This window comes from Perna viridis, chromosome 8, assembly GCF_037379345.1.
Source record: "Perna viridis isolate PV_CMFRI_1.1 ecotype Kerala chromosome 8, ASM3737934v1, whole genome shotgun sequence".
Lineage (NCBI taxonomy): Eukaryota > Metazoa > Mollusca > Bivalvia > Mytilida > Mytilidae > Perna > Perna viridis.
In genome coordinates, this window is record NC_142452.1 from 47,526,689 (window position 1) to 47,656,272 (window position 129,584).

Genomic DNA, 129,584 nt, shown 5'->3' on the forward strand with positions numbered 1-129,584 from the left:
GTGCACAGGGGCGGATCAAGGATTTGAGTTCAGGGGGAGGTGCGATAATTGAATTAAATGCAGTGCAAAGCAAGGCAAAAAATATCATTAGGTGAAACTAGTGGTAAAAATTTTGTTTCTTACTGATTTGCGGTACGCCAGTCCTTGAATCCACGCCAGGTGCAAGTATTTGCAGGAATCTTGTCAGTTAGGGGAAAAGTTGAAAATAGCTTTTTAGGACCCTGGTGGATAATCCACAGGAAATAACTAAAATGTACTGGTACATGCATTTATTTTATATTTGACAAAAAGGTATTTTGAAACCACATCTCGAAGGAAAATAAAGGATTTGCAAATGAATGCTAAAATAATAAAGTGTAATGTATGATATTCAAGGCTGTCCGCTACACTCATTTTCGGAATTTTTCTATCATTTTATTTTACACCGAAATTGCACTTGGTTGAAATCCTCGAGATCGTGGTTTGGTAATCTGAAATGTTTACTTTTTGCAAGTAAAGAGCAGCCTAACAAATAAGCCTGGACTTCCAATAAGTCAACATTTTAGATTACCAAACCACGATCTTGCTTGTATAATTTATTTTCTTCCGAGTGTTTGTTTATATAATTACGTTTTTATTTGAATTTCTCACAAAGTTCGTGGTTATCTCAAATTCGTGTTTCAATGTTTTCCTTTCTACAATAATTTCAATACGTCGTTGGGATTCACTTGATGCAGTGTTCACGTTACTTACCACTGTGGCAACACGTACAGCCTGCACAAAGTCCAGCGCCCTAAACTACCCGGCCACTGAAAGCTACATTGTATATATTCGAGCTGACCTAGTGACCAAGGGCGCTGGACTTCGTGCAGGCGGTGTTGCCATAGATGTCGCAGCGGTACGAGTTCGAGGTCAGTTCGGCGTCTCAAGCACAGTTCAACTATGGTGGGTTTTATAAAGTTGTGAAGTGTTGCATCAAAAAATGTCAGGTATTGTGCTACGATTAACATGTATACATGTACGTGATTTGAACTGAAAAAGATGTATAGAATTATTTGTGAACAAAAATATGTCGAAAATGGCTAGTTAGTAACTAAAGTATAATACATGATTATAATGATAAACATGAAAGACCTTAAATTAATCGAAAGAGTCTAACGAGGAAACAATACATTACCTGATTGGTAGCATCCGGTCCATGTAGATAAAACACCCCCAGACAAACAAAAACGAAGTGAAGCAAATAATCAATTCACTCCCATAACTGGTTATCTGGGGGCCGCCGAGGCGCCCGTTCCCACCCTACAAGCACACATTCCCATGTGTGTTAGCGCAGCCGCTATATGGAAACAAAGCAACCTCAACAGCCGGAAGGGTACTCCGCTTGTGTCTGCTTGGGTCTGGTGACTGCTTCACCGGACAGGCCCGAGAACGCTATTTGAAAATAGCCCCGGGCCACCTGTGTTAATGTTTGACATTTCTGTTCATTGGTGTTTCGAAGTAAGCGGCTGATGAGCACCGGCCATGGGTACCATACGACACCCAAGATTTTAACGATACTGAAGAGACGCTTGAAAACTTTGTTTATATACGAGTTTCTGCATGTACCTCTCTGGATTTTTCATACTAACGATGATAAAGTCTAAAGGCATAACGAACAATACGCTGATTCAGAATTTCGTAATAAGGCCACGGCTATTGATTAAAAAGTTTTTCTTTTAAATTGGTGGATTTATGGTGTACTATATACAAGAACTTTTTTTATGTATTAGGGTATTCAAAATAACATTTAGTCTGTTAGGTTTGAAAATCTGTCCCTTTTGTTGGGGTATTTACTTAACTGTGTACAGAATTTTGGCAAAATAAACAAATTTTACAAATCCGCTACAGGGTTCTAATTGTGAGACTGGCAAATTTACTATCAACACTAATATTTTGTGTGCATCATTAGTGCAGGGACTTTATATTACAAGGATTGGTCATTCCTAACATACATTTTATACACACACTCTAATATACACCCCCTAATTACTGGGGGCTAGTCACCTTGAATCAGCAAATGGAATATGTGCTAAATACAAAAATAAGATTTGAATGAAAGGGCGTTCTACTTGCGATGGTGGAAGTCAGAAAATTTAGGTAAAAAAACCCAAAAAGTCTTAAAGGTACTTCAAGCACTTTTTGCATATAAGAAAACTTTTTTTCATATGATATTTGATTTTCCTACGATGAAAGAAAAAATGTGTGACAAAGCTGAAATTCTAGCCTACCCTCCTTGCATGCAATAAAAACAAAATGGTCAGCCCCAAATCAGACGGTAAATTTGTACACTCTTGTAGTTACAGTGAAGACCAAAATTTATACTTTCAGTTTCTTTGTGAATAATTCTTCCCCACTTTAATATATATCTTTGGGGAAAACGTTTATACCTAATACAGCACTCAGTTAAATATCAGCTCTTTATACATTGTTGGCGTTATGATGTTTTACCTTAACTTGTGCCTACCTTTGACCGTAATTCAAGGAGTTATTTTGTAGTTGCAGATACGGACGTGAAAGGAATTAAGTTTGAACCCGACTTGTATCACTGGAATTTGAAAGAATATGGAATTTTAATATTTTTCATGAAATTATTTTTTCTCAAATTATACGTCAAAATTTGCGGCTATGAATTCCATTCTCATTACGTATCCATCCATGCGTTGTTTTATTATACGCGTACAACCTAAGTACCTAATAGCATTGGCCTATGTATTGATCAGGTTGTGAAATACTTGTCGACGCAGGTATTTTTCCCCCTATTGTGAAATGATTGTTATGTTTATATGTATATAGTCATAGCAAATGATTACGTAATAAAAAGCACATTAATTGAAGGGTATTTAAATAAAATCAATAACTGGACTTAAGGCTAGAAACCACTAATTCCACTTCCCATAGGCTTTTATGCTAATTTCACAATATTCAATGGCTTCTCTGGACTTTACCTTAACTTTAACCTGCAGAGGACTATATATCAGCATGATTCTACGTATGTCAGCTCACAATCCTCAGAATGGCATGTGGGGTTAACAGACTATTAATGCCTATTAATGAACTGTCCTGACTATACTTAGTACGTCCAACAAGAAAGGAAAAATTGAAAAGACATTTTTTTTTAATAAATTCAGTATTTCAATAAACAAATCATATTCCATGTTACAGTGGAAAATGATTTTAGACTTTGTAGGTAGAGACCTAATCCCATCCCTACTTGACACGGGGAATGTACACGCATGCTGCAATGGATAAACTTTTCAAACAGTCAAGTACATATATACTATTGTAAATTTTCTTTACTTTAATTAATAAATGGGTGGCAAATTTTAGTAAGTAAGTAAGTATAAAGGGTTCTAGGGGTAGCCTACTCATTGAATTATCTAATTTATAGGCATGTCCCTGTCGGAATAGCTGGATGGCAACCCAGTTATTTTATATTTCTGAATATATTAATGGTTGTGTTTGCACATTTGCACCCTCTTTCCCCAGATGTGACTCATGTGATTGGATGCAAGTATACATGATATATTTTAGAGTGTTGAGGATAGACCAAGCAACAAACTCGTTCACAGACCACAGCTCTAGGTGGATCGAGAAACTTTTGAAAGGGAGGTTTTGAAAAGAAAATTTATAAAAAAAAATTAAAGTTTCAAGCTATAATCTGCTTATTTTTTTTTCTCGACAAACCTGAACTCACTAAACTTCCAAAAAGAAGCGGAGTTTCCGAACACCGAAACCCTTCAACTGACTCTGTCAGTGACTAACGATGCTTCTGATTGACTCACTAACTATAACTTCCATCGAAGGCATTTAACATTTATATCCCGAGAAAGGCATTGATTTTGTTGTCGGACGAGATTTATCATGCGTGCTAGTGCAAAATTTTCATTTATATTTAAGCAGGAATCGAAATCAATATTTATATTTGAAAATCCTCCTGAAGATTATGTAATCATGGGGTTCACAAAATAATATTTTTTAAAATCTGAATTTGAACGTTTTACATTTTTTTTCTTTTCAAAATGATCTCTGAAAAATGGGATAGAGCACAAGGATAATAGGGTCGACAAATTTTAATTATTTCCACTAGAAAATTGGAGGGATGGGTAGGGTCGGGCAATTTAGCCTCCTGTGGCGGAGCGCAAAGTTTCTACTCCTATCGAATACCACAACAGGGTTCTTAAATTGAGTACTACTTAGTCGCCTTTTACAACAAGCTTAGCGCTGCTGCCGGCGTATTATTGTGACACCCTGACCCGCCCAGGGCACGGTGATGGAGTGAGGTACGCACCGGAATCAGCCATGGATTTCCGACAATGCCTCCCACTGGTTATCGACCTTCTCACAAAATGTACACTGTGTGACATAAATGTATCTGCATTAAACAAGAATGAAATGGTACATGTTATTGTAAGAATGATTTCAGGTCAAAGAGGGTTAAGTTCATCCCTATTAGTTCGCTTGGATTCCCTGACCAATTGTAACATTCGATTGATTCCGCTACTCTCCATCCGGGGACTGTCTGAATGCTCGGCTGAGCCATCCGGGGACTGTCTGAATGCTCGGCTGACAGACATTGATCAGTAGCTTGGAACATGGAATGCACGTGCCAAGCACCAGACAGTGCCGGATCCTGGGGAGGTGCAAGGGTTGGCAACCTCCTTATTACTGGACAATTTGTCATTTCCATGTGTAAAATTGACAAAAAATGGCAAATAATTTCCGAGTGATATATTTTTGCTGCAATAGGGCATCTGCGAAAAAAGAAACAGAATGGTATTATCATGTTTGATGACTATAGAAAAAAAAATAATAATCCACAGTATTTTAAGAAAACATTTTAAAAGATGCATTTCAACCAAAAAGGTTTTAAATATTATAAATAGAATGCCATCATTGTCACAATTTCCAAGCAGTGCATGCATTTAAATTCTTTATGGGATCAACATCAATAGCAGTGTTGTCTCTATTTGGTGACTTTAAGAGGCTGTCCATATAAGAATCAGACAGATCCTCTGACACTGATGACACAGGGTAAATGTCATCTCACCGAACATTTTTGTTTAAATGTAACGTTTATATCATATTTATACCAAATAATATAAAGTTTGTTTCGTATTGACTATGGATGGCTCAGAAAATGTACCTAAAAGTTACCTACTACAAAGAAACAAAATTGAAGAGTAATCTTCCATTTTTCAATGAATTTCAAAGCTATCTTATAACTACCATTCAACTTTGAGAAAGGATGCATTTGTGATATGAAATGACGAGGTGACAATCAAGAATGGTAAATTTTGGTTGTTTTTTATTAGGACATATTTACATCCACAAAAAATACCACCACACCAAAGAAACAACTATATATTTTCACATATGATAAACTATATAATAATAAATGTATTAAGCATGATAAACGCACGATAGAAGCGTTCGATTAAACGCACCTAGGAGCTTTCGTTTAAGGATGTAGACCTATGGTGAGGGACACAACTCTTACAAACCATTGGAAGTTTGTATTCAGCATTTTACATCCTCATTTTAGCAAAAAGTAACGTGGACTGATTTCATTCTGTTTCAAATAAAAGCTTGAAAAGACTTTAATGAAATTAAATGTGATACAAACATATCACTGATATCATGAGTTATGTCCCTTACCGTCGGTTTATCTCCTTAAACGTTTAAACGCACGATAAAAGCGTTCGTTTATTTTTGTGCTTTGATAATATTTCCTTGATTCAACTGTCATTTTTATATATTTTGCTATTATTAATTTATATATTTCCATTCATTCTATTTTCTTTTTTCGCCATTATTTGTGAATATCATTATTTTTTATCGTTCGTCTGTCATGCATTTAAACGCACGCTGTGAACGTTCGTTTATCGTACGTTTAAACGCTTGCTGCATGGAAGCGTTCGTTTAAATGCACGATAGAAGCGTTCATTTATCGTGCGTTTGGTGATCGTGTAGCGTTCGTTTAGATATCGTGCGTGCGGGAAACCTGAACGTCTAAAGGAATGTAATAGACTAAATACCATATCTAGTCTATGCATTCTTCTTGTTGGGTATATATTTGATCTCATACTTTTTAGTGGTTAAGTCGAACACCATTCACCTGATCTTGACATCAATTTGGCACATGACTGACATGCATCACATTTTACCTAAGTCAAAATCTCTGCAACTTTTACCTAGACCCACCATACTTGTGGTTACATGACACTCTGACATCAGGGGACTTATCGTCTCCCAATTTCATACTTGAAGTGTGTTTCTAGATACTTCTTGGTATTCAAAGTTGGATCATTGACATTTTTAAGTAATATTGCCATATACAGGATTTACTTGCTTATGTGAGCTATAAACATTTGTTACAGATATGAAACTGAAATATCCTTGCTTTATATTACTCTTTGTATAACAGATTAACTTTCTGTCAAATCAGTGCTTTTTAGGTCAAAGGTTGAATTCACATTTATTACCATTTGTTACCATTAAGACGATTTCGTCTTCTATTACTAAATGTGAGATCCGAATAAGTCAATAATGATGACCAACAAACCAAAAGTCAACTTTTCTAAAGTTATTTAGTTAAAACATTCCCAATTCCTTTTTCTGTGCCAAAAAAAAATCTTTTACCCAGCCCAAAAATTTGGTGCTTGCAACTTCCTTGTTTTGTACTTTAATAGATAGGAAAACGAACAAATCAAAGTTATTCTGGGCATTTACATCTTCAATTCAAATGTTAAGATTGACAGCTTTAGCTTATGACGTTGTCCTGTTTCTCACTAGAATGCGATTCAAATTCTAATTTAAGATCTATAGTTTTAAATTCCATTATTAATGAAAATAGTAATTTTATTTCATTGCAGATACAGAAAAAAAAAATTTATACAAATGTATATCAAACCCATTATTGTCTTGTTTACTAAAGTATTGAATATGGTATTACATGTATTACCAGTGGCGGATGGGGGGGGGGGCGCCCCCCTTAGAAAAAAAATGTTGAAAATTGTGTGTGTTAAATCATGACAAACACCCAGTTAGAGATCCTCACCGGTGATCCTGTCACGAAATTTTTTTTGGGACCCCCTTACCTAAAACTGGATTCACCACTGATTATATTTGTCGGGAAATTGTCGCTTTTTTATATGATTTGTATGTCACAAACAGACGTAACTTTATTGACGATAAAGATTTGAATATTGAATACAAAGTTTACAGATTAAACCTACCTCATAATAGGGTATTGTATTTTCGTGCATACAAATAATATAATCGTATAATCAAGAAACGAATTTGGAATTGTGGATAGAGTTAAAAACCCATCAACATCCGAGATTTTATTTACAATAATTCTGCCCGCTGTGGACAAACAAATATAACAAAGCATGCATGATTATATATAACAAACATAAAATCAATTTAGTGCCGACCGGCGGCTAGTTACTTTAAGGAGAAGCCCTAGGGTAAGGGACAAAACTCTTACAAATCATTGGAACGTTTGTATTTACTATATTACATCAATCTCATGTAAGCATCAAAGTAACTTGGACTGATTTCATTGTTTCAAAGGAAAGCTTGAAAGGCTTTGGTGAAATTTAATGTGATACAAATACTTATTTAAACACTGATTTAAATAGTTGTGTCTCTTACCCTAGGTCTACCTCCTTAAATTTTAAAATTACAGACATCTCCGACCAACAAGTGTATATAAATCCATATGCAAACACTGTTACAGTGGCGGATGCAAGAGGGTGCAGGGGATTGGTACCCCTCTTTTTGTATTATAAAATTTGTCATTTTCATGTATAAAAATTTGAAAAAAGGTAAATAATGTCCTAGCACCCCTTTTTTCTGAGGAACTCCGACTGGCATCAAAATGTCTGGATCCACCCCTGCAGTTCATGCAATATTTTCGTTCGAAAATCTTGTACTGACAGATCCGAAAATTTTAGTGTCTGCTAGTAAGTAAGGCATCTATGATTAATATCGAATATAACAATAAAATATATCAAAGTATTCACTGTCCTGCAGTTCAAACACAATTGTTCTAATATCAATAGAAAAAAAAGCAACCGGTTGACTTGTAGTCCTTACTGAAGTTCGGATGTAGCTAAGAATCAAAAGGTACTTACCTAAGTACGGATGTATCTAAGCATCAACGGGTTGTAAGAGTACATACAGTGTATTTTGGTCAAATTTTGTAAATGCATCTAATTTGTCACTGTATTTGAAAACCAATAAAAATTAAGATAGATGTAAGAAAAGTGGAGCAAAAAAATTCTGGTTGTATAATAATCTGCGAATAAAAGCTGAAGGCGAGGTCATTATCAATGTTGAAGGAAGGATTACTTCCCTCGGGTAGTCAATTTATCGATGATGCCCTCTGGATATAAGCATTTATTGTGTTTATTTCATTTAAAATTCTAAAGAGGGCTTTGCCTTGTGATAATGCCTGACATTTTAACGCATATTATTTTTATCATAAATACCACATGACCATGTGATAACCAATAAGAACAGCTTATTTTTCTCCGATATGAAATAATGTTATTCTCCCTACCTTAGAATACAACTCATACTGGTATTTTTTTTATCATTAATATAAGTTTCTTAAAGCTTTTACATGTAGTTGTTTGGGAAATCGGCAATGATTTTCGGCTTAGCGTTTCATTTTAATTTGCGTGATTCTCAGTTGAACTTGTACTTAAACTCAGCACTGCAACATTTTAACTTCGTTTTTTTTTTTTTTTTTAAAGTTTATCTCCCATTTTGTATCTTAGTCCTAGCACTTCTATAGAGAACTAAATAGTTGTTCCCGAGAAAGATTCTTTTCTAATCGTACATGTAACAAATGTGGTCATATAGGGATTTTGTTTCCCGTGGCAGGACAAATTGTTTCACTTTATAATCAACACAAAAATTGTTACTTCCGAATGATACGTCAATGATTTTCCTGCTTTTATTAGGATCACCACTCATGAGCTCATAAATGTATTTTGCGTTCAAATGGGATATGCTTGGCACTGCTTGTCTTGAATTCAAACACTCTCCGTAACACTTTGAGGAACAAACGATAATGAAGTCAGCGTTCATATACTTTTTTTTAAGCCACATGTATTGGTCTTTTTCGCTGACAAGTCCTTGATTTTTTGCCTTCATAAAAGTGTGAAGTTGAAGGTCAGTGTTGACTGTATGGCCTTGGCCTTTGAGGTCACTGGCGAGTGCTATCATATCGTCTTTTGCATCGTCGGTGTAGGTGATAAGTATCTTTTTTGATTCGTCTGAAATAGAGATACATATATAAGCGATTGTTCGCTTAATTCGTTCTCTGTAACTCTGCTTGTTGATCGTTAGAAAGAAAATGCTGACCAAACTTTAACCAGGAATATTGGCGGAAATTAAAGACAATGAGAAAGATATACAGAGACAATAAAATCGTTTTAGTTATTATCATTTGGACACTAACATTCAAAATTCTTAAATGATTCAGACGAAAATGGTCATTGACTTATACTATAGTAATAGAAAAGCACCAAGTTTTCACGCGTACCCTACCGGTGCACCTGGTCCATACTCCTAGTTTTAAGTGGAGTCCGAGTTGCTCATTTGCTTTTGTTACTTTGTATGTATGATTTTAGTTACTTTATGTTCTTTGTTGTGTATGTCTGTTTTCCATGTCTGGTCTTTGTCCCTGGATTACATTCTTTTGATTACCACTATAACTTTGGTTCCCTTGATTACTTTTCCACAACTACATGTACATGTAACTTATCTGGAAATACTTCAATATACCTGCCAGTATTACACGTTTTTTTAAAGAGCGCAAGGTGTTCCGTCCCAGAAATTCAGATACGAGGTGTCCAGGCTACCATTTACTCATTTACTCTTTTTTGCCCTAATTTTGCAACCAAAAAAAACATCAAATGAGGGCTCCAACCCGTCCCCTGAAATATTAGTTGTAATGTGCTTTATAAATTGTATGAAGCATTTTACAGAATTGATATACAGCAAAATGATTAATTTACCTAAACACGACTGTGTACAGTATTGTCCCAAAGTGCTCAAATTTGGATCAGAGTTCGATGACCTTGACTCTTGCTCTAAGAAGGACGAACCTTCAGGGGGCGCTGAATTTCTCTTGTAAATCATATCTGAACAACGAGGTTCCTGATTTCTTGCTTGTCGTTTTACCTTTCTGCAGGTGCATACTGGTTGTTTTTGGTTCTTTGCATAAGCCTCTGGACATGTTTGTTTATTCCGCACAAAATAATCCCCACGCATCGAACTACCGTCAGGTACGCATCGCAAACTATGTGACTCTGAAGGATTTTCTGAATAGCTGATGTTATCAGTCCGGACATCATCCTCGTGATCTAATTGGTCAGTTGGTGCGACATCCACTCTAACGTTAAGCGTATGTCTAGAGGGTCTAGACGATAACATATTCAGTCTCTGAGAGGCCATTGAATGTGGGGAAAGAAGAACCGTTTCATCTGGATCGCGAAGTCTTGTCTGTTCACATATATCACAATAGTTCTCTTGGCAATCACAAGTAGGCGGTTCCCAATTAAAGGAGCTCCTCTGGGCCGAAGCTCCTACATCCGGTCGTTGGACTCGGTTCGCCCTTGATGACCTTTGACCTTGATCTAGTGATGTTGACCTTCTGTATGATGGTGGATCGGAGATTAAATCAGGTCTTTGGCAGTGTGGACACATACAATGATCCTCTTGCGCATCGCAACTGTTGTGAAAATGAAGTATGTCTGTAGAATAGAAAAGATTGAATCTGCAGTTGGAACACGTGACTGCATAGAAAATACAGAATAAAATTTTTAAAAAATGGTAAAAAAAACTATCAAAACAAAAACAAAAATCGGAAAACAAAAGAAAGCAAGAACAAATTAAGCGAAAAAGTAACCATCAAAACAACAGCCAAACAAAACCTGGGAGCATGGATTATGTGCAGTGGGAAAGGGCTGCCTCTTCAGTTTTCTAGATGAAAACCGAACACTTGCTGAATAGTGTCAAGTAAAACTATCAGGAGCAAACTGATCCGAAGGGAGCTCAATGGTAGTATAGTACAAAAGGGGAAAAATAAAAATTAATGGATATATTTTATATGGTCCCTAAAAACTGTGACGTCACAACGTAACGTATGAACTTTGATCGGGTCAAGCAGCTCTGAGACTATTTATTTTGTTTTATATTAGGAGGCGACTCAAGTTTCATCTGTTTCATATTACTGAAGAAGAAAGTATGAGAATTGGCAAATGTTTTGCCTTTAAAGTTGATTTATTTCGCCATATAGGTAGAAAAGTATATAGAAAATAAAAGTAAAATTTTAATCGAAATTGACTGCCAATAATCTCTTTGAAAAAAAAACGAAAAATTTAATTTGTGATTATCATACATTTATATAGAGCTGAATAAAAGTTATTTCATTGATTGTGCAACTGCTTTTTGTACATGTGAAAAAAAATAAATAATAAAAAATAATAATAATAATAATAAAACTAAAAACCTAATTCAATTACCTCCTTTGTAATTCCGAAATATATCCTCTGTAGCGGTCCCCATTTCACGAACCAGGACGTGCCACACATCACCGATCGTCACTCTGAGTGTTCGTAAATGGTCAAAGACGTACTCTGTCGGGCTAATGCGTGTCCGCCATCTAATAGCCTTTTACAAAGATATAAATGATTTGTCATAACTATTATAACTAAACATTTTAGTTCTCTAAGGTATTGGACTGGCATAAACGCGCTGGTGAGGGTCCAAAAATTCATATAAATGGGAGGTCCGATACATTGGATTTAAAAGGGGACCCAAGGCTATTTTCGCCAAAATTGTGCTTAAGATTAACAAATTTTTCCCGGCGATTACAACCCACACCCCCCTTTTGAGTCTGCCACGGGCGTGTTGGTCGTGCATTACTTGTTTGTCTGATTCGTACATTTCTGATAAGCCTTCGGGAAAGTGAAGGCGAAATTAAACTTAAGCATATGATTGCAGATTGCCATGTTTGCAGTGGACATATTATTTAATTATTTATCTTATTCACAAACCAATATGATCATACTAATTTAGAAGTATCCATCAAAAGTTAGCAAAGAAGTACTTCATCATCGAGGTATAAAATTTACACATTCTTTCAGTTGCTATGGGTTTTTTTTTCATAGAGTGAACAGGAATATCGGGCAGCATCCACATTTTTATTCAGAGTACAAATTGCCCACTTAATTCATTTTAAGTGCTGGATGAATGCACTCTGGTGATTTGATCCTTTATGAACAAAAAGCTGCATCCACACATTCAAGTAAAATCATAAACCAGTATTCTTATACGTCGAGGGGTGCCAAAAGTTTGCACAAATTTATCAAAATTTGTCAGCTAAAAAGTAAGAGTTTTTAACCCCTGCACCCTATCCTTTGGATCTACATGTACCATTGTAGGGGCGGATGCTGACACTTTGAAAAAGAAGGGTGCCAGTCGGGGTGCCTCAGAAAAGTGGGGTTGCTATGCAATTGATTGCCATTTTTTGTCAATTTTAAACATAAAACTACAAAGTCACTGCATTCAGTTTTCATTTTATAATATAGAGTTTTATAACTTATTACTTAGTAGGAGTTGAAATCCATGCATTACAATACAATACATATACCAAAAAGCAAACAAACAAAACAAAACAAAACAAACAAACCAAAAATACTAAGAACATGAAACACTTTATATGGCGCATTTAACAGATCTTACCGCTATCCAAGCAGGGGTCATCTTGAGATCTAAGCCACGCCTCCTGGAGTACGTTTGTAGTATGTCACAAAAGGTTTCAATTGATATCACTCCGGGTGGATCCAAGAGATTCGCTATTTCCTTTATAGCTGGTATTGGAAGACATTTTAACAGAACATTTTTGATGAATGGATCCATGTCTAAAACTACTCTGTAGATGTTTTAACTGAAAAATGAAAAAAACACATAATTTCCTATTTCAAACACAGATTCGATATTCTAGATATATTCAACAACAGACATTTTTGTAAAACAACACAAGTGAAAAACCAATAAGATGTTTGGACTAAAAAAACATCGAGGATCGTGTAGAAAACCAACAGCGTTCAACTTAAACAGGCGCGGATCCCAGGTGGAGCTTGCCAGGCGTACATGTATGCCCACCCCTTAAATTTTGGAAATTTTAATTTCTTGGCATGAAATCTTGATTTTTCATATTTAATTTTATCCCCAACAAATATCCTTGCCCCGTTTCGCTCGGCATTTAATTATATTCACGCCCCTCACCTGAAATCATGGATCCGCCCCTGATGCTTATATCCCCAATGTTCTTAGTTTCATTTTGTTTACATTCCTTAGCTAACAGACGATCAGATGGACGGACGTAAGGTATACTTAACCCTAAACAAGTTTTCCCCATAGGGTACGGGGTAAAAAATATACGAAGCCTTGGATCAAACGAATTCATTATTTAGACCAACGTATGTCATGATAATTCATCTGTATGCATGGTTTGTTCCTTAACGCACCTATGCTAGTTCTTGACACCCCCTGATTGGTGTAGAGTTCATATGTTAGTTAATTTACACGTACATGTACATTCGTAACGGCTAAAGATCTAAATATTTAGGTCAGGATATTTTTAGATCTCTGTAATGCTTCTAGGTATTTAACTCAGTGAATGAAATGAAAATTCCAAGACAGTCACGTTGACACAGGATCGTTATGGTTCTTCAATTTTTGCGATCGATTGTGGTACAGGGGCGGATCAAGAAATATACAGAAGGGGTGGTCTATAAAATTATAAAAGGGGTTTCAAGGCTACCATTTGCTAATTTTCGCCATAATGTTGTAATAATTGAAGGGGTTTCAAACCCCCTGAACCAACCCCAGGAATCCGCCACTGGAGTTGCAGCCATTTGGTTTTTTAATTACCAGGGGCCTTAGAAAAAAATTACAGAACTAAACCCGTTGAATAAAACAAGGACCAGCCCATCAGTTGTACATGTATCATTAACAAAAAAAAAAGGATCCGTGGGACACAACTTGTATTGGACGATAGCTGGGATCGTACACTACACAGTTGGCATGACATTGCACTGCTATCAAATATATAAGTACACCTACGAATTTAGATTGTGCTGACTAACATTTTCGACGGCTTTGAATGCATGCAGTGTAGGAGCGTAAACATAATTTTGGACTTTTTCTATTATGGTCGAAAATCGAATATCAAAATACACGATTATAAAACATTTCAAAGAACCCTCAAAATTCAATATCAGATAAAAGTTCATTTTACACTCTTTTAAACCAGATTTAAATATCCCAGAGATCCATTCAATTTTAACTCTGTTCTTGCCCGGTCATTAGATATTTATGGATGCATTACAAGAGAATCAAAGTCAAATATTTACAAAAAGCTTCGAAGTCAGGCTGTTCGAAATAACGATAAAAAAGCTCCAAGCTAAAATCCATAATCAACTTATCCCCCTTTAAAGAAACTTGATTTCTCCCTTAAACAGATTTTACTCCATTTGTAATCCGCAACTAAGTTTTTTGAGCTTCTTGTAGAAGTATTTCAAAATGAGCTTAATTTCTGATAACCAAATACTACATGTATCACCTCCGAATCACATGGCCGTCTTGTTATCAAATCAACCCATGAAAAGTAAATATTTCCGATAGCACGTACATTTATAGCGTATTGTTTCCTATCAATTTAAACCCAGTTTGTGAATTCTGTGTCAACGATATATAAGTACATGTATTTATGTATAACACTAAAATATAAAGAATGTTTAGTTTCTTAGTGATTAAGGATAGAACTTTATCTATGTAATGCATTTTTGAAAATGGAATACTGAGATCAAACTTTGAGAATGAAACCAAGAGAGTGTATCACCCCCTTTTTTGTTATGTTGAAAATAAAGGTATCAGATAAAAAGGGTGTATCACTCTCAATGTCAACATTTTTAAATACTGAAAATGCACGTATATCATCTTCAATAGTAGGGATTCATTACTTTTAAATGGCATTTATTCTAATACAACGCATCATGGTATAAATGTGATGAACACATGACCAACATTTCATGCAACACATAGGCTGCGTCCATATCGCTCGGGGTAAAACGTTTTCAATGCGACATAAATGGCCAGCCCATGGTAAAACAATGACAAAATGGAGGTTCCGTGATTTATTTCTTAAACAACCATCAAGAAAGCTTATTCTGTTTTTTTTACACGTAGATCCAAACACCACAAAAACTGAGCATTTCAAATTTACTTATCTTAATTATTGAAATACGCGTACAGCATACCGAAATTAACGACTATAAATGCATTTAAAATGTTATATGTAATTGCGAGCATTTCATAAAGGCGTACTTGTAAATGCAATATTTGGAGTGGCCCTGTGTAATAACAATGTTTTGCTCCTCCCCCATTTACCTCTACTCAAATCCGCTTTTTCAGAAAATGTTCTAAATACATGATAATTGCCCCGTCGTTGATGCATGCTTCATGAGTCGATCATGAATGATTCATAAGGCATAAACAATTGACAAGAAAGGGCAAAATTACAGCTCTCATGACACACTAAAGTAATGCAAGTTCAAAAAAAGGGGAATGGGGACACATCATAAAAATGCTAATACATGGAGGTTAATCATGATGCTGTGCCTATCCTTATTTTTGTAACAGGGGTGGAGGAGGTAGGGGCGGATCAAGAAGTGTTAAAAAGTGGGTTCCAGGCTAGCATTTGCTTATCTTTATCATAATTTTGCATAAATTCCACAAAATTTACCAAAACAAAATAACCTAATACAAAGTAATATATTTCCAAAAAGATGGAGGGGCCCCACCCATGGATACCCCCCCCCCCGCCAAAATAAGAGGTCCTCTCAAAAGTGTTTACAAGTTACATTCTAAAAATGCACTCTAAAACGTTGAAGGTTAAATGTGTATTTATTTATACCCTTTAAAATCTATAGACTTTGTCCTTGAAAATATAGAACTATTGTTGAAATGTAGAGTATTTTATATCAAAACAGGTATAGATTTACAAATACATACACCATTAGCATGTTCACTGTTTTTTCTAATTATTCATGCAGGTTGTATATTTTTCTCCTCAAAATTTTAAAGGTTTTTATGCACTTGAAATATAGCATTCTATTCGGCATTCCAGTAAATCTCTAGCACCCATACATTAAATGTGACTGGCCTCTTTTATTTTCGTTTTGTGTAACCTGGGAAAATCCAGATACGGTTAAAAGTGTGTCAAGGGATCTTATCTAGTATTATATAACCCGTTTAGTAGTTACACACTAATATTAAAAGGGGGCTGACACCAAATTGTCTATACATGTAAATATATTATAAGGGCTGGTATAAATGAGATGGGAGCTCGGATTGAATCCGCTATCGTCCACACATCTGTACACAGTGTAATGGCACGATTGTAATAGGGTCAAGAAAAAGTGCTTCCTTGGCCTTACGTCCCAAAAATGAACAAAATCCAACTGCTTTATGGTAGTCTGGTATAACTGACAGTTTTACACCATCTAAACAGAGTTACATTATTAAGTCAGATGAAACGCCATATTGTGTACGTGACAAAGAAACGGTCTACATCAACTTCTCGAAATTTTAATTTAAAAATAGAATTATGACGAGTGGAACTGTGATGGAAAAATTATTCCTACCTCATACAGTCTATTAGTAATTGAATATTTTCAAAATGAATACCTGTTCATTAAAAAATGGAGACAGACACTTGATTAACGTGGAGACAATTAAACTAAATACCATAAAAGAATGGCACATCCACAATTTCCCAAAAAAGTGGTTTGGGGTTAGGAGGGAGTGATTGACCAAAGTTCGCCTTTCAAACAGACTTTTTCGAGTTTAAAATTGGGTTGTGTTCTTATGGATCTACCTTTCGATTTGATGTTTTGGCAAAATAAGTCGTGCTTTTCAGTTAATTTTCAATACTATACGTATTCTTATGCTTCATTTGCCACGAGATTTCAAGGCACAATACAATGTACATATTTTAATGAACATATATCTGTTTAAAATCTGCATATTTCATTATACACAGACTATATTTACTTAGGAGCTAACAACCAAAAACCAGTCAAGCCTGTATTACATCAGATTAAACATGTAGGTGTATTGTTGCGTTCAAGATCTTTGGTTACCTTGCTTAACAAACGAAACCGATTTGGTTTTGTTCTCTTTAGTACCAGTCCACATTAAAGTCCGACACTGCAAATGGTACATATAAAGTGATTCATGGTGAAGAAAAACCCACCCAACAACGATACTTTTTCAGTCTACATATGCAGTACTTTCACACAATGATAATTATTTTATCATTCTGATCTGCACTTTTTAGATAAATCCTACGTCGATCGCCCACTAAAATCAAGCAAATGAAAACAAATCAAGAACCATAACTCTTTCAAAATGCTAATTTCATGTACAATCTATACAACTTTTATCTCAAAACCGCAACAACTAAATGGAAAATTAAGACTGGTTAGGTGATAGTAACTGTTTCTGAACAAAAAATAAAAGTGAGATCGGTGGGTTTTTGACATGCATGAATCACCTTCTGTCTGATTTTTATCAAACTGATACTTAAGTTCACGAACGATATACAGTTAAATCCACCAAACGAACATCTTGTGGAATATAGATTTTGTTCGGTTAAAACAGTAAAAACTTCTAGAAACTGACTTCATTAATGGACTTAAAAAGATATCTGGTTTACACAGGTTTCCGGTTTTTCTAGGGTTTGGTTGAGACAGGTTTCACTGTTAATTGTGATGTATTTTACACGGTCATTCTTATTTAAAAACAAGTTTACATAAGAAGCATGCAATTTAAGGAACGCACATCAGAATAAACCAGTTATCTGTGAAAACAAGACATGCATCGTCTGAAGTCCCTTCATATTAATTTCAATACCCTTTGAAACTGTGTAAATCGAGCAACTGTCTTAAGCGAACAAATCTCTAAATCCAAAAAGGGTTCATTTGTTTAGACAGGTTTCACTTTACTTATTTCCATGGTTTCATTTGAGTTCCATTAAACAATATTTTCGCCCTTACTTTTTTATGTATCGACCACATGTTACCAATCAATATTTTTCTTCGTTCTCAACCTCCTTCATTATATTTGAGTGGTTCTTAAATCACCAGTTTATACAGCATCATACTACATGTACATGTATTAAAAAGGTTGACAAAATATGAACTAATCACCCATGCACTGCATGATACTTAAGTGATATGAACAGATGCTTAGAAAACATTATAGAAACCGGTGACTAATAATGAGTACATGTACATGCATAACAATTGTAGATACATGCACTTGAAGGTGAATAATTTCGACCCCTTTTGGGGGTCAAATGTCAATAATAGTTCTAACTATTTAAATCTATTTGTTTATTAAGAGGTTCAAGCTCATTCTATTAAATATATTTTGGCACCCGTCCGTCTGTCTGCACGTCATTGTGAGCGTAACGAAATTCATTTATCCTAATTTTTAGTCCGTTGTTTTGAACACTTGCTACAAATATAAACTACTGCATTTTTATGTTTTTTTTTATTGTAGATTTATATCATTTGGTGAAAAATTGAACAAAAACGTTTTGAATTATGTTCAGAGACGGATCCATACGTTCATAGTTGAGCTACATTTAGTGTTTGTAATAGTCGTTTTTCATATTTCCGTAATGAAAGCCATTTTAGCAAGTTTTTCAAAGGGACGTAACCCACCAACACCCGACAAAGGAATGGGAAAGGAAGAAAAGTAAACATTTTTCTGTGAAACCTAAACTATGTATATTTCGGTAAGTAGCTGAATGGTTTGAAATTAATCATTCAAAAGTAACCAAGTACTTTCCACAGCTAAAACATGTCAAATATTGGAATTTGAAGTCTACTGCTGTCTGCATTGCTCCAATTGGACAGTAAACCAGTCAGTCGGGTTGGAAGGTTACTTCCTTTTGCTCAAAATTAAAAAAAAAACAAAACAAAGTCAAAATCAGGAATATGAAAAAAAGGTTGACTAATCAGTTATTAAACTTTTTTTCACTTTCTTTGATATAACTGCCGATCCATATGACGTCATGTATGGACGGGAAGGAACTCGCTTTCAAATCAGATTTAATCAGTTGTGTATGTTTTCACTTTTTTTTCCACATGAATGACCAGGAAAATTAGAGTTGCCAGCCGGAGTTCCTCAGACAAGGGTGGGGTGCTAGGACATTATTTACCATTTTATATCAGTTTTACACATGAAATGATAATTTTTTCAATAAAAAAGGGGAGTGCCAACCCACTGCACCCTTCCCCTACATCCGCCACTGAATGATCCAAAGTAAAATATATACAAAAAATATGATGTAACAAATAGATTATGCCACCTATCACAGTGAAACCTACCCTAACCGAACCTCTTCTATATTAAAATTCGATTGTTTTACATGTAGATAGGTTTTTGGTTTACCACAAAAGGTTCAAAACTGCATTTGAATTTTTACAAAATAAATCAAAGGACTTCAAAATGAGCCTTGAAGGGCGGATCGGGCACTTTGAAAAGATGGGATCTCAGCCGCGGTTCCTCAGAAAAAGGAAGTACTAAGACATTATCTATCTTTTTTTTTCAATTTGACATGAAAATGACAAAATTTTCTAATAAAAAGGAGGTGTGTCAATCCCTTGCACACCCCCGCCCCGAACCTCTTGTTAAGGCATGCACGGTTTTTGAAATTCAGGGTTTGGTTTCACTATACAGTTTGCACTTCCAATTTAATCAAATATTTGTTTAAAAAAAAATAACACAGATTTAAATTTAACGTTATCTGCGAAAACCAACAGCCCATCCCAACGGCCCATAAAATTTAGGAGGGCAGGAAACATATTATTAACCCTCTCGTGAAATTCAATGACGTCACTTCCGTTCAACTTCACTCTTGGTGAGGCGTTATTCTGTTCATAGGCGTTGTCACAGTCGATTTGACGTAGTTGTCACTTGAAATGTTGGAAAATATCAGGCAGTGAGAACAATGAAAAAAACAATAACAGTAGGTAATGATAAACATAACGGAGTGCTGCGCTGCTGTGAACACTGAGAAAAGTCAAATGCAACTAAAACAAAAAAAAAATCTACAGAAAAGACCACATGCTTTATTCAATAGCTTTCTATGAGTTTTGTTTAAACAAAAAAATAGGGTGAACAATGCATTACTACATGTATTAAAAAATATTCGATAAACTGCTTGTTCACGGCTTTCTTAATATTGCCCTCGTTATCAGCCCTCAATTGATATCAACCCGGGGTAAAGACCTAGATGCCGATATCAAGATCTCAGGCTGATAACAATGGCAATACTAGCTCAATTTCAGCCACTGCCGTGGCTTTATTGACAATAAAAAGGTCGTGTATAAATCTGTTTGTCAAATACTTTTTATACATGTACAACATGTGCCAGTAATGAATTATTTACACCTTTATAATTAAAATCTGTGAATTAAATCCTTGCCCTCCCGTTATCGATTAAGCCATGACTACACAGTTTATAAATCACGATCGATATTTATAAATAGATGTGCTAGAAGATTTAAAATTAACATGAATAACAATTTTAATAGCCTTGTGTCGTTACAAAGACATCAAAATACTTGTATGTCAAAGGGAAAGCTTTTTGGCTGATGAAAACGATGCCATGCATGTGGTACCCATTGTGACATAGTACCCCCCCCCCCGTTTAAAATGACCATATTCATTGTTTACCTGCCTCAACCAACCATGATGTAACCTGCCCAAACTGGTAATGGTATTATTTGTCAAAACCGCTTATGTTGTTTATACATTTTTATGATGTTGGAGATTTGCTGCGTACAGTAAAATAATAGTTCACTCAACAATACCAGCACGGAATTGAACCCCAGGCCCCTGGCACAGTAAGACGACGCTGTACCGAGCTTAAGGAATATTTTACACACTTAAGATAGCAAATTGCCTCAGTTTGCATTTTACTTGAGGGTTACAATGTCTTGGATAATAACCATAATATAGGGCGGGCTTCATTCATACAACTTTCTTAGATGTATGGTCACGTGTCATGGTCGATCAAGTTTGACACACCCAAAATTCAATTTTTGTCTTCAGGAATGAGATGCATGTATAAATAAAGAAGAATTGCCCATTGAAATAATGGTTTCGTAAATAAATTGCCCATTCTTACAATCTTAATCAACATGTACCGGTACCAACTTCAGAATTGCTAATAGAATATAGGGGGGGAGGGGGGGGGGAGGGGGATTGAAAACAATTTAGAGCCAGCGATATAGAATTATATTTTTTCCGTACATGGCTGAATAAAAGATTTTCTTGCTTATATTTAGAATATGTTTAACTATTTCAAAATAATCCCAGCCACCATCCTTTCAGCATATAAATGGTCGGTGCCTAACTGTTCCTCAAATTCGAATTAACTTGGTGGATCTAGGGGTGGTACATGTATGGCGTGGGTTGGACCTCGTTTTTTTTGGAAAATGTTTATTTAGTGTCAACTTTGAATCAAAATTTGCAGTTAGCAGCCTTTTTTTTTTTTTGCCCTCTTGAACATCCCCTCCCCCCACCTACACATACGCTTTTCAAAATTGCTGGATCCGCACCTAAATCTGACGATCTATAATAGATTTTTCATCGTGATTTTGAAATTATGAGGGTAGACAATTAATGATACCCAAGCATATTCTCACAACAGGCGGTCTAATTTGGGAATTTCCACTTGCAAAACAACGGTCGAAAAAATCTGTCTATTCTGTACACTTACCTTTTAAACTTTTCAAAGTACTGAATTAATATATCCAAAATATCATAACTATTAAAAACGTTCTTCATAAAATGTTCATTTCTTTTGCATTTTCCCACACCATGATCAATACACGGTCAGCTATCTGACGGTGCACCCTGGGTACTTTTTATCTGTTGAATGGACTGGAAATAGACCGGAACTAGGGTAAAGTGTATAATATCTAACGGGTCATAGCCGAATTCGTAAAACGCTTACATCATAGACTTTTGATAAGACGAACTTGAAGGGGTGTTAATAAATTGAACATTTTTCAAATGGTTTGTATTTATTATGGAATGGAATTAATGATTTGCAGGTTTCAAACGAACCATACCACAACCTAAACTCTTTAACCACTGACTTTCAATGAATGATTGATTGATTATTGGGGTTTAACGCCCGAGCAGTAATATTTTAACTATATTCAGGTGATGAACATGAAATAGATGATAAAATGAACGTGAAATGATGATGAAATGAAAAATGAGATGGGACACAAGAATAATAGGGTCGACAAATTTTGATTGCTAGAAAAAGGGAGGGATGGGTTGGGTTGGGCAATTTAGCCTCCTCTGGGGGAGCGCAAAGGTTCGTACTCCTATCGAATACCACAGCAGGGTTTTTTAATGTGCAAGGAACGTGGCATCTTTCCCAACACGGTGCACCACTATGGTTTGCGGTCAGGTTTTCCGTATTATAGTCTGACAACCCCAGCATGTAACACGCCAGGGTACCCATTCCACCACCTAGGGCACATAACCCAGTTGCTCTGTGGGCCCCTGGCTAGGATTCTGAGCACTATTAGGTCGCCTTTTACGACAAGCTTAGCGCTGCTGCGGGCCTATTATTTTGACACCCTGACCTGCACGGGGCCTGACTTTCAAGTCCGTTAGACGAACAGGAATCTGTATAAATGTATACAAAACATACGACCCAGGACTTTAGAGTTGACGAATATTGATTATATATGTACAGATGTACTGGTGTTTGATATCATGAGAGAGTGTATGGGAAAGATAAGTTTGCGACAGTTTTACGTCCTTTGGCACCTTAACTGATTTGCGCCGCCAACTTTAACAAAACTACTATTTATTGAAGGTATTCGCATATGCCACTTTGAACGTGTTATTTTGGTTATTTCATGTTATTTCTGTTGTGTGTGTCTGTTTTCTTTGTCTAGTCTTTATCCTAAGGATATATTTTTTTATTTCCGCTCGAATCTTGGTTCCCCTAATTTCTCTTATAAAGTGAAGCATGGTAAAATTTCGAACATTTTAAAGAAAAATTAGTATGACTTACTTCCTCTTTTACCCGAACTGGGAACAGGCAGCTAAATGAACTAGAAATATTGTGAGCAAGCTCACAAAGGGAATACATTTACCTCCACTTCAAATATGACTTAAATATATAATCCGTAAGTTCAAATATATCTCTTTTGAGTCCTCACCCAGAAGCTGCATTCTTTCAGGCATCTACATATAATGCCCAACCTTCCTGAAAAATTTCATGAAATTCCCTGGAGTTGCTTTTAAATGGAGGCTTCTACATGTAAAACTCTTAAATTGGATTATCTCCTTTCAAAGTCCTCCTACAGTAACTATTTTCCTTCATGTGCATCTACATTATTATGAAAATTCACCAAAATCCCTTCAGCGGTTTAGGGGAAGTTGCGCTGATGAGATTTTATCATGTAAAACCCTTGTGTTGGATTATCGCTCTTTAGAGTTCCCTGACAGTCACTGCATTTTTGGTATATCCTTGTATATACACGTTTACATATGATGCCCATCCTTCCTATAAAATGTCAACATCCCTTCAGCGGTTTAGGAGGAGTTGCGCTGACAAAAACATAAAATAAATAAACAAACAGACATGCAGACAGGATGATTCCTATTTAGCCCAAAACCGTGTTTGCGGGGGTATAACTATTGCATGGGATGAGTCATTTAAAGAAATTACACTTCACAAAGTTGATGTCAATAGTTTATCTATTCTAACGATATGTTGCAAATTTCGTAACAATTTTATTGCTTTAAAAAAACTGTAAATGAGTTAAATAAATAAATGTTAATTTGAAACAATATGTGTTATTATCAATATGAGTTGTAGAAGTTGAATATATTGGTATTTTTAAAATATGAATGCCCTATACATGTTTACAACTATAGATTTATTTTCTCCGTGATTTAAACCTTAAAATGTAAGCTATAATGTTGTCTAAGATACGAAACTAAAAAAGATCCTGGCTTTGTATTTCTCTTAGTATTACAGATTAACTTCCTGTTAGGCTGAAAACTGGCTATCAGTGCTTCCAAGGTTAAATTTGCATTGTTTACCATTATGAGCACTTCGTCCTTTATAAAGTCTTTATTTTCAATTGTAATTAAATCAAATGTAATATTTTAAATAATAACCCCAAAAAGGCATTGACTGTTCTGTTTTCGCGGGCAACAATTTTGATTATTATATAGATAGCAGTGTTTTATCGAATGTTCCAAGTGTACTAATTTAAAATTTCGATAATTCACAATGAAATAAATTCGGTAATTTCACTCTCGGACTTTCTCCCGCCAAAACGTCACAATTTTAATATCAATTCGCCAATCGCAGAATTTTAGATTTATGTTAAAAATATCGATAAATTATGAAGAATATCTATATAATAAATAGAGTAATTAAAGTAAACGTGTATATACAAGGATATACCAAAACTGCAGTGACTGTCAGGGGAATCTAAAGAGCGATTATCCAACTCAAGGGTTTTACATGATAATATCTCATCTGCGCTCGATTATTGAATGACAGGGAAAAAAATATTTCAAACTTTTATTTATCTCCTGAAAGGGCACTTAAAATATTGATCAAGTCAAAAAATAAGTTTCTTTGGATAATATTCATGCTTTTCTGTTGTACCAACAGTTCGGAAACAGAACAGGTTGTCCGGATAATGATTTCACTACAAAGCATTTGCTTCTGCTTATCATAGGAATGAACCAAATTTTATTACATGTATGTCTAAAAGGCTTTAAAATCAGGGTTCTCCCAAAGTCATATAAGTGCATTGTAGGTTTTTGTAGCTTAACAACTATTGAGTCCAGTCAAAGCATGTCAATTTGCCTTTTTGCTGTCTAATTACCATGAATGAAATGACCCTACAATCAGGCAAGAGCATCAAGAGAGCAGCCAAACCAGTAGTATAGACATATTCTGAGTTCTATCCGATTACCCAAAGGCTGGATTCTGCCACCTTTACAGTACTAAGTACAGTTACTAACAGAATCCCAATAATGAACAGTCCTGAGAGACTCAAAAGGGTATTCAAACAGCTTATATCTTTCAGTACTTTTGGATTCCATATACTCGATGACTAAATCAGAGAATTAGCCAGTCCCATTCTAGTTAACTGTGTGAAATATTCCAAATGAATTGAAGACTTTTGGTGAATAAAACCTTTACTAACAAACTAAGACAAGAACTAATATGTTACACAGTTTTCAACGGGGTGTGTAAATTGTTATGTGTTTATGTGTTAAGAGAACAAATAATAATAGGAATATAATCATTGAAACTGAGCTTGTTACATGTACAATGATTTTGATACTGTTAACAAGTAACAATATGTAAAAAAGAATTTGTTGGTACATATGTACGACATACAATATCTATACTTTTGATGTTATTCAAACCTTCTTAAGTTAGTAACATGACTTTAATTATGTTGTAAATAGCATAAAAAGGACAAAGCATTAGAAAATAACTAATTATAGTTTCTTATCTATTTATCATTAAGTTACTCGGTGCAAAGAATTATACTACAACTATTGTACATTGATGATTCAAAAAGTTTCCCACCATTACATTATAATATTTTATAAATTAAATCTGATTTAAAATATAGAATGACTGAAATAATACATGTACTTCATAGTATTGCATATGATTTTAAGTTAATGTTCTCTTGAAAAAAAAAGAAACGGTACATTTTGTTCAAAAGTATCAAATACATGTAACAGTACTATCTAGTGAAGTAGACATTTTTTTACAGAAGTAGACAATTATTTAAATGGTATATTATAAAACAAAACCTGTTATATTCATATATGCTGCATCGTATTTCCACAATTTAGCATTACATTTTCGCAGAAATAATAACGTCCACAGGTATAGAAAAAAACTTAATCAAAGATAATCAAAACTTTTTCGCAACTCATGCAGGATTTATGAAGAAAGAATGATGTGTGCATTACGAAGTTACCCACCTTTAATCAAAGTGCTGAGGCACTGAGTCAAGGAAGACCTCAAAGTAATAAAAAATATTCATGTAACCAAATTGTAAGTCAAATAAACCGATCAAAACTTAGTCCTTTTAAAGAATAACCATTGTTTTAACGCAGTGTATATTTATACAGTCCGTTTATCACTACATATTTTTGGACCTTCTTTTGCATTTTTGCTTTTGGTATTCCTGGCTGTACACGTACGTTGATGTCTTCAAATTTCCTAACACTTAAATCAGCATTTTCTTCACAAAATATGAATTCCACTGAGAATCACTGACTATAGATATTCGATGAATTTTCAAAGTAAGAATGGATCCACACCTTGAAATTTCGGTTTAGAGGTGCAGGAAGTAGAAATGAATCCTGCAGACTGGAGGAAGTTGAACAAAGGCCTAATCTGAAGGGAGAAATGAGCAAAATACTTGTGCTTGTTTGTGCTTACTTTGAATAGATTTTCTTTGTAATAAATTATAACTAAAATTTGTCCTTCTCATTGTTGTCTAGATTAGGCTGTGGGTTTAACTCGTCGGAACTGTGCACATATATACAATAAAGAATTTTTCAGTTCAAACATAGATAAAAAAACTCTTATTGTAAAAATTACTTTGCAGTTTAAAGATCATTAAAGTATAAACAACTTTGCAGCTCATAGATTTGAGCAATTTATGATTCCAATTTAGTTGGAAAGTCAGTGGTATAGAGATGTGGTGAATACATACAGGGAATATGATGTTTTTATCACAAATGCACTTTGAGTATAAATCCATCTTTTTTACTCTCCAAAACAAAAAAAAGTTACTAGTGAACCCATACTTCATGAGTACCACTTTTCTATGATGAATCACTATTGCTGAGTGTTTTATACCCGTCTGCCTTCAATAATGTATGTGCATTTCTTTCACTTTTTTCTGCATGGTTGTTTCACAAATATGTATAAGAAGACAATACAAGTAACTCTCATGTTTTGCAAATATATAAGTGCAAAGAAATCAGGCTTCATGTTTTCATAGTTTTTTTTTATTAAGAGATGTTTACATACATTTACAGCTGCTTCATGCTTAAATAGTGTCCCAGCACAGAAATGGTCTGTTTTACTTTTGCCTTCTTCTCACTTCATCCAGTGAAACTTCTAAGTGATAACCACTAAAAAGAAATCAAGGAAAATAAAAAAACAGCGGTCCAATGCCCTCAGCGAAAAACGAAAAGTGAGGAAAACTTTAAATTCACAGAAATTTCCCTGTCCAAGGGCCATAACTTCCGTAAAAATCATTCAACCATAACCAAAGTCGAATTTAATCTGTAACTCTTCATAATAAGGCCACATACCAAAAACAAACTTAATTGGTATAAGCATAAAAAAGCGGAAAACGCCGAGGGACGGACGGACATCCGGCATTTCCATGTCCCCTCGCGATGTGGGGGACAAAAATCATAACAGTGTCTGATATATGCAAAACGTTACAATGTAAATTCATGAAAATATACATGTATGTTAAACATATGATATGGAGAAACCTCCTCTTGTTGGGAAATATTGTTACATGCACATATAATTTTGTGCAAATGAGGCAAAAATAAAGGTTGGGTGGTTATAACGGTACCAGGTTTTTACTGGTTTTGAAACCACCTAGTCAATATTCCCACAGTGATCCAGGTCGATTGAAAATTGGCATTATAACAATATTTCTGTCATTATTCATAGTTTTTGTCCTACATTAAAAAATGTTAATATAGTATATATCTACTATATTTCAGTGTTCTTAGGTTTTATTCTTTTAATATCTCTAACAGCTGTTTCAATTAAGTAAAAAAATAAACATAATAAGTTCTTTCTCTAAAGTAATTCTAATTTATATGAAATTACATAACAAACTTTACAAAAATGTACAGTGTATTTCATGGGCACATCTTTGTTTCAATAACTATTAACAACAGGTAACATAAGTAGAACAGGTTACTTTCCACCTGTCATTGTTAAAACAATATCACCTCATTATGGCCTCATAACCAGATAGTTTGAATTGATGAGTTTAAAACAATAAGCTAAAGTCATTTCATTTACCAGACAAAAACCTTCTAAATACAGAAAATGGAAAGCTTGCTAAGGATATTGCTTTAGGCCTTCTTCCATGTTTGATTTTAACTACCTGCTGATTTATAATGACGTTTGTTCAAAATCTCTGGATCAATCTCTGAATATTGATTTATCTATGAGCCATTAATGTCACACTGTAAAGTAGAAAACAAATTAGATACATGTATTACTATATTACAAAAATCATAATTTCATGTATGAAATCTTTAATTGATACTGTACTACATATGCCAATAACCATTGTTAGAGTACATGTACATGTATTTTTGTAGTTTTCAGTATAACTTTCTTGTTCAGGGACATACAAATGTAAACTGCAAATTTTGACTATACTGTTCTACACTAGTAACAGTATACCTATCACCAGTTTTGAACATAACAATAACTGTTTACATAAAGTATATGAAAAAAATAATATACACCTTCAACACTTACCTAGTACATTGTACATGTAAGAATGTCCATGGAAATCTGCTCTTAGAAAAGGTCTACTTTTGGTAGCCTTGATATCCAATACATTTTCAATGCACTTTCATGGACATAGAATTTCTAACATAACTGTGTCTTTCTTGTGTTTCTTACTTTATGATCTGCATTCTAAATAAATGTTTCTGGTATACCTTGACAATGTATTAAAAAAGAACCATATTGATAATCATTTATGACTTACATAGATATAATACACATGTAAATTGTATTACTATTTCTTTAAATTCCAGACTGAATAGTACATGCCAAAATCTGTATCACATGCAGTATCAACAGGAGACTCCTATATCAACTCAAGGGCCACTGGGTTGATACTGCCTATCAAACAGATTTTTGCATGTCATGTTCATTCTTTCTTATATTTTATCTATAAAAAATGTACTTCAATTGTGTCCTGTGCAAGGTGTGATATATGGTAAGCACTATATGTCTATGGATGTGATATAGGGTATGCCATATAGGTGTAGGGGTTTGATATACTGATGAGATATGTCTTTGGGTGTGATATGTGGTATGTGATATAGGGTATGCGATATACATCTATGAGCATGACATAGGGTATACGATAAAGGTCTAGCGTGGGTGTGGATGTTTTGATTTTAGGAACATGTACGTGCCCATCATGTATGTGTAATGTCATAGCTCCTGTGTCCACTTGTGTCCCAAAGACATTACTTTAGTTCACTGGATATCCCCTTTTTTGATAGTTCAAGATTACTTACTGAATGTGATGAATATGCCACATGACCTCCTTTCATCCTTACCGTTGAAACAGACATTGTTTAGGTCTCTGCTTTGATATCATGATAATTTAACAATTCTGCTTATTTTCTATTTTCAATACTTCGTTGTTTGCTACATGTATGTCCATGTGTGTTTGCCATTTTATTTTATTCATGTACATGTAGTAATTAACATATAAGTACACAGTGGTTGCATTTTATGTTCAGATGTTATATTCCTGGGATCAAATTGATCACACATGCAATTTTCCAGTAAAAAGGAGGGATACCAACCCCATGCACCCTCCCCTGGATCCGCCACTGAAATCTATACTTATTACAAAAGAAGTGTACATTAATATTGCAGCTCCGAAATCCGGTCATTAGAAGCTCCCGACATCTTCATTAACAGGGTCAGATCGAGAGAAATAAATTGGCAAATCTCGATTGGGCTTTCCTCCCTGTTCGGGTCAATTTGAGAAAATAGTCCAACTCTGTGTATCAAAATTTAAATAGTAAATATCATATAATCATTGAAATATTGCAGTTCTACACATATTAAAGAGCCTTGATATCGTTAAACGCCCATGTCGTACGTAAAGTAAACATCACATATTTGACATGGAGTATGATCGGCGGCGGAGAGATATAAGGAGAATAACCCTCGGAGAGTTATTTTGGTTGTTATATGTGGAAATGTCTACCCTGGTTACGTAATTCAGTCTACAAATAGACTTCCTTGACAAAAAACTTGTAAAACTGATTCCCGAATGGCGCGCCCTTCAGCTTCAGCAACTTTTCTCCTTAACCTGTCAACCCATTAATATTTTTGTTCCACAAGTGTCTCACAAACATATATATTTAGCGATCCTAAGGTCACTTATGATATTGACCTGCAAGGAACCAGTGAGATTAGTTTCCTCCTAAGGTCACGTAAGAAATTAATACGCATAGGATGGTTGGCGACTGTACTGTCACCACGTGATCAAACATGCCAATGGAACAAATCGTAAAATAGTGCGAACTTATCATACGGACTTTTAAATGAAATGAAAGATGCGAAATTAATTTCTCTTACATGCTGGTTTTGATAAACTTTGTATTTTATTGTTATTTTAATCCTTTCCATTTCACGTGTCACTCCATTCCATTGACTATAGTTTGTCGTGGCTTCATTGACAAAAACAAACGTTTTCTCTGTCGCAGTGACTTATTTTACCTTCGAATACTTATTGAGTATCACTCCAGATAAGAATCATGAAAAATGATAGGGCACAAGTCAGAAAACCTGACTGTACTATATGATCTAAATCAATATCATTAAAACCATCCCTATTAGAAACAGAACCCGACTGTCTACTCTGGCCTCTTAACATTCCCTTGACCTTACAATCCCAATCATGGACATCAAAATGACGCGAAGTTTCTAAACCGGTAACCGAATGTGCTTCATTATTGACCGATTTACTTTTATTTTGATCGCGTATTTTCGCTACCCAACTTGGTAAATCCCTGTCAAGGCATAATTTCAGTCTGTCATGATGAATAACCTCTGTTGTTTTTATGTTTTTAATTTTATAAGGGTGATTTGACTTCGGTTATGATGTATGGGCCTTTCCATGGAGCTTTCAACTTAGAGCAAATCACTATCTTTCGTGTTGAATCTAACTTGACAACTACGTCACCTATCCCATATGATCTCTGATTAACATTCAAGTCATAGTCCCGTTTTTGCCTATGCTGTGCACGTTCAATACTCTCTCTAGCCAGTCTCTGTACTTCGTGCAAACAGTCTCGTAATTCCTTGATGTAATCCTGGAGCTGTTGAGGATTGTCCTTAAATTCATTCTGCTTAATACGTAACATCAGATCTACAGGTTGTAATGTTTCTCGTCCAAAAATAATAAAATTGGGAGTGAATTCAGTTTGTCGATTCTCAGTAGCTCGTTTGGCACCAGTCAGTTGTTGTAGGTAAACATCCCAATTGCGCTGTTGTTTCTTAATATAGCATCTGATCATTTGTACTACCAAGCGGTCTAACCATTCAACCTGTCCATTAGATGTTGGCCTATAGGCAGTTGTTCTGGTTTTGTCTATTTCCAATAAGTCACACAATTGCCGTATTAGAGTCCCATCAACATTCTTGCCCTGATCGGAGTGAATTTCTATGGGGCAGCCAAAACGTGATATTGTTGAATCCATCAAAGCATTTGCAATGGTATCAGCATGCTGATTAGGTATTGCACAACATTCTATCAATTTTGAAAATTGATCTATTATGACCAATATATGTATATTTATTGCCTGCTTTACTTTCAGGACGTGGACCCATAAGATCTATGTGTAATCTTTCAAATGGACTCCCAGCATGATATTGACCTAAAACTGCTTTAGCTTTCTTGCATGGTTTCTTTTGACGATTACAAATTGCACAAGAGTTCACATAGACTTTGCAGTCTGTCACCATGCCATGCCAAAAAGCTAGTCTGCGCAATTTCGCTAATGTTTTATCTTGTCTTAAATGACCGTTACATCGAACATCATGACAAAACCGTAAAATTTGTGATTTCAGTTTATCTGGTACTACCAGGAGAAGTCTGTTGTTAATGTTTTCTTCCCATTTATAAAAAAAGAATGTCATTTCTAATTTCTAGTTGTGAATTACATTGCCATAAATGACGAACAGATGGACTAGACATTTGTAATTCCTGTTTTGAAGGGCAATATTTTAGTGTTAACCAGGCTATAATGGTACTTAGATCTTTATCTTGTCTCTGCAAGTTTTTAAGGTCTCCGTTGGAATGTGTCATCGGAAGGCCAGTAATGCTCACGGTCACTGATGGATTGACTGTTCTAATTTCTCGTACCGTCAATGGAACAACACATTCAACTTCATCTAAAATGTTTGTCACCGGGACTGTACTTTTTTGCAATACTTACAGCCGCCACAAGGTAGATCTTCAAGTGGGACATCTGAATTGTAGTTTTGGCAAACTATAAGGTTCTAAGGAATGCGTGAAAGACTGTCTGCATTGGTGTGTTTAGTTCCCCTTCTGTGCTGGATAACCATGTTGTACTGAGACAATTCCTCTATCCATCTGGCTTGTTGACCCTCTATATTCTTGAAATTCAATAACCATCTGAGTCCATTATGGTCTATCCTGACAATGAATTGGCTCCCAAGTAAATAATGTCTATAATATCTTGTAAAAGCAACAATTGCACGCAGTTCTTTACGTGTAATATTTTCTTTCTGCTGGATTTAAAACCTTACTTGCATAACTGATGACAACGTTCTTCCCTTGCTGTATTTGACTCAGTTCTGTTCCTGTACAATAATCTGAACTATCTGTATCCAAGATAAAAGTAGCATCTGTATCAGGGTAAGCCAGTATTGGTGGCTCAGTCAGTGCTGTTTTTAATTTTTCAAAAGCAATTTGATGTTCTTTTTTCCACCTAAAATTTTATTGCTGGTTAATGCGTGTAAAGGTTCTGCTATATGTGCAAAATATTCTACATGTTCCCGATGATAGTTCAAGAATCCCAGAAAGGATTCTAATTCTTTCTTTGTCTTAGGAACTGGCCAATCCTTTACAGTTGTTATGTTTTTTGGATTTTCGATACACCTTGATTACTGACAATTTTTCCTAGAAAGTTGACTTCTTTTTGGAAGAAATTACATTTTGAGGGTTTCAGTTTTAAATTAAACTGTTGGAACCTTTCTAAAACATGCATAAGTTTGGTTATACGGTCATTAAAACTTTTGCCTAGAATAATTACATCATCAAGATAGGCTAAACATTCTTCCCATGTTAGTCCCTGGAGCACAAGTTGGATTACTCTACTAAATGTTGCTGGCGAATTACACAAACCAAATGGGAGGCGGACATGTTGGAATAAACCATATTTAGTGACAATAGCACTCTTATGTCTATCACGCGGATCAATTTCCAATTGCCAATACCCAGAGGCCATATTTACGGTACTCATATAAGTGCTACCTTTTAGTGTGTCCAGTCAAGATTCTATTTTAGGTACTGTAGGGAAGCAATCTTTTGTAGTCACTGAATTAAGACCACGATCATCGAGGCAGTATCTACTACTCCCATCTTTCTTCCTTACCAGCACTGGACAAGCAGCCCATTCTGAAGTAGATGGTTCAATAACCCCTTTCTCTAACATCTTCTCTCAATGTTTTTTTTTTCTTCTGCTTCAAATTTGAAAGGAGTTCTTCGGAGGTTATGTTGAACTGGTTTAGCATCAACTGTGTGAATTCGATGTTTAATATCACCATTAAATATACCTAAGTCCATGTCATTTTTTGCAAACACTTCTTGAAAATCTTGAAATAAATTGGCATTTTCTTTCGTCCATATTTTGTTAGTCCTTTTATATAGATCCTCTAGATGCTCAGGTATAGTAACATTTTATATCTGAAAATGAGTCAGCTGAATTGTCAGAGAATCTGTTTTTACAAACTTCCGCTTTGTCATCAGAAAACCTGTCAGACAAATTTTTGTTAACAGAAACCCTGTCAATGTTTTTTCTTTGACAATGCACTTTCTGATATGCTTGTATCATTTAGGTAATTCTTGTCATTTTGAGTAGATATATTGATGTCAAGGTTATCATCTGAATAATGCTCCTTGTTTGGACATGACCTGACTGGAATTTCAGTACCTTCATGGTACAGGTTAGCAGAAAGCCTGTCGACCTGGATCATTGATTCATCACTGTTCAAAGGAAGCTTACCTGTTTCATAAATTGATGTCAGGTATTCTTCCCCTGAACTTCTACCTTTAAAACATGAGTTGACAGAAATCCTGTCAACACTTTCAGTTTTATCTTTAATGTCAGGAAAGCTGTCTTCCTGTTGCGAATGTGTGACAGAAATCCTGTCACTTCTATCCCAAATGTCATTTTCATTTGTAATTTCAATTGGTACCATGCCCTCAATTTCTGTTTCCACACCAAATCTATGACCTTCCTTTAAAGTGATAAATGTTTTTGTTTTGTTGTATTTCTCACCATAGTTTTTAAATCTTGACCCTTATGAATCAACAAATTTGGTGTCAATAATCCCTTTAAGTTATATCTTGGCTGTACAATAATATCACTGTTCGGAATCCTTCAGTTTTCATCCTCAATAATTTGATACTATAAGGGGGTACAACTACCCTTTTCTTGACTTCTATTCTATAAACCTGAGACGTTTGCTTAAACAAAGTGCTGGAATAACATCATTATTGATTTTAACTGTGTAATTTGACATATCAATGACAGCACCAAATTTCAAAAGAAAATCAATACCAAGTATTATTTGGTCACTTATATCAGCAGCTACAAATGTCCATCTGACTTCTGTATTTCCCAGACTAATTCCTAACAAATCTGTGTATCTTGCATTCTGACCAATACCTTTCAACATGATTGACTTTCCAAGTTTTACTTTTGGGTTCATTTGTTTCAAAAATGAATAGCTAATGACTGAAATCTGTGCAGCACTATCCACGACAGCTAAAGTTGTTTTTTGTGTGTTTGTGCTTCAATATATAAAGTTTTAGTAGGTGTCTTGTTATCGTAAACTGTCATTTCCTGAATTTTGACTAAGTTTTCTTTTTCTTCCCCCTGGTACTATTTGAGACTGGCCTGTATCTCCCGTATAAGTAAAGAATCGGCCATCATTCTTGACTTGGAGAAGTTTATATGATTTGGTGATGGAGAACGACTTCTATTCTGTTTTGCAGTACAGTCACGCATAAAATAACCCTCCTGACTACATCGGAAACAGGCTCTTGTTTGCCTATTAGATGGAATGCTGGACCGATTTCGAATGGGTGACCTTTGTGGTGATCTTGACTTTTGACCCTGCGTTAGCATGCTTAGAATTTTCTTAACTATAAGTTTTGTTTCTGCGAAGTCTTGTTCTGTGTGTCTCAACCTTAAATCAAAATATTTCTCTGAATCATTTTTATCTCCCTCTCTTCCCACTAATCTTACAGCATACTGACCTTAATCTGTATCTTTATTTTCGTTGTGTTCTTTTTACCTCTGTTCTCTTACCACCCAGGATTACTTTCTGATTTGCTATGGCTCCTCTCACAAAGTGTAATGCTTGGTCTAATGACGATGGGTTCTTGTCCATGGCCACTAAAGCTGCTCTTTTATCCGTGCAACCTCTCAAGGAAGCATCAATGGCCAATGTTTCAACCACTCTTTCGGGTGTGTCTGGATAACCATCAAATGCCAAACTGTGAGCTCTTTCAGCATATCCTTCTTACCAAAACGTTCATTGATCTTTGAACATAACATACTATAATTATAATGTACTGAAGCAGATTTTTCACTGTAGCAAATTAAAGCTTTATCACGCAAGCATCCAATGCGTTTAAATAATCTCTGTTCTTTAGTCCATTTGTACCTATCAGCAATGATTGAAAACTGCAAATGATATGGACGCCAGTCCATTTTCCCAGCATAAGTGGCCATTCTTGGAGTTAATAGCCCGGTATGCTCTGTTTTTTTTTCACTCACATCACTCTTTTCAGATTTCATGATAGTGTTTTTTGATCCTGATTTTGTTGCACCGAAATCAAATTTACTGTCTGTAACAGTCTCTGGTCTAGATTTAGTCTCTTTCTGCAATAACACTTTCAAGTTTGGCCAATGTATTTTTTTTTTGTTCCACCAAAGTTTTTAGTTTTTTTGCCTTATCATAAATGGATGCAATTTCAACTTTTTGTTTATCAATTACTGTCATATAATCATTGCACTCAGCATTTTTCCTTTTCATGTAATCTTGTTTTTGTTGTTCGTACCACACTTTTTGCTGATCTAGCATCTTTTGGTTTTGAGTTAACAATTCTTTAAATTTGTTCTGGTTCTCTTGCCTTAAATTATCATATCTGACCTGAAAATCATTGGCAATATCTATTCTTTCGACTTCCATACTTTTAATCTTGTCTCTTAAAGACTGTAGGTGAGATCCCGATCGTCAACTATCCCTCCTTTTTTATCAGTTGTTTCCTGGTCACCCAAAGAAAATTTTCCTTCCGCGAATAGACTAGACCATAGTTCTTTAGAGATTTGTTTTATCTCCTTTATGTTGTCTATGGTCAATTTTCCCCGTTGTTCTCTTTTATCTACTATAGCCTTAGCTTTGACATCACCAATGCCTCTCACACTTCTTGATTGTATGATGCCTTGTTTATGTTAAGTGTGTCTGCCATTTATATATTTTTATATGGCTATTAAATAAAACGAATTGTCAGAAAGCCTGACAAATTTTATTATCTGTTATTATTTGTCTGAAAACCTGACAATGTAGATATCTTTATTTATTATGTTTATTTAATTTTTGTTTAGGTAAACAAAGGAATTTTCCGGCGGGAAAATCGATTGTTCTTTGTTGAGTCCGTAGGCACGCACCCGCACTACAAATGTGGAAAACCTTATAGCTATACAAACGTACCTGTATGTAATGAGCACTATATGGCAATCTAATAGGTTGGCAGACTGGCAGCTCCCAGATGACGTCTGATCTCAACGAAGCCTTGAAATATTCTGCGATCCACCACTGGCCGGAAGGAAATACTTGGTTGTTAACTACAATACAAAGTCGGACAGATCATGACATCATTTCCGGAATTACCTTTTACAACAGTACGTGTATCTCCGCTGTTCCACTGTTGCTGTTGTCAAGAACCTAACCTGCCTTGGAAAAATATAACTCCGATTATATTATCCAAATCAAAGTATAGCTTTTCTAAGATAGGAAAAGCAATCATTGTTTGGAATTTTCAGCTGTAAGTTGCGTCTGAATTCTGTTTAGTAATACGTTACATGATATGTGTAATATATTCCCACCTTCCATGGAGAACTGTAATATTTCCAGTATCTGTACAGGTTGATCTGACCCGCTAAAACTGAAAGGCCTGTTTCTAGAGGTTCCCTTAAGTGTTAAAATGTGAAGTATTGCGAATTGCTATAACGTAATCGACCATTTTAAAAGCGAGGGGAATAGGGGTTATGGGGTTGGGTTTTTTGAAAAACCTTTTTTTTTCAAGTTACTCATTCATTGAAAAAAACCTCCCCAATTATTTAACAGATTTTCCAACAAAAATATTGTTTTCGCTTGCTGTTTCGATATAAATAAAAATATTGCACTTTCGAAGCAAACATTTTCGTCCGACCGCCCCCTTTTAATGTCCTTTATTATTTTTACGAGTCTCGCACAGACGGTACACGTATGGTAAACTCGCAGTGGTCGCTGATTTATGCAATGCCTACTCCATAATAGTACTAAATAATAGTATGTAATTGGTACAAAAAGGATGTTTCTCGTGCAAATATTATGTCCTTCGTTATAAACGTATGTTGCAAGTGTATGATGTCAATAACGAAGTGTTGCGAACTTCGTAACAATTTTATTGCTTTAATAAAACTATTTAATGAGTTTAATGACAATATTTCTTTTACCGATATGTATATAACGACGGTATGTTTTTCATAACAATTTTTAATTGTTTTAATAACAAGTGTGGGCACCGACTGATATTGCCCGAGGATCAAGTAAATCAAATGTAACATTTTGTACTTATTGGCTAGATATGGGGGAAATAGTTAAGTTTTCTTGAGGTACAAATACTGTCCGAGGCGTAGGCAAGGGTAATAATTGTAACCGTAGAGAAAATAACCGACCGACTATGCACTGTCCTTGATGTTTCTATCGTCTGACTGAAATTTAAGATCTCTTGGTTTAAGATTGTGTCTCTTTCGATATAATAAAACACTTACTGACTGTCTATTCGGTAATGTTTACATAATTACTATATTTCCCTCATACCCAGTCAATAAGTTTTAAGTATTGTCTGCGAGAAATAGTACTGTCCATATTTTTGGCGGATTTTTTCCCCTCCGATCAAAGTCCAGATGTTCTCGGGGTTAATACTTTCAAACAACTTTAAATCCGAAACAGCGTAAACAGACGACAATCTACAGTCATGGTCGCGCAGTATGTTCACTTATTATGAAGACATCATGATGGTTCAGTCTGATAAAACATTTTTCGACTGTTCTTTCGGAAAAAAAAAGTTAACTTTTACTCATGAATACCAAGTTGCCCCAAGTAATTATGGTACATGCCTCGAGATAATGAATTTCCCTCATGAGCATTAGACGAATGTATACTGAAATGTAGATAATAACGACACGTTACAAACTTCGCGACAATTTATTGCTTAAAACATTAATGCGTCAAAAAGCATTGCAAAATCATAAAGTTTCTCGCATCAAAATTGTAAATTTTGGTATGTTGTACATGTGTTTTATGGAGTAACCCATCATCGGCAGCACTAGAACTAAATATAGGTAGATCCAAATGTAATTAAATTTATATATAGATAAGTCTGAAGAATTCCCAACGATGTTAGTACTGTCAAATTTGCGATGTAAATGTTTGGTCGCTCCCTCCGAGGGGCTCGAACTCGTACTGCTGTGACATCTATGGCAACACCGCCTGCACAAAGTCCAGCGCCCTAGACCACTCAGCCAGCTACACTATATAAAAATATAGCTTTCTCTGGCTGGGTCATTTCTCCTTGTAGGATTAATCGATGGCTGTAACGTAGTACGCGATGTATGGTAGTACGGGACAGTTCATCTCGGTATTATTATGTAGGATAGAGGATCAAATTAATGATGCATGTCATAACAAATCAATATTATACAAACGTCTCAGAATGTGACGACTCTATTCGCTACACTGCTCCATCGGATCAAATTGATACAGGGAAGATGATGTAAACGTATAGAAAGGTCTGAAAAATTCTCAACGATGTTAGAACTGTCAGATTTGCGATGCAAATTTTTGGTCGTTTCCTCCGCGGGACTCGAACTCGTACCGATGTGACATCTATGGCAACACCATCTGATAATACAGGGGATGAAATTTTTTTTTGTAACACTTAACATTTCGGTAAATAATTAAGAAATAAAGCGCGGAAACTTTTATCTATGTTTTACTAGGGGCTGGGTATTTAACCAGGAGCTCGTAATAATGTAAGATAAATGGCCAGCCCGTGGTAAAACAACGATAAAATGGAGTTTCCGTGATTTATTTGGATTCTAATAGGACTTCTTTATATTTTAGAATAAACGCAGCGTATGTGTTGCACGAAAGTTTTGTCATATGTCTATCATTTTTCTACCATGGCTGTGGTCTAGAGCTTTGAAGCACTTCATATTAGAATCCACGAATCGGGTCAAATTAATGGGTTGGTAGTAGTAGCATCGAATCAGTGGTTGTAAAATCAAAATCCCAAGTTTAAAATAATATGTTGATATCGTGGTAAAGAGCTGCCTTTTTGTAAGCTTTATAAACATCAATGGCAGAAATGTCTATTTCACCTTTTGCATACTGTCACCCGACTAGACTGTCCCCGAATGGCAACCCTCAATATATCATGCGAATATGACAGATAGTTATGTAAAATAAACAAAGCAATCAAACGACCGATGGAGCCTTCCACAACAACACAGATATCACAATATAATAATTTGTAGAATACATCGGATTCGCCACCATGAAAAAAGGGGGATTTTAAAGAGCTATAAGTTAAATGTTAGTTAAGTTGTTCATGACGAGATTGTTCTATCTGATCGCGACTTTGAGTGGCTGTTCATGTCAAAATAGCGTTAGATGAAAATAAAGCTATTTTAACAAGAACAGCCACTCATACATGACTGCTCATATCAAACCTTTTTTTTTATGTTTTACAAATGCGATAGCTATTATAATTTAGCTATTACAATTGCAGATGTTACTATGTAACTGTTCATTAAATAGTTGTGTTGTCACTGCACGCAGATCACATTGCTGAAACATGTTGAAATTAGTAGTTTTGATATTGTTGACCATTGGCTCATTTGAAAGTGAAGGTATGTTATCTTAATTTTCAAGCCTTTTTTTATTTTATTTTTAAATAATTTAAAGAAAAATGTATACGCTGAGTAAAGACTAAACAAATTGCAAGAACGTCATCATATCGTACAGAGCTTACATCAAGATTAACTAATTATTTCAAAGTTGTTCGACTATTTAAATACATATGAAAAAAATATACTGCATGATAAAAAACAACGCTTCTCAGATCGTGAGAAGGTAACAAAATTTGTGAAAGTGGACATTTATCAAAATTTTATAATGCAATTGGTATTTGTTTTTTATTCGGTACAAAAAATAAACCCAGAGAACAGATAATGTGGGGAATTCATTTTATGATTTCAATCTTGGTGTAACTTTTTACAAATACCATGAATATACAAATAGTCATTTCCGATAATCAGGTACAATGTATTTGTTTATGTTCATAATGAATGCAATTTTATTCAATCACTTAAATTTCGGATCATGTCCGTTAACTGCTAGTAGTCCTTTGTTTTGACAAGGATCTCAGACCTTTTTGAAATTATTCCGACGCAGTCGGTTTAGCTTCGCTTTTTACCCTTTGACCTTAATGACGCTCTTCTATGGAAACGCAAGTCACATGATCGCAGTTCTTTTTCCCGATTGGACAAATACTGATAACCTAGTGGCGTTCGAAAAATCTGTATCGAAAATTTTGGAATTGGGTTCGAAAAAAACTTCATCGGAACCTTAAAGATTGCGTGCCATGTGTTATTTTCTTGAAAGAAATGTAGAAACTTAGAAGTAAAAAAGAACAAAATTTTACTGCGTCGGCTATCTTTTTTTTAGATAGTACTTGTTTTTAAGTGTGTTAATTCGAATAATATTTTGTTCACGGTGGTCAGATTTAAAAGGGGGTGGGGGTTGTGATCACACTGCATTTTTTGTGCCTGTCCCAAGTCTGGAATTTCTGGCGAGTAGCTGACTACATGTATAATATATTGTTATTTTTCCCTTTCTGTTCAATTTTATGTTGCTGGAATATATAGGAGCAACTATTTCACTGTCCCCGTCTAAAATGTTGTTTTGGGGTCAGCTGACAAAGAGACAACAACCCCTCCAGGGTGAAAAATGCCAGTTTAAGGCCAACCATGAGTCTTAACGACGAGGAAGCCCTTACACCACAGGAAAGGCTTCAGCTGACCACAAAACATGATACACAGGGACAGCGAAGTAGTATGGAAAGGGATATCCGCCACAAATATGTTAACGCGTTTCTTTTAACTTTATTATATATTATTTGCTCAATTGTTCTCTGTATTTTCTTTCTTGTAAATCGAAGATTGTTTAAATGTTAATTCGTGAAATGCATTTTTTAGCACTGTAACTTGCAGTTTGTACGTATCTTCCTTTGTTTAATGTCGTTTCTTTTTCTGTAACATATTTCTTTTACGTTTCTACAATTATTAATTTGTAAAATACTTCTTCTAACCCTGAAAGTCGTAGTTTTCCAATATCTTTCTTTGTTGAAAGTCTTAAATCAGTATTCAGATTATATATAAATTAAAACACGTTTATTTGAAAATCGACACGATCGACACGGTTACAAAGAACGCACTAGCATTTGACAAATGAAGAATAAACATGTTACACATGAGTGACTTTTCACCGGAAGATCGAGGGGTTGGTCTAAAAACAGGACGGTCATTTTCCGGTACATTTTTGGTTATAACTTTTGTTTTATTTAATGGCTTTAAAAAAATAATGATTTCTAAAGAAGAAAAAAAAAATGTTTTTTTGGTATTTTAAATTGTTTAGAGATAAATCCACTATCTTGATAGGACGAACTATTTTTGTGGTGAAAAATCGTCATTTATCGACATAATTAGGCATAATAAACGAACGCTTCTATCGTGCGTTTAAACGAACGCTTCTATCGTGCGTTTAAACGAACGCTCCTATTGTGCGTTTAAACGCACGATAAACGAACGCCCCCAGCGTGCGTTTAAACGCACGATAAACGAACGGTGAAAAATAATAATATTAACAAATAATGAAGGAAGAACAAATAGAAAATAAAATTATCAAAATTATATGAATTGATAATAGTAAAAAAATATAAAAATAACAGTTGAATCATGGAAATTATCAAAGTACAAAAATAAACGAACGCTTGTATCGTGCTTTTAAACGAACGCTCCTATCGTGCGTTTAGACGAAGGCTCATATCGTACGTTTAAACGAACGCTCATATCGTGCGGTCAACGAACGCTTCTCTCGTGCGTTTACGTGCGTAATCTACATGTCCCCCTTTTCATCGCAATTTTCTTGTCAGCAAAAGTTCGTCCTGTCAAGATTTTCGTTTTATTATTCGACATTTAAAAAAAAAAAAAAAAAAAAAAACTGTAAATGATTTAAAAGCACTTTTGTTCATCTTTAGAAGTCATCGTAATTTTTGAATGCCATTAAGTGAAACAAACGTTATAGCCAAAAATGTACCGGAAAATGACCGTCCTGTTTCTAGACCAACCCCTCGAACTTCCGGTGAAAAATCACTCATGAGTAACATGTTTATTCTTCATTTGTCAAATGTTAGTGCGTACTTTGTGAGCGTGTTGATCTTGTCGATTTTAGAAGAAACGTGTTTTAATTTATATATAATCTTTAACTGATTTAAGACTTTCAACAAAGAAAGATATTGGAAAACTACGACTTTCAGGGTTAGAAGATGTATTTTACAAATTAATAATTGTAGAAACGTAATAGAAAGATGTTACAGAATAAGAAACGACATTAAGCAAAGAAAGATACATAAAAACTGCAAGTTACAGTGCTAAACAATACATTTCACGAATTAACATTTAAACAATCATCGATTAACAAAGAAAGAAAATACAGAGAACAAATGAGCAAGTGACAAAGTTAAAAGAAACGCGTGAACCCATAAAGTAGTTGCCCTCATCGACTTCAGTGACATAAAAGTTAAGTAAAAGGTAATTAAAAACGAAACAAGACACACAGAAGCCAAAAATTCTGGGACAAAAACTTGGGACAGGCACACAAATGCAGCATGGTATAACTGTGCTTTGGCGTGATCACAATCCTCATTTTGAATCAGACCATTGCCGCAAAAATATTTCACAATGAATTACACCTAAAAATCATGATCTGAAACGTGCAGCACGGTGCAGCACAGTGGTTCTTTAGAATAAGGGGGTGATAGGACATAATTTACAATTTTGTGTCAATTTTATATATATAAATGATTCATTTTCCAATAAAAAGGAGGGTTGCCTACCCACCCCAACCCTCAGTCCTGGATCCGTCACTGGTACATGCATTTACCTCGTTTTTCGTCGGTTTAGTGTCATTCGTTTGTACTTTACTTGGTGTATTTTAAAGTTATTTTGTGTTGTACAATTAGTTGTCGTCTGGTGCCCTGTTTGAATCCCGGTGTTGTTTTGCCGACAGATTTTACCTCATTCTACTTCCGGTACAGCTTCTATTTCTCGTTTAGTTTACTGTGGGATTTCATTCGGTTTCTACATGTTTGTTTTTCTGTCTCTCTTTTTTATTGACTTTTTGACCTTTGAAATTAAGCTTTGGATTTCGCATTTACCCTAGTTACCCTTTAAATAACATGGGCAAGATATATAATAGACATAATGTGATTGATCTAGTATCACATGACAACAATACAGACAGATTTTATTTTTAAAAAAGTAATCGAACAAAAGAAAACTCTTCTACACTATTATTTTATAGTCAGACCGCCTTGGAAGTATGGTTGCAAGCACAGGATCCATAAAACAAGAAAGAGTAAAACAGGTTTGTTTCTTTAAGATATGTTCAGTTAAAAAAGGAAAATGAGGGTGAAAACTACAGCTATGAAATCAGGAATTAATTTCTTTCAAACAAATGAATGAGCAGTTTATTGCCATAAATATACAGGTCTCAGTCTTCTATTCTTTGCCGCATAGGCTTTTGTAGTAAACCTTAAATTTTCATGATTTAAAAAAAAATAGACAAGGAGTTTCAATGTAATTTTGACCATGTTTTTCCATTTAGGAAATGTCAAAAATAATTTTAGGTCCGTTTTAGAACAAAATTTGGTACACCAGAACACGTAGAACTAAAAATATACTTCTTCTACTTTTACTTTTATTTTGAGTTCATAAAATACGTCCTTTTCTGATGCATTATTTATCATGAAAATACTATTTTCCCTCAAAAACAAGTTTTTTTTTAATGTCATAGCTTGATATTTACCCTTTACTTTTGATGTAAGAGTAATCAAGGGAACCAAGGTTATAGCGGCAATCAAAAGAATGTAATCCAGGGACAAAGACCAGACATGGAAAACAGACATACACTACAAAGAACATAAAATAACTAAAATCATACATACAAAGTAACAAAAGAAAATGAGCAACTCGGACTCCACTAAAAACTGGGAGCATAGACCAAAGTGCACCGGTAGGGTAAGCATCCTCTGCTTTTCTAGAAACACCCGCCGAGTTGCTCATAAAAAATGACAATCATTTGCGAAATAAATAAAATAAAGGAGATGCAAAAAAAAAAAAAAAAAAAAATGCGCAGATATTTTTCAGCCTCCATGTTCAATTGTTTTGTTGATAAAGCTACTTTGTGGTCATTTAAGTTGTTCCCATGCGACATGTGCTTAAAATTTCTTGAATTTTATATATTTTGCATTTTTATCAAAGTTAAATACTGAATTAAATTTCAAGAAATTTAAACGAGCCTGGAAAATTTTAGAGAAGATGTTAGGTATCCCTTAATTCAAAATATGTACATTAATATGGATTCTCGAGGAGATTACAATATAAAGTTAAATCTAAAATTTAACTATCGGGAGTGGAAAATATTGTAATCCACAAGAGCATTGAAGCGTCTGTTTCTTCCTTGAAATCTGAAGAAAACTCGGAAATGGCAGGAAAACTCTCGCAGAATTCTCATCACCGCCCAGTAATTGAAAAATCACGTGCATGTAATTGAACAGTCGCATGTATGTTTAATCACCGTCTTAGAATGGGAGAAATACAGATTATCACAAGTAAGTTTACCACCAAAGATACTCTTACAGCGAATAATATAGTTTACTGCAGGAAATAAAGTTGGCCTTCTTATGATTGAATGACTCGATGAAATGTCATAGGTAGTGAACAGCACAAATATTCAGGAGATATAATCTTCCGATCGATTCATAGGTTCTTTAATCTATATTTTATTTTAAATCTCTATGTCAATTGTCCAGTTAATTACCTAAAAGGAAGTTCAACAGGTGAATGTCATTAACATAAAACTCCGTGAAATTTACTATAGTACTCGCTGTAACTAGATCAAACACGTTATGATTTGTCAACCAATGGCTTGCAAATTAACTGGAGTTAAAAATGATTTTACATAAAAATACAGTTTCATTTTTAGGTAATTGTCCAGATATTACAAGCTTTCGGAATGGCGAGGTTTCAATTGAAGGGTTGTCAGTTGGACACAGTGCAACTTTCTCCTGTAATGAGAACTACACATATTGTGGTGAGAATAGCATTGTTTGCAAATATGACCTGAAATGGCACAGACCAAGCCCACTCTGTAAGTCTAATGTTTTTGTAAAACTATTTCCTTCTTATTGTATTTGTTTTTGTAGAAATTCATATTAGAATTATGGAAAATGTGATTCATGGTTGGAAAGTCTACTTATTTTTATGTTTTATATATTTTAAAAAAATGTTATTGTAAACAGAAAGTAGCACGTGGTTTTTCATATAACCTTTGTTCCTAGGCAGATAAAAATGTATAGAATGCACTGTAGAATTGAAAATTAAGAGAAAAATACTCTGTAAATGACACTAAAATACAACAGGAACTGTTGGATTTTCCATGTGAATCATCTCCTAAAAGCAGACAGATTGGAATGAATAATTATACATTTCATCATACAGACCTATAAAGCAACTTAATAACAAAAATAAAAATATGTAGCCTACTTTGGGGTGTATCACTTATTACAGAAATTGCATGATTCTTTCAAAGACCGATATTTAAACATTAAAGTTAAATGTATAGTATTGACAACTGAAACGATATTTCTATCAAAACACAGTGGAAAGTGCTACATTCGATAATCATATGTTGCCCGAGTCATATATGGTAATCAGATGATAATTTACACGTTAGTCACATGATTACCATGCATTTAATTTTTCTATGTTGATTTGGCATGGTAACATATGATAATCCGTTATAATCAGGCGATAATCATATGTAAATGGAAACATTAAGTATCATATAAATAATAAATGCTCCATTTGTATAATAGTTATATCGTTGGCCGCACATCACGTGATTCTTATGTTTACATGTATATATGGCTGTGTATATAATATATATTGTGTGTTAGAGTATGGTGGGTATATTAAACAGAATTAGAATTTGGCGGTTTTGAACCAAAAAAGGTATACAAAATTAGAATTTGCCGATTCTACTTATATCAAATGCTAAGTAATGCACTAAATACTTCAAGCTGCATTATCTGTCACTTGTGTTATGTTTTGTTTCTGTTGAAATATGCCTGAACTTTGAATTATTTCTACTAAATTGTACTTTCCCTGTACAATTCCATTTGATATCCACAAATGAAATGCATGAAAAACACGAAATAGGTTCCGATATATTTAATGTCTGGTCTAGTCGACCTAGATAAATTCGTATACATGTAACTTCTGATGACCTTCATTCGCGCATGTGCTGTAAGGGTCGATTCTTTGAAAAAAATCTGATTGCAAAGCAAAAGTGGTTAATCAACGACAAGAAAGACCAATGGACTCAAGTCGTAGAGGAAAAAACTTCGAATATAACGCAAGGATCCTTTTGAAATTTAGGTATTGTGATATAATGTGACACAGATCTGCGTCCTTTATTAGTTATAAAGGCAAAACATTACAGAATGTAACTGAATATAAATTTCTAGGGTCCCTATTAAAGAATAATGGGAATTTACTTCACAGTCTAGAAGATCTAGCGAGAAAAGGAAGAAAAGTTTTATTCTCTATAAAAGCTAAAACTGCTAGTCTTGGCAATCTTCCTATAGAAGTATAAAAAAATATCTGTGATAACCTTGTTCGCCCTATCTTAACTTACAATTTAGAAGTTTCATTTATGGATGGGTACTTAGCCATACATAGAGCCATCAATAGAAGAAACAAGAATGGAAATCCTGTCGACTTATTTTCATTTATTGATAAAATCCCATTTGAAAAAGTTCATTTGAAAATTTTGTAAATTTATTTATTAAGCATAAAAACTCTGCATCAAATATTGCGGCAAGAGCCGAACTAGGTTGTCTACCTATGGGAACATTTTACTCTGTCTCAGTCTCTTGTATATTTGGCAAGACTCCACACTGAAAACATTAATCCTCGTCTGAAAGAAGCCTTTCTATTGACAAAATCCCTAGACAGTTCGGGATTTCTGGTATACATATATATATATATAAACATATTTAAGGAAGATAATTTCTTAAAAGAAACTGAAAACTGTAAAAACCTTGAAGATGCCAAATTTTTAAAGATCCATATAAAAAGATCTGTAGAAGAAACATATAGATTACTTATGGAAAATAAATTAAAAAGCTATGATGAAAATAGCAAACTGTCACTATATAAAAATATAAAATAGCAAACTGTCACTATATAAAAATATAAAATAGCAAACTGTCACTATATAAAAATATAAAATAGCAAACTGTCACTATATAAAAATATAAAATAGCAAACTGTCACTATATAAAAATATAAAATTAAGTCTTGATAAAGAATTTAAACTTTCATGACTTCCACATAAGAAAATGTTTTACAAAATAACGGTTAAGCGAAGACAATTTTGGTATAGAGAGGGGGAGGTATTTCAAAATTCCTAGGGAGCATTGCAATATTATTGAAACTGAAGAACACTTCCTTATACACTGTAATTTATAAGTAAACTTAGACAGAAACTTCTAAAAGATTTCAATTGCAAATTTGAAGACATGACTATATCTAAACTACTTAATCCCTCCTCTAAGGAACATGTAAAATTTATCGGATCCTTTTTGAAAGAGTAATCAAGGGAACCAAGGTCACAGCGGCAATCAAAAGAATGTAATCCAGGGACAAAGACCAGACATGGAAAACAGACACACACAACAAAGAACATAAAGTAACTAAAATCATACATACAAAGTAACAAAAGCAAATGAGCAACTCGGACCCCACTAAAAACTGGGAGCATGGACCAGGCGCACCGGTAGGGTAAGCATCCTCTGCTTTTCTAGAAACACCCGCCGAGTTGCTCATAAAAAGTCATTAGAACTGAGGGTAGAAGAAGCATAACTTTTTTCATGTTCTACTTTTAAAAGTCTCATATTTGCATTTGTCATTATTGTATGATTTGTGATTAATTTTGTTGTTGGCTTTTGTCTGTCACAAACATTAATATGTTTACACGACAATAAAATATTTGAATTTGAATTTTAATCTTTTATTTGAAAACTAATCAGTTGCAAGAAATATATGTGCTTACCCGTGTATCCGTTGTTGTTATTTTTTTTACCAAGGTGAAGGTATTTTTAACCCATGTGAATGTCCTGTCGGCAATCTTCGGATGCAGTGGCGAATATTAATTAGATCAGAGCTGTCGCTCCTCTTTAATTAAAAAAAAACAACGTTGTTTTCACAATATTATGTAGGTATTATCGACATTTATTGCTTCATTTATATTACTACAAACTTATTTTATTGAATCAGTAGAGTTCAGTTGAATCAGATCTGATCAAATTTGGCAGCTAATGCAGCTTTAAACTCAGAGTTAGTATGCATAAAAAAATCCGAAAAATATTAGGACAGACCGCTAAAATACGCCACATACGTGTACATTTCCCGCCAACACACCCGATATACGGTAATTATTGTCCTATCATATATCTTTTAGTATATTTTTTTCATCTACAGGTGTTCCCCTTTGTTTTTCTGGCAATTATACTTTTACTTATCGGAATTCCTCATACTTCATTAGCGGGTTTAAGCTGAATTTTTATGACTCACAAGTAAGTATAACTATCGAACTTGAAAGCAACACATGGACCTATCTAATAAGTTGTTAATGGACAATAATTCCTATCATATTAGCATATTTCCTTTTTAGTGCTTTTACAACCTAGGCGATAAGAGTTTTACAACAGCGTAAATTCTATGAACATATCGTAAACAACATGGCTACCGCCGCTCCGACACAAGATAGAGCCGTTTCATAAGGCTTGAAAATATCATCTGCTTTATTACTTTAATTTTCGGCATCGTATTTTCAAAACAACAATTTGGAATGGACAAGGTTATCAGTAGCCTGTATTTACTTACTAGAATATCGAATTTGACAACCATGTCACGTTGTCGGTTGAATGCCGCAATTTGCAACGTCAATTTTTCGGGTGTCAATTTCACTGTCTAAATAAGTTTTAAAGAGGCAGAAGAAAACAACGATCAATTTATTTTAAATAGTTTAAGAATAGATAAACATAATACAGAAGAAAGCTAAAATTAAAATTTATATCAGGATATACTATACTTAACACGGTACACTGAAAGTTTTACCCTTTTATATCGAATACCGTTTGAAATAATAAGCAATTAGACGAATAACTAAGTTCCGGAACTTTCCGATGCGATTATCTTTTAGTTATGTCCTGTTATTTCCGGTCGACTGAGAAAAAGAATGGGTAACATAAGGGGTTAGATTGATTGATTGTTGGGGTTTAACGCCCGAGCTGCAATGAGAACAATTCTTCAACACATCATTCATATTGTACCGATTAAGCGAAAGCAGCAAATGTAAAGAAACAAACTACTTCCAATCCCAACCTGCACTGTATTCCCGGTCATGTAAACACGTGGTCAACAGGTAAAAGGCGGTTTGGAGGAAAAATTATGTTGTGGAATGACGAAACAAATAAAATGTAATGCAACGAGCAGTTTTCTCAGGTCCAAAATACATTTAAACTCATATAAAATTATTTAGAAAAGTGTCTGGTTAGGACAGTTTCGCTTTATTCAGGGTTTGGTATATACAGCTTTCACTGAATATATCTAATCGTTATCTATGAAATAATGATCATGAATAAAAATTTACCTATACCCTCTATAATTACGCTTACCCTATAAAAAAGTTTTTGTCATCGAATTTAAATCGAAATATATGATTATTTTCTTGGGAAAAATCCCAAGGTTAAATCAAGCACAAAATCAGGCATTGATAAGTAAGATATAAATAAGTAAACCATAGACAGAAGGCTTCCAGGAGCTGAATCGATCACCTGGTTAAATTTTGTTTTTCAAGGGCAATAAATTTTGACTCCAGACGACTTTGGTAGGACTTGTCATAAGGATCATTCCAGCAATTGGAAGTTTCTTTCCATGTATTATAGTTTTCAAGATACTGGCTGAAAACAGTAAAAACCGTCATTTTTCATCTTTCAAGGATAATAACTCTTACAAGGAGTCGCCTGAGAACTTTGATCCCTGAAGACTTTTGTAGTCCTTATAATAAGGATCATTTCAGCAATTAAAAGAATTAGGCTAAACCTAACGGTTTTGAAGATAAATGTCTGACCCCTGTATTCTATTTTTAGTAACGGCGGCCATGTTTTTCGACGGATCAATAATCCCAACATCGTTTCTGTGCAAAACACCCCAAAAACATGTATATTAAGTTAGGTTCCAATTGGTCAAGTACAGAGTACTTCCATCAGCACGAATGATATAAATATGATTAATAAGTTTTATAGAATTCCAGCCTATAAACGGATACAATTCAACCTTCAAATGCGGACCTGTAACTGGTTCTGATTAAATTTGATAAAATTCCATGTCATTTCATACATGTATTTACTTTTGTTTTCCATTCTTCGTGTACTATTTCAAAACGAGGTATGGGTCACTATGGTTACGGTATAAGCAATTAATCAGGAAAGAAAACTGAAAGCTATTAAATCTGATTGCAATACGGAAATCGATTAAAAGACAATCTTAATACATGAATAGTACGATTGCAGAATAAAAATGTTGATACACTGTAAGAATAAAATAATTAGAACTTATTGAATTAATTGAATTTGTTTTCTTTTCAGAATTATTGTAAAAGTCTTGAAGGTAATCTTCTGATGATAGACTCAAGGGAAGAACAGGATCTTATTAGTTGTGTACTTACTACCCTTAACAACAATGGTAACACAAATCGTTTTAGATATAGCTCACTCACCCACTGACTCATCTACTTCATGTCTGTCAGTCTGTCAACCAGTCCCTTCAACATTTTCCTGTCTTGTTTCTTCTTTTTCCATTTCCCCTTCCAGGACTTCCCAAGGTCTTCTATTACAGTTCTTACTACCCTATTCCAGGTTTATGTTGATCTTTTCATCTACTATCATTAACAATTGCAAAGCAATCTTCTTGATTTTCTCTCATCTTTCAATTGTACGTTATAAATCAAACACTTTCACTTTCTTTTTATCTTTGTAAATCAATGGTTGGTTTTCATAGGTCGTTTGTTATTTTATTGAACGAGAGAAGACCTCACATATTTTTTTCAAGCAGGTGTTAGGAGATAAGGAAAGTCTTTCATGGCTGATTTGGTTGATGCTTAAGCATCCGCTCAATAAAAAAACCGTGCCTTTAATGCTATTTTAAATTTTGTTTTAAGCTTGCCTTCTCTTCCACATATTTATTACTGATAGAATACATATCCGATATTTTTATGCAGATATGCAGACTCTTATATCTTGTCCATTGCTGTCAGGGAAGGCTTTGCGTGTAATTTATCACCCGTCTTATGATTTTGTTTAGGTAACTTTGCTTTTAGCTATATTTAGCTTGTTTTCAAGAGATGAACGGTGCTCAACTTCCTCTTTATTGTTTCTCTGTTACTCTGGTTTTATTGTGTTACTGTTGTATTCATATGCTTCTTTTCTTGTTTTTACGTTCTGGTCATGTATTTGGATGTTGACTTATTCGAAATCTCCCATTATTTACGCTCGGGTATTTATTGGGGCGATTTTTCTTTATACTCAAGCCTTAACTTGCTTTTTATTATCTTATAGCTATTAAGTAACAATTCCTGATAAGAACCATGCAAATTGTGATTCATGGTTGGAGAGGATACATAATATTTTTGATATTTTGTTTAAAATTTTATAGTAAACAGAAAGTAAGGTGTGATTTTTCATGCAACCCTTGTTCTTAGGGAAATAATGTGGAATGTACCGTATAATTCAAAATTAAGAGAGACACCTTTTTAAATGACACTGAAATACAGTAGAAACTATTGTATTTTCAGTGTGGATTATCTCATCAGATCCGACCGATTGGAATGAATAATTATACATTTCATTATATAGACATATATGGTGTACCACATATAGAATTTGAATGATTATTACAAAGTCTGGTACTTAATTATTACTGACTAAAACGAGAAAGTTATCAACAGCGAACCCACAAAAGTTTAGAATGAATTGTCCGTCTGATGCATGTGACTTCTATAGAAACCATGGAGCGTTTTTATAGGAGGTGTAACTTGTTCAGTGTGCTGTGGAGCTTCACCCTAAGAATAATCTGAAGAAGACACCCGAACTAAAAAAAAAAATACCCAATCATATATATAACAAATTTCGATACACGTATTTCATGGAGTTACATCTCATTAGCATCATTGGCATCAAATAGCTATGAAGATTTAAATTAAATCTTAAAATTAATTATTTGCAAGGAGTAAATGATGCATATTTGCACTAATAGCTCTGAAGAAATTTTAGAATGTTTACGACCTATCACTGTGACACCGGCTCCTAGAAGTCAATGAACTAAACATAGAACGGAAATTTTTCTTCATTTCACAAAAAGGAGTCTTCACACAGAGCTTATCAAAAAAAATAATTAAGTGAGTCACTGTGACCATTTTATGTAGAAATAAAAAAAAATGTTTAATTCCTTGCGAGTAACAGGTTGATGGGCACTCTTTCCATAGTGGCAAACATGTAACAAAATGTGTGTAAGACTATTTCTTAAAAGTTCGTTCTAAAAGCTCATTACTTAAATTAGTGGTGTTCGACCTTAAAGCGAACGATTATTTTCGCGTTTCTAATTGTGGCGGATGGTAAGTGTTTCATTAATTTCTATAGCCCAAAGTATACTTCTTGCAGACTTTATTTTTGGGTTTTCAGACTGACCGTTTAAATACGAGACAATTACCCATAAAAGAACGATTCAAAGTGTAGACTGATTGAGTTTTGTATGATTTGATAAAAGATGACATTTGCCCACGCTAATATCAATTTCATCTGCCCCTGAGAATAATTACGATATTTAGTTTGCAAAGGGTTAAACATTTAAGATAAAGCCCTTGAACAGTGTATTTTTTTTATTAATACCATACATTTTTTTCCTGTTTTTCATTAACCATATACACCGTCCAAAATTAGCAGTATTCCTAATTGTTCGTTTTTTGTCTAATAGTACGCTGCTACAGTATCAAATAAAAGAGTGATCTGTAAATTTCTTTGTTTAAACCAACTGCCTTTAATCAAAATAAATATGAAATTAAGAAAAAAAAACATTTTTGAGAGAATTCTAATTGCCCCCAACCAAGAGCTTGTTCCTTGTTCAACCTTACCATCGCCATAATATATAGATTGTTTTCAACCCACCATCAAAAATAGAATAGAAAATCGCCCCATTTATAAACTGCGCTTTTTTTTGGTTTATAGACAAGGAAACAAATCAATGCGGTATTGCTAGAAAACCACTTTGGCATGGAGTAACAAAGAAGGATGAAAAATGGCAGTTTGTCAACGGTGAAAACATAACAGAGTTTTTCTGGGGTGACCGCGAACCTGACCTTGGTGATTCCTGTAGTGATTTGCACAGGTCTCTCGGGTATAGATGGAATAGTCACATACCCGATAGGTGCTTCTCCGACAACAACTTCTTTGTATGCGAAGTAAACGCTTGAATAACAATTAAAGTAGTAATCAGTATATATTTTGTTTATCAAATCCTTATCTTTAGAAGTATCCTTTTCTTCAAACCGTTGAAGATACATGTAGAAAAATGAACGGATATGGTGAAACGTAACAAATGCATCAGCGTTTGACCTCAATACAAAATAGTAAATACTTACAGAGGTCACTAAAAAGTCTTCAGTAAGTGTAAGCAAATATTTAAGTAAGCTCTGGAAGACCCCGATAGCGGTAACTAAACGATGACAATTCTTCAAAATCAAACTATTAAGTAATTGGACGACCCCATGATGTATTAATGACCAACATCTGACTGTGGTCAGGCGCTTGAAATCTGCAGTGAGGTTAAACTAGTTTTATAAGGCCTTAAGCATCCTCCATAAATGTAAGGTAAAAAATTACGCAAGATTCAATGTAGAGCAATACTAAAAAATAACTTAGTTTGTACGCAAGAATTTAATAAGGGGTCAAATATTTCTATTTCTATCAAATTATAGACAATAATTTGAAAATCGGATCCAATATATCTATTAAGGACTGTCGATAAATCCATCGGACTGTGTATGAAAGAATGTCTTTTATACACTATATTTCCGTAAAAAAACTTGGTGGGCAATATATACCCTTTTTCAATCAAGAACCTGGATGTGCTATTATATTTGTGTATCAAATTTTTGTAACGGTGAAACAACTTAGTAGTTTGTGATATAGAAACCTCTGGTCTTAAAGCTTTTTCTTGAATTTTCATGAGCAACTCGGCGGGTGTTTCTAGAAAAGCAGATGACGCTTACCCTACCGGTGCACCTGCTTCATGTTTCATGTTTTTAGTGGAGTCCGATTTGCTCATTTGCTTTTGTTGCTTTTTTATGATTTTAGTTACTTTATGTTCTTTGTTGTCTTTGTCCATGGATTGCATTATTTTGATTACCGCTATAACCTTGGTTTCCTTGATTACTCTTTAACTATTTACGAATGACATGGTATTATCTGGACACAAATTTCTTAATATCTTTCAGTTTTTAGTGGAGTCCGAGTCGCTTATTTGCTTTTGTTATGTATGATTTTAGTTACTTCGTATTCGTAGATGTGTATGCCTGTTTTCCATGTCTGGTCGATGTCCTTGGATTAGATTCTTTTGATTACCGCTATAATCTTGGTTCCTTTGATTACTCTTTCACTGCGTAAATAAAATCTCGCGTAACAAAGACATTGCTTTTCCTGTTATGTCTATGTGTTTTTGTGTTTTCATATCGCTCTGTCACAACCACAACGACACAACAATAAATTCTTATTTGTTCACAGCTTGTTCATTGTGATCACATTGATTGCTTTATTCTTAATTTCTTTGCAATCGTGTGTAAAGGTATAAAACACACCACCTTACTAGGTACTAATGCAGTATGTAGTAATTGCGTATCTTAATGACTACTAAACTGATGCAATTTAAGCAATAATAAAAAAAGAAGTCAAAAGAAATTATGTGTAGCAAATGACAACCGGAGTGTTTAAAAAACATCGCAATAGTTCTGACTTGTACAGGCATGTCAAAATGACAGGTGGGTTAAACCTGATTTAATAGCACGCTAAACCTACCGCTTCCATTACGGTTCATTATTTCCGGAATTTAGGCAGCTTGAAATTGCCATCAGCCAAAGTTTGTAAAACAGTAGTTAAAACAAGAGATAAGATATAAACAATAAATAAGTGAAAATAAAAAGAAATCAAAGCACTAGAAATGTGTAATTCCTCAAGAAAACTGTAAGAAAATGTTTAACTATAAGTGATCAATTAATCAATCTTATACTGCGTCAATGTGAAGATCTTAGATATTAAACCTTACTTTAAAAACTCAGTATATATACCAGCTTAAAATAAAGAGGACAAAATCTGGGTAAGAGATTCAACTTTTATTTTATTTCGGCAATTTAATTTTCAAGTGATACAAATGTATTTTTTTTCTTTTTTTTTTTTGGCTATTTGATACGGAACTGGTGGTGTATTGTCTATACTTTCTGTACCAAACATACGTTTTGGCTCTTGTCTTGCATCAATCAGTAGTCATTAAGATAATTCTTGCAAATGTAAAACAAATCACTTTTGGGCAAAACCTATATACAGTTTATGTGAACATGTTTTTTATGTTTTAATAGAATTTGATATATAATGAATATAATAATATAGTTTAAAAAATATTTAAAATGGACGGAAAATATCAAAACAATTATATATTTATCGTCGCTTGTACAGAAAAGCATTCGGTCATTTGTAAAATTTCTCTTTGTTTCTATGCAAGATCTCATCTATGTTTTAAATAACTATTTGAACGGAATTTTTGTACCAATTTTCATTATTTTTTACAAATAATACAAGTAATATCTGAAATTTTGCTATTCATTTTGAGAAAAATGGAAAATAAGTATTTGCGAGATAGAAGACATTCTTAGTACTGGAAAAAAAAAGTTCTTTATCGAGATTTTACTTTCCGAAGTCTTATTAACATATACATATTGAGTCGTCTGAAACCACTTCAAGTGCATTGATATCCACTATCAAATACTATTTGCACTTGGTACTTTCGGGGTATTTTAAATAATTCAATAAGAATGAACATTGAAGAATGAAATCAGTGAAAACAAAAAATGGCCGAGATTTAAAATTAAAGAGAATGTTAAGATATGTTGAAAATTGAAGAAAGATGTGTGATTTTCTATTATAGTTGAAAATTGGAGTTAAATGAGTGCATTTAGGATAGTTAAAAATTGAGACAAAAAAAACCCCAAAATATGTAAAAACCCTCTAAACCATTTAAGAATGGGAGATCACAAAAGGAAATTCATGTTAGTTGATAATTGAAATTGAAATAAGAAAAACAATAACAAAAAACAAAAACAAAAAACAAAAGTAACAAACAAACAAACAAACAAAAACAAACATACAAACAAACAAGAAAAAAAAGAAGAAAAAAAGCAAAACGCTTGTCATAGGTTGATTACACAGATTCGTGGTTTATAATCATCACAAAGTGCATCGTCAAATCTGTCAACTGCAGTGTCACACCAGCTTTCTGTTTTATGGACTATGTAAATACATACGTCAGGAGTATTCCGCATACTTGGGTTGATAGTACAGAACTTTCTACTGTCGACAACAACACCATTTCCCCAGATTGGCCAGTTATTTACAAGACGTGCGTTAACTGCCACTCTATCATCTGAAATTCAAAGTAACTATTCAAAGAAAAAAACATGATAAAATTTGATTATTTTTGGATCTATTCTATAAGTGTCATTCTTCCATTTGGCCACAGTCCTTTAATTCTTGATTCCAAAGGGTTCCATACATTTTATTACTGACATATTTGGCTGTAGCCTGGACCATATCATACATTTGGATGTAAGGGACCACTCAAATACATGTGGTACACTCCACTTGAAATATCGGGGAACGAAGTGTGATTAAGTTTTGCACTAATCTCCAAACCCCGAAATAATGCCTTAATGTCCTCCGGAACACAAAAAATCATCCTTGAATCTGGCACTTGGTTTGCATCTAAAATAATTCTTTTGAGTATATATTTTATTTCATCCATGTCTTTGTCAAGCATTCCATTGAATTTAAAATCTCTGATACACGTCACTCTAAGTAATTAGAAACAGGAATTGTTTATTGGCTGCATTTAAAAGTTATCCTAATGTTGTTCACAATGAAAACGTTTTTATACGGAAATCAAATGAAGGGAACATTTATTCAAATAATCATCCAAAAAGAACCCAGGGATGACAACTAGGCAAAGAAAAAAAAACACACACACACAATGACAAAAATGAAGTAACCTGAATGATGCGCACATAATGAGCGACCAGAATCTAACCCCAAAATATATAAAAACCCTCTAAACCATTTAAGAATGGGAGATCACAGAAGGAAATTCATGTTAGTTGATAATTGAAAATGAAATAAGAAAAACAATAACAAAAAACAAAAGTAACAAACAAACAAACAAAAAAAAAACAAACATACAAACAAACAAACCAAAAAAAAAAAAAAAAAAAAGAAAAATAAAGCAAAACACAAGTCCAAATTGACTTAGGAAATAGCCATGGAAAATAACGAATAACTAGGCAAATTGGAGGCTTGTACATTTGTGTTTGAATCAAATGATGGAATATTACTGAATAGATAAATGACGATTGTTCTATGATAATAATAATAATAATAATAATAATAATAATAAAATGCAAGCAAACTGAGAGCTTTTTGTTCCTTAACTTATGGCTAAGTGTATATCATCTTTTTAACATTGTAACATTTGTATATACAACATGTGGATTTACAAAAACAGTTAAGTGTGATTAGAAAAGTCACTGTCACGTACCTAAATGTATTAAGCTATCCATATAGTTTTTAAATTCAAGGAAAACCTGGTCTGTATCAAGGATTGGCAAATCAGCGCCTTCATTTTTACAAGCTGCTAGGCTGTCATTCCAATTAAGTTTGTCCGTAAATTCTTTAACACAAATACCGCTGATAGGCAGATGGTTATATCCATAGGGACACACTGAAAAATAAATTAAAGTATAATCATAGAATGGGTGACACCCAAAAGAGAGGTTTGTCTTGAAAATTGTATTCTAACTTGTTAGTATCTGGTTTGTCAGCGCAAATTTCATAATAAAGAGACGTAAGATCAGTTCATCTCTCAAACTATCGTCGAGAGATATTGTAGAAATTACTTGAGACTAGAGCTTTTTTTTTTAGCGTGCTTCGATTCTGATTAAGAGAATACGATACAGTAGCAAAGAGAGATAATTGTTTTATCAAATAAAGCAAGTTCATTTCGCGACGTTGCGGTAACGAATGTGACTCCTGACTCCGCTTGAACGAACGTCTCTATTTCGTCATGAATAACCGATTGCGTAAAGAATTGAAAGCACTTGCTTCAAACTAAAAAACACCGACTAAAAAGATGTTTAGAGTATTTAAACAGGGCCTACTGTATAAGGACATTGAAAACATGTACACGTATAGGGGAAAAACCTCCCAAACAAGTCAATGAGATACCTGAATAGTTACGGGTGTTTCTAGAAAAGCAGAGGACGCTTACCCTACCGGTGCACCAGGTCCATGCTCCCAGTTTTTAGTGGAGTCCAAGTTCCTCATTTGCTTTTGTTACTTTGTACGTATGATTTTAGTTACTTTATGTCCTTTTTTGTATATGTCTGTTGTCCATGTCTGGTCTTTGTTCCTGGATTACATTCTTTTGATTACCCTATAATCTTGGTTCCTTTGATTACTCTTTGTATAGATTCTTTCCGTTTGATATGTTAATATAATTTTTTGTTGTGTAAATATATTGACATCCAAACAGTAACCATATAAGAATAATGAGTAAGCGAATAACAACCATATTTAAAAGGTAAAAGGGAACTTAATACAAATAAAATACAAGCTGATTACTTCCCTCATTTTCTTATTTCGTGAAAACGGCGTAAACTACCGGTCTACATATAAACATATCTATTAGAAAAAACGGTATTTCGAGAAGGACAAATAAGTCACCTAGGAAATATTGTATTCAATTTTCTTGCTGGCAACTTCGAGGTAACCTTCTTTAAAAGACTCCGGTTTTATTGACAAAACAATTCACCAAGATTGGAACGAGCAACGACGTCAGTGCTTAGTGCAAGTAAACTGGCGGGAAGCGTTGTTTTACTTATTAAAACTCTTTTTGACCCCAGCATCGTCGAGGTGAAGATTTGTCATAAAAAAGAATACGGTTTTTGATATGTAGCCACGAAGGAAGCACATGAAGCCCCTTATATTTTGTTGAAATTCTACAATAAAGGATGACAAGAATTTATTGACGAAATATTGTGGAATTTCAATTGGCCATCTTTTTTCTACATGCAAAATATTCACATTAAAACTCTCAAACAATCCATGTTAAACAATTAAACGGAGATTACGATTATTATTTCTCTTAACTACAGTGTTTACTTCCATCAGACTGAAAAGAAATCACATAAAAAGCTACAGCAAAAAACTGGAAGCAATTATCTTTTGCTGATTTGAAAAAATGGTACTTTGTGTAACATAATATGCAACTGTCTTTGTTTTAGACGTTTGCAGGAAAATATCAAAAATTCGAACATGAATATCACGAAAACTAAGTCATGAAGGTATATTTTTCTTTGCATATTTTGGAAGAGCATGTGGAAATGTGGAAGATCATGACGAATTTTCAGAAAAAAATCAATGGTAAATCTTTTCTGTATCGTATTCCTTAATTAAGATCAAACCCTTATTGACATCGACACATCAAACACTTTTATGTCAGAAGCATCAATGGAAATGTTAATCTACCGGTGAAATATAATTATGTTTTGGTTGCTAAGCAAAATAACGCTTTCTTTGTCTTCATAAGCATTGTGAAATTTGTACTCTTAAAAATTAGTGTACAAAAAGATGGAACAAAAGGATATATCATCAGCTTTAAATCATCTTCTTGCCTTATTTAAGGCAGATACAATGCTATTATATTCCATAATGTCAATGTGTATATTAAACTTATCTTGCATTTCCATGACTGAAAGGAAATTTCTATTTTCATTCAAGATTTCATATACAAAACATTCCTTTTTCAAGCCATTTCTTATAAAAGACAGTTTTTCCCTCACAGTGACATCGTTATATCACCTTATTGGGCTAGTATAAAAATATTCTAAATTATAACTCTTTTTTCTACAACATCATTCCATGCTTTGAAAATACCATTCCCAAATTTGTTTGTACAATTAATAGACATAGCATATCCATTTCCAAATTTTATTAATACTTCTTTATCTTGTTTCTAGTATGCTAGGCCACTTACTTTCAGATTTAAAGATTTTCCTTATTCATGTTGATTTTAATGCTGTGATAAAATAAGAAATACTAATCATTTTAAGACCACCTTCATTAAAATCTTTTTGTATAATTTCCCTTTTTATTCTACCTGTTGGTGAGTTCCAGATATATGTAAACAAAATACTATTAAGTTTACAAATCATATTTTTACTAGGATTTGGTAATGTAAGAAATAGATGGTTCAGAAAAGGTTGTATCAATGTTTTTACTACTGTCATTTTTCCTATAACAGTGAGTTTCCTTTTTGACCATATATTGATCATACTCTTTATCTTAATCAACTTTTCATTGAAATTTAATTCACTAATATGATCAAGATCTAAATCAAAACTAATACAAGAGGTAGATCCCATAAAAGATTACGTTCTGGGCAAAGAATATCTTGAATTTATCTCTTACTACCAATCCTGAGTCTTTGAGAAATTCATATTTAGTCCTGAAATCTTTGCAAACCAATCTAATTCATCTAATGCAGCGTTCAAAGATTTTTCACTACCATCTAATATTAAGAATGTGTCATCAGCATATTGTGATAGTTTGTGATCAACATGGGTCGCTGTGATACCAGTAATACTTTGGTTACCTCTGATTTTTATGGCTAAAATTTCTGCACATAATCGCTGCCAATTTTTAAAACTTCTGAACGATTGCCTCCTTGTATGACAGCCAAACTTATATCTTCATAGCAAACTCTAATCCAATTAATTATTGATTCTCCAAAATTAAAAAAAAATTAAACATTTAAAAGAAAATTCCCGGATATAGAGTCAAATGCTTTCTCAAAATCAGTAAAAGTAATCCTGGTATTTCTTGCTCTTCTGTGTGTTGCAGGATATCATAGGTTAATCTATTGTTATCTCCTATGTATCTCCCTTCTATAAAGCCAGTTTGATAAAGATTTAACAAATCTTTAAGTACATATTTTATTCTTTTAGCAACAACGCCAGAGCCTATTTTATAGATGGTGTTAAGTAAAGAAATAAGCCTCCAATTCTTAAAAAAATGTTTTGGTTTGTTATCTTTTGGAAGGCAAGTAATAATTCCTTGCCTCAATGTAACTGATAAATGCCTATTACAAAGGCATAGTTTAAAGATTGAACATTAAAGAAACTAAGATCAATCCAAAAGAACTTGAAAAATTCTGCTGAAAAACCATCTGATCCTGGTGAATTATTATTTTTCATATTTTTCAATACCTCTGTAGCTTCTGATACAATTATTTCCCTTTCTAAAGACATCATTTGCAAATTAGGGAGTGTTTTAAATTCATGATCTTTCAAATCTGATCTAATATTTTCTACCCTCACATTATCTAATACATGGCCTCTAGAATTATATAAGTTATGATAGAAATTTTTAGTTTCTTTCAATATATCAAATTCGTCTGTATCAATATTTCCATCATCTTTTTCAATTTTTGGTAACATCTTACTTTAATACATTTAGCTCTGTATCTGATCAATTTATCTCTCATTTTTTCTTTACTCAGATTTTCAAGATCTGCCTTTTTTATTCAAAGTAAATCAAATTTTCTACAGATACATAGGAATCTTAAAAATAGATTTCTTCACAAAGTTCAGATTCTCTTTTATCCCGTTGCTTCTTCAAATAACTTGAATAGGATATTGTTTTACCTCCTATCTCCATCAGCAAAGTCTCATACAATAATGGTGGTTGATGCGTAATTGAGGTTCTCATTTTTTTTTATTTTTCAATATTATCATAGTCATAAACTAAAGTACAATATTGCTTTTTTACCTCCAAAATCTTATTTATTTTTTTTTATACTTATGACATAATCAGCATCATAAAACAATGAGTTATTAAATTTCCACAAAGCCTTTCCTATAATGGATGGATTAAAAACTATTTCTTATACAACCATAGAGTGGCCGGATCGATAACTACAATCTATATGCCATAGAAAATTGTTTGAAGCCGTTTAAAATATCCAAAACAGGATTAACCAAGGTGTAGTCAATAGAAACAGTTTTGGTCATGATTCAGATTCGGATCTGATAAGACATACATGTAGGGGCAACCCCCCTCCCCCCGGCACCCTCTGAAAAAATGCTGTTCGTATATTTAAACTTTCTGATAATTGGCTCTCAATTATTTTCACTCACAGGTCTGTTCATTCGTGCTAAAATGTACGACATCTTCTCGTTTTGTGTAGGGACCTTTATCCTGGTACTTCGAATTCACCAATGTACATTCCTTACTTCCCTTCTTAAACTCTACTGATTTGCAACGAGTGGGATCACTTGCACACACAAAAACGCATTCAATTAGAGACCTAGTCAAAATGATCCCTGTAGTATGAGTTAATGTGTGGGAACCAGTAAACGGTGACATGTTCCACATTGATCCAACTGAAACTGAAAGGAAATAAAAAAATGTATTAAAAGTGAAACAAACGTGTTAGTTTGATATAATGTTAGGCTTTGCATAAAAGGGACAAAAAAGATTTTAGCCATTTATGTTTTGACAGAGGATCTACATATGTATGACGTCACTATTGGTCCGTCCATATTAATTGACCAATGACGGCTTTAGTAATATTGCATCAACCCAAGGTTGTATATTTTACAGACAACAGGTAAAAAAATTATTAAATAGAAAACAGTGTTTTTTCGAATGTTCCCAATGTAATAAATTTTGATAATCCACACTGTGAAATAAATTCGGTAATTTCACTCTCGCACTTTTTCCCGCCAAAACATCACAACTTTGATATCAATCCGCCAATCAAAGAATTTCATATTCATATTGAAAAAACCCGATAAATTATGAAGAAAATCTATATAATAAATAGGATAATCAATTGGTTATCGTACCGAGAACGCTTGAGGATCTAACTCGTGCGCGGAACAAGTTACGCACACTCGTTAAATCTAGGCGTTCTTCGGCACTCGTGATAATGTTTTGGTTATTCACTTTTTTCCAATTAATTTTTATATTAGGATAATATGTATACATTTATTAAACCATAGAGGATCACAAAAATAAATTAAAATACCCAACTGTGATAGTCTATAACTATTCAAGCATGTTGAATATTATATGATGTAGTGACAGATATTCAAACACAAACGGTGCATGCTACCATAAAGTTAGTTAAATAATGTATGCGAATGCTATACAGTTGTATGATGTTTAAATTAAATCTAATTTAAAATGTATACAACATGTTTTGTAAAACCTAAGCTACTGAATGCCCTAAAGTCTGATAATTGATCTTGATTTTAAAGAACATATATGAGACACATTGCGTTTTTAAATTTGTCTTACTGTAAATCGTTAATTTTTTTCAGTTTGCACAAGGTCTTAATCTTTCTATTAAAATCTCATGAAAGCAAATAGGATATTAATGTCCTTACAAAGCTCTATAATTTTATCATATCACAAAAGTGAATGAAAGAATATCAAGAGAACAACAATTCGAGCGATAATCAAAATAACATTATTCAAGGGCAGAGATTAGACAGAGGAAATAAAGAATGACTAACATTAGGAAATCTTCTACCATTTAACGTAACATATTCGCCGTGCCTAGTTTTGCGATTTGCTCTTTGAATAGGGTTATTAAATGCTCGCGGTCTTTCTTTTTCAAGTCTTTAGATTTAATGGAATAGAAATTATATGAAAAATATATGAGAAATAAAGATTAGTCTAATGGGATTTTATTTTTTCATGGATCCTTATTTTTTGCTCTTTTTAACATATATTAACCCAGCTGATTGAAGCTTACTGGGCGATTTTTAAGGGGATTACTTTATTTCATATTTGAAAACAAAATCATTTTCAGACTGAAGAATGTGAACTAATTTTCCTGATTTTTTTTTATATCAAAAGAGATATAATGGTTCAAAATCAACCTACAAAATATTGTTATTTTTTTAACGCAAGCAAAGTCCGTCATATTTGCAAACTTATAAATGGCCAAACAATTTACGTTTTGATCTTTATTTTAATAGTACGGATTATGCTTTCTCTGACGGTATCTTTTAACTGGTACAGATCTGCAAAAACATATCAAGTTGCAAGGGAATTGTGTTCTTACATTGTTGTCTATTTTATTATTTCTATTAGTTTTAGTTCAAACGGAGATTCGACACAGCAAATTGATAACGTTTGTTATAAAAGGGGGGAATGTCTGAGTTTGAAATCAAAGTTCTAAAACAAACATTAAATAATACAAAATTCTACAATTCTTTTTAAAAAGATAGCCAAGTATTAAATGGTTAAGTTGTAATAAGTCTCTATACACTGAAATGTAACATTATGCATTAACATTCGCACAAAAACACATACATGTACATAAACAACGGTCATTCAACTCCATGGACTAAATTAAAGAGGCTGTTCAATGTAAAAATCAGGCAGATCTTATGATACGTGTGGCACATTGATCCCACTTAATAAGTTGTTCCAATGTAATGTATGCATCACATGTATGTCAAAAAGTGTAAAGCTTGTTTTTAAATCGACAATGAATGGCCCAGAAAATGATTTTAATGTTCCCTGAAAATGCAACAAGATTTGGCTCAAAGAGTTATCGCCCCCTTTCTTTTAAATAAATTTCAATGCATTCTGTGTAATTCATTTCTCATTAATCGTTGCGGTTAATCAAAAACAACTTTGAACTTTGAGAAAGCATGACCCAATTTTGAAAAAAAAGATGTCGTATGCAACCCACTGGTAATCAAAAGAAAGCAATCCAATGACAGACCTGGCATGGAAAACAGACATACACAACAAAGAACATAAAGTAACAAAGAACATGAGTTGCTCATAAAAAGTCAAGTCCGGGGTAGACAAACGAGGAAAGGAAAACTATGACCCGTTGAATAAATCAGTTTTCATGGTGCAGATGGATACACCATAACGAGTTCATGATGACGACCATAAAACTTCTGTAGTGATGTAGTGAAGGCATATATTAAACGTTTGCACAATTATTGTTTTTGTTTTGAGACTGGTACATATGTATCACTTTTGTAAAACAAAACTTAAAACAAAAGATTGATAGGGTATTAAGTTGGAAATTGTGAATAACAAATACATGATCACAAGAGTTGAAGAACGCCATGATTTGACGTGCGTGTGCAATTCAATCTTCAAGCGTTCTCGGTACGAGTGATTATAAACAGGTATTTCATAATATGCAATTGACTATCTTATTCATTATAAAAATTAAGAATAAATAAAAAGCTATTCTGAATATAAAATTTTAACTTTATGAATGCCTAATTCGTATGCGTGGTTTGACGTTTTGGCGGGAAAATGTCCGAGCCTGAAATTACCGAATTCATTTCACAGTATGAATTTTCGAATTTGTGAACTCAGGGAACATTCGATAAATCACTGCTATCTATATAATAAATTTGAAATTAATCTGATTTTCTGAATTCTATGTCTCTGAATTACCGCTCTATACGATAGCCGTATGGAGTAACTTTTCATTAAAATGTACACGAGAATGAGAAAATATTTGAAAAGGAAATCGCAGATAAGAGAATGAAATTTCGTATGGAGGAAAAAGGATTCTGAATTGTGAAATCAAGGAAATATGTTCAAATGTGTGTATACATATCAGAGTTTCTTCAAAATTACTGCTAAACAAAAGTTCAAATATGAATGTTTGAATACTATGTTATGGCAGTGTGGGTTTTATTGACAAAGGAAAACTTTCTATGAGGAACGGCAAATTTTGGATGGTGTTTACAGGGAATGAAGACAGTGGGAAACTTGTGGTAGAGGTAGAAGGCTTTAATATTTTTTTTAAAGTAAAGAATACAATGGAAGATGACAAATTTTCTTGAAGCATTTTTTTCCATTCAATTAAAAAAATCTCTAAAAAAAACTTACCGACATCGTTTAAAATACACAGTAGCCAAATACCAGTTTGTATCATTTATATGGAAAACAAAACACCTGCTTTCATCGAAAGAAGTTTTTTTGTGTTTAGCTTAGTGATGTTAATATTATTCATTATAAACAATATATTCCAAAATCAATGATATTATCTGACGTGTTCATTGGCTTGATAACTGTTGCAAGCTTCTGTGAGTCACAAAACAATTACGGATGAATTTTTGTGATATTCAATAAATTTTAATTTGTTTTTTAAAATAGAATTCAAAGGAGATACGATACGTAGCATATACAAAAATCTGATATACACGTTTGTATGTTTTTCAATGAATAGACAGGTATTGTTTGACGGTTAAAAGGGTGGGTCATTTAATTGATATTAATGCCCAGGTAGTGGACACTTCGTTATCGAAAGCGCTCACAGCAACTTGCTGTTGTATTTTTTTAATTTGGTTTTGTATTAATGATATTTATGTATGGTTTCGAATCTATGTATGATGATTTATGAATATGAATTATGTTTGACATTTTTTGTTGCTGTGAATATATCACCTTATTAAAGCGTTGTTTTTTTCTCAGGAGAAATATAGAAAGTTTCTGCGAGCATCTCAACCTAACATAAGTTATGCTTTATAGTTTATACCCATATATACATAGTATGATGGCTATGATTAATGCATCAATATACGAACTTATGAACGAAATGCTTTAATTTCGGAAGATCATAGCGATGGATACTTTAATGGTTATGAATAATGGTTATTTGACAAAATAATCAAGGTCAATGAGAGACAAATGCAAAAAGTCTTATTTTGTCACGATAGAGAGAGAGCGCGCGCGAGTGTAAGATTGTAGGGAAATATTGATTCCCGTAAAAAACATGTTATTTTAATAATTGATAACAGTCGTTCATAATACTTTCTGAAATATCGCTTTTTTCAACTTAAGACAAAAGGTTCGTTCAAATATGTGTTTGTTTCGGATTGACATTTCCGAAAATTAACTCATTCATGATAACTTGCAATATGTTGCTTTCATATCAATTGCAGTAAGAACGTGGAAATGCGTTAAATACATTCAAATTAGTAAATGCTTTGTGAGATCAACATAATCACCAACAAATAAAACCACATTTTTAAGTAAGCTCTTAAAAGCCTCGACATCAGAAGTAATTAAATCTTCGGTCACAGAAGGTTGACAAGGATGTTAATCTCATTCGTACGGACAGTGGCCTTTCAACTACAGTTAACTCATTTCCATTTAAAAAAAATATTTCATTAAGACTAAGAACATAGAATTTGTATTTAAGGTAGCCGTAAAACTAAAAGGCACTTTGTAGCACATTCATAATGATTGCAATGGTGTATGATGTTTTTCCATGGGTATTTTAAAACATTTGTGTGTATATTGTTAAGCAACGTGTCTAAACTAGTTAACTCTAATACTCTTGTACAATAGCATTATAAAAAGTCTCGTCCATTTAGTGATCGTAATAAAAAAAGCGGAAAAGATGTCAGAGAAATTTGTGAAAATCAGTAGTTGTGTCCAAAAACAAATTAAGGAAATCATGGTTGTAATGATAGTCTAAATTTGAAGAAGAAAGGATGCGACTAGCGACAAGTCTCTAATTTTTTTTTGCAATCAGATACACTGTGAATTGTTTACTTTCCAACTATTCTTCAGAAATTATTTCATTCAAGCAAGTGTGAAACGAAGAATGAGTACATTAGTTACATTTCATGTTTGTTTGAATACAAAATTCACTTTCATAATTCAAGCAATGTTGTATTATTGATCTTGGCAATCCTTCTTGGAACTTGAAGGCAGCGTTAAACAATTGATTGCCAACAACCCTGAATCAGTCATCATGGCAACATTACATTTTCTATCGCAGACAATCAAGCATCATGTTTCAAAGCAAGGTTATCTCAGTGATCGTCGACAATCCACCATCAATCTTCAAGGAAATATTTTAATGTTGATCTTTGACAACATACTGTTGTATTTCATCACGTTACATGATTTAATCACCGACAAACCATCATTAGTCCTCAAAGCAACATTACCTTGTTGACAGCCAGCATCAATCTTCAAGGCAACTCTACTGAATTGATCACTATCAACAGTATACTATCACCAGGCTTCAAGGTAATAGTATATTGTTGATAGCCGACACTCTACCATCATATTTCAAGCCAACGGTATCTCATTGACTGCTGCCAATCCACCATCAGTTTTACGGGCAGTGTCACCTTGCTGATCACCGACAATACATAATCAGTCTACAATTCATTGTTCCTTGCCATAAAAAAAAAAGAAAAAAAAAAACTAATTATAAATTGCAAAAATAACGATTTTCATTTCGCTTAGTAACGCCCAATTTCTTATATAAACACATTTTAAAAATAACTGCAAGAGTATTTCTATAGCCAAGTAGACGGAGTCAATCGATACTTGATTTTTCTATTGTACAAAATGACTACTATATATTTTAATATATAATGCACCGCCAGGCCCGTAGCCAGAACTTTACTGACGAAAAAATGCTGACTTTTAAAGCGTTTAAACCATTAATAGTTCGTTTATACCTGTTTTATTTATCTTCTTGCATCCAATGGGGATAGGGTTTTTGTCGTAACCAAGTAAGTGCCTTACACATTGCTTTTAGTGTTGTTACAGCATTATTGCTCAGGTAAGTCCAATTGTATGTATTCATCTACATAAATTTATAAGTAAAGAATGCGATTATCGAATTATTGTCTATTTTCTTAACCTTCTTTTCATAAGTAGAGATACTCGACCCTTAATTGACGTTCCTGCTTCTAATAAAGCCCACTAGACATGTAGTGACCGATTATTTCTAATGCTGGTAGTTTTGATGGTCTTGTTATTCTTTTTTTTTATGTTCTGAGCTACTTTTAGAGGACGCTTACCCTACCGGTGCACCTGGTCCATGCTCCCAGTTTTTAGTGAAGTCCGAGTTGCTCATTTTCTTTTGTTACTTTGTATGTATGATTTAGGTCACTTTATGTTCTTTGTTGTGTATGTCTGTTTTCCATGTCTGGTCTTTGTCCCTGGATTACATTCTTTTGATTAACGCTATAACCTCGGTTCCCTTGATTACTCTTTCAGTAACTGCGACCGTTCTTCAAGGGGTTATCTCATTTGTCTATATAGGTTTTGTTGAGGCATTCCATGGAGAGAATTGGATGTATTATGTAATGTTTTTTCGTTGTTTAAATTCATTTTTGACCTTACTTTAAAGAAGGATCATTAAGGTTTTATAAAGACAGTTTAATCCCACCGACGATTTCATGCGCCTATCTCTTGGTTTCGTTCTATTATTTTAGTTTGATCTTAAGGAATTGTCGTCGTACAGTTTTATTACTTAGTTACCGAGGCCTTCCAGAGCTTACTTAAAGGTGCGTTAACAATTACTGAAGACCTTTTATTAATCTCTGAAAGTGTTTACTATTTTGTACAAAGGTTATTTGTTACGTTTTACCATATCCGTTCGTTTTCTATTAACAACTTAGAAATATATGTTTTGTCGTTCACAAGATTTTGAAGGAAATCCGACTTATATATAAATAAAGCCAGAGATTGGTTAGGAGGGAAGCACTATCTTTGCTTATTTGAATGCGGATATTTTGCTGAAAAAGTGTCCCTTCAAAAGTGACAGATATGATGTCAAGAAGAAACTCTAGCATACTAATCAACTGTTCCTGGATGTATCACCTTTTTCCAGTGTTGAGATTTTTCAACAAACGAGCGGCCTTCCCATGGGAACAAATTATGGTCCGTTATTCGTGGACCTTTTCCTCACTCTGATAAATCGGATTTATAGCTAATCCGATTCAAATAAGAAACATCGTTTGGTCAAATCCTTTGACTCAGTTTCCGCTATATGGATGTCGTATTTTCATTAAACAGTACTAGTTCCGGCGACTTTACACATCGCATCCATATACCAAAAGACTCATTTCTTGACCTACTCAAAGAAATCGATTGTAAAGGAAATCTCTTGACAATACGACAAACCTGATGGCTTCTCATTCTATATTATCAAGTTTCTTATCAATGGTCGTCATCATGAAGTCGTGGATCGTTGCAGTGTATCCATCTACGCCATGAAAACTGATTTTTTCAACGTGTCATAGTCTGCCTTTCCTCTTTTGTTCACCTCGGACTTGACTTTTTATGTTTCTAGAAAAAACAGAAGATGCTTACCCTACCGGTGTACCTGGTCCATGCTCCCAGTTTTTGGTGGAGTCCGAGTTGCTCATTTACTTTTGTTACTTTGTGTGTATGATTTAAGTTGCTCTGTATTCTTTGTTGTGTGTGTCTGTTTTCTGTGTCTGGTCTTTGTCTTGTCCCTCGATTACATTATTTTGATTACCCTAGAACCTTGGTTCCTTTGATTACTCTTTCATTTGTTGCAACATCTCTTCTGTACCTGAGATTGGATTTTTCACGTCACAACTCGTAGGATATCCCAGAGCTTGTTGTTACTACGCAGACTTAATATACCATGCTATAGTTCTAAATTTAAGCTCCTGGAAAAAGGTTATATTGCAACCATATATAAGTTTTATGGCCGTCATCATGAACTCGTGGATAATTTCGTTGCATCCATCTGAACCATGAGAACCGATTTGTTTACCGTGTAGTAGTTTCCCCCCTTTTCGTTGCGTGTTTCTAAAAAAAGCAGAAGACGAATACCCTACCGATGCATTTGCTCCATGTTCCTGGTTTTAAGCGGAGCTCGAGTCACTCATTGAGTTGTGCGTGTTATTATAGTTATTTCATGTTCTGTGTTGTGCGTCTATTTTCCTTGTCTTGTCTATATCCGTGAATTATTTCTTTCGACTTCAGCTCGAATCTTTGCTCTTTCAATGTAGAGCTGTGCAGGCAGCAGTCTTTTTTGGAAAATTGAGGTAGATCATACATAAAAGAATGATCATTCTGTTCTGTCATCTTCCAAAATCATAGACACATATATCTATTTTAAAGCGAGATAATGGGCGGGAAAATGTTCTATTGAATTATATGGGGAATTTTAGTTTGTTTTGTTTTTGTTTTTTGTTTTTTGTTTTTTGTTTTTTTGTTTTTTGTGTTTTTTTTTTGTTTTGTTTTTGTTTAATATTACAAGAAAAAGAGTTCAGTGACTCCAAATTTTAATTTAAAGAGTAATCAAGGGAACCAAGGTTATAGCGGTAATCAAAAGAATGCAATCCAGGGACAAAGACCAGACATGGAAAACAGACATACACAACAAAGAACATAAAGTAACTAAAATCATACATACAAAGTAACAAAAGCAAATGAGCAACTCGGACTCCACTAAAAACTAGGAGCATGGACCAGGTGCACCGGTAGAGTAAGCGTCCTCTGCTTTTCTAGAAACACCCGCCGAGTTGCTCATAAGAAGTCAAGTCCGGGACGGACAAACGAGGACAGGAAAACTATGACCCGTTGAATAAATCAGTTTTCATGGTGCTGATAGATACACCATAAGGACCCGCGAGTTCATGATGACGACCATAAAACCTCTATAGTGATGACTTCAATCTGGTAGCAACACAACCCTGTTCCAGAAACCTATTTATTAGAGTTCTAGCGCGATACAAAAAGTCTGCGTAGTTTCGGCAAGCTTTGGCATAACGCATGAGTTGTGATATGAACACTCCATACGCAGGAGCCGAAGGGATGTTGCCACAGATTAAAGGCAAATTGACAATTCTGAATGAAAAGTCATCACATTTGTCGTAAAGTTTGGTCAATAGTTTTCCTTTACCATCGATTTCTAAGTGTAGATCGAGATATGAGGCTGACTTCACAGTGTCAAATATGAAAGAATGTCAGTTAAGTGTTTTTCATATAAAATTTATCTACCAGTTTTTTTTTAGAAGTTTGCGAGATATTGAAAATTCCCATAGAGAAGTAGTGAAATACCAACTTTCATTAAGACTTAATTATCTCAAAATGAAGTTTGGTGATCTATGTTATTACATTTAAATTTTTAAGTATGTTTATTCAGGGAAAAAACTGAAAAATAATCTGCTAGAAATATAAGGTACGATCCAGTTATTGATAAAAGAGACAGTACTAGTTGAGGGTTGGGGATCTCTCTTGTCAAATGGTCACTCTTCAGTGTAGTAAATGACTCTATGTATGTTCTGTGTGTACGTTGCATGATTAAATGTAATCCAAATTATGGCCAGAATAATGTGTACTTAAAATCGTATAAATTTATTTTGTAATTTATCTGAAATATATGTTAAATAAAGAATAAACTATTTATCGTATCTAATATTTATGAACAAGAGAGAAGAGTTACAGAAATACAAATTTCCAAAGTGATAGTGCTAGAGTGATGTCCCTTTATGCTGCATGAGTTTTTGATTTTGACAATGAAGTATATTAATATCTATTAATACCAATCAATATCATAGATATTAAGTTAGATATGAGAAATATTTTACCGAGGAAATAATTATTTTTCGATGTCTTATTGAATGTTCGCATTTTTAAACGACTGAAAAGACGATGCACAGTAAATTCACAAAACGTCTACATCAGCTTCATGTTAATTGATCTCCACTTTGTCAACCACTAAAGAAGTTTTCTATTACGACAAAGTACTGAAACATTCAATAACAATGAAGAATACAAAGTGAATTTTTACTCTGTTGAGATATGGAGGTAAAACAGACAAAATGCTAAATCATATGAAAAGTGGAGACAGAAAGAAAACAAAATTGAATCAATTAAAAAAGGGGATTGTTAAATCAGTTAAAATTGAAGATGAAAGAAATTTATATTATTTTAATATTGTAGAAATAAAGGCGATCATGTTACATAAATAAAAAATTGTACATTATAAACGGGAATTATAATTTGGGTTATTTTATATTGTTTTTATGCGTGTGTTTGTTTTCAATGTCTGGACTTTGTCCCTGGATGACATATTTTTATTTCCGATAGAATCTTGGTTCCCTTGATTACTCTTGAATCTTAAGTTGAAAATAAGAGCTTAAGGAAGTAGACATAAATCAGTCAAAGTTACTTTGATGCTTACATGAGATTGATGTAAAATGGTGAATACAAGCGTTCCGATGATTTGTAAGGGTTGTGTCCCTTACCCTAGGTCTACCTTCATAAATCATTTCACAATATGTAATTAAAACCTGCTTGTTATGGTTTGATTACAAAGGTTCGTGGTTTTAAATCATTACAATTTGTATCGTCAAGTCTGTTGATTGTAGAGCGGCACCAGGTTTCTGATTTATGGATATATATATGCAAACATCAGGCGTATTCAACGAATCCGGATTCATATGACAAAATTTTGCACTGCCGACAATAGCACCATTTCTCAGATTGGCGTATTATTTACAAGACGTGCATTTACAGCAACTCTGTTATCTGAAATTCAAAGTGAATTTTAGGTATGTATTAAAGACACTTACATTTTGTGCTGTAAATTGAAAGGAACTTAAGTTTACTACTTCTCTATCTAAGAATAAGGCAAAATGTATATAAGGTGTGTCACATGAAGAAAAAACGCAGTCATTTTATTGCATTATCCAAGTTTTTATACCTTATTAATATCCAGAAATAAACATTTTTCCCATATGAAACATAACTAGTAATAAGTAACTACGTCACAGATGCTTCATGACAAATTTAAATAGCTTTTTAAGTGTTCATTAGATGTATTGAATATATTTGAGGCGAAAAAAACAAATTGAGAAAAATAATTTGCAACCTGTTTCTTTTACAGAATGGTACTTTTTTGTCAAACCGATCTGCCATATCATTCTGTTTAGCCAGTTAAGGTGATGCCTGTGCAACAAGCTCGCATTTGTCTAGTATAGATCGACCTTAGAATCATACATGGGGTTACTCCTAACCTTAAATAGTCTAAATGTATCAAATAGCCATTTTAATTATTTACGGCTTTATTTGTTTAATTTGAAAAACTATCATTTTATATAATTGTTGAATGCTTAGACTGTATAATAGAGTAGGAAAACTAATACACAAATGCAGGAGGTAGAGCTAGGGATAGGGACATAACCCTTGAAATCAGTGATACGTTTGTATCATATTCAATCTCACAAAAGCTGATCAAGCTTTCACTTGAAACAGAATGAAATCAGTCCTAGTTTCCTTGATGCTTATATGAGATTGATGTAAAACGGTAAATACTTATATTCCAATGATTTGTAAGAGTTGCGTTCCTTACCAAGGGTCTACCTTCCTAAAGCATCATTATAACTCGATTATTTTTTTATTATGTGAACAGAAACCTATATTAGGAATATATCATTGTAGAGGCCAATTATTCGTATTTATTTCTTGATTGGTTCGGTATTTCTGCTTTTCTGCAAAACATTTGTTAACATTCTGTATATATTGTTGGGCTCAATTCACATTTATACCTTCTTTTTTTATCTAAATCTTTTTTTTTAAAGAAAGCGTCATAGTGTCCCCTGAGTTTCCGCATTTACAATAACTTGGTTGGCTGCGTTTAATTTTAAACATGTATTTAACTGACAAAAATGGATCTCCATTGTAACAACTGTATTTAAAACCTCCGAATTCGCTAAAAAATGAGTATGATCTAAAAAACATTTATCACGTACCTGCATGGATAATTTCAGTCATATTGTTCTGAAATTCATAGAAAAATTGGTCAGTGTCGAGGACGGACAAATTTGCGCCTTCATTTTTGCAAGCCTAAAAACTGTCCTTACAGCTTAATCTGTCCGCAAATAATTTAGTACAAGTGTTGCTGATAGGCAGATGATTATATTCGTATGGACACACCGAAAAACAAATGCAATTTTAATCAGCAAGAGGTAAAAATTCACAAATACCTGAAATGAAATATTCCTCTTTATAGATAGAATGTTTGAACTGTAATCCGATAAAAGATATTTTCTTATATATAACTTAAAGCATATGAATATACAAAGAGCTGAATTATTATTGCTAGATTATACCTGCATTATACTCACTTGTAATATGACGGAAGGTGGATGCCACTGGTGGAGCAGGTCACCGTACTCTTCCGGAGCACTGATGTCACTCCCGGTTTTTTGTAGGAGTTTATATTGTAAGTACTCTAGTTTGTAGTTTCCTACGTTGTGTTTTAGTTTGTAGTTTCCTACGTTGTGCTTTAGTTTGTAGTTTCCTACATTGTGCTTTAGTTTGTAGTTTCCTACGTTGTGCTTTAGTTTGTTGTTTCGTACGTCATACATGCTACAGATGAAAGGAAAATTGACAATTCTGAATAAGAAGTCATCACTTTTGGCCAATAGTTTTTCTTTACCATCGATCTCGCAGTGTAGGTCAAGATATGAGGCTGACCTCACAATGTCTGTAGAATTCTTTATCTCATGTTCTTTGGGGTAGATGCGATGTATCAAATCCCCGAAATTAGGATTGTATAAAGATAATACGTCATCTATATAGCGAAAACTGAGATTAAAGGCTCTAGCTAAGCGATATTCTTTCTTTCGAATTAGATCAGCTATTATTTTAGCCTCATAAGAGTGAAAGAATAGATCAGCAAATAGAGAAGCACAATTTGTTCCCATTGGAATACCGGCCGTTTGTTGATAAACACGTCCACCCAACTGAACAAATATGTTGTCGATTAAAAATTCCAGCATTTTGTAAACATCTTCCTCTGTATATTTGGAAGATGATTTTGGAATTATTTCTTACAAAGTATGAAGCATCTCTACCAAGAACTTTATAAAAAATCTGCTTCAGCGAGGAAGACTTGCAGGTGCGTTAGATTGATCGTTATTTCTTGTCTTAAAATTTATATAACAAATACAAAAGGACCTAAATCTACAATCAATCAATCAATCAGTCAGTCAATCAATCATTTCGTCATCAATCCGTCAGTCAATCAATCAGTCAGCCAATCAATCAATCCGTCAATCAATCAGTTAGTCAATCAATCGTGATATTGAAGTCATTTCAAGAGTAGAAATTTCCCTTAGTTTTATTTTTAACGTGTAAAACTATTGAAATGAAGACAGATGAATAAGAACCATGTTTTTCATTTACTTATGAATTTACCATTCCAAAAATGTAAGGTGTTTTACGACGTAGTCGGTATAATTTCGCTTTTTACCCTTTGATCTTAAAGGAAACGCAAGTCACGTGGTCAAATGCTGATAAATCAGTGGCGTTATATAGTATAGAAACGATATGAAAGAGTAATCAAGGGAACCAAAGGTATAGCGGTAATCAAAAGAATGTAATCCAGGGACAAAGACCAGACATGGAAAACAGACATTCACAACAAAGAACATAAAGTAACTAACATCATACATACAAATGAAATTACGTGACATGTGTTTATGTCTTGAAAGAAATGTAGGAACTTATAAGTAAAAGGAACACAATTTTACTGCGTTGGCTATCTTTTTTTAAAAGATAGTACTTGTTAATTTGTTATACCAAATCATATTTGATAAATAGATCAATACAAATTGCTATATTTTTGTTCGTGAAATGAATGAAATATATGTCACAGGACACAAAAGCACAAGCATTCAATCAATACAAAGGTAATAAAGTCTAGGCTATTTGGAGGAATGAGCTGTATTGGAGAATGGGCATGGGCCATTGGTAAAGGAGATGGGGATCGATATAATTAATTCACACATTGATGATTGATAAAATTCTAAATAAAATAATTCTTGGTTCAAATACCAGGTGATAAATTAATTATAGTGCATCATATATGGAGCGACGTATAGTATGAATAAGGGAGCTGACACGGGGAATATGGTAAGATGAATTGGACAATGAGGGATGGGAATTATGTAAATGAGGAAGGGAAATAGGGCAATGAGGACAGAAAATAGGTAAAAACAAAAACTCCAATTGTATTTATTTCATAACTTGATATGTTGTACACTTGCTTCAAGGAGTTACATCTCATCTCCAGCATAAGAACCAAATACACAGGAAGATCTTATTCCAAAAGTTAATTGTATACAAGCATCCAAAACAAAAAAACTATCGAAAAAGAAAGCCAGAATCCATCTCAAGAGGTTCTACCATCTGCAATACGGGGAATGAAGCCTCGGTTTTATTACATTTTGTATCAGTGCAACTTTTGATAAATAAAATATGACATATTTCTGAGTCAGAAAGGTCTGACTACTGAGTTGGTGAATTCCACTGGGGACCTTTGGTCCCTCGGCAGTGGCATTGGTCGATTGATTGATTGATAGATTATTGGGGTTTAACGCCCGAGCAGAAATATTTCAGCTATAATCTGGCGATGAACATGAAATGAATAATAAAATGAACATGAAATGATAATGATGATGAAATGAAAAAAGGGATGGGACACAAGAAAAATAGGGTCGACAAATTTTGATTGTCACAAAAAGGGAGGGATGGGTAGGTTTGGGCAATTTAGCCTGGTGTGGCGCAGCTCAAAGGTTCAAACTCCTATCGAATACCACAGCAGGTTTCGTTAAGGAACGCGAGGAAAGTGGTATCTTTCCCATCACGGTGCATCACTATGGTTTGCGGTCAGGTTTTCCGTATTATAGCCTGACAACCCCAGCGTGTAACACGCCAGAGGTACCCCATTCCACCACCTGGGGCACACAATCCAGTTGCTCCCTAGGCTCCGGCTAGTGTTCTGAGCACTATTTAGTCGCCTTTTCCGACAAGCTTACCGCTGCTGCAGGTCTATTCTTTTGACACCCAGACCCTCTCGGGGAGCAGTGGCATTGACTTGTTATAAACACACACACACACACACACACACACACACACACACACACACACACACACACACACACACACACACACACACACACACACACATATATATATATATATCTTTCTATATATAGAACGGTCTGGAAAATACTAAGATGAATTGTCCCCTTATTTTAGTTATTTTATGTTCTTTATTGTGTTTGTCTGATCTTTGTCCATGGATTACATTATTTTGATTTCCGCTAGAATCTTGGTTCCCTTGATTACTCTTAAAACAAGTTCGCCAATGTTTCGTAGCATATCTATATCATTATAGTGATGTTAAAGTATTTAAATGGTACCTGGCTGGTCTAATTTAAACTAGAATTGATAGAAGCTGGAAAACAAAATACAGCATGCCTAACAAATTGTAAAATGGCTAAGATGAAGTATATGCTGTTGATTAGACATACGGTTGATTTCTCGAAAGCACAGAAGTCGTAAAAATAAAGTACAGTACTTATATAAGGAAAGCTTCCCATTCTATGATATATTGGGAAATAAGGAATGCGATAGGGGATGGGGATGTGGTATAGGGTAATTGGGATTTTCAATGGGGAGGATTAGGAAATCATTACCGAATTGACAAAACTGTCCATACCAAACTAAGTGGGTTTTGGAATTTGTAGAACGTAAAAGTTAGATATGTTCTTCTTTAATATTGCTTTAAAAGTGAAATGCCTATTACTGTCTTAAACTCAGAAATTCGACAGTACGTGCGAAGATGTTTACTCAGAAATCTTGACGAGAATTACATTGTTCTTAGCACAACATTGTCGTTGTTTTGTTCCAATCTCACTATAAATAAAAAAAAATGAAGAATTACTCTCGCCCTGGGTTTTCTAATTGCGTTAATAAAACTTTGTCATCGAAATCAAGAATTACAACAAAATTGTTTTAACAGTAAAATTGTCGAGTGGATTAATATCAGAAAATTTGGATTGCCCAATTTGATTTTATAAACTTCAAAATAATATTTTGTTATACCGATGATGAATTGAATAAAGCGAGTTAGTATTTTGAGCATTAATTTTTTACACGTAATAACACATTCTTTTCTATGATTCGTTTAGAAACATTAAGACCTCTGGACAAACGGCATATATAAGGGTGGGACTTATTCTAGCGATTGTTCTTCTATGTCGTCACGGATTGTTTCGGGAAAACAACGTTAGAAACGTCACATCAATTGCAATCAACCAAGTTTTATAGTTATGATACACAATCACACAAAAACAACGGCGAATTGTTCATATCACTTTTCGTATCACATTGGCCATGATGTCTCTTATCTAGCCATCAAAGAAGTAGATAAAACGACTTAAGTATGGAGAATTTATTTTATGTCCCCTTTATAACCATTGTTTGTTTAGATTGTGTTTGAAATTACCTTAAAATCTCAATACACAAAAACATCTGACATTCTGTTGAAAAGGAAATGTTATTTGAAAAAGAATAGTTTTCATAGCAAAAAGTAGCAGACATTAGTTTTAGTGTCTACATATCATCTGTTTAGAAGAAAATGTTTACAAAAAAAACGTGCACATTTAAATTTCGTTCGTTCGAAGGGGTAAAAAACAATGTATGGTTTGATAGAACTGTAGGAAAACATTAAACACTGAGGCTTAATTCCCTGTATTGCATATGGTAGAATTACAACTCATGTTTACCTGATCCGTGACTCAATACTCCTAGAGGTATGCAATGTGAAGATTGTTTTCAAGCCAATGATCACAACAATTAGTATCATTACATTTGGAATATGCAGTGATTTAAAATTCAAGTTCGCATAAGTGAGCTTTAAACCTACCACTTTCGAGGATACAACAACTAGTATTTTAATGTAAAATTATGGAAATGATGCTAACCGGTGTTTGGCTGCTATGCATTTTGAATTATGTCGGTAAGATTTCATTCCTTTATTCATGACAGTCTTAAAAGGAAATATATTTCATAACTTCATAAGCCGTTGAAAGGCATTACTTTATCATTATACATCAATTATACCCATATGCAGGTTTCCAATTGTCTCAGTGTTGCTATCCATGTTCTCAATCGTTAATTCACCTAACAGATACATACACTACATTTTTTATATTATTAAATAGAATAAAATTACATGTTATATGTCTAAGTCATCATCATTTAAACTTTTTTTAAAAAAATTAATGAAATGTTATATTAAATATTACTAAACACTTTCAAACCGATTTCCCCAATCTCTCTATTTGACATTCTTATCCTTTACGAAATCCCAATGACCATCCATCGATTCACTATGCCAGAATTATTCATTTCGTTTTCTCCCGTACGAATATTTGGCTTCATTTTTGAGCATCATCAATACCCATTTCGTAATATTTTAAGACCAATTGAACTTGCATTTGCTAGAAAACATTGATCCTTCTCCTTTTCTAGTAAACACTAGGTAACTCCATACACATTTCTCTTTATAAATGATACAAAATTCTTAATTTCGGAAACTTCACACAACAAAATTCGTTTCGGTAAAAAAACATGCCGAAGAAGATGCTTGCTAAAATGCTGGAATATATGATTGTCAAGTTTTTTGATTTGTCCAGTATGGCGGACGCGTTTTTCAACAAACGGTCGGGAACAAAATTGTTTTCATCATGAACTCGTGGATCGTTATGGTGTATCCATCAGCACCATGAAAACTGATTTATTCAACGGGTCATAGTTTTCCTTTCCTCGTATGTCTACCCCGGACTTGACTTTTTATGAGCAACTCGGCGGGTGTTTCTAGAAAAGCAGAGGACGCTTACCCTACCGGTGCACCTGGTCCATGCTCCCAGTTTTTAGTGGAGTCCGAGTTGCTCATTTACTTTTGTGACTTTGTATGTATGATTTTAGTTACTTTATGTTCTTTGTTGTGTATGTCTGATTTCCATGTCTGGTCTTTGTCCCTGGATTACATTCTTTTGATTACAGCAATAACCTTGGTTCCCTTGATTACTTTTTCTTCTACCTGCTGACATTTTCATTCACTCTTATGAGATTGACTTTGTAGCTGATCTGACCCTAAAGAAGGCTTATCTTTTAGCTAGATCTTTTTAATATTAGATTCCGTATTATCATTAAACAACCCTAGTTTCAAAAATTTTATATATCTAATCATCCCCAAATAACTTGATAAAGTTATAGATAAAGGATACTCCAGACACTGTGAAGTCAGCCTCATGTTTTGATCTTTTCCTTTCCTTTTGTTTACCCTCTTTATAAGCAACTCGACGGGAGTTTCTAAAAAAAAATTTTTTAAAATGTATGAAGTATTTTAAGTTCTTTGTTGTGTGTGTCTATTTTTCCTTTTCTAGTCCAGAAGACCAATTTGTGGCCTTGGGCTAATATTTTTTTTTATCGCGGTGGGGTTGCTGTCTTTTTGACATATTCACCATACCTACTTGTTACAAAAATATAATTTAATATGACTATTTTTATTGTTTAAAAAATCGTTTTAACTTTATCTTAGATAATAAATTTAATAAACCGCCTATAATAAGCATTTGAAACGTTGCATATGCATGCTAGCTGTAGTTGTCTTAAATACTGTATTAATAATACTATCATAAAACGAAAAAAAAGATAGTTATGATTGATACACTGTGTCTACAGAAATTGCACAGAAAAAAGAATAAACCAATATTATTTTTCCCAATGTTCCCTTGTACTACCATGCACTCATTTTACAGTGGTAAAATTAGTTCATTTTTTTCAGTGTAAATCATAAAAAAGTGTCAATTCATTTTTATTCTTTTTTAAAATGATAACAATATATTTGAATCGTGGCCCTTTTGGATAAATGATATCACGTTCGTTTTCATGTAGAGCCTAGATTAATTGCAAATTTAAAATTGAAAAATCAGTTCGTCTAATATTCTATTTAAGATAAAAATAGATAATTAAATATATCAAAGGATAACCACTGGACAAGTAAAAAGAACACGAAATCGCCAAAACAAACCCATACATAGAAACAAAAGTAAATGAGCAACCCGATTCACTATAATGTGGGCGCATATACCAGGTAGGGCAAGCGTCCTCGGCTATTTATCAAGTATTATCAGGTGCGGGATAAATGAGAGGTAAACAATGACACGTTGATTAAATCGGTTCTCATGATGAATGCATCTTGACGATCTTCCAGTCAATGGTGACGACAAAAAAACTTTGTACTTGTAGCATCCTAAACTTGTTTGTGAAAATTAAATGTAAGCCAGTGTTCAAATAACCGAGAGTTATTTCATGAAATTACGACTTCATGTGAAATATAAATATATATTGTTTGTTCAACAAATGCACTTATTATTACTGCACTAAAAACGTAACAGCGTGTACTAGTTCTTATGGTTGAAATCAAAGTTCCTTCACTTCCTGCATTTTAGATACCTGAATATGAATAGTATATTGATTAATTTTATTGTGCTGTGTGTAACAACGTTGATTTTTAAGCGTTATGTTATGGGGAATCATAGCTTCATTATTTTTTTCCGTTCTGTCAAATTTCACAAGAAAAAAATATATGCTTTTTTGACGGATGCTTTAAAACTACGTATTTTGAATATGTTGACAACACAAGGTGCTCTACACAAATTTCGTTACCATACCCCGGTTCACGCACAGTAAGTCCGGTAAATAAATACAGTTTTTATGTCCATAAAATGTTGAAACAGTGCAAGCTTTTTTAGCCACTACTATTCCAGTAGTTTCGTTTTGAAGTAACAGTTTGGCTTCAATTTTGATCACGTGAATGAAACGTAAATGTTATAAAAGATTAATCTAGGAAACCAAGATTCTAGCGGAAAAAAAATGTAATCCAGGGAAAAAGACCAGACATGGAAAACAAACAAACACAACAAAGAACATGAAGTTATCAAAATAATACATTGAAAGTAGCAAAAGTAAATGAGCAACTCGGACTCCACTAAAAACTTGGGGCATGGACCAGGTGCACCGGTAGGGTAAGCATCCTCTGCTTTTCTGCTTGCGCTCTAAATTGTCGTTCTCATATGGCTGCCGTTCTGTGATATCAGAGACATTGTGCTGACTAGGATTCGCTTTGCCTCTATCGAGTTCATTGGTGGAGCATACTCTTAACGCAGCTGATGATTACTGGAAAGTTACCTGGATTACATTCGTTTGATTACCGCTATAACCTTGGTTTCCTTGATTGCTCTATCAAAACCCTTAAACTGTAAGTACATGCAAATTTTACCGGTATATTAATTGCAGTTTCAATCGCATCAAAATGGAACATATCACCGTTTACTGGCTCACAGGCAGTAAATAACATTGAAGGAGTGGTTTTCACTCGGTCTGCAATAGAGTGTGTTTTGTGTGCAATTTATTCGACCCGTTGCAAATCAGTGGAATTTAAGAAGAGAAATAAAGAGTGCCTATTGGTGAATTTACAGTATCAGGATAAATGTCCCTTCACAAAACGAGAAGATGTCGTCCATTTCAGCACGAGCCATCAGACAGGTTGGTATAAAACCTGACATTGCATGAGAGGCTAACGATAGCCGTACTGTTAAAACCGGAATAGGTATCAGATCAGACAAACCCGCAATAATGGGTCAGGGAAGTGAATTCAAAGTGAAAGTAGCATTTAAATTGGTTTATAAATATATATATATATATTTGGGGGAAACACGTTTACGCACAAGTTAGCGATTTACGGTTGCCCACATATGATGTTTCCACAAAAAAAAAGACTTTTGCGCAGGCTGATATTTTGGATTTTATACTACGTTTACGCACAATGTAAAATATTAAACTACCATACTGAGAGGAAGTTACCAAACAACAACACTATTTACGATCAGTTTTCATGTGGTGGTACCCTGAGGTAACCACCAATGTATGTCACATTGCATCGGGGTTTCCCTTGACTGACCTAGATGAAACAAGATATATGAAGTTTTACATCATATTTAATGTACCACCCAAAAACCTTGACATCTATGAGTTACAGTTGATTTTGATTCAAACGAACTACATAGTTACTCTTTTGAGAATACACGGTGCCTACACAAGTACTTCATTGTAAGTTTTTATTCGCTGGACATTTATGTACGTGCGCTAAAATCATATAGAAATACGTCATGTTTTAAAAATATTAAGAATATTTTTCTTGATACAAGGTAATTATTTGTTTTCATTGTTTAATAATATGTAATTATAAAGTTGAATATTAACCGGTCAACATTCGAGGGTTACGTTTTCATAAAAATGTATAAATATATTTTTGATTGCACAGTACTAGTACATTAGACTATTTTTTGTGGTTTTTTCCACTATTTTCGTTTTATTTACATCAAGTAAGATCATTTGCAAGGCTGGCGGAGCAGGACATGTTTACCTTTTTTGCACCCCTGATGTGAGTTGCAAAGTGATATTTTTAAGCATGTTCAGTTTTTTTCTTTATTAGTCTTGTTTATTTTTCTACAATATTTTATTTGTAAAGGAATTAAAATCTGTTTGTTTGCTAAGTTGTTTATGCTATTTGTCAATCTTTCCTGTGTTTACCATCTCGGCCATGGAATTGGATTTTTGATTTAATTAAGGTGTCATTGTCTCTTAGATATTATATTTGTCGATACTAAAATGTCTATCTTCAGAATTTATGTGTTTGCCTCTTGGAAAATATTGCAAAGTACACAAATTTCTGCGGAAAAGAGGTTCTAGAGTATTAATTTGAGTGTCTAATGTATTGACAACTTTCAAAAGATTATCAACAACACATCAAAACGTATAACATTTTTATTTTGTAGGATACCATTTTATTGTTTAAAATAGGAAAGTCTTTCGAAAACACATAACATTAGTAGAATTTAAATTGTCATTCGTTAAGTAGAGAAAATTAGCCAAATTTAATAAAAAGCATTTCTATGGCATCTGTAATTTTAATGATCTCTTAATCTAATATATTTTTTATTATGTGAAGTCAAAATGCAAATTATCAATTAAATATGAAAGCAAAAAATAATGTTATCAACACGAAATCCTAAGATCATTGTACAAAGATAAAGATCGGTAAAATATGCCGTCAACAGCATAAGTATATAGTCATAACTTTAGCTGAACTCACTAACCATAGTAGTGTTTCGATTTTTTTTAAATTGAAGAAGAACGCAAAACTAATTGTTGTATCTAATTTGTATCTTGATCTTCAAATCTTAAAAGAAAAAAACTTCATCTTTTTCATGTAGTACTTTTATTTCATATTCAGTGTGTCCCTTTGGATATGACCATCTGCCCATCAGCCACATTTGTGCTAAGTTATTTGTGGACAGACTGTATTGGAATAACAGTCTAGCAGCTTGTAAAATTGAAGGTGCTGATTTACCAATTCTTGATACTGACAGTGTTTTGAATGAATTTCTGGACTATATAGATAACAGGGTGTATGCAGGTACGTATAGTCCCTGTAAGGGATTAACTTACTACTTGCACCATACCCCATTGCCCCATTCCCCATAGTCCCAAGCCCTTTGTCCCATCCCCCATTGCATCGCATTATTTCCTGTTGTTAAATGCGCATTTCTCATTTCGAAGAGAAGAAGTAAATGTTTTATCAAACACATATAATGCTTTAGGAATCGAAACATTTTGTGTAATCAATATTAATTTTATAATCTTGCAACCGGGTCCGGGAATTACCGAAATCACGCGTTACTTGCATTGTGTATTATCGCCACTCTGAGCTGTATGAGAAATAATCATGCAACATATTCTAAAAATATACATATATTTAGAAATCGTGCAGGAATTTAATTTTTAAAATGAATCTAAATAACGTACAGTGCATCTATGGATAGTGTTGTATTATTTCAAATTTAAAATGGGGAATCACTAATTTTCAAGTGTAGATATATTCAGTCCTAATTCCACAAATTAATATATTTCTGTAAATTGTATGGATGCAAACACATTTAATTTTAATGATGGTCTGATATTATTATTTAAAATCTAAAAACAAATGTTAAAATAATCATCACATTTGCTGCTGCGACATATTTATTTCAGTCCATTTCTAAAAAATGATATAGATCTGCAAATTAAATGGGTGCGAACAATTAAAATTTCAATAATGGAGCAAAATTACCGTTTGAAATATTAAAAATCGCAATATTGGTATCCAGTTGGTGGTTGCGAAACTCATATTTCAGTTCAAAATGACACACACATATATATATATAAATTTTAAATTAAGACTTTTTTGGCAAATGAATGTGTGAATACGTGATATTTCCTGAATGGACTGGTAGAAAAATGACATAGTTTTGCAAAGTTCAGGCGAAGACTTATAAAATACCTATCAGTCTAAAACTATGGAATAAAATGCTATATTTGTTATATAAGTAGTATGTCGATGATACATAGATTTCAGACCACATTCTTAAAAATGAGATTTTTTTTTCAAATTTATGAATGTGAACGCTTGAAATTTCCTGAATGATCATACGGTTTTGTTTCACATGTAAAATTGTCAAAATTGGCACCATATGTTTGGCTGCAGAACTTTTTTCAGTCCAATATCTTCAATAAAAATGATATATTTCTATAAATTGAATGGTTGTGAAGAATGGCAATATTAATATCCTGTTTGTTGTGGAGGCACTCACCATACATTTCTGCCTTTTAAAAGGGAGCCAACATTTTCAATTAAAAAATGGTCTCATTATTATTGCTGCATATATTTGATATGTAAATATTAAAATCACGCGAATGTATGTGACACAAAATTAGTTCAGTCAAGTTATATATATGTTAAGAAATCGTATGAGCGCGAACATTTTTAATCTATAATTACCAAAAATCAAAAATTAAATCTTGTACATATGTACTAAATGTTAAAGATGTAAAAAAATATTGAAAATCATTAAACATGATTTTAAAAGACCTTTTTTACTACAGTAGAACACAAATTTAATTGTCAAACTTTGTTTCTATGAGGGAATTTAAGAATTTCCAATCACCAAATATTTGATATTAAGAAATGTATTAATTACGTATAATAAGCCCCTGTCTGCTTTTACAGTAGTTCGAACATCGTAATCAGTTGTTTTTGTCTTTCTGAATCGGAATATTTTATGATTAGAAAAAAAAACAGTATATTGCTATCTACCTATTATGTAATATCGTATCACGCTAGTTGTAAAAAAAAAAAACTAACCTTCATTAGCCTTGGATAATTTATTTTTATTATGTAGATATGGATAGTATTTTATCGAATGAGCCCGGTGTATTAAATTTCGATAATTCACACTGTGAAATAATTTCGGTAATTTCACTCTCGCTCTTTCTCCTGTCAAAACTTCACAACTTTTATATCAATCCTCCGTTTTCAGAATTTAAAATTATTGTTAACAATATCGATACATTATTATGACGAAAGTCTACATATTAAAAAAATAGTCAATTGGTTATCGTGAATAACCAAAACATGACTAAATAAGTGCATTCATTAAATCAAATCGTTCTTCGGCACTCGTGACAATAATTTGGTTATTCACTCTTTCCAATTAGTTATCCTATTACTATTATACGTTTTGTTCTGGTTTTAACCTTGAAGCATGTAAGGTGAGTTCAGATAAAAAGTATACGGAATATAAAAAGGAAAATATTTCTAATTGTTTCTTTTTATATACTTTGAATTTCAGATGATAGAGTGGCAGTAAACGCACGCCTTGTAAATAACGTGCCAATCTGGGGAACTGGTGCAGTTGTCGACAGTGCGAAATTCTGTTATCCATCTCCAGATGTGTTGAATATACCTGATGTTTGTATATACATAGTACATAAATTTGAAAACTGGTGTTACACTGAAGTCTACAGATTTGATGATGAACCTTGTGAGGTGTTGAAGCCACGAATCTGCGTAATCAAATTATAACCAAAGTTTTTGTCTTCAATAGCGATCTTCAGTTTTTTCTTTCGTTTCCAATCTGCAACTTATTTGACATTTTTATTTCTTAACTAGGGTTTGAGTTAATTTAAACTTATCATTTATTTTATATTATTTTATTATTATTAATATATTTGTTGCTGGAAGTGTCTAAAGGAAGATAACTGAGGGTTCTTCGTGGTAAAAACCTTGTAGGATACAAGAGTACAATTATTTGTTATGCATTTTCCATAGGGTACCTATGTAGTTCGAAAATTAATTTCAAGAAAACCACACAAATTAGTAGAAAATGGGTTTCAGTTCCTGAAACTAGAAAAACATATTACTTGCACAAAAAAGTATATGGTCATGCGGCAAAAGTTGATCATAATTTCAGTTGTTATGGACTCTTGAAAATTCAGCACAAAATACACTGGAAAAAAATGAAGCACCTAGATTTCATTTATGAGAAATCATTTCAACCCTATAACTTTTTTTATTAATTATTACCAAAATAAAATCAATCATAAATGGGTGAGCTTTAAAATGAAAATAAATTTCAAGCCATATCCAACCAATCAGGTACCACCCTGTATTCAGTACTTAGTACCATGTTGGGGTAAAAAAGTTCCTGGTAGAATGTAAACAAATAATTGCGCATTTGGATCCTATAGAAAAAATGAAGCATCAGTACTCAAGTTCGCATTTATAAAGCACATCTTATTACAAGTACAGAAACCAAGTTAGGTGAAAATCCGTTAAATTTAGTCGAGATATTCCCTTTTGAGATTGGAGTGCGAGTTTGCGGCCAGTGCTGAAAAATTTCCACAGAAAGCAAAAATAAAAAAATTAAAAATGGAAACATTTCTTATTAAAATATCTTAGAAATTATTATGACTTATGTTTTCCAATACTTTAGGCAATACTCCTTTTATGCATGTACAAGTTGAAATCTAAATTCATTAAGGGTAGAATCTACCCTTCTTATAGTAAAATACAAAAAAAAAAAAATGGCAAAAAGTAGGAACTTTTCCTTAAAACTTTCTAAATTAAGTGAAATGAAGATGCACTTTCTAACTTTATCATGTAATTTTTAATTGTTCGTGATAAGAGGTACCAGAATGACAGCAACACATTTTGCTTGTCATCATGATAACTATAGAAGAGCCATAACATCATCACATGGCTTCTTTGAAGAATTTTATATGTTTGAAGGGGGGCACCTGTTGTTTATCCTGTAAATAATGCAAAGACTGAACTTTTCACATCAACTTGTACTGTAAAAACAAGGGTATAAAATAAACTTGCATCAGAGCACACCAACACTTACCAAAGCTAAATTAACAGAGTCAACATTTCAAATTTATAAAATGTCAGGATTCAAAAAAGGAAATAAATACACATTTAAATCTGGGAATTTACCTCACAACAAAGCAAGGACTAAACTTTCAACAGTGAAAAGTGACTTAGAAATACCTAAATACATTAGACTTACAAGGAAAACTCATGAACTGGTTGTTAATGATCCATACACTGATCCTGAGGAGAAGGCAGAGCGGTCCAGTCGTGCGGCCAAGTTACTGCGACCAAAATCTAAATCCGTTCCTGTTGCTAGCAAATCTAAGAAAGGAGCTAAAAAGAAAAAAAGTAGGACATGTAATAATAAATAACGTAATTAACTTACAATCAAACAGTTTATTAATGTAGATTAAAAAAAATATATATGCCATATGTGCACAATTTTCAAACTATTTAGTATGCTTTTTCATTAAAACTTGCAAATTTATTTCCAAGAACACAAATTCTTGCACTTCGTATAGTAATTAACCTTTATTCAAGTTATAAAGTAGGAAATAATTCAACTAGATATCAGCCCAATATACATAAATGCTCCATTACAAAAATATATTAAAATTAAGGGGGAGATAACTCTAAATTGCATTTGAATATAGAAATAACTATAGTGTTAGTAGGACATTAAATATGGTTTCTTTTCTAATTCAGGTTGAATTCTGATTCCCAGAGTGCTGTGTCTTTACAAGTCAGAAAACATGTGGAATTTCGCATTTAGAGAGCATATGATAAAAAATCCAGACTGTGATGGTATTTTACTATACGATTTGGACAAAGAAGAAAAAAAGAGGTTTTTCATCAAGATTTAGACTTATTTGCGCAACGTGTAAATATTTTTCGAAGATGTATACAGAGTATGAGGAACTTGAAACCGGCAGACCGAGTAGAAAACCCTCATAACTGGTGTACTGGTTGGCCTGAGTCAGACTCCAATCAGTCCTACAAGCTTACGCAAAATCTTTCTAAGTGGCAATATCTCAACTCCAGCAGCCTCTAGCCTGCAAAGAAGGACAAATAAGGTATATAAAAACATTGTACAAGTTGTAAAAAAAGACATGTAAAGAAGAAGGGAAGAATTAGTTGAAATAAACCGCCTCCGAGGAAAGAAAAATCCACAACGTATTAGTGTTCAAATGGATGGCATGTACAGCAACAGAACCTACTCAGGTGTTGGACTCACCCCGTTCCAACCAGCAAATCAAGTTTTCTATACATCAGCTGAAAATGTAACAAAAAACATAATATTGTTAATTTGGTTGACAAAAATAAGTTCTGTTCAGAGCATTCTTCACTAGATGTTGATATTGACTCAGGCCAACTCCACTCTGAATGTACTGATGGATGTAGTGCTAATATTCCAATGGTGAAGAGCATTGGTGATGATAATGCTTGGGCCAGGGAGTGCTTTGAAGACCTTTTAAAAGACAACATAGAAGTAGACTATTTAGTTACTGACCCAGAGTTCAGCTTACAGAGCTGCAGTTGATTTGTATGAGGAGGGAAAATCAAAAACTTAGCCTCAGCATTTCATTGATACCAGGCATTTGTCGGAAAATATGCGGAAAAGTGTGAAAAAAGACAAAAGTCTCCTAAAAATCATGCCGGCACGGACACAAAAGCAACGCCAAAAGCTACTGAATAACTTTGCAATAGACTTAACTAAAAGGTGCAATTCTGAACTTGCTGTACGTATTAAGCAATTGGAGGAAATTTCAAAAGAGTTAAATCAAAGATGTCTCATACAGTTGATGCAGTTATCCGGTGCTACATGGGAAAACATGACTTATACAAGAAACATTCCTTTGTATGTGGCAAGAATGAGTGGCTCAAGAGGAGAAGTCTACTACCAAAGACATTCAAAATCATGCATACCCATGAAAACATGGATTTATTCGTATCGCAGTAAATAAGCGCCTCGGACCAAAAGCACTTGAGAAGACCAGGTTTAATATGAACACTAACTCGTGTGAATCGTAGCATAAGGCGTTCCTTACCTTCAAATGTAACGTACAAAAAGAACTATTCTGGAAGGGCACACTCAGCCATCCATAGTGTAAATCTTGGTCCAGGTGAATCCATCCTTGAGTTGTGCAGTGTCTTACACTGTGACATTCCAGTTGGGAGTACAGCTTACCAGGCTCTGAAAAGTGAGTAGAAAATAGACATTTTACGAAAGCAGCATAAGCAAACAATGGAATACAAGAAATATAGAAGTGATAACGTGAAAAACTGTACAAACTGTATGAAAAAGAAAGTGAAATTATTGCGTACGAGAAAAAGATGCTACTGAAAAGGGAAAACGAACAGAAACCTTCTTTTCGAAACAAACACACAGACCATTCCTACAGTGTAAAAAGCAAGAAAAGGAGAATTTCTGTTAGAAAATAGTTTTTATATTAATAAAATTACATATTAAACAATATAGTGAATTCTCTTCTAGATTAATGCTGATACGCTCGTTGAAAGAGAACTGCAATCCTTAACCAATGCTAAAGAACTGCCTTTTTAATCTCATAACATTTTACGTGCAAAGGTGCGTATAATTGTTAGGGAGATAACTAACAAAGGATTGCGAGAAAGTAGAATATTCGGCAAAAATGCAGATATGAATTTATATATATAGGTCTTGAATTTTTAATAAAGTAAACTTAAATGGAGCGTTTTAAACAATCTTTCTAAGCCGTAGGCCTTTAGTTATATCACTCTACCAGCCTATTTATATTTAACCCAATAGTTTGTTGGTTATATTAAGCACGCTTCTGGCTAAATTATGTCATTCAGTCTCATCGATTGATTGAGTACCAGATCAAATACCGTTTCTTAACTGGAAATTGTGGTGATTTACCACCGTAAAATTTACACAACCCTTTTTTTCAATGCAAAACTATCGATTACTTTGATAAAACCCATCGTATTGTTTTACTATGATATTATGTAATGATTTCTGCATTGAACAGGTTATTAAAATCATGTATGGCCTGAGGCAACCCTAATCCAATACAGCAGGTCGAAAACAAGTAACAAAGAAACACAGGAATTATTATATAATGGTGTCTTAATAAATAAAAAAAGCAAGATAACTGTGAATAGATAGCGACAAAATAAAATATACTATGGCCATGTGGTACGTCCGGATGCTTCAGATGAAATCGACATATACATGATATATCTATCTAACTTCTCTTTGGATGAAACGAACAAGAAGGCTATCTTTACAGGTGGATTTTTTTCTGGGCTATGGATCAAAAGTCAATTTGAGCTAATGTCATCACTTTGCTTTCGTAGTCATTTGTTTTTTTCCTCGTCACATTTGTTAAAACATCTGTACTGAAACATATCTGCATTTTTAGTTATCCGCTTTCAAATTGTGCCTATTATGTAGATCAAGCATATAATATGACCGCCATTACTGTTTTTAGGCGACAGGGATATTGTTACTAACTTCTCCATGTTTCAAAAACGATTAAAGATATTGGGATATAAATGTGACTTTTTTCTTATACAAAAGTGTCCGTTTGGTTGGAAACGTATGGATAGAAAAAAAGACGAATTTGTGGTTTTAAGATAATAACCCGCAAAGCATAGCAGATAGAAAGACTTTTAAATTGTTGAAACTATGACAAGGCAAGTTATTATAGATTCAAACCTGTATCAAATAATAGTATCAACAAAATTATCGAAATTTTATCCGATCAATAATCAAATCAAGTCAATTAAGGTGACAAAAGGGATATTACTACATCGGAGTAACTGCTACTGCAATGGTTCTGATTAGGTTCAGGCATTTCAAACGAAATTGTGGGCTAAATTTAGGTTTTACACCTCAATACCTTTCTCTCTCATGCGCAGATAATTAAATAGCATTTGAATGATAAAATGTCAGCATCGGTTAAAAGTGGTTACACCAGCACAAAGAATAGTTTACACAGATAAATCATTTCTCATTTGTTTCAGAGGAAACGAGATTAATGTAAAAAAATGCTGATTCTGTAATCTCCTTTATTTTGGGCTCTGGTGAATATATTGAAGGAAACCATTTACCAAAGGAAAGGTTATTTATGGACAATACATCATCAATATATCTGTATGTGAAATTAAAAGATTAAGCATCTCTTTTATTCATTTTTATTCTTTACAAGATTCTGCAGAATTGCAGACTCGAATGAAAACAAAAACAAGTCGGCTATAGCTACACCTCTTGAAACGTGTAACGTTCCCAATCGCACGCACACGAAGCACACGAAACACTATCCCACGAAACACACGGTTCACGAAAGCCACGCGAAACACATTACACGAAGCACGATAAACGAATGATCGTGTCCGCCGGAAGTATTCTTCTCAGTAATTAGTATATTGCGCAATCGAACTTGCAAAACGGATCTAATAATAATTTATGATATACAGTGTACGTGTTCGTCGTATTTTGTTGATTGCTAACATCTTACATGTAATTTTACATTAATGTGTATTATGCTTAATAAACAGATTCGATATACACAATTTTTAAATGTCTATAAATGTTTTGATATAAAAACACGTTAATTGTCGTTATACATCGTACATTTCGAAAACATTGTCATTGGTCTGGAAGTATGAAAATTAAAATTAAAATTAAAGATAACTTCAAAAAAAGTAGTTGATTTGTGTTTTTACCATTCAATCATATTGCTTTGAATATGAAATAAATAGAACAGTTTTATTTGTAAATTGCCAATATTTGTTAAATTTGTGTCATTGTGAGAAAAGCACTCTATTTTGAAATAATTGATAGCTATTTTAACTAATGCGATGCCATGTTATTTGTGTTAATAAAAAAAATGCATTTTCGGTATAAAAAAAAGTCAATTTTTATTATACATGCGAAAATATTTTTTACTATGCTGGGAGTAAGCAAATATTAAAATTTCATAAACTTGGAATAATATATACTCAATTTGTAGATAATAGAGTATTTTTGACCGATGTGATATACTTGCTCTAAATACGAAAAAATATTAATTTTAATGCGAAAAATATCAAAAGTCGTTGTATATGGATCATTGAGAACACATTTTGCTTGTTCCAGGGGAATAAAAATACCAAAATTTCATAAAGTATTGGTTTGATTGTTTGTTGTTTGTTGGGGTTTAACGTCCGAGCAGCAATATTTCAGCTATATTCAGACGATGAACATGAAATGGATGATAAAATGAACATGAAATAATGATGAAATGAAAAAGAGATGGGACACAAGGACAATGGGGTCGGCAAATTTTAATTGCCACTGAAAATAGGGGGAGGTGGGTAGGGTCGGGCAATTTAGCCTCCTGTGGCGGAGCCCTATGGTTCCTACTCAGGGAGAATACCACAGTAGGATTCTTTAACGTGCAAGAAACGTGGCGTCTTTCCCAACACGGTGCACCGCTATCGTTTGCGGTCAGGTTTTCCGTATTATAGCCTGACAACCCCAGCATATAACACGCCAGGAGTACCCCATTCCACCACCTTGGGCACACATCCCAGTTGCTCTGTGGGCAAAGCGCCTTAGCCCCCGGCTAGGGTTCTGAGCACTATTTAGTTGCCTTTTACGACAAGCTTAGCACTGCTGCAGGCTTATTCTTTTAACACCCGGACCTGCACGGGGCCTGTGAAAAGTACTCTATTTTGAAATACTTTAGCTTTTATTAATTAATGGGAAACAATTTTATTTGTCTAAAAATGAAAATATTGCATTGTACGGAAAATGTCCATTTTTATTATACATGGTACATTGCAAAAACATTTTCATTCCTCTCCGAGTATGAAAATATTGACATTTCATAAAGTTGAGGTAAAGTATACTAAATTTTTAGATAATAGTGTATTTTGATTTATGCGATACAATATACCATCTAATTGCTCTGAATATGAAAAGAAAGTAAAATATCCATATTTGTTGTATGTGGACCATTGGGAACACATTTGCCTTGTTCCAGGCTAAAATAAAAATACCAAAATTGCATAAAATATTGGTGAAAAGTACTATATTTTTAAATAATTTAGCCCTTTTAACTAATGTGATACAATCTTATTAGTCTAAAAACAAAATATTGCATTGTAGATATGTCCATGTTATTATACATGGTATATTGCAAAATCATTTTCACTGGTCAGGGAGTATGAAAATATTGAAAGTTCATTAACTGAGGTAAAATATTCTAATATTTTTTTAATCTCTAACGACAAACAAAAAGCTATAATGTGGGAAAATTTACCCGGACCATTTCGGTAGGCCTTTCTGCAGTATTCTATTTCAGCTGATTACAATATATATGTACAAATGATGTACGAATGTTTGAAATCCAATTATTTCCTACATGTATTGATTCCTGATTTTTTTTAATGCAAAAGGTACACTGATTTTGGCATAGAAAACGAAATTTAAACGGTATTCCATAAAAATGATCTACGACAGGAGTTTTTTCTTTACCATCTAATCAGAATATAGAACCGTTGTATGAAGAACGTTTAACGATACACGAAGAACGAAGCATGAAATGTGTACACGAAACACACACGCACACGAAGCAGGCTTAAATGGGAATGCTACACGTTTCAGGAGGTGTAGGAGAAGAGCATGATAAGTACCCATTGGAATGCCAACGTATTGCTGCTAAATAGCTCCTCCAAATGTGACAAATAGATTATCAATTAGGCAAATCAAGCACAATGCAGTCCGAGTTGCTCATTTCCTTATGTTACTTTGTATGTATGATTTTTGTTACTTTATGTTCTTTGTTGTGTATGTCTGTTTTCAATGTCTGGTCTTTGTCCTCAGATTACATTCTTTTGATTTCTCTTTCAATCTATCAAATGGTAACGTAGTGTAAATGATTTAGAAGTAAAAACTAATTTCCGAAAAACTGCAATATTTAAGGTTTTCAAGTAAATCTGTAGAATATTTAAGTACCCACTTATGACAGGATATTGATAGTAATGCAAATATTTTGCTGTCCATCTTTCAGTGCGTAGAATCTCCTTAAAAGGTGATTTGGCATTTGATGAAGATCCAGCTATACGTTTCTTTGGATCTTTGTCAAAAGTAGTACGTTTGTATGTGGCATCACCTGGGATGTTACTTTGAAAGCCCAATTCCTTGACAAGGCAGTCGTGGCCATGAGCTTTACAAACAAAGGCTGTGTTGTTTAAGGCTATGCTAGTTTCATTCAGGCAGCAAAGGAAGTAACAAGTAACAAGGTGTGTGCTTTACTTTGTTTTGGCTGTCGTTTTCTCTGGGATAAGGATTCCGTTTCCGCTTCTGATGTCACAGATGAAATCTTTCTCCTTTTGTTTTTATGTATTCAATGTTCATGCGATTGATGAGATGTCATTCATACACGTGTACAACGATTTATTCAACAATCAAAAAGATAAGTTTGTATGGTAAATGAAAATAACAAGTCAAAAACCTGAAAGCTGGAAACGATCTCAAAGTTCTTGAATTCCTACAGATACTTTCAATGAAAATGGTTGGTTAAACCAATTTTTATAGTGCATTTAACCCCCCTAGCTTTCATTAGGGTTAGAATATAGATATCTGCATTCTTTGATTTGAATGTGCTTTTACAATTTTGTCGATTATGTAGATCAAGCATATATGACCACAATTGTTATTTTTGATACGACAAAAATCATGTCACGATCCTTTTTACATACATGAATATCTAAAATACCATACGAGCTAGTCTCCGTTCGGTTGAAGTTGTATGACGACTCCTTATAAATTATTGGAAGTAAAAAGACGAATTTTATGGTGTTGAGTCTACATACATAACCTGCAAAGCATAGTAGAGAGAACGAATAATCAAAGGAACCAAGGTTATAGTGGTAATCAAAAGAATGTACACCAGAGACAAAGACCAGACATGGAAAATAGCCATACACAACAAAGAACATAAAGTAACTAAAATCAAACATAAAAAGTAACAAAAGCAAATGAGCAACTCGGATTCCACTAAAAATGTGAGCATGGACCAGGAGAACCGGTAGGGTAACCGCCCTCTGCTTTTCTAGAAACACCTTCGAGTTGCTCATAAAAAGTCAAGTCCAGGGTAGACAAACGAGGAAAGGAAAACTATGACACGTTGAATAAATCAGTTTTTATGGTGCTGATGGATACATCATTGCGATCCACAAGTTCATGATGACGACCATAAAACTTCTGTAGGGATGACTTCAATCTTGTAGCAACATAACCCTGTTCCAAAAACTTATTTGTTAGTATTAACAATTAGGATGGGAATTTAGCAATGTAATTTATGTAACAGACAATGTTAAAAGTTAAGTGTGAGAGGTTATCATTATTTAAAGGGATGAAGTTAGACTTTCAGGTGAAATAATGGTGTTATGTAAATCCGTATGAAGAATTTGGAAAGAAATACACTTCATAATATTACAACTGCAGACAAAAGAATATCACCTGCCTGTTCAATCTTCAAATACTACCAGCATTACTTCTTAAGTGTCGTTATCTGTAAAAGTCAGGCAATTTGTTCAATATGGTATGAAACCCACCATTTTGAAAGTGTAATTTGATTATTTGCACCATCAGAATCACGGAATCAGGAAAGATTTTCCGTATCATTTTGGTAATTTGAGTAATGATTTCACTGAAATGTAATGAAGAGGAACATTTTAAGGGCAGATAAATCTGTCAAAATACCTAATTTTTCTTACATTTTGTTGAAAATTATCTGTACAGAACAAAAGATGCAGAGATCAAATAATGATCATTTTCAAATAAGGAATGCGTCCTTGAGTGAAATCATATTGTCAGATCGGTGGGATTTTGACATGCATGTTTCTGATTGTTCCCATTTTGCCTGATTCTTACAATAACTTACACCTATCAAAAAGTTATTACAGACAGACTAGCACTTATATTTCATCACGACTAAATTATGTAATTAAATTTTGTACAGGTTTGATCATAAAGTCACATTGAAACATTGAAGGAGATTTTAGTAATGCAATGTATGTAGAATTTGGGAAGTTTACTTCATTTAAAGAGATATATTTGACATATCGAGCTTTCAAACGTTCTTTATATAAATCCGTTTAAAGCATTTTAGGAAAAACACAAACGTCATAATCGTAGAAAAAAGAACAAAGATTAGATAGTCGGACACAATAGTTAACACAGGTGTACTCCTCAGATTTCATTCTAATTCTTTACCAATTCAAATAATTTAAATAATACACTCAAATCCGAAAAGACCCGTGCAGGTCCGGGTGTCAAAAGAATAGGCCTACAGCAGCGCTAAGCTTGTCGTAAAAGGCGACTAAATAGTGCACAGAACCCTGCCCACAGAGCAACTGGGTAGTGTGCCCAAGGTGGTGGAATGGGGTACCCCTGGCGTATTACATGCTGGGGTTGTCACGCTATAATACGGAAAACCTGACCGCAAACGATAGTGGTGCACCGTCTTGGAAATTATGCCACGTTCCTCGCAGGTAAAAAACCCTACTGTGGTATTCTCACGGAGTAGGAACCATACGGCTCCGCCACAGGAGGCTAAATTGCCCGACCCTACCCACCTCTCCCTATTTCCACTGGCAATCAAAATTTGTCGACCCCATTGTTCTTGTGTCCCATCCCATTTTCCATTTCATCATCATTTCATGTTCATTTTAGTATCCACTTCATGTTCATTGCCTGAACATAGCTGAAATATTGCTACTCGGGCGTTAAAGCCAAACAAACAAACAAACAATCAAATCCGAAAATAAAACCATTGAAAAAAGACCGTGAAATTTAAAGTAAATATTTACCTCATATGCTAGAGAAAAAGGTCGTGCCTCCCCTTTTTGCTGATTAGCCAAAACAAAAGAAGGAACATCGTTTAACCTTATCCTTTGATATCAGTTTCCGCTCTATAGATGACGACTTTAGATAACGATTTATCTTGAAAAAACTACTTTCCAGGATTTTATATATCGCATCTTCCCGAAATAACTTAAGATAAAGGACATTACAGACACTATGAAGTCATCTTCCTATCATGACTTTCACTTAAAGATCGATGGTAAAGGAAACATATGACAAAACTATACGACAAATGCGATAACGTCTCATTCTGTCCTTTCCTGTCATCTGTGGCAACAACCCTTCAGCCTTGCCTACGGAGTTTTCATATTATAACTCAAACGTGATTCAAGAGCTCGTCGTAACTACCTGTTTTATCATGCCCGAATTCTGACAATAAGGCCTCTGAGTTATATTGATACAAGATTGACGTTATCACAACAAACGTTGTATGCTCGTCGTCATGAACTTGTGGATCGTTACGGTGTATCCATCTGCACTGACAACCGATTTGTTCGTCTTTTCATAGATTTTCTTTCCTCTGTGTTCTTTCCCCGACTTTACTTTTTTTATGAGCAACTTGGTGGGTATTTCTAGAAAAGCAAAGAACACTTATCCTATCGGTGGACTTGGTTCATGCTACCAGTTCATGTTGGTGTCCGAGTTATTCATTTGGTTTTGTTTCTTTGTACGTGCTATTTTGGTAAGTTTATCTTCATTGTGTGTGTGTGTGTTTTCCCTGTCTAGTCTTTATCCTTGGATGGTATTCTCTTGATTAATGCTCGAATCTTGGTTTTTTATGCACCGTCGTATAACCTTTAAGCTCTGACAGTCCTGGACAACAAAAGTAATCAAATCCACGGTAACTACTTCTGCTTCAATATACATTAAAACTGAAATTGCTATACGAGTCCTAGAATTACGTGAGGTTTATAACAATATGTTGACTTAAGGAAACCGAGATTTCGATTAACTTTTTACAAAAGTAAACTGTTAAGAATAATCTTAGAAAACTTGACACGCATACAAATTTGTATCAAATTTGATTTGTTTTTGTATTTAAATGTTGTTTTATTTTTATTAATTTTCAAGGTGCCCACCAAAATAATTTTTTAAACCCTTATATGTAAATGTTTTTTTTATTTCTTAGATAACACTTTGTATTGCCCAAAATAACAAAAAAAGTCAAAAGTGACGTTACAATGGCAACATGCGGTTCGGACGAGTTAAGTTTGATTCCAAATATAGCCATATTATACTCGGCGATACGTGACGCGCGGACCGTTCAAATTAAAAAGAAACACAGAACTATATGTTTATTGAGAATATAAAGATATCCAGAATAAATGGCTCAACCGTATAATCAAACGATGTCTCCCTAAATTATGAATGTTTAGATCCGATACCTTTTAAATCCAGCGGTCCTTTTCACAGAAAATTGTAAGTGTAAAATTAGCCGTAAGTTATGATGTCATAATAGAGTTAAGTATTGTGACGTCACAACTTACGACTAATTTTACTCTTAGGATTTTTTGTGAAAAGGGCTGCATTATCCTAAAATTAAAATTGTCAAACCGGTCGTGATAATAAATTGTCAAAAACTGAGTAACACATGGCAAGATGGGGTTTGGGCGACTTATGTTTACTACCATACTAATAATTCTTGAAACTCAAAAAAAAAAAAAAAAAAAGAAAAAAAAAGAAAAAATGACACGTGCAATTACTCTAAATTGATGATTTTCACCCATTTCATCATGTATTGTTCAAAACCTTACCACACTTGTGATCCTGGTCTATGATCTCAGTTTTTAGTGCAGGGTTGCATTTACATTTGTTTCTTTGGACGTGGTTATTTCATGTTGTTTGTTGTGTGCCTGTTTATACCTCATCTAGTCATTATGATATATTATTTTGATTACCGTTCAAATCTTGCTTCCTTGATTATTCTTACTGTCAACTTATTTTACATATATGTTCTATGAAGCGATACGTTTATTTTAGACGTTTGACTGCTCGTGAACCCTACAATCCAGCTGTTGATTCCATTGTTTTATTTTGAAGTACATTGAATTCACAGCCGTTACAATTCCCATCTAAAAACAGCCTTGAAATTTTGTATAAAATGTAAAACAAACAAATAGAATATCTGACAAGAGAACACATCATTATTAGTACAATCTACCCAGAGGTAAGTTATATAAAAAAGTTAATTTATGTACTAAATTTATGTTTTTTCTATGTGGATATAACATTAATCGTTGTTTATTGCCTCTATCTCTGAAATGTGAAAGCCCATGTTGTTAGGATTAAGATTTCTCAAGGAGTAATCAAGGGAACCAATGTCATAGCGGTAATAAGAAAATTGCAATCCAGGGACAAAGACCAGACATGGAAAACAAACATACACAACAAAGAACATAGAGTAACTACTAAAACAATGCATACAAAGTAACAAAAGCAAATGAGCAAATCGGATACCACTAAAACCTGGGAGCATGGACCAGGTGCACCTGTAGGGTAAGCGTCCTCTGGTTTTCTAGAAACACCCACCGAGTTGCTCATAAAAGTCAAGTCCGGGGTAGACAAACGAGGAAAGGAAAATTATGAACCGTTGAATAAACCAGTTTTCATGGTGCAGATGGATACACCATAACCATCACGTGAACTCGTGGATCGTTATGGTGTATCCATCAGCACCATGAAAACTGATTTATTCAACGGTTCATAGTTTTTCTTCCCTCGTTTGTCTACCCCGGACTTGACTTTTTATGGGCAACTCGGCGGGTGTTTCTAAAAAAGCAGAGGACGCTTACCCTACCGGTGCACATGGTCCATGCTCCCAGTTTTTAGTGGAGTCCGAGTTGCTCATTTACTTTTGTTACTTTGTATGTATGATTTTAGTTACTTTATGTTCTTTGTTGTGTATGTCTGTTTTCCATGTCTGGTTTTTTCTATGGATTACATTCTTTTGATTACTGTTTTAACCTTGGTTCCCTTGATTACTCGGTAATATATAGCAAGTGGCTTATTTAATGTTCTTCTGTAATAAATGAAACATTTGTTTAAAGTATATAAATTGATAAAAAAGTGATTGAAAAAAAAACTAGGAATAAGACTTTTCAACATATGTGTTTCTAATGCTGCCGATGAGATAGTATTCCTTGACACATCCGTACTATTCATTGAGATTAACAACATATATAATTGGTATTTTTTTGGATATTAATCATGAAATCACACGTATCGGGCAATGTTAATTTCTGCTTAATTTGTGAATATTTCAGCTCTAATTCGTTAAAAGTGGATGGTTGCTTAGATAAGACATGTTGAAGCTGACGCTTTTGATACTTTTTGTCGGTTTAGGATCCTGCAGAATAGGTACTATAAATAGTAATGTAATCTTACTTAATTATTTACAGCTGCTTCAAAAAATCTACAAATGAAATTAAAACGAGATAGAGGCATATTATAATCCAAATATATCTCTTATATAGAAAAAAATAGAAGGCTTGATACCATATTTTTACATGAATTGTAGAATTAGTGAAACCTTTGTGATGAAAATTTAGAAATAAACACAGGAAATATGTTCCGCTTATTTTTTTTATAAATGTAACAATGTAAATGTCAATTCCTTATATGTAGCAGCCAAAAATAGGCATGCGTTTAAGGGCTTTCTAAAATACCAATAGGCAACATACAGGCTTTTGTGATATAATCTTCCAATGCAATTTACTGCATATACCACATACATGTGTATTTTCCTATTTCCAATTATACTCCAAAAACTCCATTTTCCCTGGAAGAATCGACATTCCCCCCGCATAATACCCATTGCACTTTTCTTTACTCGATTTGTTGTATTATTGAATAAAATTATTTTTATCCTAAATACATTCGAAAAAGAAAATGCCACACATGCACCATCGTATAACCTATATAAAAATAGCAAAGACTTACAGATATCCCAAAATGGTCTTCTGTGTTAACACACCTTTAAGTGACCTTCTGAAGGGCCTCGATAACAAAAATCCACGTTAACGGAATGATGAAATTTCTTAAGAATTGACTGAAAGTAAAAAAAAACAACACATTAATGACTAACAGTAATAATAAGGGCGTTTTCTAACCAAAAAACTTGGAAATAATGGACAAACATCCAAAATCGATAACATTAGATTAAAGCAACGAAAAATCAACAAAACAGGCTTCAATCATAAACCATTTGCTGAAAATTGTGAAATTGATCGTGAACTTGATACAACAAAGCATAGAATCGTTCGATAATAAACAACGCCGGTAAAACAAATACTTGAAAATTTCAAAATAAGTAAAATGTAGAAAAAAAAAAAATTCAATCGTTAATATAAAGATTTATTATAGCCGGACATGCGTAAGGATAGTCTTGTGCCTAAATATATAGAACCTTTTTAAAGAACATTTTCTTTAATTAAGCATTGCCTAAAACTCAAAATAATATATGTTTTGAAAAAGTCAGACCAAGACAAGATACAAGAACAAAGTAATAAAATATTGAAATGCGCTGTGATTAGAAAAACAATATCATTGAACACATCGTGTTCTGGTGGAAGATAAGATAAATATAACCTGTTCCTGTAGAAGATAAAATAAATCTAAACTCTCCAGAATTTGACACCTTAAATTTAACGTACTCTAAGGATAAAATGTAATAGAGAACCGTAATGAATTCTATGAAATAGCCACTTTGACTAGTGTCAATGGAGTTACTTTATTGTGGCTGAAATGTGTAATGTTTGGTGGGTAGTCAATCCGGTAAAACGTCGAATCTAAAAGGAACATATATGGTGAAATATACCAAAAAGGTCAAACGACGACATAAATAACCAACATCTCTTGATTGTGGACATGCGCATGTCTACGGTGGGATTTAACTAGTTTTATTAGGCCTTTATCATCCCCTTTAGTGTAAGGTCAAACAATGAAGCAATTCTCCTAATACCTCACTAAGTAATATCTATCCAATTCTCCTAATACCTCACTAAGTAATATCTATCCAATTCTCCTAATACCTCAGTAAGTAATATCTATCCAATTCTCCTAATACCTCAACAAACAACAAATAGAATAGAAATGAGATATCAAATTAAAAACGCTCTCAGTGAAAGCTATCTAACGACATATTAAAGAGTAATCAAGGGAACCAAGGTTAAAGTGGTAATCAAAAGACTGTAATCCAGGAACAAAGACCAGACATGGAAAACAGACATACACAACAAAGAACATAAAGTAACAAAAAACATACATACAAAGTAACAAAAGCAAATTAGCAACTCGGATTCCACTAAATACTGACAATACAATCCAAAGAATCGGCATTTGCAATAAAAAATTCAACATTATAACTATAGTTTGTGATAAATTTTAATATTACGTTATACCATAACAGTAATTTAATGATTTCTCAAATCTTGCAGTTCACAATCACCCGCCACTCTCCCATTTTGGCCTCCTTTCATATATTATAAAATAGGAAATATACCATGGAAGTACTATATATAGCATACAGGTTATTGATTATCTTTGGCATTTTGTTTTCACGGAACCACGTTACTTTACATAGAGATTACCGTCTTAACCTAACCCTGATAAATATGAAAACCTGTCTAAACCAGGCACTTGTCCTTTTATATCAGTTACAATATCTTTTTAACCTTTGAAAATCGAAAATATGTCTAAACAAAAACAATTTCTTAAAGGTTTCAGTTTAGACCGTTGTGAAAGTTTGACAAACAACAATTGTATTTGCTCAGATACGGGAACCTTTCAATATTTTTTTAAGGATGTTCGCTGTTCATGTTCAGTCATTTTCGTCAGATTTTCGGATTCCCCTGTCTTTATCCATTTCATAGCTTTAATATTTTTTTGTCAAGCAACCCTCACTTTCTTTTAAAAAAAAAATTTTAAAAATGTAATGTTTGTTTTTGTTTTTGTTTGTTTGTTTGTTTTTGAGTTCTTTGTGCTTTGCTCAGTGTTTTGACAGATAAAACCTACTAGGACAAAACCTGTTGTTAATCTTGAGAATTCATTTTCTCACCACATTTTAAATGCCTGTATTTCAAAAAACAAGCGCATTGACCCATCAGTTATGTTTTTCTTGTCATATTGTTATAGCATAAAAGGTCTTTCACAACATTTTGATAATCTTCTTATTTTTTAAACTGGGCAGCCAACTACGTGTAAATTTTGTAGTTATCCATTTTTCCATGAAAACGCTATAATGTCTTGTAATTTAGTTACATGTAATCTGTCATTTTAAAGATGTTGTATAAAAAACTTGAGTTGCTATTGGTCTCCTATGTATGCTTTTTTTTAAAGCTAACATATGTGTTCGTAATAAAATACCCTTCTGTTCTGATTATATGCAGAAACCTAGACAGTGTCCAGTCATATATTTATTGACATACATTTGGATGAGTAAGAGCAATCAAGGGAACCAAGGTTATAGCGGTAATCAAAAGAATGTAATCCAGATAAATACAATTATTTAACAAAAGTGCCATTTTGGATTCATTTCAGCTTCGTGGATAAGATGGAGTCGGAGACCTGCAATATCTTATAGGCACTGGCCCGTACAATTGCACAAGCAATGGATGGGGATGAGACGGTTGAAATCATACTTAAACAATGGTTATTTGACAAGCAAATCAGGTAAAATTTGTAACATTAAAGGTAAGTTTATATAAAACATACAGAAGGTCATCAGAAATGCAAGTACGTCGTCTAAGCGCAAAAAAGCGAACAAAAATTATCTACATGCACAATAAAGCGAACATAACTAATTACCATTACACAAAGTAACTGAAAATAAGAAAAGAGAAAACATGATATCGCACAATAAAATTGAAAAATTAACTATATGAATGTCCACAAAACCGGAAGTGAATTCAGATATACATGCCTTCAACTATTTATCATCTTTTACCAGAACTCAAATAAAAAACAACAATAAATAATTACAATGGTGATGACAAATTTTCATAATAACGAAATAAAATACTTAAGGAAACAAACAAACATACTAAAAATTCTGAATTTTTAAATAAATGAACCGGGATGGCAAATAAACGTAGGTGAAAATGGTTTATCCAAGTAATATGAATGAACTATTGAAAGATAAAACATCACAAGGTTGGTTCAGTGGAATAAACAGTCGCATAGAAAGTTTTCAATAAAAAGTATATTCATAGTACCCATAACGTGCTACATGTACGTTGTTTCAGGGATTTTGAACTTTTGGTGTTGCAAAGTGTAGTATAGAATCTTTCGAATGATTTAAAATAGAAACATCTGAATACATGGCTAATGTTTAACTTCGGTGACTCCTGGATGGGTTAAAGGCACTTCGTCAACATATCAAACTACCATACTACTCTTTCATGACAACTGTAAATTGCAGTATACTACATTTGTGTTTCTCCCATAATTTCTCCTATGATATAATTTAAGATTTTGTATTATTTGTACTTCCGGTACAATTATTTTTCTTATTTCAGGATATTGCCCAGATATTAAAAACTTCTTAAATGGAAAGGTTGTATATGATGGAAAATCAGTGGGAGACAGTGCGACGTTGTCCTGTAATGAGAATTACACTCATTGTGGCCAGAAAGATACTGTTTGTAAAAATGACTTACAATGGAACAATCCCAACACTCTCTGTAAGTAATAAATGTTCACTATTGTTTAGCATTTATATTGTTTTGGGAATGAAATTAATTTATTTGTTTCATTTTTTTGTTGTAAAAATATTAAATTTCAGCATAGATCAAAACTATGGTTTCTACTTGAACTATTCTGGTATTTGAAAATTATAATTCAAAGTTGTTTTAATTTTTTGGTGATTTTGTTTTGCTTGGCGTACGAGAGGTACACTTCATGTTGAAAACTTCGCTTGCTAGCTTGGGCTGGGCAACAACTGCGAATAAAAAACGGAATTTCTCAAATGAGATGTTTTATTCACACAGAAAGCCTTGAGACGGATCATATAAACAAATGCAAGAATACATAATATAAATAGCGTTTAAATAAAAAGTAATATCTAAAACAATGATTAATTCTATGTTAAAAGATAACTCTTTCAACTTGATAAATATAAAGTTTAAATTAAATTGATTGTTTTCTATAAATTATTACTCTTCAAAACGTACGTAATTTCAAGTTGTAAAAGTTAAGGTATAATTGACCTGTAAATAAAAAAAACGGGATTTTTGTGATAAGATTCAAGCCGAAAGCGCTCACCAACTATGTGTTTACATTTTTTTATACTGCCTGAAACCCCGTCTCTTTGATCAATCTTGACGTTTCTAGGGTCACTACCTTATAAGGTGTATCTTAGTTAATCAACAAGATTTTATCAAAATAGTCACTAATTTTCCTTTTGTTACCTCTCTGTGTCTGTTGACAAAACCGAGATTCGTGTACTAACTCCAACTCTTCACCGCTAAAATTAAAAACGGTCATAAAACCAGGTTTGTCACCCCTCCTCGGCTGTTGCAATTTCTATTTTTCTTGATGAACATGTAATTTCCTATAATTACATGTTAAAATGTTAGGACCGAATAAATATAATGTAGATTAACTTTGAATATACACATTTCTCATGATAAACTTAAATTGACCCTTAAATCGAAAAAATAGAATACAAAATTATGCGCATACTGGTGAAAAAATGTTTCACAAACCTTTTAAAAATGAGTGGTCACAATATACAGGGAAAACATGTAATTATACTTGTACGGAGTTATCTTCCCATTTAATGGGGTAATGCAAATGCGTTATCGGATAATTAGTGATGGAGCGTGAGAGATAAGGAATCGGTATTAAAAATAAATCCGTTGACGATAAACAATTTATTTCTTTAAGTTTGTGTAAGAATCAGGTACAAAAATCGATAAATTCTTGAAATTGATACTTGTATTTTCAGGTTTACCATACTGCGTTTCTGACAATTTCACCTTTACGCATGGAAACTCCAGATACTTCATAAGTGGAAGCAAACGCAGTTTTAATGACTCTCAAGTAAGACATATCCTAATAGATGACTCTTTATAACACGAATTTGAACTAAAACTAGTTTTTTAAATAGATTTTGAAAGGAAAAAAATCGTCAAAGTGTTTATCTCCACATAAACATGTCGCATGCAAGTAAAACATAAAACCATATGGCTGGCCAGGAAACTATCAACCAAACAGAAATCTTCTTATACATAAAATTGAGTTATTGTCCAATAAAAACACCACTAGCAAGAAGTTTGACGATGCTCTCTTAAAACAAATAAATATTTCAATTTGAAAACTACATAATGACTTTGAAAGAGTAATCAAGGGAACCAAGGTTATAGCGGTAATCAAAGAGTAATCAAGGGAACCAAGGTTATAGCGGTAATCAAAAAGTAATCAAGGGAACCAAGGGAACCAAGGTTATAGCGGTAATCAAAAGAATGTAATCCAGGGACAAAGACCAGACATGGAAAACAGACATACACAACAAAGAACATTAAGTAACTAAAATCATACATATAAACTAACAAAAGCAAATGAGCAACTCGGACTCCACGAAAGTGCACCGGTAGGGTAAGCATTCTCAGTTTTTCTAGAAACACCCGCTGAGTTGCTCATAAAAAGTCCAAATCCGGGGTAGACAAATGAAGAAAGGAAAACTATGACCCGTTGAATAAACAGTTTTCATGGTGTAGCTGGATACAGCATAACGATCCACGAGTTCATGATGACGACCATAAACCTTCTGTAGTGATGTCGTCAATCTTGTAACAACATAACCCTGTTCCAGAAGCCTATTTGTTAGAGTTCTAGTGCGATACAAAAAGTCTGCGTAGTTTCGGCAAGCTCTGGTATAACGTATGAGTTGTGATATGAACACTCCATACGAAGGTGCTGAAGAGATGTTGCCACAGATGAAAGGAAAGTTGGCAATTCTGATTGAAAAGTCATCACTTTTGTCGTAAAGTTTTGGTCAATAGTTTTCCTTTACGAACGATTTCTAAGAGTAGGTCAAGATATGAGGCTGACTTCACAGTGTCTGTAGTATCTCAATTTCTTTGGGGTAGATGCGATATATCAAATACCCAAAATTAGGATTGTTTAAAGATAATACTTCATCTATATAGCGGAAATTGAGATCAAAGGATCTAGCCAAACGATATTCTAACTTTCGGATCAGATCAGCTATAAAATCATAAACCTCATAAGACTGAAGGAATAGGTCAGCAAGTAAAGGAGTACAATTTGTTCCCATTAGAATGCTGACCGTTTGTTGAAAAACACGTCCATCACACTGGACAAATATGTTATCGATTAAAAATTCAAGCATTTCGTAAATATTTTCCTCTGAAACATTATTTAATTTTAGATGTAAACTTTTAAGAACCCACAATATTTGCAATATTTAAGGCTGAAATAAACTCGCGACGAAATCCGATTTCCAACTGTTGATGCTGATTGAAAACCTATCTATCACTGTAACTTACAGATGGTCCGAATTATGCTGCTAAGTTGGACAATTTTCCATCTTTCCATCTTTAATATCACAATTTTCTACATGTATTGTTTTCGTTTTATTTTGTGATGGGCACATACTTTACTTTTGTAATGTGTTGTTAATTGGCTGGGAAAAAGATCAAAAATTGATTAACCTGTAGATTATCGGAATTTATGACAGCGGGGCCATCCACTTTAACAAAGCTGTCTAAATAATAAAAATAAAACTACAGGAATACAATAAACATTATCCATAGGCGTTATATAATCAACAAATATTAATGTGATATAAAGCGTGACAGTTTTTATTTAAGGATTTTTGCAAAAGTCTTCAAGGTAGCTTAGTGATGATCAATTCAAGAGAGGAACAAGATTTGATGCGCTGTGTACTAGACACACTGAACAATAATGGTAGAAATTATTACTTGTAATTATAACGTGATTTGTAAACACTCGACTATATGTGCTTCAATAGAAAAAAAAACAAATGGGAAAAAACGGTATTTTTCTCAAATTACACAAATTACATATCGTCCCATCTGGTACAATTTTCTATAAACTACTTTCAGTTTTCAAATAAATTCATTTCCTTGTATTACACATAATAGGATCTCTCAGTATTGAATTGGCTTCCTATCTCGATAGTTTTGGTTTTGAGTACTTCTTGTGTTTATCTGTTTTTGGATTAATATATTCCTATATATTTAGTTCTGATGCAGCTGATGAGAGATTGCCCCTAAACACGAGAATATCGAACTTTGCAATATAAATGACTGGTATATTTGTATTAGATAAATCTTCTATATTATTTTGCACATATTAAAAATGCAGAAACGTAAGGAGGTAAACCTAGGTAACTGACATAGCTCTTGAAAACAGTGATATGTTTGTATCATATTCCCCCCGTGCAGGTCCGGGTGTTAAAAGAATAGGCCTGCAGCAGCGCTAAGCTTGTCGTATAAGGCGACTAAATAGTGCGCAGAACCCTAGCCGGGGGCTAGGGCGCTCTGCCATAGAGCAACTGGGATGTGTGCCCCAGGTGGTGGAATGGGGTACCCCCGGCGTGTTACATGCTGGGGTTGTCAGGCTATAATACAGAAAATCTGACCGCAAACCATAGTGGTGCACCGTGTTGGGAAAGATGTCACGTTCCTGGCACAGTAAAGAACCCTACTGTGGTATTCTCCCGGAGTAGGAACCATAGGGCCCCGCCACAGGAGGCTAAATTGCCCGACCCTACCCACCTCTCCCTATTTCCAGCGGCAATCAAAATTTGTCGACCCCCCATTGTCCTTGTGTCCCATCCCTTTTTCATTTCATCATCATTTCATGTTCATTTTATCATCAATTTCATGTTCATCGTCTGAATATAGCTAAAATATTGCTGCTCGGACGTTAAACCCCAACAAACAAACAAAACAAACAGTATCATATTCAATTTCACAGAAGTTTATCAAGTTTTCATTTGAAACCAAATGAAATCAGTCCAAGTTACTTTGATGCTTACATGACATTAATGTAAAATGATGAATACAAACGTTCAAATGATTTGTATAAGTTGAGTACCTTAACTTAGGTGTACTTCCTTAAATCATTTTAAACAGTAGGTCATACAAAAGTTCTAATTTTATTATAGATATACCATCAGTTAAATGTAATACGGACAGACAGTACGTTTGGCATGGTATAGTTAAGACAAACGGATATTGGAAATTTATAAATGGAGATAACATAACTAATTCATTCTGGGGATCTGACGACCCTGATTCTGGTGAGTTCTGTGGAGTTTTAAAGAGGAGTGGATCTTACAGATGGTGGAGTGAAGGAGGAAATTGTGATAAATCATTTGCATACTTCATATGCGAAATTGTCGCTTAAATTGATATTTCAATAAATATATTTGTTTAGAGCTATATAATAATAACTTTATTTGGTAAGTGAAAACCAATAATCGAGGTTTTATCTTTAATTTACCAGCTAAATTAAAATGAGTTAAAACAAAAGTTCTCATGCTTTTTTTACTTTTAAAATATAAAATGTCGTTATCGTACGCATTGAACACTGTATGTATAGAAAACTAAAGTTATCTCTCTTCTTACCACATCAAAAGTAAATATATTATCATGTTCGATATGCTTTTTGCTTACACTTACAAATAAATAACGCAAAGGGATTTAACTTGTTTTGCCTGATATTGATCAAATGGCTATGGTAGTATTTTAAAAGAAACTATTTTTAGATGTTACATTTCAGCCAGTAAATTTCATTTCACTGTATTATTCAAACGTAATGTGATGCATGTGTAACATGTAAGAGGACGAAGTTGAATATTGGCATTCAAAAGAATGATCAATCATTTTACAGTTTTACTTTAACTAGTATTTATTTTCCTTGATAAAACGTCAAGGTTGAAGTTATAGACAATTTGTTTTGTAAAAGATTCGAAACAAGTAAGACACTCACTCAATCTTCATAGTTGCCAATCGGGGTTTTATTATGCATACTTCCATTTAGGTTACCAGTATACCGTTCTCATAGGCTTTCTCAATATACAGCTATTGAATGGTACAAGCTTACCATTGTCACATTAACCATCCTCGATTCGCAGTTGTCTTTATCCCGATTTCAAACCAGAAATATACTGATTCTTCCATGGCATCTTTCTTAGTTGCATTTCACATAAGTGAATAAAGTTTAATGTTGTAAAATTCAGCAAGTTCAAATATCATTTTACACGGATACCCGTAAATACCACTTTAAAATAACCCAATTAGACAATTCCTTTCATCAACCCTCTTCCAATATTTTGAAGAGTAATCAAGGGAACCAAGATTGTAGCGGAAATCGAAAGAGTGTAACCCAGGGACAAAGACCAAACATAGAAAACAGACAAACACAACAAAGAATATAAGTGACTAAAATAATACATACAAAGTAACAAAAGTAAATGAGCAACTTGGACTCCACTAAAAACTGGGAGCATAGGTCAGGTGCACCGGTAGGGTAAGCGTCCTCTGCTTTTCTAGAAACATCCACCGAGTTGCTCATAAAAAGTAAAGTCCGGGGTAGACGAAAGATGTCTTTATACAAATATAATACAAAACGGTTCATTTTTTTATGATCGGATTGCTCTAAGGTAAGGCCACTCACACTTGAATAGGCTGACCATTTTATGAAATATTTCACAACAAACATATACTCAGAAAGAAAAAAAACACGTTGACTGAACAATTTTTTTTTATTTAGCTTGCGTAATGAACCCAAGTAGATATTTTTTTTAAACAGAAAACCGAATGATATTATTTGATTCAGCTTTAAAACCCTCTTTTTGTCACACTCTTCCTGATAATCATACCAGGCAGTTTATGGGCTATGAGCAAATCGTTCAGAGCCTAAAATGTGCCTACTTTATCTGAAGGTTTTTTTTTATAAATACTGTCAGAAAACTGAAAAAACATTATAATGACTTTTGTAACTTTCGTAACTATATGGGCAGAGTTTTTGGGAAGTTGCAATATTTGAAATGTAACATTTATCTTAGAGAGGCAATGAAAGATATAAGAGTCACACAAAATAATGGAATGGAGGGTGATGATTTTATTGAATGCTTCGACGGATGTTTCAATTAAAGCAGAGGTTGATTTTCCTGCCAGAATACCTTGATCATGCTTCATGTTTTCATTGGAATCCAGGTTACTTATTTACTTGTGTTTCAATATGCATGCTAAATTAGTTTTTCGAATTCTTTGTTGTTTATGACTTCATTATCTAGTCTTTTTTTTTCTGAATGTTCTTCGTATTCATTACATTGTGAAACCGCCAAATTCTATCGTGATAAATTTTTTCCTGATATATCGGAATACAAACAGGCCTATAATTGCCACCTGGCAATGTTGTTAGATTAAATAGTCAGAACAGTACGGAAGATATTTTTATGATATTACGAAAATCCATCATTTTTATACTTTTTCCATCACTTTAGTAATTCCTGTCTTTAGAACAAATGATATAGTCTGTGAGCAGGGACTGACCACCATGCATTCCCCAACATCAACATCATGATTATTTTTATATCCCTCGATTTTTTTGTGGTGTAGGGGAAAAAAAGCTGAAGTTCAAGGGAAAATAGTAAAAAGAGAAATACTTCTCAAAACATTACAGAGTTAAAAACTAAAACCACTAGTGGTAGAGAAATTGATTGAAAAACGAAGAAACTACCTGTTCTGTACGAGTCAAACAGGAAAGCCTCGATGACAAGCATGATATTCAAATAATGTTTAAGGAAACTTGACAGATCTATATAAAGGCAAAGGCACCCAATCTGCATATTGACAACTGTTCAGCACAATAATATGTCAAGACGATTGCATCTATTTCACTCACTTTCTATCTCCCAACACAACTACAAAGATTCAACCAATGGACCAATGCTTTATATGGAAGCGAAACTACCAACGATTACTCATACATAAACTCATAGAAAGCAACGACATCACCACACAATTCGCCTTAGACATCTAAGCAGCAATACTCATGATATGAAAAGCCTGGAGATAGGTTACTTAGACTAAACCACTGCTTCAAACGTGGTGGTTTCGTAGAGCAAACATATGCAGACGCCTACTACAGCAAAGACTTAGACGAGGTTGTTCCACTTCAACAACTGTGAACCAACAGGCAACAACTGACCCGGTTGATTTCGATGTTAATGCAAGGGTTGACGACGATGTTATTGTAGCAGAAGCACCAAAGCAAAGCAGTGTGCCAGATCATATACTTCAAAGTCTTCCTGAAATGGACATATTGTTACAGAGATCAATTGCCAGTTGCTGAGTTAGAAGTCATTGACATACCTTTTTTTAAGAATAATCAAGGGAACTAAGGTTATAGCGGTAATCAAAAAAATGTAATCCAGGGACAAAGACCAGACATGGAAAACAGACATACACAACAAAGAACAAAAAGTAAATAAAAACATACGTACAAAGTAACAAAAGCAAATGAGCAACTCGGACTCCACTAAAAACTGGGAGCATGGACCAGGTGAACCGGTAGGGTAAGAGTTAAATTGTATTGTTAAATGATTAACTCCTTTTTCATTGCCTTATTATGCTGATGCAGTGCTTTGACAAACCTTTGAAGAATTTGTTTTTTTCTATAATATGCTGTTTTGAGTTTTTTTTTTGTGCATTACAATATTTGGTTTGTTGGGTTTTTATATTACAAATCATACATATAATGAATTAACGTAGACAGTTCCTTGAGATTTGTTTTACAAGAACTCTATTTTATAATGCAATTTACTTAAAGGGAACCAATAATCTAGCGGAAATCATACGAAAGTAACCCAGAGACAAAACCAGACAAGGAAAACAGACCAACTAAACAAAGAACATAAAGTTAGTAAAATAATACATACAAAGTAACAAAAGTAAATGAGCAACTCGGACTCCACTAAAAACCTTAAGTGTTTCCGCAATTTTCTTGATAATTTAAGAAAGCTGATATTCGTGACAGCCTGGCGATTTCTAGATATGTCAGTTCATTTGGTTTAGAACAAAATATAAGTTTGAAGAAGAAACAAAAGTAAACACAATCAGTCTTGTCTAAATGAGGTTTCAAAAAGTGGCAACATTCCACAAAAAATGCGTCAGTTTATTTTTGGCGACGAATTGATTCGAAGGTAAAAAGATCCCTGTAAATCATATTTTGGATTGGTGACTCAATGGAGTGTGCACGAGAGGGGGGTGTTATCTCAGCCAATTTACTAAGACGATATGTCCTAATCAGTGAATAATTCCATTATAATAGATATTGTTATCGCAATAGACAAACAGTTTAAAAATATTAGTCGATGATTTAGTAGAATTAAATATTTAAACAGGGCTGTACAATTTGTTCTAATTGGGATAGGGAATGTGGTGATGTCGTAATGATGTTGAAAAAAAAGGTTTTGGAATAGGTTTCAGTAAAAACTGTAAATAATAAAAAAAATCAAGACAGATATGTCAATTTACTGCTTCCAATAAAGATTTATTTATTATTTCTTAGTGTTACAGAATTTCACTAAATTGGATTTTATTTTTTTAGTAACCTTTATTACATGTACTTTCTTTTTGAAAACAAATCATTGTATTTCTTTGGAAATGAAATAACATACAATTCACCAAAGTCACAAACTATCATATCGATACACTTAAGTTTGTAATGATAGATGATTTAAGAAAGAGTAATCAAGAGAACCAGTTTTCATGGTGGAGATGGACACAGCGTAACCATCAACGAGTATGGTGATAACGAACATAAAACTGATTTAGTTATGACATTAATCTTATAGCAACTTAACCCTGTTCCCAAAGCCTAATTGTAAGAAGTCTTGCGCGAAAAACAAAAAAAGTTAACGCAGTAACGACAAACTCTAGCATAACGTATAAGTTGTGATATGAAAACTCAATACGCAGGTGCTGATATAATACTTAGAATCGGTTTGGTAATGTGAAAAAAAATCAATAAACAATATGTAGGGTAATGGTTCAATGTAACCTGTTTAACCGACAACCTGTTTCAGCATGACACTTTTTGATATCCCTTCATATCTGTTTAAATTTTCTTTGAGTCATTGTTAACCGAACATATCTCCTCACCGAAACCTCTCTTACTAACCGCTACAGACAGGCTTTTTGAAGTTCTCTGACAAGCGGTTGACGTCGTGTAAAATCATTCACATTTTCCCGACTTTGCAAGATTCTTGCATTGACTTAGAGAGCTGGTTGCAGTGAGTGAATTTTCGAAGCATGCCAATTTAAAGTCCAAAAAGGGATTTGGTATAGACAGGTTTCATAGTAGAAGTAAACCATTGGATGATCGTGTATAATTTACTAATTTAAATCACGACTATCAAAAAAATCATAAAAGACAAATATTCCTTATCATCCTGATGACAAATATGGATATAGATACAAGCCGGTTTGTAGCAATGGTTATCTTTTAGATTCAGCTCTACCTGATAACAAGACATGACGTAAGAAAAGTGATTCATACATATTTTAAACCCAGAAAGCGTTTGATTGGAAATCCGTAGATAGGACCCAAAGAAAGTGATCCGACATAAAGTCTGGTTACGTTCTACTATAAAATAATACGGGAAAATTATTTAATTTTGCACTTTAATATGGGAAAAGTTATATACGATATACAGATGATCCAAGAAAATACCATGGGAAGAGTTGTTTAAGGACTGTTTCATTGATTATGTTGAGTAATAATGGATCACCCCTACCTGATTTTAAACAGACCCATATTTAGCAATTTAAAAAAAGGTTCTGTACAGTTTCATATTCATCAGCACATCGACAAAACAGGAGGTTAAATCTTATGTTTGGTAACAGAGATGGCCATAGTCAGTTTAGTATTGCCTACCAACAGTCTCTTATAAGAACAGTTGTCACTATGATAAACCTGATAAAAACACAAAATAAACAATTCCGATAACCATGTACCTTATTGATGTATGCGGGAGAAGCTAACTGTTTAGAAAAAGGTCTAAAACTTGGAACGCCTACAACAGCAGAATGAAGAGTAAAAAAAAGAATAAAAATAACACAAACAGATCAAAGTTTGACACAAAAGACAATAAAATATGTTCATTAGTGTTGTTTCAGTATACATGCACTCCTATATTGATGGAAGTACATTTTTATTAATCATATAATGTGTTTAAGCATGATAATCCATAACCTGACAGAAAGTGTCATCAATGTTCTGAATTTGTTTATTGTATAGTGCTGCGTTATCATCAGTTCAAGAAAATAAAATTATCTACAAAAAAATGTAATGCTATGAGTTTGCAGTATGATTTTGTGTTATCGCTTATGTTGATAAATGAATAAGTAGTCCATGTATATAACGTAAAATATTCGTGATTTGTATTAACATGTGTGGAATACAATCAAGCTAACCTAGTTCAAAAGTAATCGAGGGAACCAAGTTTTTAGCGGAAATCAAACGAATGTAATCCAGGAACAAAGATCAGATATGTGAAACAGACAAACGCAACAAAGAACATAACGTAGCTAAAATAATACATCGAAAGAAACAAAATTAAATGAGTAACTCTGACTCCTCTAAAAACTCGGAGCATCAACCAGGTGCATCGATATAATAAGCGTCCTCTGCTTTCCTAAATTCAAATTATCTTATTTAGGAGTTCAAAGGTTCTATGATTAAATGTATCTTTGTTTTGAACAATTGTGATTAATGTTTGAATATGAGATCGATTCTTTCTTTTAAAAGCATTGACTTTTCATTCTATCATTCATCAAATCAAATTGAAAACAATTTGACATACATGGGGAATAACTTTAAATGTTGCTTAAAGGTTCCCAACGATCTAACATTCGATGAAATCATGACAATGAAGTAAACGTGAGCATTAATGCACGTATGTTTTTCTAATCTAATTAAAGATTTCTTAAAACATTAAAATAATTTTAAAAAACCTGACTAAAACATATTGCAATGTTTAGCTTTGGTATAAATGCGAATTTTAGCACAATGGCTATCAAATTTACCAATGCATTTTGTCTTTCAGTGAATCCATACGGTGTGTTCATTTTCCAAATCCTTGTCCCGTCGATCGATGTGGCACGTTCATATTCCATATACTCGTCAAATTGATCGATGTATTGTGTTTGTTATTTTCGTCTAGTTAATTTTTGTTGTGCTCTATATGTGATTTTCCATACCATTGTCCAGTCGTTCGGTGTGATGTTTCCGTTTTCTGCATCTCCATCCTGTCGATCAATGAGGTATTTTCATTTTCTTTATTTTCATAGAGTTGAGCGGTGTTGTGTGTATATTTCATACATCTTCGTCCCGTCGATAGATGATGAGCTTTTTTCATTTTCTCCATTTTCGTCAAGTCGATTGATATCGTTCGTTCGCTTTCTAGAGACTTGCCCAGTTGGTCGATGTGTGTTTATTTGCTTCATCATCGTCCGGTCAATTGTTAGGTGTTTTCCTTTTCAATCTCTTCTTGCAGTCGATCGTTGTGATTTGGATATTTTCTACATCCTCGTCCAGTCGAAGGATGTAATGATGATTCTGTACATCATCGTTTAGTCGATTGATGTGGAGTTTTTTCCTATATCAGCATTAAGTTCATTTATTACACCCTTGCCATTTGAATGGGTATAATTGTTACCCGTTACAGTGTCATTCATTTACGTTCTTATTAAGCTATCATATAATTAAATGCCATTTACTTCCTGTTTGTAAAACAAAGTGATCAGATTGAAGTTAATTGCTTCCTTATTTTCCCTATAAATCATGTGATTAAGTGATTTGTTGAGAATCACAAATAATGGCAAAAGCGAAATTGACGGGATAGTACCTTATTATTTCCTCTAAATACAGGTCTAGTTGCACATTGTATATAACAAACCTTACAACATCAATAACAAAATGGTTTTTTGTACACTGCTATAAAAGTCGTTTTACAGAAGGAATTGCACCCGATAAAACAAAATGTACCATTCATTTTGAAGCATTATAATAGAAAATTGGGCATGGGTTGTTTTGCTTGATAGTTCAAAAAGTTAAAAAAATGACCAATACATATGATGTTCAAACACTGCCTATCTACACCCGAGATATTTCTAAAGGGCGAACGCGGGTACATTAGTATTACCACAAGCCAAACGTTTGGCACCCTTTCTCCTTGACTCGGTTTGGAAAAAAAATGTATGGATACCAGTTTATTTGTCCTGGTGTAACTTGGCCTTGGATTAACCGTTAAACTCCTAAACTGGAGGCGATCGGTTTCGATTGAAAGATGACAGGAGACGAGAAGTCTGATTTGATCTTTGTTTTCTTTAATTTCCTTAAATCAAGTTTTTGTTTCGTATTTTCAATGATATATCCAATGAAACTTTCACTGCGTATCCCAATGTTTCCATAGATACAGTAGGTTGAAGTTATATTTGTAAAAGTTAGTTAAATGATCAAAGAAACATGCATGTTACCGAGAGGTGAATTCGGTACATAACCTTGAAAGTAAAATATTTATAACCTAAAGGCACGTGTAAAATAGTAGCATCCTATCAGTCTTGGGTGTTTTTATTTTGCGTTCATAATTCTGTAGTAATAAACAAATTAAGTAAAGATTAATGTGAAACAATGATATATGTAACCTGACAAACCTAATAGTAAAATAATAATATGTTTCCAACGTACTTGAATTATGGTTTAATATAATACATAAACTGATCCACGGATTTCTTTTGTCAAATGGTAATGTTATTAAGGAGGTAGACTTAGGGTAAGGGAAATAAATCTTGAAATCCGTGGTATGTTTGTATCATGTTAAATTTCAACGAAGCCTTACAAGCTTTTATTCGAAAGAGAAGGAAATCAGTCCAAGTTACTTTGATGCTTAAATGAGATTGATGTAAAATGCTGAATACAAACGTTCCAATGGTTTGTTTAAGTATTGTTCATTACAGTAGGTCTACCTCCTTAAGCTAGTGTTTTAATTCATTTATAAATTTCATTCAATACAGTGAAATTTGATGAAGCCAAATTCTAAATATAACAAAAACCTTTCTAACAAGACACATTTGTATGTCCTGTAAACGGTTCAAATATATGTTGAACATAGGAACACCGAACACCTGTTTAAACCGGAGAAAGAGGTTTGGTTTAGACATGTTGCACTGTACATTACGTATTGTTCATCTTATTACAATTTGTCGACACTAAAGTGTCAAATGAGTACTGAAATTCTAATTATTGATTTTGTATAGCTTGAAATAAATGGATCATTGTTAGGTTACATATATAGATGATAACAGTTTTGTTCATCTGTTAATTATCGTTTATCATTCTCGATTAAAGACTAATCGCAAAGCGATCGATCAACCATTTTCGCCGGAAAAATCGGGATTGTTTTGATCTTCTGAATGAATACCCATTCATTAACAATACGGATTTTAAATATTACATGTTTTTATAATAGGCCATTTTTACAAGTGAATGTATCGACGCAGTGTCCAGTGTTTATATACTCTTGTTTTGTTTATATACTCTAATTGTGACTATAATATATACATGCAAGTAAATATATCAATACAATCCTGATTTATATTTAGAATACGAAACATAGACCGCATCTCATGTAGAAGATGCACATATTTTTGCAATAAAATAATATACTAAAAATAAGGCATTCATGGAACATTGGGTGACACCCCTACGATTCGTTATGCAAAACGTCGGATAGCAAAATATCCAGAATGACCTTATCCAAAAGCCACGTGTTGAATTTTGCTGAAAACTGTGCGTAACATGTAAATATAATATAATTTTCTCATTTGCTTTTGTCACTTTCTATGTATGATTTTAATTATTTTGTGTTCTTTGTTGTGTGTGTCTATTTTCCATGTCTGGTCTTTGTCCCTGGATTACATTCTTTGTAATACCGCTATAACCTTGGTTTCCTTGATTACTCTTTCACAACTGTGCAAAGATTAAAAAGAAAATATTGATCCATTCTCAAATTACCATTTTGATCCACAACCTATCAGAGCGTATCACACAATACCTCGCAAATTCATAAAAATGACTCGCTTAAATACATCCAAAGTAGTTTGCAGCAAAGGAACCAATTGTTAATTTAATGGCGAAAATTGATAATTTGTCAGTCTCAGATCAGTCATTGCTTCGTCAAAAGTACCGATGATCGCCTGGTCTGCGCATACCGTGATTACTGATTGATTAATATATTTTAAAGAATGATTCTTTTTGTTTCTCAGTTTCTACGCGTAACATAATTTTCATAAATGATATAAATTAAGACAAAACATCCTTTAAAATGTACCACATTTCTTTTAAGTCTGTTTTGACAACATGATATAAACCCTGACTTTGATTTCGAAATATAGCCAAATTACTTTGAGTGATTCCGAAGAACTCATTTAATTTTCATATGAACGATCATTCGTTAATTTACCAAGGTGAGATTGGTGGCAAATCATCGGTGATTGATCAGTTAGTGATTTGTCGATTATGAATCACCAATCCATCAAATGACATTCTACAACCAAACCATTCACCTATCTGATCTGAAAATACAGTTTTGCCATTATGCAATATATCTTGTTTTTGCACCTGTACTTGAAAATTAGCTCTACTTCTTGTTGAAATGTCACGGAAAATACAAAGTAAATTGCTGTATTCTAATTACGAAAATGAACGACAAAGTACATTAAATTCAAAGACGAATATTACGTAAGCATAATTATCAAATTGCTTTATATTCATTTTCAAAGGTTTGGAGTTATATGCAGACACCACGCTGTGTAGAAAGATAGTGAAAACATGTATATGTACTTAAAATATTAGGGTTGATTGACAATGAGCAAAATCAGATCGTTCTTTGAATGTCAGAGGAGATTGCTTATTTGATGTTGAAACACATGTCAATGACATTAAACAACTCTGTTTTTATTGCTTTGCAATGAGTTAAAGAAATAATATTTTAATTTATAATTTTGAATTTTGAGTAAGAGTAATCAAGGGAACCAAGGATATAGGGTAATCAAAAGAATGTAATCCAGGGACAAAGACCAGACATGGAAAACAGACATACACAAGAAAGAACATAAAGTAACTAAAACCATACATACAAAGTAACAAAAGCAGCTGAGCAACCAGGACTCCACTAAAAACTTGGAGCATGGACCAGGTGTACCGGTATGGTAAGCGTCCTCTGCTTTTCGTTAAACACCCGCCGAGAAAGTTTTTGTTAAAAAACAACGATTTTTGCTTGATTCGTTAATAAAAATAAATTAGTATTACAATCAAGGATAAATATCAGGCAGTGAAAGTGATACTGACATGCAATGCATTTGGAAGTCAAATGATTTAGGTAATATCCAAATGATGTGGTTAATTGGTGAACGATAAAATGTATCTATACGTTGTCATGACAGCATTTCTCAGGATTTTGAACATTTATATGATTGATATTTTTGTAACAATAAAAGCACCCTTGTTGCCTTTTGCCCTATTCGTAGTAACAAATGCAATAGGTTTATATCACTTATCTAATTACCTCCCTTTGCTATTTTAATAATTGCTGTTTATATCTCGGTTATTTTAAGAAAAAAAAATTCAATCTACATTAAACTAAGTGTAAGCAATTTGCTTTCTTTAACAATTATTGCATTATTGTTAGTTCATTCTGAGTATCAGCAAAGCAAGGTTAACACAGATTTCAACAGATGAAAAAAATATGATACAAAAAGTCAAAACCAGAGAAACAGACCTAAGATCATCAACATTCCTATGTAAGCTAGTTAGGATGCGGAGCCAACCCATGCACCTCGTCAATGACACCATTTTGTCTTTGTTTTGTATGTCTATTTTCCATGTCTAATAATTTTCCTTTTGAATATAATCGTTTGGTTTCCGCTCGATTCAGAAGAAATATATATGTCAGTGGTGAATACCAAAACACTGAATGACGTTATTGTTGCCTGAAATGAATTATATGTTACATATTACATTGATAATTAAGTTTTCAATTATCTACACAAGAAAAAAATCACTAAGCCAATCTCCTTAAAAAAGATTGGTTGATTGTGCTGCTTATGCTCTAAGTAGCATCAGAGTTAAGCAAGACACAATACACAAAATAATACATTAAACTAGAATACATCGTGTGATTAAAACAAATACATCTTACCTGTATACCATATAACAATTATAAGTTTAGTACGAAAAAAAGTCAAGAATTATAAATGATGATTGGAAGAATAAACAAATTATATATCTCACCGAACCAACACACAAAATATGAATGATGAGAAAGCACTAAAAACAAGTTAAAATAAAACAACTTTCAAAGCAAAGAAGAGGTACAATTAGGAAACAAGAAAAACATCCACAAACTATATAAATATTGTATGTAAAGGAATGCAAACTACATAAATAGTGTATGTAAAGGAATAAAAAAGAGTAATTAACCAATACACAATACAGACAATATTGTTTTAATAATACAAAGTCTAACAATAGATGTTCAAACAACTTATTCAGATAAACAGAATATAAACTAGAAACATTTATTAGCGAACAGTTAGTTTCAGCAGGAATTTGCATTAGACACGGTTTTGATTGACACATTTATTATACGTAAGATGTGAAAATGACACCCTCTTGCCAAACTAACAGAATGAAATAAAATTATGTATGTCTAAATCAGTTGTGGTTTCAGAAACAGAAAATCAATGTATGGATTTCAATATCGTCTTTGAGTTTATATCTTTTTTTAGAAAAGTAAGATATAGCACATAAAGTTCACCTTGCCTAAAGAGCACCTCTTAAAATGATAAGTTTTTATTTCAATGAATAAAATTGATACAACCACATGATTTCAAATTTTCTCAAATTTGGGCGATTCAAGATATTACGAATCTCTAGTTTGTCAAACTCAGAATGTCTGAAAAGCTAAAGAGCGATTTTTAAAATATCAAACATAAGTACTTATGTTGGTCATTTCAAATTACAAGCAAGACAACTCGGAGTCGATAATAGAATGATTCAAAGATATCTTATCAATTAACGAATCGGTCCGAAAAAAGTTGAGCAAATTAAATTTCTCAGATTTCATATAAGAAAAAATAGTGACAGATTAAGATAATAAAACAAATAAGCAACTGGTTAGATGCCTTGAAATAGTGTTCATCGAGGTGACTCGGAATCTGGACTAAATGACGGGCCTAAAAGGCTTCAAGACAAGGATTTGTTTCCTACCTTTTGTGAAAGTTAACGGTTCTATTCTGCACAATTATAATTTTCCATGCAAAAATAAGAGATATTGTAATCTAATTTGCTTTCAGTGTGAACTTAATCCATTTAAATCAGAAATAGATCTTCCAATTATTTCGTTCTCCTTACCAGATTGTCAGAACGAACGTCTCAAAACATTTAAACAATAGTTAAATAGTATTACCCATATCACAGAGCACATTTCAACTACAATGTATAATGATTGACATTTCGAAACAACGATTTTGATAATGAACTAATTAGAAAAGGACATATCTAAACTCGTCTTTGCATTTACATAAACCAAGTCTAATAATACCCCCCAAAAATGTGACACCTAACAGTACAAAAGTCCAGACTTCAAATTGCTTTCTTTCATGATGACAATAGTATACCCCTATATTTACGCTAAATGTTCAATATAGACAATTTTCACTGCTTCTTGATTCAGGAATTCCGACCGAATTTTGAAAAGGCTTTAGATTCACACATGTCAGATAATAACACGGAAATGCTTTTAGGTAGGCATAATTTATTTATGAAATTCTGTACACCCTGTGAATTTCTTTTGAATTGAAAAGTAAATAGTCATAAATGAGGGAAAACTGTTTCTCTTGTGTTAACATGATTTTGTTGGGGGGGGGAGGAACAGCTGGTTCAGAAACACATTTAAAACAATTGCGTTAAACTTTCGTGTGAAGAATAAATTTTAAAACAAATTTTAAAATGTCTTAAATGCAAACATTGATAATTAGAGTTGTCAGTTTGTCAACCAAAGAATTGAATTAACCTTTTCAAACAAAAATGACAACAAAAACAACAAGAAAAATCAATAAAAACAATAAAGAACAAAAAGCAACAAAAAACAACAAAAACAAAACAAACAAAATACAACAAATAATCCGTAATAAACAATACAGTCAAAAATAGTCAGAATTTGTGTAATAACAAAATCAGAAATTCAACCAAAGTTCCTGAAAAAAAACACAAGCTACAATAAACAACCCCCCCCCCCCCCCAAAAAAAAAAAAAAAAAAAAAAAAACAACCTTAAATAAGGCAAAATTATTGCTTTGATTAACTCTCATACTGGCTGCGCCTTTGCTGGGATTTGGTTCTGTTAACCTTGATTCTGTTTGTTTGCAAAACAATTGAAATGTTTCCAATTTTTAGACCATATCTATTGATAGCTTTGATATTCTTTGAAATGTCAGTCCCTGTAAGAATCAGGCAGTAGATAAAATATAGTATGAGAAAAACCCATCATTTTGTAATTTGACTATTTGCAGCATCAGAATCAAGGAAAACAGACAATATGTTTCAAACCATGCTGGCCCATTGAGTTACAATTTCATTGAAATACACTGAAAAATGAACATTTCTCGGGCAGATAACTCTGTCAAAAAAACCTCATTTTTCTGAGATACTTTCTGAGCAAAGCCAGTGATGCATATATCAAGTAATGGTCTTTTCAGACAGAGAAAACATCGTTGAGATTATTTTATTTTCAGATCGTTGGGGTTTTGACATGCATGTTTCTGATTTTCCCCATTTTGCCTGATTCGTACAAACACTTACACTTAATAAACTAGTTTGACTGCGTTTAGCATTTTGGGACTTATATATTTTAGCAAACTATTATTGCTCCGTAACATTACCTGAAATGTTCATTTTATCATATGTTTTATGACATATTATCAACCGTATAAGATTACTTACCGCTGTGTGTGCATCTGGATGTTCATTAAGATGTAAATGAAAATTTCTCAAATAGGTTATTCCACATAAAATTACAAATTTATTTGAATTTGATATATAATAGAGCATACCTCTTTGAAAAACAAACAACAATTATTGCTGATATTTGCTCAGTCTGCCTTGTTCAATTGTTTGAAATGCTATCATACCTTTAAGCTCATTTAGGGAGCTACTGCGTCACTATTTACAAAAAGCCCCAAATTATATTGGAAAAAATATTTGAAAAAAAACAGGACGTCATTTTTATAACTATTTTAAAAAACAGGACGTTGTTCAGTATGTCATTTTTTTCCGTTTTGTACGTATTTTTGTAGATTTCGTGTTTAGTGCTGAACAACGAAATTAAAGTTCGAACGGACAATAATTTCCGCGGATGAATGTTAATCAGTTTATGCTCTGGCTCGATCAAGCGACACGAGGAAGAAGCCTATCGAGCAGTCGAAATCCTTTCACCCCGTCACTATTAATTACCTAATTAAATAATTAAAAATCTAGTTTTATTTCCCATATCACTTGGGTAATGCGGGAAGCATATGGGTAAAATATATGATAATGATCCTACCGTTATTTTCACCTCGTAATTTCTCATTAATCATACATTTCACCTATATGCTTCCCGCTTCACATATCAAGTATTTATGAACGTGAAACTATTCGTCATTTTTATTTTGTTGAATAACTCGAATAGATAATTTCATATAAGAAAATTATTATTAGTCGAATTTCCATCCTCCATCTCGAGATGACCGTAACAGCCGTTACGGTTATCAGCTTTACCCCAGTGCATATAGCGTTGGGCTATCTGAGTTTTGTGATGTAAGAGTTAACTAATATAAATCGTAAGAATGACGTTCAGTATTCCTGGCTTTTCTTGCATTGTTTTCACTGAAAGCGATTGTCGTCAAAGTGTCGGTAAACTTTTAACTAGCAATGGCGCCTCAAGTTTTCATTCGCAAGAATTTTGACTTACATTTTTTTACTCGTAATTTGGAAAATGACAACGGGCGTCTTGATTTCCTGAGGGATGTATAATACATATTTCCTTCGTAATTAAAATAATTCATGCATCATCGCAACACTAAGATTTATAATAAAAGAGACGACTTTAATTTTAAAATTTTAATATCATAAGTTTTCCATACATGTGCAGCCATACCCCTTCATCTTCTGCACATGGTGTATATTTCACAATTGATTCTCAAGTACTAGCTACTCTGATTCCCTTCAACACCATAAATATCTGCATCACAGTCCCCTGAGTCAGGGGTATGCGGAAACGTGTCTTAAAAGGTCTCTTACAAAATTCTTTTTAAGATATCAGTCCGTAGTTCAAAAATACTAAGTTCGTCTAAAACAATGAATAATGATTGTTTTTTTTTTTTTTTTTTTTTTTTTTTTTTGTAAATTGTTCTTTGTGCTGATATGACGGCTGGTTTACCGATTATTACAATTGCATGTAAATGCTTTTTAATCACCACTAGAATAGTCACGCTGCAATGGTGTAGTGAGATTTAGCGCGCTGTAAAACCTAGATTTAACCCACTATTTCGTCCGAAGTGCCTGTACCAAGTCAGAACCATTGCGGTACCAGCTGCTTCGGTGGTGTAATATCTGTTTTTGTTTATTTTGGACTTGACTTGATTATGAATCGGATTAGTGTTCGGTAATTTTGTTGCTACCCTTATTAAGGCGCGTGTTCACAGGAAGCAATACCTTTTCAGACCAATATAAAACATGTTTCAACAAAAAATACTGTTATGTATTGAAATGTTTTAAATGCTTTCTAAATCCTGAGAAAAAGTAGATATACTTCTGTAATAATTTACAAGAAATACAGAGAAATTCGTCGAATTTCTTTTATTTTATTGACACATGAACCCTTATTTCAAGTATCCAACAATTTCTTTTCCCCTCTAACCACGAAAATTGATACCCACGAATATAAATGAAACCACAGTTTGAAGCATGCAAACTATATTAACATTTCGAAACTAACATTTGGCACCCAACCTTATACGTTTGATTGAAATTAATATGAAACTGTACTTTTTATATAATGCTGCAATCAAACAGCTTTCTGCAAAAATAGTTTTTACACAACAATAACGTATACTTTCGTTTTTTTCACAAAGATCGCTGCTATTTTCAGGTAAATATGCGGTGGTCTTTTTATTCAAAGAACTCAAATAACAAAACTATTTTAGGAATTACACTAGAGGAATTGTCTGTAGACAATTTAGAATTATCATCTATACAGGTTTATTTGGCATTTTTAAATAAATGATTTCAAGAAATAGACG

The 129,584-nt window shown here is 33.5% G+C and overlaps 3 protein-coding genes, 1 long non-coding RNA gene and 2 pseudogenes across 5 annotated transcripts; 2 read left to right on the plus strand and 4 right to left on the minus strand.

Moving 5' to 3' along the window:
* Positions 1-7,349: 7,349 nt before the first annotated feature.
* On the minus strand, positions 7,350-22,068 carry LOC148610782 (uncharacterized). The gene is made up of 5 exons (XM_088596143.1): positions 21,905-22,068; positions 12,784-12,988; positions 11,562-11,709; positions 10,053-10,790; positions 7,350-9,308 (listed from the first exon to the last, which is right to left on the minus strand). The coding sequence occupies exons 2-5, from the start codon at positions 12,958-12,960 to the stop codon at positions 8,860-8,862; spliced, it is 1,512 nt and encodes a 503-aa protein (XP_088452269.1). The 5' UTR covers positions 12,961-12,988; positions 21,905-22,068; the 3' UTR covers positions 7,350-8,859.
* Positions 22,069-25,446: 3,378 nt separating this feature from the next.
* On the minus strand, positions 25,447-28,414 carry LOC148610783 (uncharacterized). The gene is made up of 3 exons (XR_015914683.1): positions 28,353-28,414; positions 27,245-27,348; positions 25,447-26,602 (listed from the first exon to the last, which is right to left on the minus strand). It is a non-coding gene; the product is annotated as an uncharacterized LOC148610783 (long non-coding RNA).
* A 6,731-nt stretch (positions 28,415-35,145) lies between these two features.
* Positions 35,146-36,066, minus strand: LOC148610784 (uncharacterized; annotated as a pseudogene).
* A 4,265-nt stretch (positions 36,067-40,331) lies between these two features.
* LOC148610785 (uncharacterized) lies at positions 40,332-54,500 on the plus strand. The gene is made up of 6 exons (XM_088541831.1): positions 40,332-40,449; positions 44,183-44,245; positions 45,866-46,030; positions 49,426-49,520; positions 51,597-51,693; positions 54,231-54,500. Exons 1-6 carry the CDS (start codon positions 40,395-40,397, stop codon positions 54,473-54,475), a joined length of 720 nt encoding a protein of 239 aa, XP_088397957.1. The 5' UTR covers positions 40,332-40,394; the 3' UTR covers positions 54,476-54,500.
* Positions 54,501-56,608: 2,108 nt separating this feature from the next.
* On the minus strand, positions 56,609-80,823 carry LOC148610786 (uncharacterized; annotated as a pseudogene). Its single transcript, XR_015914841.1, has 7 exons — positions 80,744-80,823; positions 75,917-76,065; positions 75,528-75,531; positions 74,504-74,642; positions 63,515-63,766; positions 58,858-59,040; positions 56,609-57,693 (listed from the first exon to the last, which is right to left on the minus strand). The product of XR_015914841.1 is annotated as an uncharacterized LOC148610786 (transcript).
* A 3,716-nt stretch (positions 80,824-84,539) lies between these two features.
* LOC148610787 (C-type lectin galactose-binding isoform-like) lies at positions 84,540-89,871 on the plus strand. The gene is made up of 3 exons (XM_088543238.1): positions 84,540-84,576; positions 86,323-86,505; positions 88,757-89,871. The coding sequence occupies exons 1-3, from the start codon at positions 84,540-84,542 to the stop codon at positions 88,987-88,989; spliced, it is 453 nt and encodes a 150-aa protein (XP_088399364.1). The 3' UTR covers positions 88,990-89,871.
* The last annotated feature ends 39,713 nt before the right edge of the window (positions 89,872-129,584 follow it).

Coding starts and splice junctions, on each gene's coding strand:
- LOC148610787 (XM_088543238.1), top strand. CDS start 84,540: ATGTCGTCCATTTCAGCACGAGCCATCAGACAGGTTG. Junction 84,577..86,322: donor ACGAGCCATCAGACAGGTTG/GTATAAAACCTG, acceptor TTTCATATTCAG/TGTGTCCCTTTGGATATGAC. Junction 86,506..88,756: donor AGATAACAGGGTGTATGCAG/GTACGTATAGTC, acceptor TTTGAATTTCAG/ATGATAGAGTGGCAGTAAAC.
- LOC148610782 (XM_088596143.1), bottom strand. CDS start 12,960: ATGGATCCATTCATCAAAAATGTTCTGTTAAAATGTCTTCCAATACCA. Junction 11,710..12,783: donor TGACCCCTGCTTGGATAGCG/GTAAGATCTGTT, acceptor TCTTTGTAAAAG/GCTATTAGATGGCGGACACG. Junction 10,791..11,561: donor ATTTCGGAATTACAAAGGAG/GTAATTGAATTA, acceptor TCTATTCTACAG/ACATACTTCATTTTCACAAC.
- LOC148610785 (XM_088541831.1), top strand. CDS start 40,395: ATGTTGAAATTAGTAGTTTTGATATTGTTGACCATTGGCTCATTTGAA. Junction 44,246..45,865: donor AACAAGAAAGAGTAAAACAG/GTTTGTTTCTTT, acceptor TTTCATTTTTAG/GTAATTGTCCAGATATTACA. Junction 51,694..54,230: donor TACTACCCTTAACAACAATG/GTAACACAAATC, acceptor TTTGGTTTATAG/ACAAGGAAACAAATCAATGC.